At 49.7% G+C, this 144,179-nt stretch overlaps 3 protein-coding genes across 7 annotated transcripts in view; 2 read left to right on the top strand and 1 right to left on the bottom strand.

The window, feature by feature from the left end:
* TSC1 (TSC complex subunit 1) overlaps positions 1–937 on the top strand; it is a 23,808-nt gene extending 22,871 nt beyond the window's left edge. For all 3 annotated transcript variants that reach the window (XM_072125524.1, XM_072125523.1, XM_072125525.1), the window contains one exon: positions 1–937. This exon is cut by the window's left edge and continues 2,330 nt beyond it. The gene's annotated coding sequence lies outside the window, so the exon portion shown is untranslated.
* A 2,219-nt stretch (positions 938–3,156) lies between these two features.
* On the bottom strand, positions 3,157–9,797 carry SPACA9 (sperm acrosome associated 9). 2 transcript variants are annotated; one of them, XM_072125528.1, is made up of 4 exons: positions 9,656–9,797; positions 8,240–8,405; positions 7,873–8,075; positions 3,157–4,298 (listed from the first exon to the last, which is right to left on the bottom strand). In XM_072125528.1, exons 2-4 carry the CDS (start codon positions 8,393–8,395, stop codon positions 3,962–3,964), a joined length of 696 nt encoding a protein of 231 aa, XP_071981629.1. In that variant the 5' UTR covers positions 8,396–8,405; positions 9,656–9,797; the 3' UTR covers positions 3,157–3,961. The 2 variants fall into 2 exon arrangements, with proteins under 2 accessions (XP_071981629.1, XP_071981628.1); XM_072125527.1 differs by having other exon boundaries at positions 9,629–9,782.
* An 11,600-nt stretch (positions 9,798–21,397) lies between these two features.
* AK8 (adenylate kinase 8) lies at positions 21,398–107,602 on the top strand. 2 transcript variants are annotated; one of them, XM_072125530.1, is made up of 13 exons: positions 21,400–21,570; positions 22,715–22,799; positions 28,062–28,111; positions 29,589–29,702; positions 34,637–34,705; positions 50,891–50,972; positions 51,509–51,580; positions 56,197–56,397; positions 60,513–60,644; positions 60,764–60,853; positions 70,407–70,548; positions 106,892–106,972; positions 107,239–107,602. In XM_072125530.1, exons 1-13 carry the CDS (start codon positions 21,487–21,489, stop codon positions 107,492–107,494), a joined length of 1,458 nt encoding a protein of 485 aa, XP_071981631.1. In that variant the 5' UTR covers positions 21,400–21,486; the 3' UTR covers positions 107,495–107,602. The 2 variants fall into 2 exon arrangements, with proteins under 2 accessions (XP_071981632.1, XP_071981631.1); XM_072125531.1 differs by lacking the exon at positions 29,589–29,702 and having other exon boundaries at positions 21,398–21,570.
* Positions 107,603–144,179: the final 36,577 nt, after the last annotated feature.

The raw sequence follows: 144,179 nt of genomic DNA on the forward strand, positions 1-144,179 counted from the left end.
TCACACTGCTGTGCTCTGTGCAGCCAGTGTTATGTACCATCCCTGGAGAGATGTGTAATCATACCTCACACTGCTGTGCTCTGTGCTCTCTGCAGCCCGTGTTATGTATTGTCCCTGGAGAGATGTGTAATCAGACCTCACACTGCTGTGCTCTGTGCTCTCTGCAGCCAGTGCTATGTACTTTCCGTGGAGAGATGTGTGATCATTCCTTACACTGCTGTGCCCTGTGCTCTCTGCAGCCAGTGCTATGTATTGTCCCTAGAGAGATGTGTAATTAGACCTATGTGCATGTTCGTAGCAACAGAACTGTAATGTATGAATCTATTTTCCCTGACTCTCTGGACACTACAAACACCGGCTGCAGAGAGCCCAGAGCACAGCAGTGTGAGGTCTGATTACACATCTCAACAGGGACAATACATAACACTGGCTGCACAGAGCACAGCAGTGTGAGGTCTGATTACACATCTCTCCAGGGACAATACATAACACTGGCTGCAGAGAGCACAGAGCACAGCAGTGTGAGGTCTGATTACACATCTCAACAGGGACAATACATAACACTGGCTGCACAGAGCACAGAGCACAGCAGTGTCAGGTCTGATTACACATCTCTCCAGCGACGATACAAAACATTGGCTTGAAGTCTGTATGGTCACACCTGCTGATGGTTTCCCTTTTAAGCCATAACGTCCTTTGTGGTCCTTGGCCGCAGCCCCCAGACGGTGATTATTTTCTGCTTGGTTTCCTCCCTGCTATGTCAGGTTCTTGCCATTCTCTGTGTTTCCCATTGACCAGCAGACTACGGTTCCCACCTTTCATCCTGCGAGCAGGTGGACGGGCGCAGAGTATTACACCCCAGGACGTCCAGAACTGTCTAAGACTATTTGCTTGTGTTTAACTGTGAACAAATAAAACAGAATATTGTTTTGCACTATTTTCTTGTGCTTTGATGATTTTTAATCCAGATTATTCTCTCTCTCGTGTAGTTCATCCAAGGACGAAGCTCACAAGTCGTCATTAGTTGTAGGAGTAGTAGATCCTCTAGTCGACAGGTAAATCTCTGTATTCATTAGTTTATATTAGAGTACAGCTCTCTGACCTGAACTACTACTCCCAGCAGGTCCTGACTGCACACGATGGTCATTCATCTAAACTTCATGCCGATGTAAGACATAGGAGAAGCTTTAAAGGGAACCTGCCACCAGAGACCTCGGTTTAACTAAAGACAGGTTACAGAAGCCCATTACACCTGCAGTGCACATCGGCCTTTCTGCCTTTTCTAAGCATTTGCATTACAATATAATTATGTGTTATAACTTACCTTGCACCCTGACAAAATCCTGGGGTAGTCACAGGGGCTGGACATTGTTTGGATGCATTTTAAAAAACAATGTGTGGCTTGTCTGTGTTACCCACTCCTCAGAGCTTGGCCCCCACCTTTGTGCTCCTGTCTAGCTCCACCTCCTGCTTCTTCTCAGAGGTCACAGCCTGGTCAGCCTGACATCAGTGGGGGAGGGACAAGCTGTACAGGAGCACAAAGATGGAGGAAGCCTGCAGCTCAGGCAAGTCACATGTTGTTTTTTGAAATGCATCCAAACCAAAGCCCAGCCCCTGTGACTACCCCAGGATTTTGTTAGGATGCAAGAGTAAGTTATAACACATTATATTGTAAAGCAAATGCTTAGAAAAGGCAGAAAGGCCGATGTGCACTGCAGGTGTAATGGGCTCCTGCAACCTGTCTTTAGTGACAATGAGGTCCCTGGTGGCAGGTTCCCTTTAATGTGTCCCTAATTCTATAGATAACCCGACTGGGTTCCAGTTAAACCCCCTCCCCTCCCCAGACCTGCAAACCTGAGACCTTTTACACTGCCAGAACCACAACTCCCAGCATGCTCACTGCCCCTAGGCTAGCAGTGGCCACCCCTGGCCTTCACATACCTGTTCCAGAGCAGTCACTTTTACTGATGAGGTCTCTCCCAGGTCTTCTGCCCTCTATATTATCACTAGGGCATAGATAATACTGCCCCCTTATGGTAGGAATATTAATTGCAGCATAGCTTTCACTCACTTTATTCTGACTGCTAGGCTAAGAGAGAATCCAGGGTGAACTACAAGTGCCAGGGATGCAGGAGTTTATTACTGGAGAGCGGCTGAAGATCAGAGGAGACGTCTCTTAATCTAAAGGAGAAAAGATGGCAGCAGGTAGTCAGCGGTAGGTGGAGGGGGAGCTATGTAGTCATCAGTTATATGAACAGAGGAGACTAGGTAATGCACGTTCATTTAATCCGGTGTCGGCTACCTAGTTAAGGGGTTTACCAATTTTTTTTTTTTTTTTTTGTTCCCTGTCCAAAGGATTACAAACAGATTAGGTTGGAGGGTCTCACCAGATGAGACCCCTGTACTTGAGGCCTCTCCAATCAAATGGTTAGCTCTTATCCTGTGGATCGGGGGGAAAACAATAAAAGTTTGGTACAAACCCATCATTATACATGGTGCAGAAGCCAAACAATAATGCAGATGGGTCCATAGCTCAGCGCTGGTACACGGACCGGACCAGGAAACAGTGCAGTTCTCTGTGTAGTGGTGAAACTGGGTCATTGCAACTTAACAGAAACATCAGCTGCAGTAACCAGGTCTGACCACTATACTGAGAGAGGCAGTGTTTCCTCATCCCTCCATGCAGAGAACAGCTGATCTTTTGGGGTGCTGCATGTAAGAACCCCGCTAAACTGGTAGAGAGCATCGACTCTTAGGATGGATCCTCTTTATTGGTACAGATGATCCCTTTAAAGTACCAAAGCATCATGGGGGTTGACAAAAACTGGAAAAAACTTTTAAATGGGATGTACCACAGTATAGGGGATAACAAGCTGTGTTGTACTGGGACCCAATCAATCTAGAGAACGGAGGCCCCAATGTAATGGCTATAGCCTCAGGATGATAATGTGTCCTGCAGCTCCATTTGGGAGGCATACGCCTGCTCGACTTGCCGTTCTCACCCTCAGCCTGTGCATAGGTGGGGGTCCCAGCAGTCACCAATCTGGTGAATTTTGAGGATTGCTTGAAAACTTCATCATTCATTTCCCAGGTAAACTTATTTATTTTTTTTTAATAGAAAATTTTAGCACCAAAATTTTTGAGTACAAAAATACAATTTTAAGTAAATATCTGTCAATGATTAGAAAAGTGCAAGAGCGATAATGGGACAGATGGTTTTGGCAAACGTGGGCATGGGTACGTCCGATATAATTGGCAATATCTGTTATGGGGAAGCTATGTGACAACGTGCACAGTGCCACAACTCTCCGCAGGTAGTTCCTGGCATTGCAGCTCGGCCTCATTGAAGTTTTGCAGAACCAAACGTTAACCTCAGTACAGATGTGGTGCAGTTATGAATATAATCAGCCATGCTTAATCAATCCAGGATAATCCCCTTTAACTTGTACTTGTGGGCACAGTCTCCCTTTTAAAGGGGTTGTCCAGGATTAGAATAACATGGCTCATTTATTTCAAGAACAGCGCCTCCCCTGTCCATGGGTTGCATCTGGTATTGCAGATTGTACCGCTCCATTGACCTGCTAATGCAAATGGCAGAGCTGCCGTGGTTATGGCACAGTTTAGCATGGCACAGACACCCCCTATAAGGATTGCCACCCAGCTCTTCCAAATACAGATATATAAACGGTTAAAAATTAATCAATCGTGTGCACAGAATCAACATCCGCTACATCGTGACAGTAAATCATCTCAACACTCGCTATAAATCAGTGTTGCAATTTCGGCAAAAGTCATGTGCAACTCTGCCCCCTATAGGAGACAATGGCATCTGCATCACATTTCGCGTCATAATCATTGTGTCTGGCCAGAGTATATAATATAATACATCGATATATAAACCACATATACTGTATACTGGTAATATATAGCAGAGATTGCGGAGCAGGACTAGTTACGGTACTTAGGTGGTGTAGAGGCGTCCTGCCGGCCTCCAGGCTGGTTTTAAGGTCTCACCATTGTATTTCTTTTTGTAAGATGAATCTGCCTGACTGACGTTAGTCTGAGCCCCAGTGTTGTGTGTGAGGCTACCGCCACCTGCCTTATCCTCGCTATACTGCCTGCTCCCCTGACCGGCGCCTCGTCTGTCGCTGATTTCAAGCTGTTGTGGCTGCACTTTCTCCAGCCTGGCCACCGCTTCTCTGACATTATCCAGAACAATGGGGATGAGGCTCACAATACCACCATAAAAGTTCCTGGCTTCATCACAGCTCAGGTGATTAACTACATCATGAGGATATCTGGAGGGAAAAATAGGAGATCATCATATGTACAAGAATATAACTGCTATAATCCTGTCCCCTATGTACAAGAATATAACTACTATAATACTGCCCCCTATGTACAAGAATATAACTACTATAATACTGCCCCCTATGTACAAGAATATAACTACTATAATACTGCCCCCTATGTACAAGAATATAACTACTATAATACTGCCCCCTATGTACAGGAATATAACTACTATAATACTGCCCCCTATGTACAAGAATATAACTGCTATAATACTGTCCCCTATGTACAAGAATATAACTACTATAATACTGCTCCCTATGTACAGGAATATAACTACTATAATACTGCTCCCTATGTACAGGGATATAACTACTATAATACTGCTCCCTATGTACAAGAATATAACTACTATAATACTGCCCCCTATGTACATGAATATAACTACTATAATACTGCCCCCTATGTACAGGAATATAACTACTATAATACCGCCCCCTATGTACAAGAATATAACTACTATAATACTGCCCCCTATGTACAAGAATATAACTACTATAATACTGCCCCCTATGTACAAGAATATAACTACTATAATACCGCCCCCTATGTACAAGAATATAACTACTATAATACCGCCCCCTATGTACAAGAATATAACTACTATAATACCGCCCCCTATGTACAAGAATATAACTGCTATAATCCTGTCCCCTATGTACAAGAATATAACTACTATAATACTGCCCCCTATGTACAAGAATATAACTACTATAATACTGCCCCCTATGTACAAGAATATAACTACTATAATACTGCCCCTATGTACAGGAATATAACTACTATAATACTGCCCCCTATGTACAAGAATATAACTGCTATAATCCTGTCCCCTATGTACAAGAATATTACTATAATACTGCCCCCTATGTACAGGAATATAACTACTATAATACTGCTCCCTATGTACAAGAATATAACTACTATAATACTGCTCTCTATGTACAAGAATATAACTACTATAATACCGCCCCCTATGTACAAGAATATAACTACTATAATACTGCCCCTATGTACAAGAATATAACTACTATAATACCGCCCCCTATGTACAAGAATATAACTACTATAATACCGCCCCCTATGTACAAGAATATAACTACTATAATACCGCCCCCTATGTACAAGAATATAACTACTATAATACCGCCCCCTATGTACAAGAATATAACTACTATAATACCGCCCCCCTATGTACAAGAATATAACTACTATAATACCGCCCCCTATGTACAAGAATATAACTACTATAATACCGCCCCCTATGTACAAGAATATAACTACTATAATACCGCCCCCTATGTACAGGAATATAACTACTATAATACCGCCCCCTATGTACAAGAATATAACTACTATAATACCGCCCCCTATGTACAGGAATATAACTACTATAATACCGCCCCCTATGTACAGGAATATAACTACTATAATACCGCCCCCTATGTACAGGAATATAACTACTATAATACTGCCCCCTATGTACAGGGATATAACTACTATAATACTGCCCCCTATGTACAGGGATATAACTACTATAATACTGCCCCCTATGTACAAGAATATAACTACTATAATACCGCCCCCTATGTACAGGAATATAACTACTATAATACTGCCCCTATGTACAGGAATATAACTACTATAATACTGCCCCCTATGTACAGGGATATAACTACTATAATACTGCCCCCTATGTACAAGAATATAACTACTATAATACTGCCCCCTATGTACAGGAATATAACTACTATAATACTGCCCCCTATGTACAGGAATATAACTACTATAATACTGCCCCCTATGTACAAGAATATAACTACTATAATACTGCCCCCTATGTACAAGAATATAACTACTATAATACTGCCCCCTATGTACAAAAATATAACTACTATAATACTGCTCCCTATGTACAGGAATATAACTACTATAATACTGCCCCCTATGTACAGGAATATACCTACTATAATACTGCCCCCTATGTACAGGAATATAACTACTATAATACTGCCCCTATGTACAGGAATATAACTACTATAATACTGCCCCCTATGTACAGGAATATAACTACTATAATACTGCCCCCTATGTACAGGAATATAACTACTATAATACTGCCCCCTATGTACAGGGATATAACTACTATAATACTGCCCCCTATGTACAGGGATATAACTACTATAATACTGCCCCCTATGTACAAGAATATAACTACTATAATACTGCCCCCTATGTACAAAAATATAACTACTATAATACTGCCCCCTATGTACAAAAATATAACTACTATAATACTGCTCCCTATGTACAGGAATATAACTACTATAATACTGCCCCCTATGTACAGGAATATACCTACTATAATACTGCCCCCTATGTACAGGAATATAACTACTATAATACTGCCCCCTATGTACAGGAATATAACTACTATAATACTGCCCCCTATGTACAAGAATATAACTACTATAATACTGCTCCCTATGTACAAGAATATAACTACTATAATACTGCTCCCTATGTACAAGAATATAACTACTATAATACCGCCCCTATGTACAAGAATATAACTACTATAATACCGCCCCCTATGTACAGGAATATAACTACTATAATACCGCCCCCTATGTACAGGAATATAACTACTATAATACCGCCCCCTATGTACAGGAATATACCTACTATAATACCGCCCCCTATGTACAGGGATATAACTACTATAATACCGCCCCCTATGTACAAAAATATAACTACTATAATACTGCTCCCTATGTACAGGAATATAACTACTATAATACTGCCCCCTATGTACAGGAATATACCTACTATAATACTGCCCCCTATGTACAGGAATATAACTACTATAATACTGCCCCTATGTACAGGAATATAACTACTATAATACTGCCCCCTATGTACAAGAATATAACTACTATAATACTGCTCCCTATGTACAAGAATATAACTACTATAATACTGCTCCCTATGTACAAGAATATAACTACTATAATACTGCCCCCTGTGTACAGGAATATAACTACTATAATACTGCCCCCTGTGTACAAGAATATAACTACTATAATACTGCCCCCTGTGTACAAGAATATAACTACTATAATTCTGCCCCCTATGTACAAGAATATAACTACTATAATACTGCCCCCTATGTACAGGAATATAACCACTATAATACTGCCCCCTATGTACAGGAATATAACTACTATAATACTGCCCCCTATGTACAGGAATATAACTACTATAATACTGCCCCCTATGTACAAGAATATAACTACTATAATACTGCCCCCTATGTACAGGAATATAACTACTATAATACTGCCTCCTATGTACAGGAATATAACTACTATAATACTGCCCCCCTATGTACAGGAATATAACTACTATAATACTGCCCCCCTATGTACAGGAATATAACTACTATAATACTGCCCCCTATGTACAGGAATAATGGGGTTTATATTATGAGCAGTTTAATGCTCCTGCACATTTACTTACTTGGCTCTCAGACCAGACAGGTCATTGGTTGGACTAAGCAGAGTCATGGTTTGCTCCAGGATGCCCCCTGCTGACCGTGTCCCAGACTGCATAGCATCCAACTTCACACAAAAACCTGCCAGATTGTTGCAGACATCAAGGAACAGGGAAATGACTCTCTTGTCTGTGCTGTTGTTACAGCAGTTGTCTAAGTAGTTCTGCACCTGTAAAATGGTTTATAAAAGAAATGACTACAAAGCAGTAACTATTGCAGTACCATGCCACACCACATGGAGCGCTGTGTACACAGAAGACCGTGCAGGAGAGTGCCACCTGGTGGTATGAAGAAACTGAAAACCTAATATATGTTGATTTGCGATACTGTTACCTGCGCCAGCGTCCGCACTGGTTTGATCCTGTCGTGTGCGTTCTCGCGTGTGCGCTCCAGAGCCGTGATGAAGGTCACTTGTTGCTGTCTCAGCAGTCTACAGTTCTGCTCCAGGACCTTGAGAGTCTGCTTGGCTTCACTCATTGTGAACTCCATTCCCGGGACCCTGGAGATAAGAGTCATTACTTTGTAGCATTTTCTGCTACTTACATAGAAAGGGAAACCATCAGCAAGTGTGACCATGTAGACTGCATGTAGACTGCAGCCAATGTTATGTACTGTCCCTGGAGAGATGTGTAATCAGACCTCACACTGCTGTGCTCTGTGCTCTGTGCAGCCAGTGTTATGTATTGTCCCTGGAGAGATGTGTAATCAGACCTCACACTGCTGTGCTCTGTGCTCTGTGCAGCCAGTGTTATGTACTGTCCCTGGAGAGATGTGTAATCAGACCTCACACTGCTGTGCTCTGTGCAGCCAGTGTTATGTATTGTCCCTGGAGAGATGTGTAATCAGACCTCACATTGCTGTGCTCTGTGCTCTGTGCAGCCAGTGTTATGTATTGTCCCTGGAGAGATGTGTAATCAGACCTCACACTGCTGTGCTCTGTGCTCTCTGCAGCCAGTGTTATGTACTGTCCCTGGAGAGATGTGTAATCATACCTCACACTGCTGTGCCCTGTGCTCTCTGCAGCCAGTGTTATGTACTGTCCCTGGAGAGATGTGTAATCATACCTCACACTGCTGTGCTCTGTGCTCTCTGCAGCCAGTGTTATGTATTGTCCCCGGAGAGATGTGTAATCATACCTCACACTGCTGTGCCCTGTGCTCACTGCAGGCTGTGTTATGTATTGTCCCTGGAGAGATGTGTAATCATACCTCACACTGCTGTGCTCTGTGCAGCAGTGTTATGTATTGTCCCTGGAGAGATGTGTAATCATACCTCACACTGCTGTGCTCTGTGCTCTCTGCAGCCAGTGTTATGTATTGTGCCTGGAGTATCCTGGAATATAACTCAATATATCACAGTCCTGCTGCTACTGACAACATACACACAGGTATAACTACACTTCTCACCAGGGACAATGCCTAACACTGGCTGCACAGAGCACAGCAGTGTGAGATAGGATTACACATTTCTCCAGGGACAATACATATCCCACCGTGCTGTGCTCTGTGCAGCCAGTGTTAGGCATTGTCCCTGGTGAGAAGTGTAGTTATACCTGTGTGTATGTTGTTAGTAGCAGCAGGACTGTGATCTATTGAGTTATATTCCAGGATACACGGTCTGTACGGTCACACCTGTGGGATCTTTGCCTTCATTTACAATGTATCCAGTCTAGATCTGTACAGAGGAGTGTTCCCTTCCACTGACAGCCAGCAGAGATCTTACCCAGACGTGTATAGTGGTTCCCCTGACCTGCTGTGATGGCTGTGGCTCTCGGTGGTGTCTCGCCCCGGGGCCCCTGCTCGCTGTGCTGATCCCGTGCTGGGGGTGTGTGGAGTCCTGCCTGATTGTTTGCCCGGTTGCTAGGAGATGATTGTGACATCACTGCTTCCTGTGTAAACAGCCTGAGTGGGGTTAAAGGGACGGATCTGTAGGAGGGAAACGAGAGTTGTTGTCCATAACAACCAATCAAATTCCAGTGCTCATTTTTTTTTTATTAGTTATGAACTTTTACTTTGTACCAGTTTTGATACCTCTTCCCCCTGTCACGTCATGTGACCAATGAGGAGGAGAACATTAGGGGGGAACCCCCCCCCCCTCTCCTATAAGATATATACATACAAGATAGGGTCCGGAGGTTTGTTCTTAAGTTGAATTTGTATGTAAGTCGAAACTGTATATTTTATAATGGAAGTTCTTGACAATTTTTTTTTTTTTTTTTTTGCCCCAGTGACAATTGGAGTTTCAAAATTTTTGCTGTAATTGGACCAAGGATTATCAAAAAAGCTTCATTACAGACACCTTACAGCTGATCATTGCAGCCTGGGACTATAGTAACATCCAGAGAGGTCACCAGAGGTCACAGTGGGCAGAGGAGTCTGTCTATAACTATGGGTTGTCTGTAAGTCGGGTGTCCTTAAGTAGGGGACCGCCTGTATAACCATGCGTCCATATCTCTCATAGGAAGACGGGGAAAGGAAAGTGACCAGTGTTATACTATTTCTACACTGGTGCCATGACTGGCATTACACTGGTATGATGGGTATTATATGGTCACAATACTGGCAGCATGACTGGCATTACACTGGTATGATGGGTATTATATGGGCACAATACTGGCAGCATGACTGGCATTACACTGGTATGATGGGGGTATTATATGGGCACAATACTGGCAGCATGACTGGCATTACACTGGTATGATGGGGGTATTATATGGGCACAATACTGGCAGCATGACTGGCATTACACTGGTATGATGGGTATTATATGGGCACAATACTGGCAGCATGAACGGCATTACACTGGTATGATGGGTATTATATGGGCACAATACTGGCAGCATGACTGGCATTACACTGGTATGATGGGGGTATTATATGGGCACAATACTGGCAGCATGACTGGCATTACACTGGTATGATGGGGGTATTATATGGGCACAATACTGGCAGCATGAATGGCATTACACTGGTATGATGGGGGTATTATATGGGCACAATACTGGCAGCATGACTGGCATTACACTGGTATGATGGGGGTATTATATGGGCACAATACTGGCAGCATGACTGGCATTACACTGGTATGATGGGGGTATTATATGGGCACAATACTGGCACCATGACTGGCATTACACTGGTATGATGGGTATTATATGGTCACAATACTGGCAGCATGACTGGCATTACACTGGTATGATGGGTATTATATGGGCACAATACTGGCAGCATGACTGGCATTACACTGGTATGATGGGGGTATTATATGGGCACAATACTGGCAGCATGACTGGCATTACACTGGTATGATGGGGGTATTATATGGGCACAATACTGGCAGCATGACTGGCATTACACTGGTATGATGGGGGTATTATATGGGCACAATACTGGCAGCATGAACGGCATTACACTGGTATGATGGGTATTATATGGGCACAATACTGGCAGCATGAACGGCATTACACTGGTATGATGGGGGTATTATATGGGCACAATACTGGCAGCATGACTGGCATTACACTGGTATGATGGGGGTATTATATGGGCACAATACTGGCAGCATGACTGGCATTACACTGGTATGATGGGGGTATTATATGGGCACAATACTGGCAGCATGACTGGCATTACACTGGTATGATGGGGGTATTATATGGGCACAATACTGGCAGCATGACTGGCATTACACTGGTATGATGGGTATTATATGGTCACAATACTGGCAGCATGACTGGCATTACACTAGTATGATGGGGGTATTATATGGGCACAATACTGGCAGCATGACTGGCATTACACTGGTATGATGGGGGTATTATATGGGCACAATACTGGCAGTATGACTTGTATTACACTATTACTATGATGGGTATTATATGGGCACAATGCTGGCAGTATGACTTGTATTACACTATTACTCCATGCGGACAGTCATTAGCTGGTCGTTGCTGGCACACGTGGCGGGTTACCTCCGGGTATGGCTCTTCTTCCTGGCAGTGAGTCAGACTCCAGCAGGTTGGCAGCGCCAGTCAGTGGCACTATTAGCGCCGGGCGGACTAAGCGCATTGTACTAATGACCGTCTATCGGCTCCTGCAGACGCTGAGATGTTTGGAGATATAAAAGTTTAATGCGGAGCTCTCCCCGTACGCCTCACGTCTTGTTATTAGCCGGGTAATGATGTGATGCCGGGGCCCTCTCCCTGCCGGGGCCCCACCGCTCCTCGCCTGCAAGATTATAGATAATGAAGGCTACAAACACCACATGAGACAAGACTATCCTCCCATCATCCTCAGCTCTGATGAGGCTCCATGAGACGACACATATAGACCTATATAGACCATATTACTAATATGTCACATGTTATACTCCAGTCACATCCAAAGCTGCAAATCTCATAATAATTCACAGGACATTCACAATCCTCCTGGTATTACTAATAGGTCACATATTATACTCCAGTCACATCCAAAGCTGAGTCACAGTCTTGTTGTAGTGATGACTAGGAGGACATCATACTGTAGGGTAGAGTCATATGGATGCATTCACTACCTGCTGGTGTTACAAAGTCTCAGCTCATACAGGTCCAGATCTATTGTTGTGGCTGCTCCCGTTTTTAAAGGGATTGTGTAGAGTAGACACTACATTGTGATCTGGGCAGGTCTGATACATTGTACAAAAGAGAAACTGGAGCTGATGGGATCAACACCATTGTAACAGCCAATCAGCTGTGAGAAGTATAAACACCACCAGGTGCACATTGTAACAAACTAACAAGAAATGAAAGCTATTTGTGCTGAGGAGAACAAACAAGTTGATATTATACCAAAACCTCAGTCACCAGCACTGATACATTGTAACAAACTAGCAGGAAAGGAGATTTGATCAGGTCTATGCAGGTTTTCAGCCTCTTTATACACTGATACACTGTCACAGATTGGGGAGAAAATCTGCTTGTTCTGTTACTAAACTGTCAGGGGATTGTTGAGAATATATTCCATTGTAGCAAACCTTCAGCTCTGAGATGCGTACAAGGTTTGGCCTTTTGCCATAAACTACACCAGACTTATCCATGTTAATGTCACTGATACATTGTAACAATCTGACAGAATGTGCTCCCAGAGGACTTCTAGACAACTGCCATTGCAGCAAACCCTCAGCTGTGATAAGGTTTAAGCTTCTAAATTTAAAGGGCATCTACCACCAGGATGAAGGACGAAATGCAAGTGAGTCTGAGGGGCTCCATAGGTGAGCCCCTCAGGCTCATTTGCATACATTCTTCCATGCTGGTGGTAGATGCTCGGGCTGATATATTCTAACAAACGATCCAGACAAGAGAGAAGTCATTGGCAGTGGATTGGGAGTAGTATCAGGGCTTCAGTGTCTGGATGTTGACCAGAATGATCGCATTCAATGACAGCAAGCAGAAATTTAGAAAACTGACACACTCAATTCTATAGAAAATTTCAGAATTGTATAATATATATTATACGAGAGCTGAGAATGCAGCTTTGGCTGTGAGTGGAGTATAAGACATGATGTAACTGCAGTTAAGTACAGTAAGTTTCGTTCTCTTAGAGACGGCGTCCTGCGGCCTCGGAGAACACATCTGAGCCTCAGCTTTGGCGTCTTGATGGCGATACAATGGCTTTCTTCTCGCAGCTTCTGCTTCCCGGTGGCGTGTTCGGATGTGGCAGGTGCCGGCGTGCGGCTTTGATGGAGGAACACACACAATTGTTTTTGAACTGACTCAAAGTGCGGGGGGAAAAAAAAATCAAAGAAGCCGAATACAGAGACTCTCACAAGAGCAGGAGAGGGGCGTCTCGTCCCCCGTGTTATCTCAATCTATAGACAGATAAAAGGGGGCAAACGCAACGCGCCGCAAGCCGGACGCAGATACTTCACAATACACTATTTCAATGGTTTTCCAAACTACAGAAGGAAAGATTGTGCTATAAAGATATAATGCCTGTGCATTATTGAGGTTCTGCAGCAGCTGAGGTGCATATTTTGATGTAATGCAGCAACTGAAGTGTGTATTAGGAGGTTCTACAACAGCTGATTTGTGCATTTTGATGTTCTGCAGTAGCAGCAAAGGTGTGTTAGGAAGTTCTGCAGCAGCTGAGGTGTGTACTAGGAAGTTCTGCGGCAGCTGAGGTGTGTACTAGGAAGTTCTGCGGCAGCTGAGGTGTGTACTAGGAGGTTCTGCGGCGGCTGAGGTGTGTATTAGGAGGTCCTGCGGCGGCTGAAGTGTGTATCAGGAGGTCCTGCGGCGGCTGAAGTGTGTATCAGGAGGTCCTGCGGCGGCTGAAGTGTGTATCAGGAGGTCCTGCGGCGGCTGAAGTGTGTATCAGGAGGTCCTGCGGCGGCTGAAGTGTGTATCAGGAGGTCCTGCGGCGGCTGAAGTGTGTATCAGGAGGTCCTGCGGCGGCTAAAGTGTGTATCAGGAGGTCCTGCGGCGGCTAAAGTGTGTATCAGGAGGTCCTGCGGCGGCTAAAGTGTGTATCAGGAGGTCCTGCGGCGGCTAAAGTGTGTATCAGGAGGTCCTGCGGCGGCTAAAGTGTGTATCAGGAGGTCCTGCGGCGGCTAAAGTGTGTATCAGGAGGTCCTGCGGCGGCTAAAGTGTGTATCAGGAGGTCCTGCGGCGGCTAAAGTGTGTATTAGGAGGTCCTGCGGCAGCTGAGGTTTGTGTTAAGGGTAAGGTCACACGTGCCGCTAGTGCTGTGCAGAGAGGCCTTGGCCCAATCGAATATGCGCTTCTATGGAAATCCCGGTTTCTTGTGGTCACATGGTGCATTCTTGTATCGTTCCTGGTACGGCCAGCGGTGCGGGGCGCAGAGTCCGGTACGGCCAGCGGTGCGGGGCGCAGAGTCCGGTACGGCCAGCGGTGCGGGGCGCAGAGTCCGGTACGGCCAGCGGTGCGGGGCGCAGAGTCCGGTACGGCCAGCGGTGCGCAGAGTCCGGTACGGCCAGCGGTGCGCAGAGTCCGGTACGGCCAGCGGTGCGGGGCGCAGAGTCCGGTACGGCCAGCGGTGCGGGGCGCAGAGTCCGGTACGGCCAGCGGTGCGGGGCGCAGAGTCCGGTACGGCCAGCGGTGCGGGGCGCAGAGTCCGGTACGGCCAGCGGTGCGGGGCGCAGAGTCCGGTACGGCCAGCGGTGCGGGGCGCAGAGTCCGGTACGGCCAGCGGTGCGGGGCGCAGAGTCCGGTACGGCCAGCGGTGCGGGGCGCAGAGTCCGGTACGGCCAGCGGTGCGGGGCGCAGAGTCCGGTACGGCCAGCGGTGCGGGGCGCAGAGTCCGGTACGGCCAGCGGGGCGCAGAGTCCGGTACGGCCAGCGGGGCGCAGAGTCCGGTACGGCCAGCGGTGCCGAGCAGAGTCTTCCTGACTACCACACATGACGCTGAGTTACTATTTGCTGTAACCTCAGACGCTGCTCATGATCCTACACAAACACACACCCCAGGGTCCTGCCAAACCACACAACACAGGATTATCCTCTGCCCACACACAATCCTGACATCTACACCGTGCACTATCCAGGAAGGGGAACTCCGAAATATCCCTACAAAATCAGCTCATCTGCCACAATCACCCCAATAGAAATAGCAAGTGTAGGGGGAAGAATTGTGATTTTATATACAGCTTTCTGATGGTTATTGTATATACAGCCCCTCATGGTTATATTATATACAGCCCCCCCCCCTCATGGTGATTTTATATACACCCCACCCCCCCCTCATGGTGATTTTATATACAGCGCCCTCATGGTTATATTATATACAGCCCCCCCCCTCGTGGTTATATTATATACAGCCCCCCCCACTCATGGTGATTTTATATACAGCCCCCCCCCCTCATGGTGATTTTATATACAGCCCTCCCCTCATGGTGATTTTATATACAGCCCTCCCTCATGGTGATATTATATACAGCCCCCCCTCATGGTGATATTATATACGGCCCCCCCTCATGGTGATTTTATATACAGCCCTCCCCTCATGGTGATTTTATATACAGCCCTCCCTCATGGTGATATTATATACAGCCCTCCCTCATGGTGATATTATATACAGCCCCCTCATGGTTATATTATATACAGCCCCCCCCCATGGTGATATTATATACAGCCCCCGCAGGGTGATTTTGTATACAATCCCCCCCCCCACGGGTATTTTATATACAGCCCCCCCTCATGGTGATATTATATACAGCCCCCCCTCATGGTGATATTATATACAGCCCCCCCCCATGGTGATATATACAGCCCCCCCCCATGGTGATATTATATACAGCCCCCCCTCATGGTGATATTATATACAGCCCCCCCCACTCATGGTGATTTTATATACAGCCCCCCCCCCCTCATGGTGATTTTATATACAGCCCTCCCCTCATGGTGATTTTATATACAGCCCTCCCTCATGGTGATTTTATATACAGCCCTCCCTCATGGTGATATTATATACAGCCCCCCCTCATGGTGATATTATATACGGCCCCCCCTCATGGTGATTTTATATACAGCCCTCCCCTCATGGTGATTTTATATACAGCCCTCCCTCATGGTGATATTATATACAGCCCTCCCTCATGGTGATATTATATACAGCCCCCTCATGGTTATATTATATACAGCCCCCCCCCATGGTGATATTATATACAGCCCCCGCAGGGTGATTTTGTATACAATCCCCCCCCCCACGGGTATTTTATATACAGCCCCCCCTCATGGTGATATTATATACAGCCCCCCCTCATGGTGATATTATATACAGCCCCCCCCATGGTGATATATACAGCCCCCCCCCCATGGTGATATTATATACAGCCCCCCCTCATGGTGATATTATATACAGCCCCCCCCACTCATGGTGATTTTATATACAGCCCCCCCCCCCTCATGGTGATTTTATATACAGCCCTCCCCTCATGGTGATTTTATATACAGCCCTCCCTCATGGTGATATTATATACAGCCCCCCCTCATGGTGATATTATATACGGCCCCCCCTCATGGTGATTTTATATACAGCCCTCCCCTCATGGTGATTTTATATACAGCCCTCCCTCATGGTGATATTATATACAGCCCCCTCATGGTTATATTATATACAGCCCCCCCCCCCCATGGTGATATTATATACAGCCCCCGCAGGGTGATTTTGTATACAATCCCCCCCCCCCCCACGGGTATTTTATATACAGCCCCCCCTCATGGTGATATTATATACAGCCCCCCCTCATGGTGATATTATATACAGCCCCCCCCCCCCCATGGTGATATATACAGCCCCCCCCCCCATGGTGATATTATATACAGCCCCCCCTCATGGTTATATTATATACAGCCCCCCCTCATGGTTATATTATATACAGCCCCCCCTCATGGTGATATTATATACAGCCCCCCCTCATGGTGATATTATATACAGCCCCCCTCATGGTGATATTATATACAGCCCCCCCTCATGGTGATATTATATACAGCCCCCCCCTCATGGTGATATTATATACAGCCCTCTCATGGTGATTTTATATACAGCCCCCCCCCCCATGGTGATATATACAGCCCCCCCCATGGTGATATTATATACAGCCCCCCCTCATGGTTATATTATATACAGCCCCCCTCATGGTGATATTATATACAGCCCCCCCTCATGGTGATATTATATACAGCCCCCCCTCATGGTGATATTATATACAGCCCCCCCTCATGGTGATATTATATACAGCCCCCCCTCATGGTGATATTATATACAGCCCCCTCATGGAGATTATATATACGGCACCCTCATGGTTATATTACATACAGCCCTCTCATGGTGATTTTATATACAGCCCCCCCCCCCCTCATGGTGATTTTATATACAGCACCCTCATGGTTATATTATATACAGCCCCCCCCCCCCTCATGGTTATATTATATACAGCCCCCCCCCCCCCCCATGGTGATTTTATATACAGCGCCCTCATGGTTATATTATATACAGCCCCCCCCCCCTCATGGTGATATTATATACAGCCCCCCCCCATGGTGATATATACAGCCCCCCCCCATGGTGATATTATATACAGCCCCCCCTCATGGTGATATTATATACAGCCCCCCCCACTCATGGTGATTTTATATACAGCCCCCCCCCCCTCATGGTGATTTTATATACAGCCCTCCCCTCATGGTGATTTTATATACAGCCCTCCCTCATGGTGATATTATATACAGCCCCCCCTCATGGTGATATTATATACGGCCCCCCTCATGGTGATTTTATATACAGCCCTCCCCTCATGGTGATTTTATATACAGCCCTCCCTCATGGTGATATTATATACAGCCCCCTCATGGTTATATTATATACAGCCCCCCCCCCCCATGGTGATATTATATACAGCCCCCGCAGGGTGATTTTGTATACAATCCCCCCCCCCCCCACCGGTATTTTATATACAGCCCCCCCTCATGGTGATATTATATACAGCCCCCCCTCATGGTGATATTATATACAGCCCCCCCCCCCCCCATGGTGATATATACAGCCCCCCCCCCCATGGTGATATTATATACAGCCCCCCCTCATGGTTATATTATATACAGCCCCCCCTCATGGTTATATTATATACAGCCCCCCCTCATGGTGATATTATATACAGCCCCCCCTCATGGTGATATTATATACAGCCCCCCTCATGGTGATATTATATACAGCCCCCCCTCATGGTGATATTATATACAGCCCCCCCCTCATGGTGATATTATATACAGCCCTCTCATGGTGATTTTATATACAGCCCCCCCCCCCCATGGTGATATATACAGCCCCCCCCATGGTGATATTATATACAGCCCCCCCTCATGGTTATATTATATACAGCCCCCCTCATGGTGATATTATATACAGCCCCCCCTCATGGTGATATTATATACAGCCCCCCCTCATGGTGATATTATATACAGCCCCCCCTCATGGTGATATTATATACAGCCCCCTCATGGAGATTATATATACGGCACCCTCATGGTTATATTACATACAGCCCTCTCATGTTGATTATATATTCAGCCCCCCCCCCCCTCATGGTGATTTTATATACAGCACCCTCATGGTTATATTATATACAGCCCCCCCCCCTCATGGTTATATTATATACAGCCCCCCCCCCCCCCATGGTGATTTTATATACAGCGCCCTCATGGTTATATTATATACAGCCCCCCCCCCCCTCATGGTTATATTATATACAGCCCCCCCCCCCCCTCATGGTGATTTTATATACAGCCCCCCCCCTCATGGTGATTTTATATACAGCCCTCCCTCATGGTTATATTATATACAGCCCCCCCCCCCATGGTGATATTATATACAGCCCCCGCATGGTGATTTTGTATACAATTCCCCCCCCCCCACGGGTATTTTATATACAGCCCCCCCCCCCTCATGGTGATATTATATACAGCCCCCCCATGGTGATATTATATACAGCCCCCCCCCCCCCCATGGTGATTTTGTATACAATCCCTCCCCCCCCCCCCACGGGTATTTTATATACAGCCCCCCCTCATGGTGATATTATATACAGCCCCCCCCCTCATGGTGATATTATATACAGTCCCCCCCCCTCATGGTGATATTATATACAGCCCCCCCTCATGGTGATATTATATACAGCCCCCCCCCCCTCATGGTGATATTATATACAGCCCCCCCTCATGGTGATATTATATACAGCCCCCCCCCCTCATGGTTATATTATATACAGCTCCCCCCTCATGGTGATATTATATACAGCTCCCCCCTCATGGTGATATTATATACGGCCCCCCCCCTCATGGTTATTTTATATACAGCCCCCCCTCATGGTGATATTATATACGGCCCCCCCTCATGGTGATATTATATACGGCCCCCCCCTCATGGTTATTTTATATACAGCCCCCTCATGGTTATTTTATATCCAGCTCCCTCATGGTTACCTGATATATAGCCCTGGCAGGGTTAGCCTCAATACAGCCCCGCAGGGTTATTTTATATACAGCAACCGCATTGATTTTATATAAGGCCTCCCGCCCCCTATGTATTGTTTAGATACAAACTCCCTCATCCTTATGGATTCCTTATGTACCGCCCTTATGTGGGTCCCGGCCCTTGCCCGGATATTCCCAGTGCTGACGCCGGCCCTGACGTAATGGCTTATGTAATGGCTGTGGGTATATACACGTGAGTATAGATATGTATCCATACCAAATCCTCACTTACATATAAACACATACATACATGATATATGTGCACATGTATAGACCCATGAAATTAGAGTCATAATTATTGCAGTATATTTTAGTAACGATCAGACCCCCTTGGGTTAAAGCTCCCTAAGGGGCCTGCAAATACAGTAAAAAAAAATTATAAAATTCCAAAAAATGTTAATTTCTATATAATTATAAAAGCGGTAATTTCCTGCGGTAAACCTCGTAACGGAAAATGGTGGCCAAATGTCACCATTTTGCAACAAATATTTATCCTGACCGTTATACCTAACAGGCCCACGTCCATCTGAGGGGGGCCAACCGGTTTCCATGACAGCCTACAGTCCCATAGCGGTATATCAGTAATACTGATCTCTACGGTCCGTTATGCGTTTTCAGTTCACATGCGCTTTTGTCATTTTTTCCCAATATTCTTAATAGATAAACAGATTGTAAGCAGCCAAGCGCATGGTAAACGGTCAAAAATTGTCAATAATCTGTGTACATGATGGGCACCCAGCACGGACGCAGCACATTACCTAATATCACACATTGTTCTATTGAGACGTGGCTTCAGCAGTGACCACAGCAGTGGGGGGGACCCTGGGCAGACACATGCTGGAGGATACTCCTCCTTGGCCTGTGATGGACCCTGGGATGGAACAAACACAACATAACATGGTGCGTTGGTGGCGTCCTGTGCACATGATTCATCAGCTGCTCCTGGAAATTACAATAAATATTTATATGACTAGAAATGAGAGGATGGAGGGAAGGAAAGACGAGAAACAGAGGGAAGGGACAGAAGAGGCCACATCAGGAACAATGCCCCCATTATATACCATTATTGGATTGAGTTTAAGGGGTTTTTCAAGACATAAAACCTTGTCAATGACCCCACAGGCTACTGTGATGACTGTCAGACTAAGAATTATACATCCATTGTCAAGCTCTCTGCACTGAGATTTATGATACTCTGGCTCCAGACTTGTCCCTGTTGCTAGCACGGATCACGTGGGGTGACCTGTATAAATCCTGTCTCCCTCTTCCATCTCCACAACCCTTGGGAGGTGTCTCTGGTATATGATGCGGCAGTGACTGGTGGAGTTCACTTCTTTCTGAGAATCAAGGACCCCGGATAGCCATGATGAGGGTCAGTGCAGCCCCGACTCGTCTACACCTCTCCTGCCATGCTGTCTGCGCATGCCCAACGTGGAACGCACGGCACTTCCGGGCGCAGAGTGATGACGCGCGATTGTTTTAGTAGACGTCGGTTACTAGGATACCACGGCGCCCGCTCTGCTGCCACCTGCCCGGGGATCGTGAGAGAAGAGAGATGGACGGAACCGCCAGAGCCCGGAGCATCCCCCCGCACATGGCCGTGTACGCCGAGCAGCACCAAGTATTCCACATACTGCAGGCACGTCACAGCATAGCCCCCCAAGTGTCAGCATAGCCCCCCGTCCCCTAAGTGTCACCCCCCCAAGTGTAACCCCCCGCCCAAGTGTTTAACCCCTCGCCCCCCCAAGTGTCAGCCCCCGCCCCCCAAGTGTCAGTCCCCCGCATCCCCAAGTGTCAGTCCCCCGCATCCCCAAGTGTCAGCCCCCCACCCCCCAAGTGTCAGCATGCCCCCCTCGCCCCCCAAGTGTCACCCCCCACCCCTGAAGTGTCACCCCCCACCCCTGAAGTGTCAACCCCCCTGCCCCCCAAGTGTCAACCCCCTGCCCCCCAAGTGTCAGCCCCCCCACCCCCCAAGTATCAGCCCCCCAAGTGTCAGCCCCCCCGCCCCCCAAGTGTCAGCCCCCCCCGCCCCCCAAGTGTCAGCCCCCCCGCCCCCCAAGTGTCAGCCCCCCCGCCCCCAAGTGTCACCCCCCACGCCCCCAAGTGTCACCCCCCACCCCTGAAATGTCACCCCCCACCCCTGAAGTGTCAACCCCCGCCCCCCAAGTATCAGCCCCCTAAGTGTCAGCCCCCCCCCCCAAGTATCAGCCCCCCAAGTGTCAGCCCCCCCTCCCCCCAAGTGTCAGCCCCCCCTCCCCCCAAGTGTCAGCCCCCCTCCCCCCAAGTGTCAGCCCCCCCCCCGCCCCCCAAGTGTCAGCCCCCCCCCGCCCCCCAAGTGTCAGCCCCCCCCCCGCCCCCCAAGTGTCAGCCCCCCCCGCCCCCCAAGTGTCAGCCCCCCCCGCCCCCCAAGTGTCAGCCCCCCCCGCCCCCCAAGTGTCAGCCCCCCCGCCCCCCAAGTGTCAGCCCCTCCCCCGCCCCCCAAGTGTCACCCCCCCAGCCCCCAAGTGTCACCCCCCCCACCCCTGAAGTGTCACCCCCCCCACCCCTGAAGTGTCACCCCCGCCCCCCAAGTGTCAACCCCGCCCCCCAAGTGTCAGCCCCCCCGCCCCCCAAGTGTCAGCCCCCCCCCGCCCCCCAAGTGTCAGCCCCCCCCCGCCCCCCAAGTGTCAGCCCCCCCGCCCCCCAAGTGTCAGCATGCCCCCCCCCACCCCCCTTTACAAGTTTTAGCCCTGCTCTTGTAGTTCCCACCTCTCAGGCCTCCTATAATTTGATTTGGTTTTTAGAAAATGGTGGAGAATCTGCTCATCGACCGCCCAGAAGATCCCATCCAGTACCTGATCGACCACCTGAAGAAGGACAATGATGACGGTGAGGCCTGAGGAGGGCGCTGTGACCCTGCTCTATCCGTGCACCACACAGAGGTCATCACCCCTGACTCCAGGTGCACGTGAGGGTCAATGATGATGGTGAGGCCTGAGGAGGGCGCTGTGACCCTGCTCTATCCGTGCACCACACAGAGGTCATCACCCCTGACCCTGACACCAGGTGAGGCCTGAGGAGGGGGCTGTGACCCTGCTCTATCTGTGCACCACACAGAGCTCATCACCCCTGACCCTGACACCAGGTGAGGCCTGAGGAGGGAGCTGTGACTCTGCTCTATCTATACACCACACAGAGGGGTCACGGCACAGAGGGGTCATCACCCCTGACCCTGACACCTGGTGCAGGTGAGGGTCAGTGATGACGGTGAGGCCTGAGGAGGGCGCTGTGATGCTGGTGTTTATAGAGGGTTCTGTATCTATACATTTCACCCTGGGGTCACACAGCTCACACACTGGGGCACATCTACTTACCCGGTCCTGTCGCGATCCCCGATCCGATCCGGCTCAATTCACTAAGATCGTGCACCCGATATCCTGCATGTGTCTCTTCCCCACTCAGGTCCCCGGAGTTCACCTTCTTCTTCCCGGTGCATGTGAGTGCATTGTCTTGCGACACAACTTGAAATGTTAAATCCCGCGCATTGTCCGAATTAGTCGGGTTGTCCGACGGCCATGCCCCCGATTTGTGTCGCATGAAAGTCGACGCCAAAAATCCCTGTTAAATGTGGCCCAAATCGGAAATATTCGGGAAACCTGACAAAAATGCGTTCCACGGACCCAATCTCCACAAAGGTAGGTACCGAAGCAATCTTTACTGAGAAGAGGTTCCTGTTATTAGACATATTAGTATCGCTCCCCCTTGTCTGGACACGGGTGGGTTTGCTAGATACTTATTAATATTGTAATGTAGTTTTGTTTACGTTATACAGAGAACACTTTGATTCCTTTGTAAGTTGAAGCTCTGTCACCAAATTATCTATCCAATGCATGAAATTATAATTTATATATATATATGAAATATAATTCCATATCTTACTAAAATTATAACTATAGGATAGGGCATCCCTATCACTCAGATCCACTCATTTTATTATTGAACTGCAAAGTATTTATCTAACACTATTGTGACACAAAGGTGATAACAGTAGAAAGAAGATAGAGGGGGGCGGACAGGAATGGAAAAACCGGGAAAGACCAGAGAAGGTGGAAGAGCACAGGAAAGACGATGGGAAGAAGAGGGGCAGAGGAAATATGAATAGGAAGTAGGAAAGGAAGAGGCACGGATACAAAGTGGAAGATGGACAGGAAGCAGGACGGATACAAAGTGGAAAATGGACAGGAAGCAGGACGGATACAAAGTGGAAGTAGGAAGATGGATGAGAAGCAGGAGGGATGTCTCTGGATACTGGCTATTTTGAGGCTTCTGGTAAAGTGTTGCTGATGTCGGTAAACAATCCCGGCTGTGATGTGGAGCCGCACTCACTGCCGAGTGGATGAAGTCATAAGACTGAATAACATCCGTGGTTCTGCCCGTCTATTGGGTCCTGCAGCCGCTGAGCGGGAGCAGATGTTTGGAAATATCAATGTTTAATGTGGAGCGCTCCCCGTACTCTTCTGCGTCTTGTTATAAGCCGGGTAATGATGGCTTTTTGTCAGAAGTTATGCCGGGGCCCTCTCCCTGCCGGGCCCCAGCGCTCCTCGGCTGCAGGATTATAGATAATGAAGTGTAGACTCTGCAGCGGCTCGGATGAAGACTTAGGAAATGTGAGGACATTATATTCTGCTACAGCACAGGAGTCTATAGGACTACACCCGCACAGTCTATAGGACTACACCCGCACAGTCTATAGGACTACACCCGCACAGTCTATAGGGCTGCACCCGCACAGTCTATAGGGCTGCACCCGCACGGTCTATAGGGCTGCACCCGCACGGTCTATAGGGCTGCACCCGCACGGTCTATAGGGCTGCACCCGCACGGTCTATCGGGCTGCACCCGCACGGTCTATCGGGCTGCACCCGCACGGTCTATAGGGCTGCACCCGCACGGTCTATAGGGCTGCACCCGCACGGTCTATAGGGCTGCACCCGCACGGTCTATCGGGCTGCACCCGCACGGTCTATCGGGCTGCACCCGCACGGTCTATCGGGCTGCACCCGCACGGTCTATCGGGCTGCACCCGCACGGTCTATCGGGCTGCACCCGCACGGTCTATCGGGCTGCACCCGCACGGTCTATCGGGCTGCACCCGCACGGTCTATCGGGCTGCATCGGCACTGTCCTTTTTTTTTTTTTTTTTTTTTTTTTTAACACATTTTTTTATGTTTTGAAAACATACAGAAAAATACAACCAATAGTTGATTGTGGGATATGACTCCCATCATTAACTGGACCATTACAAACCAGGGATTTAAAAGTTTGGGTCATCACTGGAATCTGCAGTCAGGACATGCTGGGAGTTGTAGTTGCTTGTTCTCCATTGATAAGTCCTTGTATATGGAGAGTACTTCTCATACCCGGGCAGCAGAATTCCCGGAGCGCAGCGTCCAGAGCCCCCGATCTCCGCGCTGCGGCCGTCCCCAGCGATCACATGCAAATTAATAAATAAATAAAACAGAAGATGCAAGAAATATTAGGTCTAATTAGCTCCAAACAATGTGCCGGCGCTCGGGCTGCATCTGCATATGTATTACCAGGGATCCCTCGGGAAGCAGCCGCAGGAATTTTCTGAAAAATGAGGACAAAAAGATTAAAAAGTGAAAAGAGAGAAATTAAGTGCAATGTAAATAATAGAGAAGATCCAAATATACACAGAACATCAATTATTTACCTCCAGGCGCCAAACCGGAGCACAGGAGTCATATCCTGAGAAGATGGGGGTTGTAGTGTGAGGGACCCGGGTTTCTTCTCACATGACTTAGTAAATGACCCCCATTTGCTGATATTATTGCTGACCTGTGTATCTAAGGGCCCGATTCGCGTTTTCCCGAATATTTCGATTTGTGTCGATTTCCCCTGTATTGCCTCGGGATTTTGGCGCACGCGATTGGATTGTGGCGCATCGGTGCCTGCATGCACGTGACGGAAATCGAGGGCGTGGCCGTAAAAAAACCCCAACGGATTCGGAAAAACCGCCCCATTTAAAAAAAAAAAAAAGTGTCGCTCGACATGCGCTTACCTTCACCCACGATACGACGGTGAACTTCAGTGCATTCCGATGGTCTTCAGCGCAGCAGCTCCACCTGGTGGACGGCGGAGGAACTGCCTCAGTGAATCCCAGCCGGACCCGAATCCACCGCAGAGAACGCGCCGCTGGATCGCGAATGGACCGGGTAAGTAAATCTGCCCCTGTGCCTTTAAAGGTTTAGATGCAGCCATTATAGCTCAGATACATACAGAGCTCAACAGACGGCATGATGTAAGAGAGGCTAAGATACAGCAGGCAGTATCTCACTTGAAGGCTTAGATACCATAGATGAGCAGACATTATAGTTTATACACACAGAGTGCACAAACTTTTTTTGCTGCACCTTTAACATGGGGCTCTGCGTGTTAAACGTGGTGCACGGCCCCTTCAGTGCAGAAATGTGTGTCCCCCTAGGAATAGTGCAGCCGGATTAGATACACAGCTCAGCAGACAGTATCACACAGGATAGGATTAGATACACAGCTCAGCAGTCAGTATCACACAGGATATGATTAGATACGCAGCTCAGCAGGCAGTATCACACAGGATGGGATTAGATACACAGCTCAGCAGGCAGTATCACACAGGATAGGATTAGATACACAGCTCAGCAGGCAGTATTACACAGGATAGGATTAGATACACAGCTCAGCAGGCAGTATCACACAGGATAGGATTAGATACACATTGTTAGGTAAGTGAAGGGGTTGTATCATTGATACATCCATCCCAATGACAGGGTATAACTGTATAATCAGCTGATCTGTACAACAAGGGACCCCAAGTCGTCTGGACCTGCTCCTTACCATTAGAACTTACTGGTTGTTTGGTCCAGAAATTCTATACAAGTCAATGTAGTTCTGGACATATTCTATGGGACCCATAAACCTGGAACCTCTAGTGGTACTGAGCAGATCGGGGGCCTTGGCTATAGGACCCCTGTGATCACATTTATCCCCTTATAAATGGACCTTTGATGGCAACCATAAGGCATGTGACAACCTGGGCCCTGGGCCCTGGCCCAGAATCCATCATGGCCGCCCCCTGCAGAGTGACATGAGGACATGAATCATCTATGTGATGGGGAATCCGTGTCCAACTTCATCCAATAAGAAAAGCTAAAAAAAAAAAAAAAAAAACTCCTTATATCGCAGGTTTAGTACAAACCGAACATTTACCGCAGCCCGGGGCAATATTACCGCAGATTCCCGGCAGATAATGGAGCCTCCGTTTTTTTTTTTTTATCAAACGTTTGTCCAAAATCGCTGCGCATAAAAGATCCAATACCGGGAGGATTTTCTTGTGAATTTTAAATCACTTTCCTCGTTAAAAACCTCAAAAGGAAGGGTGGATGGAAAGGTTTGGCGGCGGCTTTGATGTGCGCTGCACAAGTTGATTAATCTTGGCAGCGCCGCACTCTTTCATGGCTAACGCTAATGAATTATTCCGCCGCGTGCACAGTCGGAAATTTTCAAGGTGCGCCAAGTCGGGGGGGGGTTAAGAAAAGCGGGCGAGAAGACGGCGTCTAAGAAAAAAAACAAATAAAAAATGGCCGCCCAATAAAGCGTAAGCGACGCGATCAAGATTTTGGGAGAAGGGAGCGCGCAGCCGGAGAAACTTTTATTTTCCTCTAGGATATTCCGCGTTTCATGTTGTCAAGGGATCAGGTTTGTACGTTTTTGAGGGAAACGGAGAGGAGTTTGTAGATAAAGACGCAAAAAACGGCTGAAAGTGCGAAGAAACGTGGAGCAAAAACAAGCAGAAAGAATAAATTGATGGTTTGGTTTATTGATAGAATATTGTTACTACATTGTAGCGACTGGTAACTGTTATCTCCATGACAACGCTTCTTCTTAAAGGGCAATTCCAGGACCTGAATATTGATGACTTGTTCATATGATTGGGGGTCCAGCACCATCACTCCCAACATTTAGATGTTAGGAGTCCGCAGATTGAGGTTTCCAGGATATAGATGGATAAAAAGGAATAATAGAGGGAGGGGACTGATATTGTCCCTGTGTGGATAGTGACATGACAGCCGCTTGTTTTCTCACCCACAGTGCCAAGGATTGTTGTTTTGGGCCCCCCTGCCTCAGGAAAGCACACAATGGTATGTATACAACCAACATCTACTCATATATATACATCCATGTCCGGTATACAATGCAGGGAGCGCTCTGGTGACCGGTATACAATGCAGGGAGCGCTCTGGTGACCGGTATACAATGCAGGGAGCGCTCTGGTGACCGGTATACAATGCAGGGAGCACTCTGGTGACCGGTATACAATGCAGGGAGCGCTCTGGTGACTGGTATACAATGCAGGGAGCACTCTGGTGACTGGTATACAATGCAGGGAGCGCTCTGGTGACCGGTATACAATGCAGGGAGCGCTCTGGTGACTGGTATACAATGCAGGGAGCACTCTGGTGACTGGTATACAATGCAGGGAGCACTCTGGTGACTGGTATACAATGCAGGGAGCACTCTGGTGACCGGTATACAATGCAGGGAGCACTCTGGTGACCGGTATACAATGCAGGGAGCACTCTGGTGACTGGTATACAATGCAGGGAGCACTCTGGTGACTGGTATACAATGCAGGGAGCACTCTGGTGACTGGTATACAATGCAGGGAGCACTCTGGTGACCGGTATACAATGCAGGGAGCACTCTGGTGACCGGTATACAATGCAGGGAGCACTCTGGTGACTGGTATACAATGCAGGGAGCGCTCTGGTGACTGGTATACAATGCAGGGAGCGCTCTGGTGACTGGTATACAATGCAGGGAGCGCTCTGGTGACTGGTATACAATGCAGGGAGCGCTCTGGTGACCGGTATACAATGCAGGGAGCGCTCTGGTGACCGGTATACAATGCAGGGAGCGCTCTGGTGACTGGTATACAATGCAGGGAGCGCTCTGGTGACTGGTATACAATGCAGGGAGCACTCTGGTGACTAGTATACAATGCAGGGAGCACTCTGGTGACTGGTATACACTGCAGTGAGCACTCTGGTGACCGGTATACAATGCAGGGAGCGCTCTGCTGACCGGTATACAATGCAGGGAGCGCTCTGCTGACCGGTATACAATGCAGGGAGCACTCTGGTGACTGGTATACAATGCAGGGAGCACTCTGGTGACTGGTATACAATGCAGGGAGCGCTCTGGTGACTGGTATACAATGCAGGGAGCACTCTGGTGACCGGTATACAATGCACATAGTACTTTATAACCCACATACAGTATAATAGACGTCTGTGCAGGGATATACTCGGAGCTGATGTTGGTGCACGAGGTTCCCTGCGGCAGCTGATGAAGCCGCTCTATAGGTGACTTATACATTAGGAATGACCTGTGTCTTGTACATCTTCTGCCTCCCGGGGTTGTGAGCGGTGGCGCCCCCTGTGGCCCCCTCCTGCTCCGCCAGCCCTGTGTTTAAACATACATTTGTCCATAGATGATTTATTTAGTGGCGCTGGCGGGCGGGGGTGGAGGTTTCGCTTGGCATGAAGAAACCTCCCGCCTTTGAAACGTGTTTTCTTTTGCCAAAGTTGGACGTTTCTCCTGGTCTTCTCCCCGCAGGCGCAGCTCCTGTACCGACGTCTGAACGCAACGCGTCTCACTCCTGAGGATTTGTTGTCAAGTGATGTCTCTGCGCTGGTGGAGGAGGCGCTCGCCTACAAAGGGAAGGAGCAGGTAGAGCCCCCCCGAGAGCCACACGTTATACCCCGGGACGACCCTGGGATGTGCCCAAGGCTTGTGTGTCAGTCTACACTGGAGAGGTAGCATGTTATTCACAAAAAATCAGCATGAACGGACCTAAATGTGAAGCGCTGCGATAGGGGATCACATTACTGGGGGGTCCTACAGCATTTGGGAGAAGAGGTGGTGGAGCACATTGTAAAGCTTCCTGTATCTATCACTGGGGGTCCAAAAGGTCCGGTGCATATCCACTGATGGCACAACCCCTTTAAGCGACAGGTCTGGACATTAAAGTGGGGGGTCTGACACCTAAACATATTTTAGTATAGTGGCTGTCCTGGGGTACTGCAGCTCCGCTCCCATGGTTCTGGTACTGATATGTTGGGTTTCAAGGTGTCGGGGCCCCCCCTTATTCTGATTTCAGGATCAGGTCATTGATATCAAACCCCTTTAAGAGGTTAACGCTGAGAGAGCTCTTCTCCCCCCCAGTAACAGTTGAGAGCACCTCCTCCGCTTGCTGTCAGCTCCTCTCTCCCATCACTGCATCAGTAGGTACATCTAGGAGAGACGGGGAAGGAAGGGGGGCGCGCGGTAATTAGCAGAAATCATTGAAAGCCTCTTTGTTAAGCTGCGGGGGTTGCCGAGATCTTCAGAACGGATTAGCGGCGGTGATTTGTATAGACGCGGAGGCCGCTAATCCTCCGATGATCAGCCGCTCGCTTCTCAATTGCGCTTAATGAGAGAACATTTTGTCGGGAGCCGTCGGTAATGATGGCAGAGCCGGCGCAGGTTCCGTATCTCCAGTATTAGGAGGAAATTACATGCACTTATACAGAGGCAGACGCTTTATCTACTGTATAAAGGTATTAGCCGGGGATCGGCTGTCACCTCATCAGCCCCCAAATCATGTGCCGTATCTAATGACTCACACTACAGGTAGGTACCTCGCTACATACCTGTCCTGCACAGTCAGGGTAATAGGGAAAAGCTAGGAAAGGCCTGACAGGACCTTCCCTCACAGCGGACATAGCGCTACCAATGTATGTGCACCCCAAGATGAACTGCAGGTCCCTGGAGAGATATGTAATCATACCTCACACTGCTGTGCTCTGTGCTCTCTGCAGCCAGTGTTATGTATTGTCCCTGGAGAGATGTGTAATCAGACCTCACACTGCTGTGCTCTCTGCAGCCAGTGTTATGTACTGTCCCTGGAGAGATGTGTAATCACACCTCACACTGCTGTGCTCTGTGCTCTCTGCAGCCAGTGTTATGTATTGTCCCTGGAGAGATGTGTAATCATACCTCACACTGCTGTGCTCTGTGCTCTCTGCAGCCAGTGTTATCTATTGTCCCTGGAGAGATGTGTAATCAGACCTCACACTGCTGTGCTCTGTGCTCTCTGCAGCCAGTGTTATGTATTATCCCTGGAGAGATGTGTAATCAGACCTCACACTGCTGTGCTCTGTGCTCTCTGCAGCCAGTGTTATGTATTGTCCCTGGAGAGATGTGTAATCAGACCTTACACTGCTGTGCTCTGTGCTCTCTGCAGCCAGTGTTATGTATTGTCCCTGGAGAGATGTGTAATCAGACCTCACACTGCTGTGCTCTGTGCTCTCTGCAGCCAGTGTTATGCATTGTCCCTGGAGAGATGTGTAATCATAGCTTTGTGTGTGTTGTTAGTAGCAGCAGGACTGTAATATATGGATTTATATTCCAGGATTGTAGCTTCTCTATGTGTCCTGGGAACATGTCCTCACACTGCTGTGCTCTGTATGTTAACTTTCTCAGTTTTTCCTCAGAGGATAAGGACTGTAGAACAGCTCACTGTGTGAATAACCAGTGCATTGAGAAGCTCCAATCCTAAAATATTTATCACAGTCCTGCTGCTACTAAGAACATACACAAAATATTATTACATATCTCTCCAGGGACAATATCCAACACTAGCTGCATAGAGCACAGAGCACAACAGTGTGAGGTCTGATTACACATCTCTCCAGGGACAGTACATAACACTGGCTGCAGAGAGCACAGAGCACAGCAGTGTGAGGTATGATTACACATCTCTCCAGGGACACTACATAACACTGGCTGCAGAGAGCACAGAGCACAACAGTGTGAGGTCTGATTACACATCTCTCCAGGGACAATACATAACACTGGCTGCAGAGAGCACAGAGCACAGCAGTGTGAGGTATGATTACACATCTCTCCAGGGACAGTACATAACACTGGCTGCACAGAGCACAGCAGTGTGAGGTCTGATTACACATCTCTCCAGGTACAATACATAACACTGGCTGCAGAGAGCACAGAGCACAGCAGTGTGAGGTCTGATTACACATCTCTCCAGGGACAATACATAACACTGGCTGCAGAGAGCACAGAGCACAACAGTGTGAGGTCTGATTACACATCTCTCCAGGGACACTACATAACACTGGCTGCAGAGAGCACAGAGCACAACAGTGTGAGGTCTGATTACACATCTCTCCAGGGACAGTACATAATACTGGCTGCAGAGAGCACAGAGCACAGCAGTGTGAGGTATAATAACACATCTCTCCAGGGACAATACATAACACTGGCTGCAGAGAGCAGAGAGCACAGCAGTGTGAGGTATGATTACACATCTCTCCAGGGACAGTACATAACACTGGCTGCACAGAGCACAGCAGTGTGAGGTCTGATTACACATCTCTCCAGGTACAATACATAACACTGGCTGCAGAGAGCACAGAGCACAGCAGTGTGAGGTCTGATTACACATCTCTCTAGGGACAATACATAACACTGGCTGCAGAGAGCACAGAGCACAGCAGTGTGAGGTCTGATTACACATCTCTCCAGGGACAATACATAACACTGGCTGCAGAGAGCACAGAGCACAGCAGTGTGAGGTCTGATTACACATCTCTCCAGGGACAATACATAACACTGGCTGCAGAGAGCACAGAGCACAGCAGTGTGAGGTATAATTACACATCTCTCCAGGGACAATACATAACATTGGCTGCAGAGAGCACAGCAGTGTGAGGGATGATTACACATCTCTCCAGGGACAATACATAACACTGGCTGCAGAGAGCACAGAGCACAGCAGTGTGAGGTCTGATTACACATCTCTCCAGGGACAATACATAACACTGGCTGCAGAGAGCACAGAGCACAGCAGTGTGAGGTCTGATTACACATCTCTCCAGGGACAATACATAACACTGGCTGCAGAGAGCACAGAGCACAGCAGTGTGAGGGATGATTACACATCTCTCCAGGGACAATACATAACATTGGCTGCAGAGAGCACAGCAGTGTGAGGGATGATTACACATCTCTCCAGGGACAATACATAACACTGGCTGCAGAGAGCACAGAGCACAGCAGTGTGAGGTATAATTACACATCTCTCCAGGGACAATACATAACATTGGCTGCAGAGAGCACAGCAGTGTGAGGGATGATTACACATCTCTCCAGGGACAATACATAACACTGGCTGCAGAGAGCACAGAGCACAGCAGTGTGAGGTCTGATTACACATCTCTCCAGGGACAATACATAACACTGGCTGCAGAGAGCACAGAGCACAGCAGTGTGAGGTCTGATTACACATCTCTCCAGGGACAATACATAACACTGGCTGCAGAGAGCACAGAGCACAGCAGTGTGAGGGATGATTACACATCTCTCCAGGGACAATACATAACATTGGCTGCAGAGAGCACAGCAGTGTGAGGGATGATTACACATCTCTCCAGGGACAATACATAACACTGGCTGCAGAGAGCACAGAGCACAGCAGTGTGAGGTCTGATTACACATCTCTCCAGGGACAATACATAACACTGGCTGCAGAGAGCAGAGAGCACAGCAGTGTGAGGTATGATTACACATCTCTCCAGGGACAGTGCATAATACTGGCTGCAGAGAGCACAGAGCACAGCAGTGTGAGGTGTGATTACACATCTCTCCAGGGACAGTACATAATACTGGCCGCAGAGAGCACAGAGCACAGCAGTGTGAGGTCTGATTACACATCCCTCTGGGGACGTTACATAACACTGGCTGCAGAGAGCACAGAGCACAGCAGTGTGGGGTATGATTACACATCTCTCCAGGGACAATACATCACACTGGCTGCAGAGAGCACAGAGCACAGCAGTGTGAGGTCTGATTACACATCCCTCTGGGGACATTACATAACACTGGCTGCAGAGAGCACAGAGCACAGCAGTGTGAGGTCTGATTACACATCCCTCTGGGGACATTACATAACACTAGCTGCAGAGAGCACAGAGCACTGCAGTGTGAGGTCTGATTACACATCCCTCTGGGGACATTACATAACACTGGCTGCAGTCTGTGGGGTCACACCTATATTCATATGTCTTATTGTTACACTAGTTGTGTAGCTTTTTATTCCTGGAATCCCCCTTTAATGAGACAGTAGGGGCGGGTGGCAGACTATATCAGACAGAAGACAGCACAGAAAATAACCGAGGGGCTTTTGACTATGGGTCTATATCAGCGCTTACTAAGATGAAACATTGTAGCAAACCCTCAGCTGTGTGAATGGCGGTGGTCCGGCCGGGCTTCCACGTGACATCGCTGCAGATAAACATGGCGGAAGGCCTTGATGTGACACGTGCAGGTGACATGTGGCGCTGTGTAGTGCGGACCCCCTGGTAGACGCTCGTCTGGTTTGACATGACACATCAAAGGGGCGCGATAGACACCGAGCCGACCCGCGAGCGGCAGGAGACACCGCTGCACGAAGACGCCTCAAACACACAGATCTGCTCTCCAGCAGCGAGAGGTTCTGACACATCCCACCCACCGGGCCGAGTGACGGGACCCCCAGCCCCGCAGCCCCCGCAGCAGATGCTCCGGCCTGGTGATACCTTACTCATATGTTTCTCTTCTCCTAGGAAATCCCTGACGCTCTGTGGGCCCGGATCATCCAAGAACGGCTGTCACAGGTGGACTGCACCAAGCGGGTGAGTGGTCCGAGACCCCCGCACAGGAAGAGACACTGTCTAATGATACAAGCTATTACTCTCTGTTATCAGCCATTACATCCTGGGGAGAGGAGACTGTACATGGGGATACAATCTATTACTCTCTGTTATCAGCCATTACATCCCGGGGAGAGGAGACTGTACAGGGGGGATACAATCTATTACTCTCTGTTATCAGCCATTACATCCCGGGGAGAGGAGACTGTACAGGGGGGGATACAATCTATTACTCTCTGTTATCAGCCATTACATCCTGGGGAGAGGAGACTGTACAGGGGGGATACAATCTATTACTCTCTGTTATCAGCCTTTTCATCCTGGGGAGAGGAGACTGTACAGGGGGATACAATCTATTACTCTCTGTTATCAGCCATTACACCCTGGGGAGAGGAGACTGTACAGGGGGGATACAATCTATTACTCTCTGTTATCAGCCTTTACACCCCGGGGAGAGGAGACTGTACAGGGGGGGATACAATCTATTACTCTCTGTTATCAGCCATTACACCCCGGGGAGAGGAGACTGTACAGGGGGATACCATCTATTGCTCTCTGTTATCAGCCATTACATCTGTACAGGGGAGGGGTATTCTCTACATGCCAGCAGCAGTTGTGCCCCGGGACGTGTGTGAGAAGCGGCTGTGTCGGCAGGCATACGTTGTATCACCGGGATGGAAGATGATGGTGAAGGTTCTCGTATGCTAATTGCAGAGAACAGGCGAGATCAAAGCCAGAACAAGGAAAGCTTTGCTGATTGCCTGGGGCAGGTGGCACAGACGAAAACTAGAGAGATGCCAACATCCACATATCAGCTGCGGCCTTCAGCGCATGCACCAGCTTTGTGCGCTGCTATCATCTCATCTGAGACTTTCTAGTACAATATTCCACATTAAAGGGAGACGGGCAGCAGGTGTGACCCCACAGACAGCAGCTAGTGCGAATGTAGTACGTAATCACACCTCACACTGCTGTGCTCTGTGCTCTCTGCAGCCAGTGTTATGTATTGTCCCTGGAGAGATGTGTAATCAGACCTCACACTGCTGTGCTCTGTGCTCTCTGCAGCCAGTGTTATGTATTGTCCCTGGAGAGATGTGTAATCAGACCTCACACTGCTGTGCTCTGTGCTCTCTGCAGCCAGTGTTATGTATTGTCCCTGGAGAGATGTGTAATCAGACCTCACACTGCTGTGCTCTGTGCTCTCTGCAGCCAGTGTTATGTAGTATCCCTGGAGAGACGTGTAATCATACCTCCCACTGCTGTGCTCTATGCTCTGTGCAGCCAGTGTTATGTACTGTCCCTGGAGAGATGTGTAATCAGACCTCACATTGCTGTGCTCTGTGCTCTCTGCAGCCAGTGTTATGTATTGTCCCTGGAGAGATGTGTAATCATACCTCACACTGCTGTGCTCTGTGCTCTCTGCAGCCAGTGTTATGTATTGTCCCTGGAGAGATGTGTAATCAGACCTAACACTGCTGTGCTCTGTGCTCTCTGCAGCCAGTGTCATGTACTGTCCCTGGAGAGATGCGTAATCACACCTCACACTGCTGTGCTCTGTGCTCTCTGCAGCCAGTGTTATGTATTGTCCCTGGAGAGATGTGTAATCAGACCTCACACTGCTGTGCTCTGTGCTCTCTGCAGCCAGTGTTATGTATTGTCCCTGGAGAGGGGAGAGGTAATCATACCTCACACTGCTGTGCTCTGTGCTCTCTGCAGCCAGTGTTATGTATTGTCCCTGGAGAGATGTGTAATCAGACCTAACACTGCTGTGCTCTGTGCTCTCTGCAGCCAGTGTTATGTAGTATCCCTGGAGAGACGTGTAATCATACCTCCCACTGCTGTGCTCTGTGCAGCCAGTGTTATGTACTGTCCCTGGAGAGATGTTTAATCAGACCTCACACTGCTGTGCTCTGTGCTCTCTGCAGCCAGTGTTATGTACTGTCCCTGGAGAGATGTGTAATCATACCTCACACTGCTGTGCTCTGTGCTCTTTGCAGCCAGTGTTATGTACTGTCCCTGGAGAGATGTGTAATCATACCTCACACTGCTGTGCTCTGTGCTCTCTGCAGCCAGTGTTATGTATTGTCCCTGGAGAGATGTGTAATCCTACCTCACACTGCTGTGCTCTGTGCTCTCTGCAGCCAGTGTTATGTATTATCCCTGGAGAGATATGTAATCAGACCTCACACTGCTGTGCTCTGTTCTCTCTGCAGCCAGTGTTATGTATTGTCCCTGGAGAGATGTGTAATCAGACCTCACACTGCTGTGCCCTGTACTCTCTGCAGCCAGTGTTATGTATTGTCCCTGGAGAGATGTGTAATCATTCCTCCCACTGCTGTGCTCTGTTCTCTCTGCAGCCAGTGTTATGTATTGTCCCTGGAGAGATGTGTAATCAGACCTCACACTGCTGTGCTCTGTGCTCTCTGCAGCCAGTGTTATGTATTGTCCCTGGAGAGATGTGTAATCAGACCTCACACTGCTGTGCTCTGTGCCAGTGTTATGTATTGTCCCTGGAGAGATGTGTAATTAGACCTCACACTGCTGTGCTCTGTGCTCTCTGCAGCCAGTGTTGTGTACTGTACCTGGAGAGATGTGTAATCAGACCTCACACTGCTGTGCTCTGTGCTCTCTGCAGCCAGTGTTATGTATTGTCCCTGGAGAGATGTGTAATCAGACCTCACACTGCTGTGCTCTGTTCTCTCTGCAGCCAGTGTTATGTACTGTCCCTGGAGAGATGTGTAATCAGACCTCACACTGCTGTGCTCTGTGCCAGTGTTATGTATTGTCCCTGGAGAGATGTGTAATTAGACCTCACACTGCTGTGCTCTGTGCTCTCTGCAGCCAGTGTTGTGTACTGTAGCTGGAGAGATGTGTAATCAGACCTCACACTGCTGTGCTCTGTGCAGCCAGTGTTGTAGTAGCAGCAGGATACAGATGCTGATGTATGTGGCTACATGTTTAGTGAGTTTTGACATTCATCCCTTGTTAAAGCTGGATAGCGGCAGCTACATTGGTGAGTACCCAGCTTTCCCGTAGTTTCTCCAGCATGGAAAGTTGTGTGCCATGACCTCTCTTTTGCGTCCCTTCCAGCGCAGACAGAGTTAACCCCGGTTCTTCGTCTGGAGCGGTAATCTCCTGTAATCAGCGCCTCGCGGTGCAGAACTAAAGCGCGGACAGGAAGAATAAATGAGGGAAGGGATTAGTCACGCTCCGGAGCCGAAACTCTGCGCCGTAATCAATAATGCAGCTCCGCCCTGTGATCCTGCGCCGCCGAAATAATGCAACACCCCCCCCATACCCCCCCCCCCCTGCATCCGAAACACTTAGATCATAACTAATACTTATACAGGGGGCTATGGGGTCTACCGCAGGGGGGCAACGCTCTGCAGCATCTCCTGGTGGAGGGGTCTGGCAGGGGCAGCTCCCATTATTATGGGGCTGTGGGAGGTTTCTGGGTGCAGCACCCCCTTTATATCAATGTCCGCAGTCACCACTAGAGGGAGCTCCGGGTCTGGCTGCATACTAGATGTACATTACAATTACATTGGCAATGATTGATGGCTGGGACCTCAACAATTAGGAGCACAGCGGTATATGAGGGGCGGGGGTGATGGGCACAGCGGTATATGAGGGGCGGGGGTGATGGGCACAGCGGTATATGAGGGGCAGTGGTGATGGGCACAGCGGTATATGAGGGGCGGGGGTGATGGGCACAGCGGTATATGAGGGGCAGTGGTGATGGGCACAGCGGTATATGAGGGGCAGTGGCGATGGGCACAGCGGTATATGAGGGGCGGGGGTGATGGGCACAGCGGTATATGAGGGGCGGGGGTGATGGGCACAGCGGTATATGAGGGTCGGGGGTGATGGGCACAGCGGTATATGAGGGGCGGGGGTGATGGGCACAGCGGTATATGAGGGTCGGGGGTGATGGGCACAGCGGTATATGAGGGGCGGGGGTGATGGGCACAGCGGTATATGAGGGGCGGGGGTGATGGGCACAGCGGTATATGAGGGGCGGGGGTGATGGGCACAGCGGTATATGAGGGTCGGGAGTGATGGGCACAGCGGTATATGAGGGTCGGGGGTGATGGGCACAGCGGTATATGAGGGGCAGGGGTGATGGGCACAGCGGTATATGAGGGGCAGGGGTGATGGGCACAGCGGTATATGAGGGGCAGTGGTGATGGGCACAGCGGTATATGAGGGGCGGGGGTGATGGGCACAGCGGTATATGAGGGGCGGGGGTGATGGGCACAGCGGTATATGAGGGGCAGTGGTGATGGGCACAGCGGTATATGAGGGGCAGTGGTGATGGGCACAGCGGTATATGAGGGGCAGTGGCGATGGGCACAGCGGTATATGAGGGGCGGGGGCGATGGGCACAGCGGTATATGAGGGGCGGGGGTGATGGGCACAGCGGTATATGAGGGTCGGGGGTGATGGGCACAGCGGTATATGAGGGTCGGGGGTGATGGGCACAGCGGTATATGAGGGGCGGGGGTGATGGGCACAGCGGTATATGAGGGGCGGGGGTGATGGGCACAGCGGTATATGAGGGGCGGGGGTGATGGGCACAGCGGTAAATGAGGGGCGGGGGTGATGGGCACAGCGGTATATGAGGGGCGGGGGTGATGGGCACAGCGGTATATGAGGGGCAGTGGTGATGGGCACAGCGGTATATGAGGGGCAGTGGTGATGGGCACAGCGGAATATGAGGGGCAGGGGGGATGGGCACAGCATTATGTGGGCAGCAGGGGTAATGGGCACAGTGGTATGTGGGGGTAATGGGCACAGCTGTATATGGGCAGCAGGGTTAATGGGCACAGCTGTATGTGGGCAGTGGGGGTTATGGGCACAGTGGTATATGGGCAGTGGGGGTTATAGGCACAGTGGTATATGGGCAGTGGGGGTTATGGGCAGTGGGGGTTATGGGCACAGTGGTATGTGGGCAGCAGGTGTAATGGGCACAGCTGTATGTGGGCAGCACGGGTAATGGGCACAGCTGTATATGGGCAGTGGGGGTAATGGGCACAGTGGTATGTGGGCAGCAGGTGTAATGGGCACAGCTGTATGTGGGCAGTGGGGGTTATGGGCACAGCTGTATGTGGGCAGTGAGGGTTATGGGCACAGCTGTATATGGGCAGTGGGGGTAATGGGCACAGCTGTATATGGGCAGTGGGGGTTATGGGCACAGCTGTATGTGGGCAGTGAGGGTTATGGGCACAGCTGTATATGGGCAGTGGGGGTTATGGGCACAGCTGTATGTGGGCAGTGAGGGTTATGGGCACAGCTGTATATGGGCAGTGGGGGTAATGGGCACAGCTGTATATGGGCAGTGGGGGTAATGGGCACAGCTGTATGTGGGCAGTGAGGGTTATGGGCACAGCTGTATATGGGCAGTGGGGGTAATGGGCACAGCTGTATATGGGCAGTGGGGGTAATGGGCACAGCTGTATATGGGCAGTGGGGGTAATGGGCACAGTGGTATGTGGGCAGCAGGTGTAATGGGCACAGCTGTATGTGGGCAGCACGGGTAATGGGCACAGCTGTATATGGGCAGTGGGGGTTATGGGCACAGTGGTATATGGGCAGCAGGGGGTGTTACAGCCTTGGCATGACAGTCAGAGGGCAGCATTACTTCTGCCACAGCCTCGGAGACTCTTGTATTGATAGAATCCTGTGGAGTCGCTGCTGAGCCTTAAATCTGGGTGAGATGTGCCGCACACAGCGCCCACCGCCAGGTATTATGGCACCGCGCCAGGAAATAACAACTTATTGCAGCCATTGTTCTCCAAGCACAGGGAAGCGGGCAGATCCGATGACTTGTCTGTCTACAGGGGCTCGTACTGAGCGGGGAAATGTCCCATCAAATCCTGCAGCCCCCCGGCCCCCCACACACGGGGGGGGATGCGCCTCCGCTGCCTTGTCACCACTTGATGGATCTCGCTTGTTGCACAATGTGACTTATGGGAAGTGTTAACCATTGAGCGACCCCTGGCGAGTTCTCATCAAGTTCAAAAGTTTGTGAGAAGTCTCTTAAATGGCAACTCCACCTCCGATATGTATCCAGTGCAGGCAGAGGCTCTGTACTTCTAGGAGCCCCACTATGCATCTCACATCTCTCCAGGGACAGTACATAACACTGGCTGCAGAGAGCACAGAGCACAGCAGTGTGAGGTCTGATTACACATCTCTCCAGGGACAGTACATAACACTGGCTGCAGAGAGCACAGAGCACAGCAGTGTGAGGTATGATTACACATCTCTCCAGGGACAATACATAACACTGGCTGCAGAGAACACAGAGCACAGCAGTGTGAGGTCTGATTACACATCTCTCCAGGGACAATACATAACACAGGCTGCACAGAGCACAGCAGTGTAAGGTATAATTACACATCTCTCCAGGGACAATACATAACACTGGCTGCAGAGAGCACAGAGCACAGCAGTGTGAGGTCCGATTACACATCTCTCCAGGGACAGTACATAACACTGGCTGCAGAGAGCACAGAGCACAGCAGTGTGAGGTCTGATTACACATCTCTCCAGGGACAATACATAACACTGGCTGCAGAGAGCACAGAGCACAGCAGTGTGAGGTCTGATTACACATCTCTCCAGGGACAATACATAACACTGGCTGCAGAGAGCACAGAGCACAGCAGTGTGAGGTCTGATTACACATCTCTCCAGGGACAATACATAACACTGGCTGTAGAGAGCACAGAGCACAGCAGTGTGAGGTCTGATTACACATCTCTCCAGGGACAATACATAACACTGGCTGCAGAGAGCACAGAGCACAGCAGTGTGAGGTCTGATTACACATCTCTCCAGGGACAATACATAACACTGGCTGCAGAGAGCACAGCAGTGTAAGGTATAATTACACATCTCTCCAGGGACAATACATAACACTGGCTGCAGAGAGCACAGAGCACAGCAGTGTGAGGTATGATTACACATCTCTCCAGGGACAATACATAACACTGGCTGCAGAGAGCACAGAGCACAGCAGTGTGAGGTATGATTATACATCTCTCCAGGGACAATACATAACACTGGCTGCAGAGAGCACAGAGCACAGCAGTGTGAGGTCTGATTACACATCTCTCCAGGGACAATACATAACACTGGCTGCAGAGAGCACAGAGCACAGCAGTGTGAGGATAGGTCCCAATGTACGGTTCAGAAATATGAAGGATCACAGTCCTGCTGCTACCAACAATATAAAGGTCTGATTACACATCTCTCCAGAGACAATCACATAACACTGGCTGCAGAGAGCACAGGACACAGCAGTGTGAGGTATGATTACACATCTCTCCAGGGACAATACATAACATTGGCTGCATAGAGCACAGAGCACAGCAGTGTGAGGTCTGATTACACATCTCTCCAGGGACAATACATAACACTGGCTGCAGGGAGCACAGAGCACAGCAGTGTGAGGTGTGATTACACATCTCTCCAGGGATAATACATAACACTGGCTGCAGAGAGCACAGAGCACAGCAGTGCGAGGTCTGATTACACATCTCTCCAGGGACAATACATAACACTGGCTGCACAGAGCACAGCAGTGTGAGGTATGATTACACATCTCTCCAGGGACAGTACATAACACTGGCTGCAGAGAGCACAGAGCACAGCAGTGTGAGGTCTGATTACACATCTCTCCAGGGACAATACATAACACTGACTGCACAGAGCACAGCAGTGTGAGGTCTGATTACACATCTCTCCATGGGCAGTACATAATACTGGCTGTAGAGAGCACAGAGCACAGCAGTGTGAGGTCTGATTACACATCTCTCCAGGGACAGTACATAACACTGGCTGCAGAGAGCACAGAGCACAGCAGTGTGAGGTCTGATTACACATCTCTCCATGGGCAGTACATAATACTGGCTGCAGAGAGCACAGAGCACAGCAGTGTGAGGTATGATTACATATCTCTCCAGGGATAATACATAACACTGGCTGCAGAGAGCACAGAGCACAGCAGTGTGAGGTATGATTACACATCTCTCCAGGGACAATACATAACACTGGCTGCAGAGAGCACAGACCACAGCAGTGTGAGGTATGATTACACATCTCTCCAGGGACAATACATAACACTGGCTGCAGAGAGCACAGACCACAGCAGTGTGAGGTATGATTACACATCTCTCCAGGGACAATACATAACACTGGCTGGAGAGAGCACAGACCACAGCAGTGTGAGGTCTGATTACACATCTCTCCAGGGACAATACATAACACTGGTTGCAGAGAGCACAGAGCACAGCAGTGTGAGGTCTGATTACACATCTCTCCAGGGACAATACATAACACTGGTTGCAGAGAGCACAGAGCACAGCAGTGTGAGGTCTGATTACACATCTCTCCAGGGACAATACATAACACTGGCTGCAGAGAGCACAGCAGTGTGAGGTATGATTGCACATCTCTCCAGGTACAATACATAACACTGACTGCAGAGAGCACAGAGCACAGCAGTGTGAGGTCTGATTACACATCTCTCCAGGGACAATACATAACACTGGCTGCAGAGAGCACAGAGCACAGCAGTGTGAGGTCTGATTACACATCTCTCCAGGGACAATACATAACACTGGCTGCAGAGAGCACAGAGCACAGCAGTGTGAGGTCTGATTACACATCTGTCCAGGGACAATACATAACACTGGCTGCAGAGAACACAGCAGTGTGAGGTTTGATTAAACATCTCACCAGGGACAATACATAACACTGGCTGCAGAGAGCACAGAGCACAGCAGTGTGAGGTCTGATTACACATCTCTCCAGGGACAATACATAACACTGGTTACAGAGAGCACAGAGCACAGCAGTGTGAGGTCTGATTACACATCTCTCCAGGGACAATACATAACACTGGCTGCAGAGAGCACAGCAGTGTGAGGTATGATTACACATCTCTCCAGGTACAATACATAACACTGACTGCAGAGAGCACAGAGCACAGCAGTGTGAGGTATGATTACACATCACTCCAGGGACAATACATAACACTGGCTGCAGAGAGCACAGAGCACAGCAGTGTGAGGTCTGATTACACATCTCTTCAGGGACAATACATAACACTGGCTGCAGAGAGCACAGCAGTGTGAGGTATGATTACACATCTCTCCAGGGACAGTACATAACACTGGCTGCAGAGGGCACAGAGCACAGCAGTGTGAGGTGTGATTACACATCTCTCCAGGGACAGTACATAACACTGGCTGCAGAGAGCACAGAGCACAGCAGTGTGAGGTCTGATTACACATCTCTTCAGGGACAATACATAACACTGGCTGCAGAGAGCACAGCGCTCAGCAGTGTGAGGTCTGATTACACATCTCTCCAGGGACAATACATAACACTGGCTGCAGAGAGCACAGAGCACAGCAGTGTGAGGTATGATTACACATCTCTCCAGGTACAATACATAACACTGACTGCAGAGAGCACAGAGCACAGCAGTGTGAGGTATGATTACACATCACTCCAGGTACAATACATAACACTGGCTGCAGAGAGCACAGAGCACAGCAGTGTGAGGTATGATTACACATCTCTCCAGGGACAATACATAAGACTGGCTGCAGAGAGCACAGGGCACAGCAGTGTGAGGTCTGATTACACATCTCTCCAGGGGCAGTACATAATACTGGCTGCAGAGGGCACAGAGCACAGCAGTGTGAGGTCTGATTACACATCTCTCCAGGGACAGTACATAACACTGGCTGCAGAGAGCACAGAGCACAGCAGTGTGAGGTATGATTACACATCTCTCCAGGGACAATACATAACACTGGCTGCAGATAGCACAGAGCACAGCAGTGTGAGGTGTGATTACACATCTCTCCAGGGACAGTACATAACACTGGCTGCAGAGAGCACAGAGCACAGCAGTGTGAGGTCTGATTACACATCTCTTCAGGGACAATACATAACACTGGCTGCAGAGAGCACAGCGCTCAGCAGTGTGAGGTCTGATTACACATCTCTCCAGGGACAATACATAACACTGGCTGCAGAGAGCACAGAGCACAGCAGTGTGAGGTATGATTACACATCTCTCCAGGTACAATACATAACACTGACTGCAGAGAGCACAGAGCACAGCAGTGTGAGGTATGATTACACATCACTCCAGGTACAATACATAACACTGGCTGCAGAGAGCACAGAGCACAGCAGTGTGAGGTATGATTACACATCTCTCCAGGGACAATACATAAGACTGGCTGCAGAGAGCACAGGGCACAGCAGTGTGAGGTCTGATTACACATCTCTCCAGGGGCAGTACATAATACTGGCTGCAGAGGGCACAGAGCACAGCAGTGTGAGGTCTGATTACACATCTCTCCAGGGACAGTACATAACACTGGCTGCAGAGAGCACAGAGCACAGCAGTGTGAGGTCTGATTACACATCTCTCCAGGGACAATACATAACACTGGCTGCAGAGAGCACAGAGCACAGCAGTGTGAGGTATGATTACACATCTCTCCAGGTACAATACATAACACTGACTGCAGAGAGCACAGAGCACAGCAGTGTGAGGTATGATTACACATCACTCCAGGTACAATACATAACACTGGCTGCAGAGAGCACAGAGCACAGCAGTGTGAGGTATGATTACACATCTCTCCAGGGACAATACATAAGACTGGCTGCAGAGAGCACAGGGCACAGCAGTGTGAGGTCTGATTACACATCTCTCCAGGGGCAGTACATAATACTGGCTGCAGAGGGCACAGAGCACAGCAGTGTGAGGTCTGATTACACATCTCTCCAGGGACAGTACATAACACTGGCTGCAGAGAGCACAGAGCACAGCAGTGTGAGGTATGATTACACATCTCTCCAGGGACAATACATAACACTGGCTGCAGATAGCACAGAGCACAGCAGTGTGAGGTGTGATTACACATCTCTCCAGGGACAGTACATAACACTGGCTGCAGAGAGCACAGAGCACAGCAGTGTGAGGTCTGATTACACATCTCTTCAGGGACAATACATAACACTGGCTGCAGAGAGCACAGCGCTCAGCAGTGTGAGGTCTGATTACACATCTCTCCAGGGACAATACATAACACTGGCTGCAGAGAGCACAGAGCACAGCAGTGTGAGGTATGATTACACATCTCTCCAGGTACAATACATAACACTGACTGCAGAGAGCACAGAGCACAGCAGTGTGAGGTATGATTACACATCACTCCAGGTACAATACATAACACTGGCTGCAGAGAGCACAGAGCACAGCAGTGTGAGGTATGATTACACATCTCTCCAGGGACAATACATAAGACTGGCTGCAGAGAGCACAGGGCACAGCAGTGTGAGGTCTGATTACACATCTCTCCAGGGGCAGTACATAATACTGGCTGCAGAGGGCACAGAGCACAGCAGTGTGAGGTCTGATTACACATCTCTCCAGGGACAGTACATAACACTGGCTGCAGAGAGCACAGAGCACAGCAGTGTGAGGTATGATTACACATCTCTCCAGGGACAATACATAACACTGGCTGCAGATAGCACAGAGCACAGCAGTGTGAGGTGTGATTACACATCTCTCCAGGGACAGTACATAACACTGGCTGCAGTCATAGGCGTCACACCTGCTGATACATTCCCTTTAAATAACCCCCTTCCCCTTGTAACTTGTCGCGTCCATGTCCGACACTGATCTTGGTGGCAGCCATAACACTGCTGTACTCCTCATTACCGGCGCTGCGAGCACATAAGGCAGTCTGTTTGTGAGTCAGGCCTTGCGTTTCGTGTTCCTGCGCGGTTCCCTCGCCGCCTCTAACCCTACGACTGTCCACATATATATTTATAAGTCTGGATCTCGTCTTATGTGTGACATCTGCTGGCGGCGCGTCCTCCTGTGATCGCCGGCTCGCTGCAGCTGGTGAGACCTCCAGCTCGGAGCGGTGCTCAGGGTGCCCCCAGCATACGCTTTTTTGATGTGGGATGAAACGGAAGCAAACCACTGGGGGTATGGAGGCAGCGCCAGCCAGAGGAGCGCAGCGCATCAGAATATCAATTAACCTGTTCTGAACAAAGCGCCGGCTCGGCGGTGGAGCCGGCACCGCGCTACCATGTGTCAAGACGCCACATAATATATTCTAATTAAAGGATTGATTGATTTTTTTTTTCTCTCTTTATTTGGGAGCGGAGTTCCTCCAGACCCCGGGAAATATCTGAAAAATACACAAAATAATCACCGGCAGCCGCCGCAGCGCCGTTTAATATGCATGAAGCCTCGAGTTGTGTTTCCTTAAAGCAAATTGCAGAGAGGTTTCTCCATAATTGTTGTAGAGCAAACACCTCGTGGCTCAGTTTATCCTCCAAACGGGAGGATTTTTTATTTAGATTTTAGCTCTTGTGTTTTTTTTCAACTGGAAAAGTTTAACTCCAACTTCCTGCACGAAGTCTCTGCCTCCAGGTCCATTCATCACATGTTAGGGCTCATTCACACGGCCGTAATGGGGCATGGTCTTATACTATGGGAGATATATGAAGAGCACTCACCCCTCCCACCTCTTTCTCCCGGCACCGGGATCCGGTCTGGGTGAGCCACGGAAATGAGGAATGAGGCCTTAACCTGTGACTCTCCAGGTGTTGCCAAGCTACTACTCCCAGCATGCCCACAGTGACTACCTCAGCAGCAGAATAGTGAGTGCAGCTCTGGGGTATAATACAGGATGTAACTCAGGATCAGTACAGGATAAGTAATGTCATGTATGTACACAGTGACTGCACCAGCTGCAGAATAGTGAGTGCAGCTCTGGGGTATAATACAGGATGTAACTCAGGATCAGTACAGGATAAGTAATGTCATGTATGTACACAGTGACTGCACCAGCAGCAGAATAGTGAGTGCAGCTCTGGGGTATAATACAGGATGTAACTCAGGGTCAGTACAGGATAAGTAATGTCATGTATGTACACAGTGACTGCTCCAGCAGAATAGTGAGTGCAGCTCTGCAGTACAATACAGGATGTAACTCAGGATCAGTACAGGCTAAGTAATGTCATGTATGTACACAGTGACTGCACCAGCAGCAGAATAGTGAGTGCAGCTCTGGGGTATAATACAGGATGTAACTCAGGATCAGTACAGGATAAGTAATGTCATGTATGTACACAGTGACTGCACCAGCAGCAGAATAGTGAGTGCAGCTCTGGGGTATAATACAGGATGTAACTCAGGATCAGTACAGGATAAGTAATGTCATGTATGTACAGTGACTGCACCAGCAGCAGAATAGTGAGTGCAGCTCTGGGGTATAATACAGGATGTAACTCAGGATCAGTACAGGATAAGTAATGTCATGTATGTACACAGTGACTGCACCAGCAGCAGAATAGTGAGTGCAGCTCTGGAGTATAATGCAGGATGTAACTCAGGATCAGTACAGGATAAGTAATGTCATGTATGTACACAGTGACTGCACCAGCAGCAGAATAGTGACTGCAGCTCTGGGGTATAATACAGGATGTAACTCAGGATCAGTACAGGATAAGTAATGTCATGTATGTACACAGTGACTGCTCCAGCAGAATAGTGAGTGCAGCTCTGCAGTACAATACAGGATGTAACTCAGGATCAGTACAGGATAAGTAATGTCATGTATGTACACAGTGACTGCACCAGCAGCAGAATAGTGAGTGCAGCTCTGGGGTATAATACAGGATGTAACTCAGGATCAGTACAGGATAAGTAATGTCATGTATGTACACAGTGACTGCACCAGCAGCAGAATAGTGAGTGCAGCTCTGGGGTATAATACAGGATGTAACTCAGGATCAGTACAGGATAAGTAATGTCATGTATGTACACAGTGACTGCACCAGCAGCAGAATAGTGAGTGCAGCTCTGGGGTATAATACAGGATGTAACTCAGGATCAGTACAGGATAAGTAATGTCATGGATGTACACAGTGACTGCACCAGCAGCAGAATAGTGAGTGCAGCTCTGGGGTATAATACAGGATGTAACTCAGGATCAGTACAGGATAAGTAATGTCATGGATGTACACAGTGACTGCACCAGCAGCAGAATAGTGAGTGCAGCTCTGGAGTATAATACAGGATGTAACTCAGGATCAGTACAGGATAAGTAATGTCATGTATGTACACAGTGACTGCACCAGCAGCAGAATAGTGAGTGCAGCTCTGGGGTATAATACAGGATGTAACTCAGGATCAGTACAGGATAAGTAATGTCATGTATGTACAGTGACTGCACCAGCAGCAGAATAGTGAGTGCAGCTCTGGGGTATAATACAGGATGTAACTCAGGATCAGTACAGGATAAGTAATGTCATGGATGTACACAGTGACTGCACCAGCAGCAGAATAGTGAGTGCAGCTCTGGAGTATAATACAGGATGTAACTCAGGATCAGTACAGGATAAGTAATGTCATGTATGTATACAGTGACTGCACCAGCAGCAGAATAGTGAGTGCAGCTCTGGGGTATAATACAGGATGTAACTCAGGATCAGTACAGGATAAGTAATGTCATGTATGTACACAGCGACTGCACCAGCAGCAGAATAGTGAGTGCAGCTCTGGAGTATAATACAGGATGTAACTCACGATCAGTACAGGATAAGTAATGTCATGTATGTACACAGTGACTGCACCAGCAGCAGAATAGTGAGTGCAGCTCTGGTGTATAATACAGGATGTAACTCAGGATCAGTACAGGATAAGTAATGTCATGTATGTACACAGCGACTGCACCAGCAGCAGAATAGTGAGTGCAGCTCTGGAGTATAATACAGGATGTAACTCAGGATCAGTACAGGATAAGTAATGTCATGTATGTACACAGTGACTGCACCAGCAGCAGTATAGTGAGTGCAGCTCTGGGGTATAATACAGGATGTAACTCAGGATCAGTACAGGATAAGTAATGTCATGTATGTACACAGTGACTGCACCAGCAGCAGAATAGTGAGTGCAGCTCTGGAGTATAATACAGGATGTAACTCAGGATCAGTACAGGATAAGTAATGTCATGTATGTACACAGCGACTGCACCAGCAGCAGAATAGTGAGTGCAGCTCTGGAGTATAATACAGGATGTAACTCAGGATCAGTACAGGATAAGTAATGTCATGTATGTACACAGTGACTGCACCAGCAGCAGAATAGTGAGTGCAGCTCTGGGGTATAATACAGGATGTAACTCAGGATCAGTACAGGATAAGTAATGTCATGTATGTACACAGTGACTGCACCAGCAGCAGAATAGTGAGTGCAGCTCTGGTGTATAATACAGGATGTAACTCAGGATCAGTACAGGATAAGTAATGTCATGTATGTACACAGCGACTGCACCAGCAGCAGAATAGTGAGTGCAGCTCTGGAGTATAATACAGGATGTAACTCAGGATCAGTACAGGATAAGTAATGTCATGTATGTACACAGTGACTGCACCAGCAGCAGAATAGTGAGTGCAGCTCTGGGGTATAATACAGGATGTAACTCAGGATCAGTACAGGATAAGTAATGTCATGTATGTACACAGTGACTGCACCAGCAGCAGAATAGTGAGTGCAGCTCTGGTGTATAATACAGGATGTAACTCAGGATCAGTACAGGATAAGTAATGTCATGTATGTACACAGCGACTGCACCAGCAGCAGAATAGTGAGTGCAGCTCTGGAGTATAATACAGGATGTAACTCAGGATCAGTACAGGATAAGTAATGTCATGTATGTACACAGTGACTGCACCAGCAGCAGAATAGTGAGTGCAGCTCTGGGGTATAATACAGGATGCAACTCAGGATCAGTACAGGATAAGTAATGTCATGTATGTACACAGTGACTGCACCAGCAGCAGAATAGTGAGTGCAGCTCTGGTGTATAATACAGGATGTAACTCAGGATCAGTACAGGATAAGTAATGTCATGTATGTACACAGCGACTGCACCAGCAGCAGAATAGTGAGTGCAGCTCTGGAGTATAATACAGGATGTAACTCAGGATCAGTACAGGATAAGTAATGTCATGTATGTACACAGTGACTGCACCAGCAGCAGAATAGTGAGTGCAGCTCTGGAGTATAATATTCCAAGCTCTTCTTCTGATGTGTGTCATTCCTTCCAGGGTTGGGTACTTGAAGGATTCCCCCGCACCAGGGAACAAGCATTACTCCTACAGATACAAGGGATTTCTCCGGATCATGTTGGTGAGTCTTAATAAGCATCCGTTTTTGCCGTTTACCATGCGTTTGGCTGCTTAGAACCTGTTTATCTATTAAGGTGATTGGGGAGAACCATTAAAACGGATGGCGTTCTCAAATGGACTGAAACCGCCCGGATGAGAGTTGCCGCTCCTCTGTGATCCAGGTTCCGCACTCATCGTTGTCATTGTTTGTTTTTCTTGACAATTGATCAGAGCTGCAGTACCGCATGCAATCTGTGGTCAGGAGTGGCGCTATTGATACAGGATAGAATCTCCTTACATCTCAGAACTGTCATTACAATTAGTACATCCCACCCCGGGGCTGGTCCGGCGCTGGTTCTGGAGTCCAGCAGCTTCTTCTCATTGTATGGTCAGGCTGCTGGTTCAGATGGGATCTCACCTGTGGGGGGCGCTCACCAGGTTCTGCCTGAGATTATCATTTATTGAGGGGTTGTACAAAGCGCACCCCAGGCCCGATCACTTACCTGCAGGATTATAGGTCCGCGCCCGTCTCATCTTCTGCTCCGTCCTCTTTCACAGTCGTCCTGGATGCTCCGGATATTGTTCTGATTGAGAGGAATATCGGGAAGAGGATCGACCCCACAACTGGAGGTAGGACACACACTCCAACTACAACTCCCATGATGCCCTCTGAGCTATCATGCCAAAGCCACTGAGCTAAGGCCCTTAAAGGGGTTGTCCCAACTTTCATTGTCATCCCTCATGCACCAACCTCTGGGACCCTCAGTGATCACAAGAAAAGGGTCCCATTCCCCCTGATGAATAGCGGAGTCAGGTCAAGCAAACTACTGCTCCATTCACTGTCTGTGCAGCGCTCCCATAGAGGAGTAGTGAGCATGCTCCACATGGCACCCCATATAACCTGTGATAGCTGTCAGTGAATGAACCTACTGCTCCATTCACTGTCTGTGCAGCGCTCCCATAGAGGAGTAGTGAGCATGCTCCATATAGCACCCCATATAACATGTGATAGCTGTCAGTGAATGAACCTACTGCTCCATTCACGGTCTATGCAGCACTCCCATAGAGGAGTAGTGAGCATGCTCCACATGGCACCCCCATATAACCTGTGATAGCTGTCAGTGAATGAACCTACTGCTCCATTCACGGTCTATGCAGCACTCCCATAGAGGAGTAGTGAGCATGCTCCATATAGCACCCATATAACCTGTGATAGCTGTCAGTGAATGAACCTACTGCTCCATTCACTGTCTGTGCAGCGCTCCCATAGAGGAGTAGTGAGCATGCTCCATATAGCACCCATATAACCTGTGATAGCTGTCAGTGAATGAACCTACTGCTCCATTCACTGTCTATGCAGCGCTCCCATAGAGGAGTAGTGAGCATGCTCCATATAGCACCCATATAACCTGTGATAGCTGTCAGTGAATGAACCTACTGCTCCATTCACTGTCTGTGCAGCGCTCCCATAGAGGAGTAGTGAGCATGCTCCATATGACACCCCATATAACATGTGATAGCTGTCAGTGAATGAACCTACTGCTCCATTCACTGTCTATGCAGCGCTCCCATAGAGGAGTAGTGAGCATGCTCCATATAGCACCCCATATAACCTGTGATAGCTGTCAGTGAATGAACCTACTACTCCATTCACTGTCTGTGCAGCACTCCCATAGAGGAGTAGTGAGCATGCTCCATATAGCACCCCATATAACCTGTGATAGCTGTCAGTGAATGAACCTACTACTCCATTCACTGTCTGTGCAGCACTCCCATAGAGGAGTAGTGAGCATGCTCCACATGGCACCCCCATATAACATGTGATAGCTGTCAGTGAATGAACCTACTGCTCCATTCACTGTCTATGCAGCGCTCCCATAGAGCAGTAGTGAGCATGCTCCACATGGCACCCCCATATAACCTGTGATAGCTGTCAGTGAATGAACCTACTGCTCCATTCACTGTCTATACAGCGCTCCCATAGAGGAGTAGTGAGCATGCTCCATATAGCACCCCATATAACATGTGATAGCTGTCAGTGAATGAACCTACTGCTCCATTCACTGTCTATGCAGCGCTCCCATAGAGGAGTAGTGAGCATGCTCCATATAGCACCCCATATAACATGTGATAGCTGTCAGTGAATGAACCTACTGCTCCATTCACTGTCTATGCAGCGCTCCCATAGAGGAGTAGTGAGCATGCTCCACATGGCACCCCCATATAACCTGGGATAGCTGTCAGTGAATGAACCTACTGCTCCATTCACTGTCTGTGCAGCGCTCCCATAGAGGAGTAGTGAGCATGCTCCACATGGCACCCCATATAACCTGTGATAGCTGTCAGTGAATGAACCTACTGCTCCATTCACTGTCTATGCAGCGCTCCCATAGAGGAGTAGTGAGCATGCTCCACATGGCACCCCCATATAACCTGTGATAGCTGTCAGTGAATGAACCTACTGCTCCATTCACGGTCTATGCAGCACTCCCATAGAGGAGTAGTGAGCATGCTCCATATAGCACCTATATAACCTGTGATAGCTGTCAGTGAATGAACCTACTGCTCCATTCACTGTCTGTGCAGCGCTCCCATAGAGGAGTAGTGAGCATGCTCCATATAGCACCCATATAACCTGTGATAGCTGTCAGTGAATGAACCTACTGCTCCATTCACTGTCTATGCAGCGCTCCCATAGAGGAGTAGTGAGCATGCTCCATATAGCACCCATATAACCTGTGATAGCTGTCAGTGAATGAACCTACTACTCCATTCACTGTCTGTGCAGCACTCCCATAGAGGAGTAGTGAGCATGCTCCACATGGCACCCCCATATAACATGTGATAGCTGTCAGTGAATGAACCTACTGCTCCATTCACTGTCTATGCAGCGCTCCCATAGAGCAGTAGTGAGCATGCTCCACATGGCACCCCCATATAACCTGTGATAGCTGTCAGTGAATGAACCTACTGCTCCATTCACTGTCTATACAGCGCTCCCATAGAGGAGTAGTGAGCATGCTCCACATGGCACCCCATATAACCTGTGATAGCTGTCAGTGAATGAACCTACTGCTCCATTCACTGTCTATGCAGCGCTCCCATAGAGGAGTAGTGAGCATGCTCCACATGGCACCCCATATAACATGTGATAGCTGTCAGTGAATGAACCTACTGCTCCATTCACTGTCTATACAGCGCTCCCATAGAGCAGTAGTGAGCATGCTCCACATGGCACCCCCATATAACCTGTGATAGCTGTCAGTGAATGAACCTACTGCTCCATTCACTGTCTATACAGCGCTCCCATAGAGGAGTAGTGAGCATGCTCCATATAGCACCCCATATAACCTGTGATAGCTGTCAGTGAATGAACCTACTGCTCCATTCACTGTCTGTGCAGCGCTCCCATAGAGGAGTAGTGAGCATGCTCCACATGGCACCCCCATATAACATGTGATAGCTGTCAGTGAATGAACCTACTGCTCCATTCACTGTCTGTGCAGCGCTCCCATAGAGGAGTAGTGAGCATGCTCCACATGGCACCCCAATATAACCTGTGGTAGCTGTCAGTGAATGAACCTACTGCTCCATTCACTGTCTGTGCAGCACTCCCATAGAGGAGTAGTGAGCATGCTCCACATGGCACCCCATATAACATGTGATAGCTGTCAGTGAATGAACCTACTGCTCCATTCACTGTCTGTGCAGCACTCCCATAGAGGAGTAGTGAGCATGCTCCACATGGCACCCCCATATAACCTGTGATAGCTGTCAGTGAATGAACCTACTGCTCCATTCACTGTCTATGCAGCGCTCCTATAGAGGAGTAGTGAGCATGCTCCACATGGCACCCCCATATAACCTGTGATAGCTGTCAGTGAATGAACCTACTGCTCCATTCACTGTCTATGCAGCGCTCCTATAGAGGAGTAGTGAGCATGCTCCACATGGCACCCCATATAACATGTGATAGCTGTCAGTGAATGAACCTACTGCTCCATTGACTGTCTATGCAGCGCTCCCATAGAGGAGTAGTGAGCATGCTCCACATGGCACCCCATATAACATGTGATAGCTGTCAGTGAATGAACCTACTGCTCCATTGACTGTCTATGCAGCGCTCCCATAGAGGAGTAGTGAGCATGCTCCACATGGCACCCCATATAACATGTGATAGCTGTCAGTGAATGAACCTACTGCTCCATTCACTGTCTATGCAGCGCTCCCATAGAGGAGCAGTGAGCATGCTCCACATGGCACCCCCATATAACCTATGATAGCTGTCAGTGAATGAACCTACTGCTCCATTCACTGTCTGTGCAGCGCTCCCATAGAGGAGTAGTGAGCATGCTCCATATAGCACCCCATATAACATGTGATAGCTGTCAGTGAATGAACCTACTGCTCCATTCACTGTCTGTGCAGCACTCCCATAGAGTAGTGAGCATGCTCCACATGGCACCCCCATATAACCTGTGATAGCTGTCAGTGAATGAACCTACTGCTCCATTCACTGTCTGTGCAGCGCTCCCATAGAGGAGTAGTGAGCATGCTCCACATGGCACCCCATATAACCTGTGATAGCTGTCAGTGAATGAACCTACTGCTCCATTCACTGTCTATGCAGCGCTCCCATAGAGGAGTAGTGAGCATGCTCCACATGGCACCCCATATAACCTGTGATAGCTGTCAGTGAATGAACCTACTGCTCCATTCACTGTCTATGCAGCGCTCCCATAGAGGAGTAGTGAGCATGCTCCACATGGCACCCCATATAACATGTGATAGCTGTCAGTGAATGAACCTACTGCTCCATTCACTGTCTATGCAGCGCTCCCATAGAGGAGTAGTGAGCATGCTCCACATGGCACCCCCATATAACCTGTGATAGCTGTCAGTGAATGAACCTACTGCTCCATTCACTGTCTATGCAGCGCTCCCATAGAGGAGTAGTGAGCATGCTCCACATGGCACCCCCATATAACCTGTGATAGCTGTCAGTGAATGAACCTACTGCTCCATTCACTGTCTATGCAGCGCTCCCATAGAGGAGTAGTGAGCATGCTCCACATGGCACCCCCATATAACCTGTGATAGCTGTCAGTGAATGAACCTACTGCTCCATTCACTGTCTGTGCAGCGCTCCCATAGAGGAGTAGTGAGCATGCTCCACATGGCACCCCATATAACATGTGATAGCTGTCAGTGAATGAAGCTGCACTGTCCCTGCCTGTGTCTTGCAGAGGTCTATCACGTTACGTTTGATTGGCCTGAAGACCCCGAGTTGCAAAGGAAATTAGTGGAGCCAGCGGGAATCACAGAGGATGAGACTGGGAAGAGACTGCTGGAATATCACAGGAACATCCCCGGAATTCTGCGAGCCTTTCCCAAGAAATACAAGAAGATCAACGCAGACCAGCCGTGCATGGACGTCTTCTCCCAGGGTATATAGCTACACGTCCTATACTGCCCACCCACCCACCCGCTATATAGCTTTATATACTATACTGCTCACCTGCTATATAGCTGCACATCCTATACTGCCCACCCGCTATATAGCTGCACGTCCTATACTGCCCACCCACCCACTATATAGCTGCACGTCCTATACTGCCCACCCACCCGCTATATAGCTGCACGTCCTATACTGCCCACCCACCCGCTATAAAGCTGCACGTCCTATACTGCCCACCCGCTATATAGCTGCACGTCCTATACTGCCCACCCACCCGCTATATAGCTGCACGTCCTATACTGCCCACCCACCCACTATATAGCTGCACGTCCTATACTGCCCACCCACCCGCTATATAGCTACAAAATCCTATACTGCCCACCCACCCGCTATATAGCTGCACATCCTATACTGCCCACCCACCCGCTATATAGCTGCACGTCCTATACTGCCCACCCACCCGCTATATAGCTGCACGTCCTATACTGCCCACCCACCCGCTATATAGCTGCACGTCCTATACTGCCCACCCACCCGCTATATAGCTGCACGTCCTATACTGCCCACCCACCCGCTATATAGCTACACGTCCTATACTGCCCACCCACCCGCTATATAGCTGCACGTCCTATACTGCCCACCCACCCGCTATATAGCTGCATGTCCTATAGTGCCCACTCACCTGCTATAAAGCTGCACGTCCTATACTGCCCACCCACCCGCTATATAGCTACACATCCTATACTGCCCACCCACCCGCTATATAGCTGCATGTCCTATAGTGCCCACTCACCTGCTATAAAGCTGCACGTCCTATACTGCCCACCCACCCGCTATATAGCTGCACGTCCTATACTGCCCACCCACCCGCTATATAGCTGCACGTCCTATACTGCCCACCCACCCGCTATATAGCTGCACGTCCTATACTGCCCACCCACCCGCTATATAGCTACACATCCTATACTGCCCACCCACCCGCTATATAGCTGCACGTCCTATACTGCCCACCCACCCGCTATATAGCTGCACGTCCTATACTGCCCACCCACCCGCTATATAGCTGCATGTCCTATAGTGCCCACTCACCTGCTATAAAGCTGCACGTCCTATACTGCCCACCCACCCGCTATATAGCTACACATCCTATACTGCCCACCCACCCGCTATATAGCTGCACGTCCTATACTGCCCACTCACCTGCTATATAGCTGCACGTCCTATACTGCCCACTCACCCGCTATATAGCTGCACGTCCTATACTGCCCACTCACCCGCTATATAGCTGCACGTCCTATACTGCCCACCCACCTGCTATATAGCTGCAAAATCCTATACTGCCCACCCGCTATATAGCTGCATGTCCTATACTGCCCACCCACCTGCTATATAGCTGTATATACTATACTGCCCACCCAACCGCTATATAGCTGCATGTCCTATACTGCCCACCCAACCGCTATATAGCTGCACAATCCTATACTGCCCACCCACCCGCTATATAGCTACAAAATCCTATACTGCCCACCCACCCGCTATATAGCTGCACATCCTATACTGCCCACTCACCCGCTATATAGCTGCACGTCCTATACTGCCCATTCACCCGATATATAGCTGCACAATCCTATACTGCCCACCCACCCGCTATATAGCTGCACAATCCTATACTGCCCACCCACCCGCTATATAGCTACAAAATCCTATACTGCCCACTCACCCGCTATATAGCTGCATGTCCTATACTGCCCATTCACCCGCTATATAGCTGCACAATCCTATACTGCCCACCCACCCGCTATATAGCTACAAAATCCTATACTGCCCACTCACCCGCTATATAGCTGCATGTCCTATACTGCCCACCCACCCGCTATATAGCTACAAAATCCTATACTGCCCACCCACCCGCTATATAGCTGCACAATCCTATACTGCCCACCCACCCGCTATATAGCTACAAAATCCTATACTGCCCACCCACCCACTATATAGCTACAAAATCCTATACTGCCCACTCACCCGCTATATAGCTGCACATCCGAATACACTATCCTATTCCTGGGTGCAGGTAAGCGCGTGTCAAGCGACACCATTTTTTTTTTCTAAATTCCGCGTCTTTTCCGAATCCGTCGGGTTTTCCGACGGCCACACGCCCCGAATTCCATTTCCATGCATGCCGGTGCCGATGAGCCACAATCCGATTGCGTGCACCAAAAACCCCGGGGCGATTCAGGGAAAGACGGCGCAAATCGGTAATATTCGGGACAGCCGACGAAAAATAGCGATTCGGGCTCTTAGTAAATGACCCCCAGTGTCTTATATGGGGTCTTATTTTCAGGGGATGTCTTGTATTTCCATGAAAAATAATTCACATTTATAAGGATGTCAGAGAAGACAATAACTCTCCAAACTTATTTCATGTAGAATTTCTTGTGACTCCATTTCTAATGGAATCATTGTCCCCAATCTCTCATGTTTAGCAATAGCAGTTTCCTTAAATGACCCCCTTCTTGTCCGGGTAGCTGCTGGGAGCACATTTACAGCGCAACAGTCAGATTTTATCCCATGATTTCTTCCTGCAGGTCACAACCTCTTGTGGTATCTAAATGATCTACTAATACTAATGTACGACACGGGGGGAGCTGCTGCAATGGCTGCCACTAGCTCTTATTTTCAGGGGAGGCCTTATTTTAGGGTAGTAGTATAGACCTGTACAGTCATGTGCCCTAGGGTAGTCCATCTGCAGCGTGGATGAGCGCCCCCTGCTGTCAGCAGCCACTCACAGGAAAGATTTTCAGTAAATAATTACTGTCCCCATAGACGATGGAGCAGAGGACCCTGTAAGAACACATGTGAGGTCCTGGCCCCCTACTACACCCCTCACTTGCCCTATTAATTACACACTTGCTTCCGTCTTGACCCCTTGCCATAAAGTTGCGTCAAACACATGACTGCGCCCCCCCTCCCAGCCCCGTGACGGCGCCCCAGCCCCATGACGGCGCCCCCCTCCCAGCCCCGTGACGGAGCCCCAGCCCCATGACGGTGCCCCCCAGCCCCAGGAATGAATATGGATGCAGGTCTCTTTTTCACCAGGAAAATTAATTAGTTTTCAAATTGCTTAATTACATCTAAAAGTTGAAATCATCTTTCATAAAGAATTCATGGAGAAATCAGTAAATAAAGACGCAGGCGATTGAATATTAATTACTATTAATTAATAATGGAGGCAAATAAATTAGGGATGGGGAAGCGCAAAACAAGCGAGTGCTTCTTCTAGGAAAATCCTCAGAAGTTCCTTCCCGGGGCATCTGAGGCTTCCGAGTTCCTTCTTCCTTCTAGTTCATTAGTCAAGCGGCTCATCTGGGGGATTATTACTCCTAATTAACTTACAGTTATTTACCGAAAATTAGCCCCATTTGTAAGCGGCGCGTTCTGTCTGTATCCGATCGCAGAATATTAGGATAAACCAGGAGGCAGGATGCGATGGGTGGGTTCGCTTCAAGTTAGCAGAGTCCTTTGGGTGCGAGATGATGGGGCGCCCTCTGTGCAGGGCCATTGGTGTCACATCCAATATGGCTGCTGGAGTGCAACTGTGCCCCCTGCTGGCAGGTCAGGGGATAGTTCTGTCATATATTATATATATGGGTCCATTTTTTAATAATAATAATAATTAATTTATTTATATAGCGCACACAGATTACGCAGCACTGCACAAGCATGTCAAATTGGTCCCTGTCCCCATGGGGCTCACAATCTAAACAACCTAACAATATGTTTTTGAAGTGTGGGAGGAAACCGGAGGACCCTGAGGAAACCCACACAAACACGGAGAGAACATACAAACTCTTTGCAGATGTTGACCTGGGTGGGATTCGAACCCAGGACCCCAGTGCTGCAAGGCAGATGTGCTACTCACTCAGCCACCGTGCCGCCCTATTTTTTACACGGATATCACACGGTATCACCACGTGGCCTCATTGCCTCGCAGACACGCAAACACTGACCCCTGTACCCCAGCTCAGACCACCCTATTACCCTCTTTAATTATTATATGACTTTTAAGATTTGCCTTCATTAAACACTTTGTGTTTCCCTCCTTAGTTCTAACATTTGTATTAAGCAAACCGCGGTCTCTAGCGCCTTTCACGCCCCGCATACTCCTGTACGGACCACCCGGCAGTGGAAGGAGCCTCCAAGCCATGCTGCTGGCACAGAAATACGACATTGTCAATGGTAAGTCCATATACATTATTATGGGTCTGATATTCCACATAGTAACTAATATCGGTGACTACTGACCCTTTATAGGGATGAGCATTATTCACATTGTAATTATTTCTCTTAATGGACAGTGTCCTGCGGCCAGGTCCTTAAAGAAGCCGTGGCTGACCAGACGAAGAGAGGACTACTGATCGAGCCTTACATCGAGAAGCAACAGCAAGGTTTGTATCACGTGATAAAGACACTGAGCTCAGGATAATATCCAAAAGATGATGAAATCCAGCATGTGTTATCCTTCCTTCCCCGGTCAGAGGAGGGTCAGGAGGCTTCCATCCAAATCTTCTTATTTAGCCAAATTACATGACATTGCTTTCGTCCAGAAACGGCGCCTCTCCTGCCCATGGGTTGTGTGTGGTATTACAATTAAGCTCAGTTCATTTCTCTACAGCTGAGCTGCAATACCTGCACTAACCATGGTCAAGGGTGGCGCCGTCGGTGGAAGAAAACAGCCATGCATTACAACCCTTTTCCAGTCCACGCGTATTATGGGGCGCATTTACTTACCCGTTCCTGTTGCGATCCCGTGGTGCGTTGTCTGACGATCATGCCCTGTGCCGCGATTCACAAAGATCGTGCGCCCGATATCCTGCATGTGTCGCTTCCCTGATCAGGTCCACCGGAGTTCACCTTCTTCCTGCGGTTTGTCTGGATCCGTCGGATCGTCCGACGGCCACGCCCCCCAATTCCTGTTGCATGAAAGTCGACACAATTGCACCAAAATCTCAGTGCGTGCAACACAATCCCCTTCTAAATGCCTGTCCCAGCAGTGCAAATCCCAAAAATTTCAAAAAGCCCATGAAAGTGTGATCCGCGGGACCCTTAGTAAATAAGCCCCAATGGGGCAGATTTACTTACCCGGCCCATTCGCGATCCAGCGGCGCATTCTCTTCGGTGAATTCGGGTCTTCCGGCGATTCACTAAGGCAGTTCCTCCGCCGTCCACCAGGTGTCGCTGCTGCGCTGAAGTCCGCCGAGGCCCGCCGGAATGCACTGAAGTTCACCGCCCTATTCCCGGTGAAGGTAAGCGCGTGCCGAGCGACACTTTTTTTTTTTTTTTTTTTTTAAATGCGGCGGTTTTTCCGAATCCGTGGGGATTTCGTTCGGCCATGCCCCCCCATTTCCGTTGTGTGCATGCCGGCGCCAAAGCGCCACAATCCGATCGCGTGCGCCAAAATCCCAGGGCAATACAGGGAAAATCGGCGCAAATCGGAAATATTCGGGTAACACTTCAGGAAAACGCAAATCGGGCCCTTAGTAAATGACCCCCAATGTGTCTGTACCTTTTATAGGTTTCTGTGCTGTTTACTACATCAGAAGAACACATGAAAAAGGCCACTTGAAACTCACTTTTTGATGCATTTGACATATTTAACCAAAATTCGATCTAAACGTTTCAAAAATGTTGTTTTTATCCAAGTCCCGTCCTGTGTGGGGTAGTTCATTGCGCTATCTGAATGCACCCCCACAGACCTCTGTGATACTTGTGGATTTGCTTACACAATGTTAGATGCAGGAGGTTTTGTATGACACATCAGACGTCCACCTCTATAGAGTGCAAGCTCCTGTCACCAGGACACATTAGGTCTTGTACAGATCACGGGGGTCCCCTGTTCTCCTTCCTAACATGCTAAGTGCCCTGTCCGGGGTCCTGAGCCCGCAGCAGGCTCTCCTCCAGCATTTCGCCAGCCCTTTTGACCTTGCAGGTCTGTACTGAGAAGTTCCCCCCCCCCCCCTGGAAGCGTTTGATAGTTGTTATTGTTGGGGGGGGGGGAGCAGGAGGATGAGAAAGAAGAAAGCTTCAGGAGTCAAGGCTGGGGGGTGGGGGGCGCTCAGTGGGGACCTGCTACCCCGTACAGGAGCTGCAAACACTTGGCTGTGTAAATAATTTACCAGTTGATTAATAGACTCACATGGGTATAATTAGTAGAAGGAGAGACAGCAGCTACAGGAACGGGTACAGCGCTTGGGGGAACAAGAGACTTTACACAAAAAAAAAATCTTATTTTCCTCTATTTTTTTTTTTCCTTCATATTTTTTTTTTTTAATTTGGAAACTTTCTAGGGCGCCGGGCGTTTGAAGATGAGTTGGGAAGAGCTCGGTTGCTTCGCAGCTTTTGATGTGGAAATAGGACAGTTTGAATCTGTTGAGTTTAATTTTTCAGAAGCTTTCAGAGCCCCGCGGTGCAACTCCCTTCATATAGATCTATGTATAGATATTACCGGGAGAGGAAGAGAGTGCACAAAAACATCCCCCCACCTTCACATAACCCCGCTGCAGGGCCAACCTGTCATGTCTGGAAAGGGTTAACGCCGCAGGGGCAGTGACCTTAGTGCTGCAAAATGTGGCCCTTGGGGATCCCCTCAGACACCCGCTATAGCTAACTCCTGCCTTAGAGCCATATTACTGCTGTTATGTAATATAGTATAGATGTCATTACTGCTGGTCTCTAAAATAGTATAGACGCCATTACTGCTGTTATCTAATATAGTATAAATGCAATTACCGCTGTTATCTAACATAGTATAGATGCTATATTACTGCTGTTATCTAATCTAGTATACTAATGTTATCTAATATAGTATAGAAGCAGTTACTGCCGTTATGAAATACAGTATAGATGCCGTTATGTAATACAGTATAGATGCCGTAACTGCCGTTATGTAATACAGTATAGATGCCGTTACTGCTGTTATCTAATATATTATAGATGACATTACTGCTGTTATCTAATATAGTATAGACACCATTACTGCTATCTAATATAGTATAGCTGCCTTTACCGCTTTTATCTAATATAGTATAGATGCAGTTACTGCGGTTATCTAATATAGTATAGATGCCGTTACTGCTGTTATCTAATATAGTATAGATGCCATTATTGCTGTTATCTAATATAGTATAGATGCAGTTACTGCTGTTATCTAATATAGTATAGATGCAGTTACTGCTGTTATCTAATATAGTATAGATGCAGTTACTGCTGTTATCTAATATAGTATAGATGTCATTACTGCTGTTATGTTATATAGTATAGATGCAGTTACTGCTGTTATCTAATATAGTATAGATGTCATTACTGCTGTTATGTTATATAGTATAGATGCAGTTACTGCTGTTATCTAATATAGTATAGATGCCATTACTGCTGTTATGTTATATAGTACAGGTGCAATTACTTCTGTTATCTAATATAGTATAGATGCAGTTACTGCTGTTATCTAATATAGTATAGCTGCGGTTACTCCTGTTATCTAATATAGTATACATGCAGTTACTGCTGTTATCTAATCTAGTATGGCTGCCTTTACCGCTGTTATTTAATGCAGTATAGAAGCGTTACTGATGTTATCTAATATAGTATAGAAGCAGTTACTGCCGTTATGTAATACAGTATAGATGCCGTTACTGCCGCTATGTAATACAGTATAGATGCCGTAACTGCCGTTATATAATACAGTATAGATGCCGTTACTGCTGTTATCTAATATATTATAGATGACATTACTGCTGTTATCTAATATAGTATAGATGCAGTTACTGCTGTTATCTAATATAGTATAGATGCACTTACTGCTGTTATCTAATATAGTATAGATGCTATTACTGCTGTTATGTTATACAGTATAGATGCAGTTACTGCTGTTATCTAATATAGTATAGATGCAGTTACTGCTGTTATCTAATATAGTATAGATGCCATTACTGTTGTTATCTAATATAGTATAGATGCAGTTACTGCTGTTATCTAATATAGTATTGATGCACTTACTGCTGTTATCTAATATAGTATAGATGCAGTTACTGCTGTTATCTAATATAGTATAGATGCAGTTACTGCTGTTATCTAATATAGTATAGATGCCGTTATTGCTGTTATCTAATATAGTAAAGATGCAGTTACTGCTGTTATCTAATATAGTATAGATGCCATTACTGCTGTTATCTAATATAGTATAGATGCAGTTACTGCTGTTATCTAATATAGTATAGCTGCGGTTACTCCTGTTATCTAATATAGTATAGATGCAGTTACTGCTGTTATCTAATATAGTATAGATGCCGTTACTGCTGTTATCTAATATAGTATAGATGCCAGTACTGCTGTTATCTAATATAGTATAGATGCAGTTACTGCTGTTATCTAATATAGTATAGATGCAGTTACTGCTGTTATCTAATATAGTATAGATGCCGTTACTGCTGTTATGTTATATAGTATAGATGCAGTTACTGCTGTTATCTAATATAGTATAGATGCAGTTACTGCTGTTATCTAATATAGTATAGATGCCATTACTGTTGTTATCTAATATAGTATAGATGCAGTTACTGCTGTTATGTAATATAGTATAGATGCCATTACTGCTGTTATCTAATATAGTATAGATGCCATTACTGCTGTTATCTAATATAGTATAGATGCCATTACTGCTGTTATCTAATATAGTATAGATGCAGTTACTGCTGTTATCTAATATAGTATAGATGCAGTTACTGCTGTTTTCTAATATAGTATAGATGCCATTACTGCTGTTATGTTATATAGTATAGATGCAGTTACTGCTGTTATCTAATATAGTACAGGTGCAATTACTGCTGTTATCTAATATAGTATAGATGCAGTTACTGCTGTTATCTAATATAGTATAGCTGTGGTTACTCCTGTTATCTAATGTAGTATAGATGCAGTTACTGCTGTTATCTAATATAGTATAGATGCAGTTACTGCTGTTATCTAATATAGTATAGATGCAGTTACTGCTGTTATCTAATATAGTATAGGTGCTGTTACTGCTGTTATCTAATATAGTATAGGTGCAGTTACTGCTGTTATCTAATATAGTATAGATGTCGTTACTTCTGTTATGTTATACAGTATAGATGCAGTTACTGCTGTTATCTAATATAGTATAGGTGCAGTTACTGCTGTTATCTAATATAGTATAGGTGCAGTTACTGCTGTTATCTAATATAGTACAGGTGCAATTACTGCTGTTATCTAATATAGTATAGATGCAGTTACTGCTGTTATCTAATATAGTATAGGTGCAGTTACTGCTGTTATCTAATATAGTATAGGTGCAGTTACTGCTGTTATCTAATATAGTATAGATGCCGTTACTGCTGTTATGTTATATAATATAGATTGCCTTGCATAGGAGCACTTGAGGCCCTTAAAGCACTAGGTCGTTCTAGGGTGAAATACTGTCCTCTAGTAGAAACCTTTGGGGCCCCTCGGGCACCGGGGGCAGTCTAGGATAAAATCACCACCTCCACACAGCCCATATAGTTATACTGGGAAGCTTCCCCCATTACATGATGGCAGAGCTGTCCCAATCTGTGGGATTGGGGCTCCTATCATCAGGGGGGTACACTTCCAATCTCTTCACATCTGATAGCGTTATTATCCAGCCACAGAGCCTCTATCTGCCCCCATAGCATTTTCAGATGTAGCCGAGGGGCCCCAGGTTGGAGCGCAGCTACTCTGCATATACAACTATATATAAAGTCAGTACATACGGTAACTTATTATCACCCTCACTCCTTCTCCTGCAGATGCTGCTCCTATAAAATCCTGTAGGTTTGTACATGAATAGAGGAGCGGATGCACCTGAATATAAATTGGAGCTTAATCTCAGGCATTACAGTAATTTTCCCGCCATCTGTTTCTCTCTCCGCGCTAACAATCGCTCCTTCAATAGTCTTGTGCATTGTTGACCTTCCAGATGCCAGCCTAGCCATTCATGTGGGCGCAATGCACAAGACTGAGCAGCAGGTGGCAGTAAACAATAAACAAACACTGCCAGCCAAATACTGCACATACACAGGGGAGGGGGCATCTATACTGCACAGGGGGCATCTATACTGCACATACACAGGGGAGGGGGCATCTATACTGCACATACACAGGGGAGGGGGCATCTATACTGCACATACACTGGGGAGGGGGCATCTATACTGCACAGGGGGCATCTATACTGCACATACACAGGGGAGGGGGCTTCTATACTGCACAGGGGGCATCTATACTGCACATACACAGGGGAGGGGGCATCTATACTGCACATACACAGGGGAGGGGGCATCTATACTGCACAGGGGGCATCTATACTGCACATACACTGGGGAGGGGGCATCTATACTGCACAGGGGGCATCTATACTGCACATACACAGGGGAGGGGGCTTCTATACTGCACAGGGGACATGTATACTGCACATACACAGGGGAGGGGGCATCTATACTGCACAGGGGGCATCTATACTGCACATACACAGGGGAGGGGGCATCTATACTGCACATACACTGGGGAGGGGCATCTATACTGCACAGGGGGCATCTATACTGCACATACACAGGGGAGGGGGCATCTATACTGCACAGGGGGCATCTATACTGCACATACACAGGGGAGGGGGCATCTATACTGCACAGGGGGCATCTATACTGCACATACACAGGGGAGGGGGCATCTATACTGCACATACACTGGGGAGGGGCATCTATACTGCACAGGGGGCATCTATACTGCACATACACAGGGGAGGGGGCATCTATACTGCACAGGGGGCATCTATACTGCACATACACAGGGGAGGGGGCATCTATACTGCACAGGGGGCATCTATACTGCACATACACAGGGGAGGGGGCATCTATACTGCACATACACAGGGGAGGGGGCATCTATACTGCACATACACTGGGGAGGGGCATCTATACTGCACAGGGGGCATCTATACTGCACATACACAGGGGAGGGGGCATCTATACTGCACATACACAGGGGAGGGGGCATCTATACTGCACATACACTGGGGAGGGGCATCTATACTGCACAGGGGGCATCTATACTGCACAGGGGGCATCTATACTGCACATACACAGGGGAGGGGGCATCTATGCTGCACAGGGGGCATCTATACTGCACATACACAGGGGAGGGGGCATCTATACTGCACATACACAGGGGAGGGGGCATCTATACTGCACAGGGGGCATCTATACTGCACATACACAGGGGAGGGGGCATCTATACTGCACAGGGGGCATCTATACTGCACATACACAGGGGAGGGGGCATCTATACTGCACAGGGGGCATCTATACTGCACATACACTGGGGAGGGGCATCTATACTGCACAGGGGGCATCTATACTGCACATACACAGGGGAGGGGGCATCTATACTGCACAGGGGGCATCTATACTGCACATACACTGGGGAGGGGGCATCTATACTGCACAGGGGGCATCTATACTGCACATACACTGGGGAGGGGCATCTATACTGCACAGGGGGCATCTATACTGCACATACACTGGGGAGGGGGCATCTATACTGCACAGGGGGCATCTATACACAGCGCAGCAGACTGTATCACACAGGATAGGATCAGATACACAGCTCAGCAGTCAGTATCACACAGGATAGGATTAGATACACAGCTCAGCAGTCAGTATCACACAGGATAGGATCAGATACACAGCTCAGCAGTCAGTATCACACAGGATAGGATCAGATACACAGCTCAGCAGTCAGTATCACACAGGATAGGATTAGATACATAGCTCAGCAGACAGTATCACAGAGGATAGGATTAGATACAGAGCTCAGCAGACAGTATCACACAGGATAGGATTAGATACAGAGCTCAGCAGACAGTATCACACAGGATAGAATTAGATACACAGCTCAGCAGACAGTATCACACAGGATAGGATTAGATACAGAGCTCAGCAGACAGAATCACACAGGATAGGATTAGATGCACAGCTCAGCAGTCAGTATCACACAGGATAGGATTACATACACAGCTCAGCAGACAGTATCACACAGGATAGGATTAGATACACAGCTCAGCAGTCAGTATCACACAGGATGGGATTAGATACACAGCTCAGCAGACAGTATCACACAGGATAGGATTAGATACACAGCTCAGCAGACAGTATCACACAGGATAGGATTAGATACACAGCTCAGCAGTCAGTATCACACAGGATGGGATTAGATACACAGCTCAGCAGTCAGTATCACACAGGATAGGATTAGATACACAGCTCAGCAGACAGTATCACACATGATAGGATTAGATACACAGCTCAGCAGACAGTATCACACATGATAGGATTAGATACACAGCTCAGCAGACAGTATCACACATGATAGGATTAGATACACAGCTCAGCAGGCTGTATCACACAGGATAGGATTAGATACACAGCTCAGCAGGCTGTATCACACATGATAGGATTAGATACACAGCTCAGCAGGCTGTATCACACAGGATAGGATTAGATACACAGCTCAGCGGTCAGTATCACACAGGATGGGATTAGATACACAGCTCAGCGGTCAGTATCACACAGGATGGGATTAGATACACAGCTCAGCGGTCAGTATCACACATGATGGGATTAGATACACAGCTCAGCAGACAGTATCACACATGATGGGATTAGATACACAGCTCAGCAGACAGTATCACACATGATGGGATTAGATACACAGCTCAGCAGTCAGTATCACACAGGATAGGATTAGATACACGGCTCAGCAGACAGTATCACACATGATAGGATTAGATACACGGCTCAGCAGGCTGTATCACACAGGATAGGATTAGATACACAGCTCAGCAGTCAATATCACACAGGATGGGATTAGATACACAGCTCAGCGGTCAGTATCACACATGATGGGATTAGATACACAGCTCAGCGGACAGTATCACACATGATGGGATTAGATACACAGCTCAGCAGACAGTATCACACATGATGGGATTAGATACACAGCTCAGCAGACAGTATCACACATGATGGGATTAGATACACAGCTCAGCAGACAGTATCACACATGATGGGATTAGATACACAGCTCAGCAGACAGTATCACACATGATGGGATTAGATACACAGCTCAGCAGACAGTATCACACATGATGGGATTAGATACACAGCTTAGCAGACAGTATCACACATGATGGGATTAGATACACAGCTCAGCAGACAGTATCACACATGATAGGATTAGATACACAGCTCAGCAGACAGTATCACACAGGATAGGATTAGATACACAGCTCAGCAGACAGTATCACACAGGATAGGATTAGATACACAGCTCAGCAGACTATCACACAGGATAGGATTAGATACACAGCTCAGTAGACAGTATCACACAGGATAGGATTAGATACACAGCTCAGCAGTCAGTATCACACAGGATAGGATTAGATACACAGCTCAGCAGACAGTATCACACATGATAGGATGAGATACACAGCTCAGCAGACAGTATCACACAGGATAGGATTAGATACACAGCTCAGCAGACAGCATCACACAGGATAGGATTAGATACACAGCTCAGCAGACAGTATCACACATGATGGGATTAGATACACAGCTTAGCAGACAGTATCACACATGATGGGATTAGATACACAGCTCAGCAGACAGTATCACACAGGATAGGATTAGATACACAGCTCAGCAGACAGTATCACACAGGATAGGATTAGATACACAGCTCAGCAGACAGTATCACACATGATGGGATTAGATACACAGCTTAGCAGACAGTATCACACATGATGGGATTAGATACACAGCTCAGCAGACAGTATCACACATGATGGGATTAGATACACACGTCGGCAGATGTTATATTGGATGTGAAGCTGATGTTGTTGTTCTCTGGTTTCAGTTCCTGATAACCTGGTCCTGAGGCTCCTGGGTGAGCGCCTCAGCAGACTGGACTGTGCCACCCAGGGGTGGGTGCTGCATGGATTCCCGAGAGACGTAGAGCAGGCTGCGCTGCTGCAGGACGCCGGACATATCCCTAACAGGTAATGCCCCTCACCCCGGGGGCATCAGTGCTTTGGAGGGGAAGGGGCACTGATCATAACCCTGGAATCTGTGACATCACTGTTGGGGTTGGCTGCTACACATTATGGACCCTCTGTGCTTGCTGTCAATGAATGGAAACACTCATTCCCTACTTGCTACTGCTGAGGGTTGTTACAGCACATCCCCGGGGGATCCCGGCATCTCCCTGGCCGCTGTCCTGCCGTGTCATCCCTGTCGCTTCCAGTCTTGTAAAGCATCAGTCTCTCTCCTCCGCCGGAGCGCCGCCGCACATCTCATCCACGTGTCGCTTCACAAACAATCTCCTGCGCTGTTTCAACTCAATTTTCGGTGCGCTCAGATGTTTTATGGATATATTCCCTCTCCTGGCTGTAAATATTCACATTATCCTGTCCAGAGAGGAGAGGCTGATGAAGAGATCAGCGGCAGCGCGTCTCCTAATCACCGCCCTGGATCCAGGAATTCCCAAAATATGGAATATCCTCTCCTGCTCATTTACATTTCCTATAATACATGCAATATGTTCCTCCTTATTAAAGGGGCGTCCAGGGATTATGTTATGGACCACCACATCTGTGTGTCTGGTATGAAATCCAATTAAGACAATACAGCTGCAATACCGTACACAACCCACAGACAGGGGTGGCGCTGTTATGTTATGTGACTATAGTATGTTATGTGACTATAGTATGTTATGTGACTATAGTATGGTATGTTATGTGACTATAGTATGTTATGTGACTATAGTATGTTATGTGACTATAGTATGGTATGTTATGTGACTATAGTATGTTATGTGACTATAGTATGGTATGTGACTATAGTATGTTATGTGACTATAGTATGGTATGTGACTATAGTATGTTATGTGACTATAGTATGTTATGTGACTATAGTATGGTATGTGACTATAGTATGTTATGTGACTATAGTATGGTATGTGACTATAGTATGGTATGTTATGTGACTATAGTATGTTATGTTATGTGACTATAGTATGGTATGTTATGTGACTATAGTATGGTATGTGACTATAGTATGGTATGTGACTATAGTATGTTATGTGACTATAGTATGTTATGTGACTATAGTATGGTATGTGACTATAGTATGGTATGTGACTATAGTATGTTATGTGACTATAGTATGTTATGTGACTATAGTATGGTATGTGACTATAGTATGGTATGTGACTATAGTATGGTATGTGACTATAGTATGTTATGTGACTATAGTATGGTATGTGACTATAGTATGTTATGTGACTATAGTATGGTATGTGACTATAGTATGTTATGTGACTATAGTATGTTATGTGACTATAGTATGGTATGTGACTATAGTATGTTATGTGACTATAGTATGGTATGTGACTATAGTATGGTATGTTATGTGACTATAGTATGTTATGTGACTATAGTATGTTATGTGACTATAGTATGTTATGTGACTATAGTATGTTATGTGACTATAGTATGGTATGTAATGCGACTATAGTATGTTATGTGACTATAGTATGTTATGTGACTATAGTATGTTATGTGACTATAGTATGTTATGTGACTATAGTATGTTATGTGACTATAGTATGGTATGTTATGTGACTATAGTATGGTATGTTATGTGACTATAGTATGGTATGTTATGTGACTATAGTATGGTATGTGACTATAGTATGGTATGTTATGTGACTATAGTATGGTATGTTATGTGACTATAGTATGTTATGTGACTATAGTATGTTATGTGACTATAGTATGTTATGTGACTATAGTATGTTATGTGACTATAGTATGTTATGTGACTATAGTATGGTATGTGACTATAGTATGTTATGTGACTATAGTATGGTATGTGACTATAGTATGTTATGTGACTATAGTATGTTATGTGACTATAGTATGGTATGTGACTATAGTATGTTATGTGACTATAGTATGGTATGTGACTATAGTATGGTATGTTATGTGACTATAGTATGGTATGTTATGTGACTATAGTATGGTATGTTATGTGACTATAGTATGTTATGTGACTATAGTATGGTATGTTATGTGACTATAGTATGTTATGTGACTATAGTATGGTATGTTATGTGACTATAGTATGTTATGTGACTATAGTATGTTATGTGACTATAGTATGTTATGTGACTATAGTATGTTATGTGACTATAGTATGGTATGTGACTATAGTATGGTATGTGACTATAGTATGTTATGTGACTATAGTATGTTATGTGACTATAGTATGTTATGTGACTATAGTATGTTATGTGACTATAGTATGTTATGTGACTATAGTATGTTATGTGACTATAGTATGTTATGTGACTATAGTATGTTATGTGACTATAGTATGTTATGTGACTATAGTATGGTATGTGACTATAGTATGGTATGTGACTATAGTATAGTATGGTATGTGACTATAGTATGGTATGTGACTATAGTATGGTATGTGACTATAGTATGGTATGTGACTATAGTATGTTATGTGACTATAGTATGTTATGTGACTATAGTATGTTATGTGACTATAGTATGGTATGTGACTATAGTATGGTATGTGACTATAGTATGTTATGTGACTATAGTATGTTATGTGACTATAGTATGTTATGTGACTATAGTATGTTATGTGACTATAGTATGGTATGTGACTATAGTATGTTATGTGACTATAGTATGTGATGTGACTATAGTATGTGATGTGACTATAGTATGTGATGTGACTATAGTATGGTATGTGACTATAGTATGGTATGTGACTATAGTATGGTATGTGACTATAGTATGGTATGTGACTATAGTATGGTATGTGACTATAGTATGGTATGTGACTATAGTATGGTATGTGACTATAGTATGGTATGTGACTATAGTATGGTATGTGACTATAGTATGGTATGTGACTATGGTATGTGACTATAGTATGTTATGTGACTATAGTATGTTATGTGACTATAGTATGGTATGTGACTATAGTATGTTATGTGACTATAGTATGGTATGTGACTATAGTATGGTATGTGACTATAGTATGTTATGTGACTATAGTATGTTATGTGACTATAGTATGTTATGTGACTATAGTATGGTATGTGACTATAGTATGGTATGTGACTATAGTATGGTATGTGACTATAGTATGTTATGTGACTATAGTATGTTATGTGACTATAGTATGGTATGTGACTATAGTATGTTATGTGACTATAGTATGGTATGTGACTATAGTATGGTATGTGACTATAGTATGGTATGTGACTATAGTATGGTATGTGACTATAGTATGTTATGTGACTATAGTATGGTATGTGACTATAGTATGTTATGTGACTATAGTATGGTATGTGACTATAGTATGGTATGTGACTATAGTATGTTATGTGACTATAGTATGGTATGTGACTATAGTATGTTATGTGACTATAGTATGGTATGTGACTATAGTATGTTATGTGACTATAGTATGGTATGTGACTATAGTATGGTATGTGACTATAGTATGGTATGTGACTATAGTATGTTATGTGACTATAGTATGTTATGTGACTATAGTATGGTATGTGACTATAGTATGGTATGTGACTATAGTATGTTATGTGACTATAGTATGTTATGTGACTATAGTATGTTATGTGACTATAGTATGGTATGTGACTATAGTATGGTATGTGACTATAGTATGTTATGTGACTATAGTATGTTATGTGACTATAGTATGTTATGTGACTATAGTATGGTATGTGACTATAGTATGGTATGTGACTATAGTATGTTATGTGACTATAGTATGTTATGTGACTATAGTATGGTATGTGACTATAGTATGTTGTATACTCTGTTGCAATGTATCAGTCTGGATTCCAGAGACACATTGTAACAAACCCCCAGCCCAGCCCTGTTTCCATTTACTGACAGCAAGCAGGAATCTTTGTAATGATAAAGGATAACGATGAAGTTGTTTGCGGTTGCTGCCGCCATGTCAGTCCCTGATTGACGCGGCGGCTGGCGGTCAAATGACTGACCCCATTTCATGGGGATTACGCGGGCGATGAGTTTGGGGGTGCAGGGGGGATGTGAGCAGATGTGTGGGGGGGCTGCAGCATCTGCTCACAGCGCGGTGTTGACTCTACAAGAGGCAGGATTGTTCCCCGGGCGGATTAAGCACAATAAACAGCTTATTAATAAAGACTTGAACCGCAGAATGGAGCCGAAATCTGCCGCCAAATCCTGCGCCTGCGAGAGGTTAATAACACCATTACTAGCGGCTCAATCCCGCCAGCGCGCCGGGAGCGCCGCTAAGCCTTCTCTTACTCCCCGTTAATTGAGCTAATAAAACCTCGCTGACCCGTCCGTGCCGCCATTATCTGCCAGTTTACCGAGACTGGACTGGAATATTTATCTTCCGATATGGATTCCACCCGCGCGCCCCGGATCTCCCGATCTGCGCTCAATCTCCCACCATCACCAGCGCCGCTAATAATGGACCTTAATTGGATTCACAGACGGCAGATAATTACAGATCCTGATGGAGAGTTTTAGAGAGGGATTTGAAATTAAGTGAACCCCCCCCCCCCTCCCCCCTAGTATGGTATTTACACCCATTGACAGTCTGCAGCAATGAAGGGGTTAATAGGAGACTAAATCCATTGTAAACCTTCCCTGTTCAGTGAAAAATTGAATGTGAGTGATTACTCCTGGATTTATCTGATTCTAAAGGCTCAGCTTGTGCTTCTGCCTGCAGAAAATCAGAGCTGCAGTGTAAAGCAAGGAGGAGACAAAGCAGGAGCCTATGACAATTCAGTCTGAGGAAGCAGAGCTGCAGTATAAAGCATGGAGGAGAGAAAGCAGGAGCCTATGGCAATTCAGCCTGAGGAAGCAGAGCTGCAATATAAAGCATGGAGGAGAGAAAGCAGGAGCCTATGGCAATTCAGCCTGAGGAAGCAGAGCTGCAATATAAAGCATGGAGGAGAGAAAGCAGGAGCCTTTGGCAATTCAGCCTGAGGAAGGGGAGCTGCAATATAAAGCATGGAGGAGACAAAGCAGGAGCCTATGACAATTCAGCCTGAGGAAGCAGAGCTGCAATATAAAGCATGGAGGAGAAAAAGAAGGAGCCTATGGCAATTCAGACTGAGGAAGCAGAGCTGCAGTATAAAGCATGGAGGAGACAAAGCAGGAGCCTATGACAATTCAGCCTGACGAAGGGGAGCTGCAGTATAATGCATGGAGGAGAGAAAGCAGGAGCCTATGGCAATTCAGCCTGAGGAAGCAGAGCTGCAATATAAAGCATGGAGGAGAGAAAGAAGGAGCCTATGGCAATTCAGCCTGAGGAAGGGGAGCTGCAATATAAAGCATGGAGGAGACAAAGCAGGAGCCTATGACAATTCAGCCTGACGAAGCAGAGCTGCAATATAAAGCATGGAGGAGAGAAAGAAGGAGCCTATGACAATTCAGCCTGAGGAAGCAGAGCTGCAATATAAAGCATGGAGGAGAGAAAGCAGGAGCCTATGACAATTCAGCCTGAGGAAGCAGAGCTGCAATATAAAGCATGGAGGAGAGAAAGAAGGAGCCTATGGCAATTCAGCCTGAGGAAGCAGAGCTGCAATATAAAGCATGGAGGAGAGAAAGAAGGAGCCTATGGCAATTCAGACTGAGGAAGCAGAGCTGCAGTATAAAGCATGGAGGAGACAAAGCAGGAGCCTATGACAATTCAGCCTGACGAAGGGGAGCTGCAGTATAATGCATGGAGGAGAGAAAGCAGGAGCCTATGGCAATTCAGCCTGAGGAAGCAGAGCTGCAATATAAAGCATGGAGGAGACAAAGCAGGAGCCTATGACAATTCAGCCTGAGGAAGGGGAGCTGCAATATAAAGCATGGAGGAGAAAAAGAAGGAGCCTATGGCAATTCAGCCTGAGGAAGGGGAGCTGCAATATAAAGCATGGAGGAGACAAAGCAGGAGCCTATGACAATTCAGCCTGACGAAGGGGAGCTGCAGTATAAAGCATGGAGGAGACAAAGCAGGAGCCTATGACAATTCAGCCTGACGAAGGGGAGCTGCAGTATAAAGCATGGAGGAGACAAAGCAGGAGCCTATGACAATTCAGCCTGAGGAAGCAGGAGGTGGGGATGGTGTTGTAGAGGATTCGCCCCAAATTCAGTTCTGAACAGGAGCCACATTCCTATGGGTACATTCAGTGTCTACAGGGATCTTTTCTTCCATAAACAGCACCACTCTCATCCACAGGTTGTGTCTAGTATTGCACCCCAGATCTCACTGAGCTGCAATACTACACATGACCCATAGACGGGTGTGGCGCTGTTTATGTTATGGAAAGGCTGGCCTTAGGCCATTCTGGGGTCTTATAGGAACAATTTTATTATAAAAAGTGTCAGGGCAGGAGTGTTGGTGAGTGTCAGTATTTGTGCTGCAGTCTTTGGTTTACTCCTCATTGTTTACTGGAGTCATTTGGCCACATGTATCAGAACTTGAGTGGGGTCCCTGGACTCGCCGGTGGGCCCTCTGTAGGACCCAGAGTATTTTTGGGGGTCTACCTGTCACCTGGGTCTCACCCCGATCTTATGTGATGTCCCCGGATCACCTGCGCTCAGTGATATTTCCTGACTTTCCACAGGAACAGACGCAGACGTGATTGGCGCACGCTCTCCATAAAGGTCAGGCCATTAAACCGCGCTGATGGGGAAAGTGCCGGGCGCGGCGTCGCCGTTCCTCCAAATCTTTGAGAACCGAGGAGCTAAAACTTGGCAGAGCTGTTGTACGGGAGACGCGCGCTCTCCTCTGACCCCGTAGCATTTCCATCAGCGCCAAGACGCTGCCTGCGCTTTGAAGCCCTCGCGCCTGAGAGGGTCCGCGAATTACATCTGCAGGAGACAAGAGCGGGTCAGCGCCGCCTCCGCCAGGGTTAAAACTTAGTTTATGAGAGTCTGTTACTCAGTTTGCAGAAGCAATTACTCTGCAATGTGCACTGTACCCAGCACAGGTGCCCCCGCACAGGGGGGAGACCGTAAACTATTGCAGGGAAGGGGTTAATACAGAAAATCGATATCACATTAAAGGAGGCTGAAAGCTTTGAGGAGGCCACGAGGCGCAAAATGCCTCATCCTCGAGACCAATAGAAGGTGCTGAGGTGTGAGATATAGGGGGTGTGGGCCCAGGGTCAGGGGCGTAACTTTAGGGGGGTGCAGAGGTTGCGATTGCACTAGGGCCCAAGAGGTTTAGGGGGCCCTTATGGTGTCACTTTTCTATATGGGAAGACTATTACTATAGTCCAAACATTATAGTCGGGGGCCTGGCACAGACTTTGCACTGGGGCCCATCAGCTTCTAGTTACGCCCCTGCCCAGGGTGGTCTAGTCCCCTACCTGGTCTGTGTCAGGGATGAGCAACCTACTGGTCTCCAGTGACCCATCCAGGGGCGGGCATCACCTGGAATACAGTGCTATGACTAGGGGTCGTCCAATGTACATGGGCACTAGATGGTGCATTGGAGTGATTAGCACAGCGCCGTGTTCTTACATCTGTCATAGTGATGCTAATATTCAGAAGGACCCTCCAGCATTGTGCCCAGGGGTCCCCTAATCGAACCCTGTCATAAACCCAGCCATACATCATACTATAGCTTAGAGACATGGCCATGGTGCACTACAAGTCCCAGCACCGCTACACTATAGCTTATGCCTGCAGCTAGTAGGAGAGACGTCACAGATTACAATGATAACTGGTACAATCCCAGGATAAAGGGGGGTCCCCCTGGCACCCATCCCTCAGTATCTGCAATATTAGGCTCTTGCCGGACCCCTCCTCCCCATCTCTCGGCTCAGGCAGCGATCAGACGTATTTACCCTGGAAATTGCTATTGACAAAGTTGAATAAATGTTTTCCATGCGACGAGTGTGAGGGCCCCTAGAGGCCGCCCGGGGAGCTGGAGCGGAGAGATGGAGACGAGACCATCCCACTGGGGTCATGTCAACACGGGCACGGGTCGAAATCCCATCATTGCTTCATACATAATGTCAAACATTGCTGCACTGCAAGTCCCAGCATGCCCTGCAACCCCCTGCCTGTCCTGCTGGGACTTGTGGTTCCTTCACTGCCTCATACATAATGTAATCCCTAAATACAGCAGAAGATAAATGCACCACAAGTCCCAGCATGGACTGCTACCCCTTGCCTATCCTGCCGGGACTTGTGGTTCTGATCCAGCATGACCCACCTAGTTCTAGTGCATTGGGTTAGGGTAAAGCTGCCTTTCAGCAATAATAACCTCCTGTTTTTATGCAAATTATCCAATAAACGTGATAAATACGGAGAACTAGAACTAGTCTTGCACTTGCTGCTTTAACCCCGCCCCTTGTGCACTTACAGGCTCAGCCGCACTGAATCTTCATGAATATATGAGGAATAGCTGATGGATATTACACCCCCGGTCATGAATAGTCATGTTCTTCCCTCTAGGTTGTGAGACTGGGAAGTGTCAATCAATGGAGATGGATAAGGGCCAAATTATTGGGACCCAAAATCCATCACTGTCCCCCTCAACACCTGCAGCACAAGATGGACGCCATCCCCATTGTATGTAGAGCTGTGGTCGCCCAGCGCTGCCGAGGTCTCCGCATTCATCTCCCTCTCAAATCTGGGACACCAAACTTTATTTGCCCCAAGTCAAAAAAAAAAATTGTGTTATTAAAGATAAAGCTCCATATTCTGTGCCCCAGGACACGTCCCCCCTGACCGCTCCTTCATGTGATTATATAGTCATATATTATATAGCAGCATGGCGAATATCCGCAGAGCCGCTCTCCAGAGATCTGATGCCCAGAGGCGGCGGGATGTTTATAGAGACGTCCTGCATCATATTACTCTGAAGTCTGATTCATGGAGAGCCATCAGAAAAGATGGAGAGTCTGTATCACCGACAACACAGGTAGAGACCCAACAGAGCACCCATGCTGACCCCTGACCACTGCTGGCTATGATAGAAAGGTGTCAGGACACACAGGACATGGCAGCTCGATGTGTATGGGGGGTGTAGTCACAGAGGGGTCAGAGCACCCATGCTGACCCCTGACCACTGCTGGCTATGATAGAGAGGTGTCAGGACACACAAGACATGGCAGCTCGCTGTGTATGGGGGGTGTAGTCACAGAGGGGTCAGAGCGCCCATGCTTACCCCTGACCACTACTGGCTATGATAGAAAGGTATCAGGACACACAGGACATGGCAGCTTGCTGTGTATGGGGGGTGTAGTCACAGAGAGGTCAGAGCGCCCATGCAGACCCCTGACCACTGCTGGCTATGATAGAAAGGTGTAAGGACACACAGGATATGGCAGCTCGCTGTGTATGGTAGGTGTAGTCACAGAGGGGTCAGAGCACCCATGCTGACCCCTGACCACTGCTGGCTATGATAGAAAGGTGTCAGGACACAGGACGTGGCAGCTCGTTGTGTATGGGGGGGTGTAGTCACAGAGGGGTCGGAGCGCCCATGCTGACCCCTGACCACTGCTGGCTATGATAGAATGGTGTCAGGACACACAGGATATGGCAGCTCGCTGTGTATGGGGGGTGTAGTCACAGAGGGGTCAGAGCACCCATGCTGACCCCTGACCACTGCTGGCTATGATAGAGATGTGTCAGGACACAGGACACGGCAGCACCCTGTGTATGGGGATGTAGTCACAGAGGGGTCAGAGCGCCCATCTGACTCCTGACCACTGCTGGCTATGATAGAAAGGTGTCAGGACACACAGGACATGGCAGCTCGCTGTGTATGGGGGGTGTAGTCACAGAGAGGTCAGAGCGCCCATGCCGACCCCTGACCACTGCTGGCTATGATAGAAAGGTGTCAGGACACACAAGACATGGCAGCTCGCTGTGTATGGGGGGTGTAGTCACAGAGGGGTCAGAGCACCCATGCTGACCCCTGTCCACTGCTGGCTATGATAGAAAGGTGTCAGGACACACAGGACATGGCAGCTCGCTGTGTATGGGGGTGTAGTCACAGAGGGGTCAGAGCACCCATGCTGACCCCTGACCACTGCTGGCTATGATAGAAAGGTGTCAGGACACACAGGACATGGCAGCTTGCTGTGTATGGGGGGTGTAGTCACAGAGAGGTCAGAGCGCCCATGCTGACCCCTGACCACTGCTGGCTATGATAGAAAGGTGTCAGGACACACAGGATATGGCAGCTCGCTGTGTATGGGGGGTGTAGTCACAGAGGGGTCAGAGCACCCATGCTGAACCCTGACCACTGCTGGCTATGATAGAGAGGTGTCAGGACACAGGACACGGCAGCACCCTGTGTATGGGGATGTAGTCACAGAGGGGTCAGAGCGCCCATGCTGACTCCTGACCACTGCTGGCTATGATAGAAAGGTGTCAGGACACACAGGACATGGCAGCTCGCTGTGTATGGGGGTGTAGTCACAGAGGGGTCAGAGCACCCATGCTGACCCCTGACCACTGCTGGCTATGATAGAAAGGTGTCAGGACACACAGGACATGGCAGCTTGCTGTGTATGTGGGTGTAGTCACAGAGGGGTCAGAGCACCCATGCTGACCCCTGACCACTGCTGGCTATGATAGAAAGGTGTCAGGACACACAGGACATGGCAGCTTGCTGTGTATGGGGGGTGTAGTCACAGAGAGGTCAGAGCGCCCATGCTGACCCCTGACCACTGCTGGCTATGATAGAAAGGTGTCAGGACACACAGGACATGGCAGCTCGCTGTGTATGGGGGTGTAGTCACAGAGGGGTCAGAGCACCCATGCTGAACCCTGACCACTGCTGGCTATGATAGAAAGGTGTCAGGACACACAGGATATGGCAGCTCGCTGTGTATGGGGGGTGTAGTCACAGAGGGGTCAGAGCACCCATGCTGAACCCTGACCACTGCTGGCTATGATAGAGAGGTGTCAGGACACAGGACACGGCAGCACCCTGTGTATGGGGGGTGTAGTCACAGAGGGTTCAGAGCTCCCATGCTGACCCCTGCTGGCTATGATAGAAAGGTGTCAGGACACACAGGACATGGCAGCTCGTTGTGTATGGGGGATGTAGTCACAGAGGGGTCAGAGCGCCCATGCTGACTCCTGACCACTGCTGGCTATGATAGAAAGGTGTCAGGACACACAGGACATGGCAGCTCGCTGTGTATGGGGGGTGTAGTCACAGAGAGGTCAGAGCGGCCATGCTGAACACTGCTTGCTATGATAGAAAGGTGTCAGGACACACAGGACATGGCAGCTCGCTGTGTATGGGGGATGTAGTCACAGAGGGGTCAGAGCGGCCATGCTGACCCCTGACCACTGCTGGCTATGATAGAAAGGTGTCAGGACACACAGGACATGGCAGCTCGCTGTGTATGGGGGGTGTAGTCACAGAGGGGTCAGAGCGCCCATGCTGACCCCTGACCACTGCTGGCTATGATAGAAAGGTGTCAGGACACACAGGACATGGCAGCTCGCTGTGTATGGGGGTGTAGTCACAGAGGGGTCAAAGCGCCCATGCTGACCCCTGACCACTGCTGGCTATGATAGAAAGGTGTCAGGACACACAGGACATGGCAGCTCGCTGTGTATGGGGGTGTAGTCACAGAGGGGTCAGAGCGCCTACGCTGACCCCTGACCAATACTGGCTATGATAGAAAGATGTCAGGACACACAGGACATGGCAGCTCGCTGTGTATGGGGGTGTAGTCACAGAGGGGTCAAAGCGCCCATGCTGACCCCTGACCACTGCTGGCTATGATAGAAAGGTGTCAGGACACACAGGACATGGCAGCTCGCTGTGTATGGGGGGTGTAGTCACAGAGGGGTCAGAGCGCCCATGCTGACCCCTGACCACTGCTGGCTATGATAGAAAGGTGTCCGGACACACAGGACATGGCAGCTCGCTGTGTATGGGGGTTTAGTCACAGAGGGGTCAGAGCACCCATGCTGACCCCTCACCCCTGCTGGCTATGATAGAAAGGTGTCAGGACACACAGGACATGGCAGCTCGCTGTGTATGGGGGGTGTAGTCACAGAGGGGTCAGAGCGCCCATGCTGACCCCTGACCACTGCTGGCTATGATAGAAAGGTCTCAGGACACACAGGACATGGCAGCTCGCTGTGTATGGGGGTAGTCACAGAGAGGTCAGAGCGCCCATGCTGACCCCTGACCACTGCTGGCTATGATAGAAAGGTGTCAGGACACACAGGACATGGCAGCTCGCTGTGTATGGGGGGTGTAGTCACAGAGGGGTCAGAGCACCCATGCTGACCCCTGACCACTGCTGGCTATGATAGAAAGGTGTCAGGACACACAGGACATGGCAGCTCGCTGTGTATGGGGGGTGTAGTCACAGAGGAGTCAGAGCGCCCATGCTGACCCCTGACCACTGCTGGCTATGATAGAAAGGTGTCAGGATACACAGGACATGGCAGCTCGCTGTGTATGGGGGGGTGTAGTCACAGAGGGGTCGGAGCTCCCATGCTGACCCCTGACCACTGCTGGCTATGATAGAAAGGTGTCCGGACACACAGGACATGGCAACTCGCTGTGTATGGGGGGTGTAGTCACAGAGGGGTCAGAGCGCCCATGCTGACCCCTGACCACTGCTGGCTATGATAGAGGGGTGTCAGGACACACAGGACATGGCAGCCCGCTGTGTATGGGGGGTGTAGTCACAGAGGGGTCAGAGCGTCCATGCTGACCACTGCTGGCTATGATAGAGGGGTGTCAGGACACACAGGACATGGCAGCTCGCTGTGTATGGGGGTGTAGTCACAGAGGGGTCAGAGCGCCCATGCTGACCCCTGACCACTGCTGGCTATGATAGAAAGGTGTCAGGACACACAGGACATGGCAGCTCGCTGTGTATGGGGGTGTAGTCACAGAGAGGTCAGAGCGCCCATGCTGACCCCTGACCACTGCTGGCTATGATAGAAAGGTGTCAGGACACACAGGACATGGCAGATCGCTGTGTATGGGGGGTGTAGTCACAGAGGGGTCAGAGTGCCCATGCTGACCCCTGACCACTGCTGGCTATGATAGAAAGGTGTCAGGACACACAGGACATGGCAGCCCGCTGTGTATAGCGGTGTAGTCACAGAGGCGTCAGAGCCCCCATGCTGACCCCTGACAACTGCTGGCTATGATAGAAAGGTGTCAGGACACACAGGACATGGCAGCTCGCTGTGTATGGGGGGTGTAGTCACAGAGGGGTCAGAGCACCCATGCTGACCCCTGACCACTGCTGGCTATAATAGAAAGGTGTCAGGATACACAGGACATGGCAGCTCGCTGTGTATGGGGGGGTGTAGTCACAGAGGGGTCAGAGCGCCCATGCTGACCCCTGACCACTGCTGGCTATAATAGAAAGGTGTCAGGACACACAGGACATGGCAGCTCGCTGTGTATGGGGGGTGTAGTCACAGAGGGGTCAGAGCGCCCATGCTGACCCCTGACCCCTGCTGGCTATGATAGAAAGGTGTCAGGACACACAGGACATGGCAGCTCGCTGTGTATGGGGGGTGTAGTCACAGAGGAGTCAGAGCGCCCATGCTGACCCCTGACCACTGCTGGCTATGATAGAAGGGTGTCAGGACACACAGGACATGGCAGCCCGCTGTGTATGGGGGGTGTAGTCACAGAGGGGTCAGAGCGTCCATGCTGACCACTGCTGGCTATGATAGAAAGGTGTCAGGACACACAGGACATGGCAGCTCGCTGTGTATGGGGGGTGTAGTCACAGAGAGGTCAGAGTGCCCATGCTGACCCCTGACCACTGCTGGCTATGATAGAAAGGTGTCAGGACACACAGGACATGGCAGCCCGCTGTGTATAGCGGTGTAGTCACAGAGGCGTCAGAGCCCCCATGCTGACCCCTGACAACTGCTGGCTATGATAGAAAGGTGTCAGGACACACAGGACATGGCAGCTCGCTGTGTATGGGGGGTGTAGTCACAGAGAGGTCAGAGCGCCCATGCTGACCCCTGACCACTGCTGGCTCTGATAGAAAGGTGTCAGGACACACAGGACATGGCAGCCCGCTGTGTATGGGGGGTGTAGTTACAGAGGCGTCAGAGCCCCCATGCTGACCCCTGACCACTGCTGGCTATGATAGATAGGTGTCAGGACACACAGGACATGGCAGCTCGCTGTGTATGGGGGGTGTAGTCACAGAGGGGTCAGAGCACCCATGCTGACCCCTGACCACTGCTGGCTATGATAGAAAGGTGTCAGGACACACAGGACATGGCAGCTCGCTGTGTATGGGGGGTGTAGTCACAGAGAGGTCAGAGCACCCATGCTGACCCCTGACCACTGCTGGCTATGATAGAAAGGTGTCAGGACACACAGGACATGGCAGCCCGCTGTGTATGGGGGGTGTAGTCACAGAGGGGTCAGAGCGTCCATGCTGACCACTGCTGGCTATGATAGAAAGGTGTCAGGACACACAGGACATGGCAGCTCGCTGTGTATGGGGGGTGTAGTCACAGAGAGGTCAGAGTGCCCATGCTGACCCCTGACCACTGCTGGCTATGATAGAAAGGTGTCAGGACACACAGGACATGGCAGCCCGCTGTGTATAGCGGTGTAGTCACAGAGGCGTCAGAGCCCCCATGCTGACCCCTGACAACTGCTGGCTATGATAGAAAGGTGTCAGGACACACAGGACATGGCAGCTCGCTGTGTATGGGGGGTGTAGTCACAGAGGGGTCAGAGCGCCCATGCTGACCCCTGACCACTGCTGGCTATGATAGAAAGGTGTCAGGACACACAGGACATGGCAGCTCACTGTGTATGGAGGGTGTAGTCACAGAGGGGTCAGAGCACCCATGCTGACCCCTGACCACTGCTGGCTATGATAGAAAGGTGTCAGGACACACAGGACATGGCAGCTCACTGTGTATGGAGGGTGTAGTCACAGAGGGGTCAGAGCACCCATGCTGACCCCTGACCACTGCTGGCTATGATAGAAAGATGTCAGGACACACAGGACATGGCAGCTCGCTGTGTATGGGGGGTGTAGTCACAGAGGGGTCAGAGCACCCATGCTGACCCCTGACCACTGCTGGCTATGATAGAAAGGTGACAGGACACACAGGACATGGCAGCTCGCTGTGTATGGGGGGTGTAGTTACAGAGGCGTCAGAGCCCCCATGCTGACCCCTGCTGGCTATGATAGAAAGGTGTCAGGACACACAGGACATGGCAGCTCGCTGTGTATGGGGGGTGTAGTCACAGAGGGGTCAGAGCACCCATGCTGACCCCTGACCACTGCTGGCTATGATAGATAGGTGTCAGGACACACAGGACATGGCAGCTCGCTGTGTATGGGGGGTGTAGTCACAGAGGGGTCAGAGCACCCATGCTGACCCCTGACCACTGCTGGCTATGATAGATAGGTGTCAGGACACACAGGACATGGCAGCTCGCTGTGTATGGGGGGTGTAGTCACAGAGGGGTCAGAGCACCCATGCTGACCCCTGACCACTGCTGGCTATGATAGAAAGGTGTCAGGACACACAGGACATGGCAGCTCGCTGTGTATGGGGGGTGTAGTCACAGAGAGGTCAGAGCACCCATGCTGACCCCTGACCACTGCTGGCTATGATAGAAAGGTGTCAGGACACACAGGACATGGCAGCTCGCTGTGTATGGGGGTGTAGTCACAGAGGGGTCAGAGCACCCATGCTGACCCCTGACCACTGCTGGCTATGATAGAAAGGTGTCAGGACACACAGGACATGGCAGCTCGCTGTGTATGGGGAGGTGTAGTCACAGAGGGGTCAGAGCGCCCATGCTGACCCCTGACCACTGCTGGCTATGATAGAAAGGTGTCAGGACACACGTTACCATAAAAACAATTCGTAGACTCCTCCTGAAATCCTCTGTGCTGCGGTTCCAGCCGCCACGTGTAGTGGAGTCCCCGGCGCCCTCTGATTCCCGCCATCACGTGGCCTCTTCCTTGTGTCTATATTTTCGGATGCCCGCTGCCCCCTCCAGCACCAGGAGACCTCCCCTCGCTACCATCAACAATAATTAGGCTTGTAAGTCTAATGGAAAAAGTCATGTCTAATTACCCGGCTGAAGCGCCAATTATACCATTAACCGTCGCCGCTCGGCGCTAATAACGAGGGGACAGCGCTCATTTGCATAGCATTAAGCTAATTGACTTAGTAGCTGCAGGGCGGACGGCGCTCGAGATGGCGAGATTTCATTACGGAAAGGATAGCGATGACTGCAGACGAGAGCGTTCACCTGACAGTTCTTATTAATTAACGGCTATCTCGTTACCCGCCGTGTCAGACCCCTTTATACCGCACTCACCCCGCCCCCCCCTTATCTGCCCCTAATGAAAGCTGAGATAACTGCGCTAATTGTAGCCGGTAATTAATTATAAAGGGACGGAGGCAGCGCCACGGATCTGGTCTCACCGCAGCGAGGGGCCAGCAGCTGCTTGTGAATAGGCCAAAGGACGGACGCAGCTTCTTGTCAATCTCATGCAAATGTGAACAGCTCTCTATTACCACCATTTGAGTATTTATAGAGGGATCAGATCCCACCTGCAACGTACAAGAAAGATCCGTCCTGCCAGGGGATCGGGTTATGGAAAACTGGGAGGAGAAGTTTTATAAGAGGTATATCCCTGTACATAGGGGGCAGTATTATAGTAGTTATATTCCTGTACATAGGGGGCAGTATTATAGTAGTTATATCCCTGTACATAGGGGGCAGTATTATAGTAGTTATATTCCTGTACATAGGGGGCAGTATTATAGCAGTTATATTCCTGTACATAGGGGGCAGTATTATAGTAGTTATATTCCTGTACATAGGGGGCAGTATTATAGCAGTTATATTCTTGTACATAGGGGGCAGTATTATAGTAGTTATATTCCTGTATATAGGGGGCAGTATTATAGTAGTTATATTCCTGTACATAGGGGGCAGTATTATAGTAGTTATATATTCCTGTACATAGGGGCAGTATTATAGTAGTTATATTCCTGTACATAGGGGGCAGTATTATAGTAGTTATATTCCTGTACATAGGGGGCAGTATTATAGTAGTTATATTCTTGTACATAGGGGGCAGTATTATAGTAGTTATATTCCTGTACATAGGGGGCAGTATTATAGTAGTTATATCCCTGTACACAGGGGGCAGTATTATAGTAGTTATATTCCTGTACATAGGGGGCAGTATTATAGCAGTTATATTCTTGTACATAGGGGGCAGTATTATAGTAGTTATATTCTTGTACATAGGGGGCAGTATTATAGTAGTTATATTCCTGTACATAGGGGGCAGTATTATAGTAGTTATATTCTTGTATATATGGGGCAGTGTTATAGTAGTTATATTCCTGTACATAGGGGGCAGTATTATAGTAGTTATATTCTTGTACATAGGGGGCAGTATTATAGTAGTTATATTCCTGTACATAGGGGGCAGTATTATAGTAGTTATATCCCTGTACATAGGGGGCAGTATTATAGTAGTTATATCCCTGTACATAGGGGCAGTATTATAGTAGTTATATTCCTGTACATAGGGGGCAGTATTATAGTAGTTATATCCCTGTACACAGGGGGCAGTATTATAGTAGTTATATCCCTGTACATAGGGGCAGTATTATAGTAGTTATATTCTTGTACATAGGGGGCAGTATTATAGTAGTTATATTCCTGTACATAGGGGGCAGTATTATAGTAGTTATATTCCTGTACATAGGGGGCAGTATTATAGTAGTTATATTCTTGTACATAGGGGGCAGTATTATAGCAGTTATATTCCTGTACATAGGGGGCAGTATTATAGTAGTTATATTCCTGTACATAGGGGGCAGTATTATAGTAGTTATATTCTTGTACATAGGGGGCAGTATTATAGTAGTTATATTCCTGTACATAGGGGGCAGTATTATAGTAGTTATATTCCTGTACATAGGGGGCCGTATTATAGTAGTTATATTCTTGTACATAGGGGGCCGTATTATAGTAGTTATATTCCTGTACATAGGGGACAGTATTATAGTAGTTATATTCCTGTACATAGGGGGCAGTATTATAGTATTTATATTCTTCTACATAGGGGGCAGTATTATAGTAGTTATATTCTTGTACATAGGGGGCAGTATTATAGTAGTTATATTCCTGTACATAGGGGGCAGTATTATAGTAGTTATATTCCTGTACATAGGGGGCAGTATTATAGTAGTTATATTCCTGTACATAGGGAGCAGTATTATAGTAGTTATATTCCTGTACATAGGGGGCAGTATTATAGTAGTTATATTCCTGTACATAGGGGGCAGTATTATAGTAGTTATATTCTTGTACATAGGGGGCAGTATTATAGTATTATAGTAGTTATATTCCTGTACATAGGGGGCAGTATTATAGTAGTTATATTCCTGTACATAGGGAGCAGTATTATAGTAGTTATATTCTTGTACATAGGGGTCAGTATTATAGTAGTTATATTCCTGTACATATGGGGCAGTATTATAGTAGTTATATTCCTGTACATAGGGAGCAGTATTATAGTAGTTATATTCCTGTACATAGGGGGCAGTATTATAGTAGTTATATTCCTGTACATAGGGGGCAGTATTATAGTAGTTATATTCTTGTACATAGGGGGCAGTATTATAGTAGTTATATTCCTGTACATAGGGGGCAGTATTATAGTAGTTATATTCCTGTACATAGGGAGCAGTATTATAGTAGTTATATTCTTGTACATAGGGGGCAGTATTATAGTAGTTATATTCCTGTACATAGGGGGCAGTATTATAGTAGTTATATTCCTGTACATATGGGGCAGTATTATAGTAGTTATATTCCTGTACATAGGGGGCAGTATTATAGTAGTTATATTCCTGTACATAGGAGGCAGTATTATAGTAGTTATATTCTTGTACATAGGGGGCAGTATTATAGTAGTTATATCTCTGTACATAGGGGGCAGTATTATAGTAGTTATATTCCTGTACATAGGGAGCAGTGTTATAGTAGTTATATTCTTGTACATAGGGGGCAGTATTATAGTAGTTATATTCCTGTACATAGGGGGCAGTATTATAGTAGTTATATTTCTGTACATAGGAGGCAGTATTATAGTAGTTATATTCTTGTGCATAGGGGGCAGTATTATAGTAGTTATATTCCTGTACATAGGGGGCAGTATTATAGTAGTTATATTCCTGTACATAGGAAGCAGTATTATAATAGTTATATTCTTGTACATAGGGGGCAGTATTATAGTAGTTATATTCCTGTACATAGGGGGCAGTATTATAGTAGTTATATTCCTGTACATAGGGAGCAGTATTATAGTAGTTATATTCTTGTACATAGGGGGCAGTATTATAGTAGTTATATTCCTGTACATAGGGGGCAGTATTATAGTAGTTATATTCCTGTACATATGGGGCAGTATTATAGTAGTTATATTCCTGTACATAGGGGGCAGTATTATAGTAGTTATATTCCTGTACATAGGAGGCAGTATTATAGTAGTTATATTCTTGTACATAGGGGGCAGTATTATAGTAGTTATATTCTTGTACATAGGGGGCAGTATTATAGTAGTTATATTCTTGTACATAGGGGGCAGTATTATAGTAGTTATATTCCTGTACATAGGGGCAGTATTATAGTAGTTATATTCTTGTACATAGGGGGCAGTATTATAGTAGTTATATTCCTGTACATAGGGGGCAGTATTATAGTAGTTATATTCTTGTACATAGGAGGCAGTATTATAGTAGTTATATTCTTGTACATAGGGGCAGTATTATAGTAGTTATATTCTTGTACATAGGGGGCAGTATTATAGTAGTTATATTCCTGTACATAGGGGGCAGTATTATAGTAGTTATATTCTTGTACATTGGAGGCAGTATTATAGTAGTTATATTCTTGTACATAGGGGGCAGTATTATAGTAGTTATATCTCTGTACATAGGGGGCAGTATTATAGTAGTTATATTCCTGTACATAGGGGGCAGTATTATAGTAGTTATATTCCTGTACATAGGGAGCAGTATTATAGTAGTTATATTCTTGTACATAGGGGGCAGTATTATAGTAGTTATATTCCTGTACATAGGGGGCAGTATTATAGTAGTTATATTCTTGTACATAGGGGGCAGTATTATAGTAGTTATATTCCTGTACATAGGGGGCAGTATTATAGTAGTTATATTCCTGTACATAGGGGGCAGTATTATAGTAGTTATATTCTTGTACATAGGGGGCAGTATTATAGTAGTTATATTCCTGTACATAGGGGGCAGTATTATAGTAGTTATATTCCTGTACATAGGGGGCAGTATTATAGTAGTTATATTCTTGTACATAGGGGGCAGTATTATAGTAGTTATATTCTTGTACATAGGGGGCAGTATTATAGTAGTTATATTCCTGTACATAGGGGGCAGTATTATAGTAGTTATATTCCTGTACATATGGGGCAATTTTTATTAGTATAAAACAAACATAAATACAGAAATACTTTTTCCATCAAAATAAATCATAGATCATTCAGTATAAATCATACATGTTCATAAAAATTAAAATTTATATTAAATGTAACTTAAGAGTCCATTTTGGCTGAAAGGGAAAAAAAGAAAAACGTAAGAAAACAAATGCATCCACATTATATAATCGGACATATTTCATTCTAGATGGATGTTCCTCCAGAGTCTTATATTCTGCCCCTTCTTCCTGACCTCTAATGACCGGATCCACCTGAGCTCGGACATGATGAGGCTTATGGCCTTATTATGGTGGAAGTCCTCGCTATGTATGGACACTCTGGTTCTCATGTGCCAGTGATAGTACTTGATGACCTGTATAACTATGTACATGGTCTCCTGGTTGAAGTTATGTACAGTAGGTGTCACACCATACAGCATCTCGGGGTACCTGAGGGACTGCAGTGATGGGATTCTTAGCTTGGTGGATATGTCACGCCAGATGTTCCGTCCACCCCAGCACTCTGATATAAAGTGGACCATTGTCTCCTCTGTCTGACACCCGAGGGGACACATACGATCTGCCACACTGAGGAACTTAAGATTCCCCCTGACAAACAGTTTCCCCTGTAATGAGAGCCAGGCGATGTCACAAAACTTATGGGGCAGCCTCCGACCATTCAGAAACCTCAGACTGTCCTTTAGTGTGGTGGTTGGACAGTCTGGAAGTGCCAGCTGCAGAGAATAGAAGGTCCTACAGACTCTGGAGTACAGATCTCTCCTGGTATTACTTTCAATAAAAGACTTGTCTATCCCCCATTTCCTTAAACACCTGAGACCATACTCCAGATACTGGGGGAGGAAGCCAGGAGTCCATCGGCCCCTCTTGAGACTGCCGCCTCGCATCCAGGATTCTGCAAAAGGCAATATCCAGTCCCTGACACTACTTACCCACAGGAGACCATTATTTGAGTCCAAGCTTCCAAAATTAACTTTCAGAAACACGGAGTCAAAGAAAACCCTTGGATTTAACATATCCAGCCCACCCTCTCTCCTCTGCAGGTAGGTGATCCCTCTTTTTACTGGGTTCAACCTGTTCCCCCATAAAAGCTGGAAGAACAGGCTAAAGAGCCTAGCGGAGAAAGATTCTGGCAATGGAAATACGACAGAGACGTAGAGGAAGACAGGGACCAGGTAAGTCTTCATCAGAGTAACCCTTTCTCTATAGGTCAGCCTCCAGTTCTTCCATCGCTGAACCTTTACATTTCCGGCTTCCAACTTCTCCTCCCAGTTTAGTGCAGAATTATCTTCCCTCCCGAATTTAACCCCAAGGATTTTAATATGGGTGGAGGCCTTTACAAACTGTGGCAGATCAAAGCCAGGAGCAGTATCCAATGTCCAGAAAGCTTGACTCTTCTCAAGGTTGACCAGAGACCCGGAGGCCTCTGAGTAACTTCTGATGGCTGCAGATAACATCTCCACCTCACGAGGTTCAGATATCACCACAGTCACATCATCCGCGTAGGCGACTACCTTCAAAGGCAAGCAATGGGGGACCGGCACCCCCTGAAAATCACACCGCTGCAGTGATCTCAGGAACGGATCGATGGCAAACACATACAGCAGTGGACTCAGAGGACAACCTTGTCGCACCCCGGCCTCTACCCTGAAAGTGTCACCCTGCCAACCATTGATCAGAGGAAAGCTCTTCGCCTCACTGTACAAAGTTCTCAGCCAATCTATAAATTGTCCCGGAATACCGTACTTTGATAAAGTGGCCCATAGATAATCATGATCAACCCTGTCAAAGGCTTTAGCCTGGTCCAGACCTACAACATATCTCCCACACCTCAGAGCTTTACATCTCTCAAACATCTCTCTTATAGAGATGACTGCTCCAGAGATGTTCCACCCTTTTACCGTGCCGTACTGAGAGCCTGCCAACAGTGCCGGGGACAAACAGACTAATCTACAGAATAGAATTTTTGCCAGAATTTTCCTATCAACATTCAAGAGGGCGATCGGCCTCCAGTTCTTGATGTCACTAGGCTCCTTACCTTTAGACAGCAGGATTAGCGATGAGACCCTCATGGATGGAGGCATCAGGTGATTTTCTAGACAATTGGTAAACACATCCACAAGGATCGGAGCTAAGAGGTCTCTGAACTTCTTATAAAATTCTGCTGTAATACCGTCAAGACCTGGTGCCTTCTTCAGATGTAACTTATCAATGGCCTCTTTAACCTCCTCCTCTGTTATTCCTGCTGTCAAAGGAGAAAAACCCAATTCCCTAGTATCAGGGCCTGGAGTTGCCTCCAAGAATTGGGTCACTTTTTCATTATCCAAAGCCTTCTTCTGAAACAAGTCAGTATAGTAAGATCTCACCACTCCCAGGATTCCCTCCCGAGACTCTTGTAAAACGCCCTGGGAGTCAGTGAGACCTATGATCAGTTTCTTCTCTACACGCTCCCGGCAATTGTCAAATGGATCCGGTGCCCCTCGGGTGCCATAGTCACGTTCGACTACCAGGGAGGTGTACCTACTGTACTGATACTGCCTTATCTCAGATTTCAGCCGGTCAATCCTTTGTTGGTCATCCCCACCCGCCGAATAGAGTGACTCCAATTCTTTACGCAGTCTCAGATACTGGCTGTACTTACTTCTCCCCTTCTTAATTGACAGTCTCTGCAAGAGGGATCGGATCTCCTCCTTGACGTCCTCCCACCAGTCGGCCATGTTGTCATAAAAATCCACTCTTTCCAGTTGATGCAGCAAAAAAGATGAAATGTATTCCTGGACAGAAATATCATCTAACAGACTAGAATTTAGTCTCCATAGTCCTCTTCCAACATCAGGATACTTAGAGGAACCCAAACAAAAATATAAGGCAAAGTGATCCGAATATGGGACAGTTCTTTCCATTCTCTCACTGATGGCTTCAGTAGGACTCACCAGAGCTAGATCTATCCTGCTGCTGCGTCCTGCACAGGTGTAGGTGAACTTTGGACTCCTACCACCCTGTACAAAAACATCAGACAGGCCAGCCTGCTGAATAATACTGTTTAGGACCTTACAGTCCCTGGTAAGGGGCCTACCGTTCCTGTCCCTGGTGGTAGTGGTGGCATTAAAGTCCCCAGCCATGATGACTGGAATAGACGTGAATAGATAAGGCTTCACATCATTAAAAAGCTGAGTCCTTTTGGTCACTGTCTGTGGGCCATAGATGTTAATGAGCCGGAGTCTTCTGCCTCTGATGGTGACCTCTAGCAGCAGGCACCGTCCCATCGATACCTCGGTGAGTCTGTGGACGGTGACATTGTGGGTGTTAAACAAGATGGAGACTCCGGCATAAGGCTCCACAGCCAGCGACCAAAAGGAAGGACCAGACTGCCAATCTCTCTCCGCCTCTCGTATGAGACCCAAGGTGTTTAATCGGGTCTCCTGTAAGAAAAACACATCGGCATTGAGATATCTTAGATGATCATACACAACATGTCTGGTCCTTCTAGCCCTAATACTATTCACATTGCTGGTGACCACAGAAAGATGGAAGTCTGCCATTAGAAAAAGAAGAAGAAAGATCATCCCCATCATCATAAATCAGAGTCAGAGTTGTCTTCCTGACTACCGGTTTCCATATCCCATACTGACTGAGACTCGGCATGAAGCGGTTTCCTTTTTGTGGGAGGATCTCCCCCTGGGTCATCATCATACTCGTCCATCATGCGCTTCAGTTCTCTCTCAATCTCCTCCTCCCCATCTGACTCGGACAGTACGCTGTACCTATTACTGGTTACAGTAACATCAACCTGACTCTGCATTTTCATTTTAGAGGGTTTTTGGACAGTGGTCCACGCACTCTCGGGTTTTCTGGTGCTCTTATCCTTCTTCCTCTTTTTAACACTATTATTTTCCCTAGTGGTCGGTGTCAGTTCGGGGGAAGGGACAGGCACTGGTTGCTCTATAGGCTGCTCCACTACCTCCATGTCTCCATCTGTGTTACCGGTCCCCGGATGGTCCGGGGCAGCACCACTAATATCCGGGGTCTCTGGCACAGTACACACTGACCCTGACAATATGGCTTCCTCCTCCTGCTCCTCATCTGGCACATCTGCCCCTTCCATCAGGTCTTCATCGGGGAGGTCCCTACAGATGTTGTGCCAGGCTTCAGGACAGTCCCTATGGGGATGACCGATTTGACCACATAGCCTGGGCTGACCGACATAAAAGCACACACCCTTCTCTCTGCCGATAAAGAAGGAGTTAGGGAGGTGATGGGTGATGTTCTGGTTCTGATGTAATTTAACCAGGACCCTCCACCCCCCGGTCCAGATTCCATCCTCATCCCCGGTCTTGGTCATGTCTGACATGAGGGTGCAATGTCTCTTGAGCCATATGATGATGTCCTGAGGGGGGACAGACTCGTTCCAGAACATTATGGTGACAATCGCTGTATCTAGTTTGGAGATGGGAATGAAACTAAACTTGTTCCACCCCTCAGTATGTCTGTAGCGGGGTTGTTGAGCCCAGAACCGGTCCAGATTAGACATCAGCTTGAAGCTGATATCATACCCCTGTCTGTCAGGCAGATTTATTACTGCCAGGATGTCGGCTGGCTGGAAACCCATCTGGGTGCATAACATATCCCTCACCACGTGCCTCCTGTCAGGCAGATCCTCCTTAGCCCCTCTATGCCTAAACCTGACAACGTTCCTCCTTTTGAAAGCCTGGCCAGTGTAATGGGTGCTGGAGGAGAAAAATGGGGAACCCCGACTCCATGCATTACCTGATGACTGACCCCTGTCCTGCTGTGGGGGATGTGTGGGCCGGGGACCATCAGTAGTAGGGGGCTGCTGACCACCCGGACCATGGGGCTCTGCTGTCTGTGGTGTAACTAAGGGGGGGAACTCCTCAGCCGTAGATTGACCCGCTCCCTCCACAACAACATCAGTGCCCTCTGTGTCTCCAGTTTCCATAGACTGCACCTGAGATGCCTGCTCAGCTAGGACATTATCCACAGAGACATTAGCAATTTCAGACACTTCAGTAACAGAAATATCAGCAATTTCAGACACTTCAGTAACAGAAATATCAGCAATTCCAGACATATCAGCAACACTATTACGAGCATTAAGCTCCTGCAGATCACAGTCCTGAATGTCCTGCTCAGATACACCCCTCACCACACAGTTCTGTGTAGATACACCCTGAGGTGCTACAGAGTTACCTTCTGGCGGGAGTCCAGAGTGCTCCTGAAGTGCACTGCCACCTGGGACTTGTGGTGTCTCCTCCACTTCACTGCTGTTATCAGGTAATAGTCCACGGACAGCTGGAACTTGCAGTGCCTCTCCAGAGGTTGCTGGGACTTGTGGTACCTCACCAGTGGTTGCTGGGACTTGTGGTCCCTCACCAGCGGTTGCTGGGACTTGTGGTGCCTCACCAGCGGTTGCTGGGACATGTGGTGCCTCACCAGCGGTTGCTGGGACATGTGGTGCCTCACCAGCGGTTGCTGGGACATGTGGTGCCTCACCAGCGGTTGCTGGGATGTGTGGTGCCTCACCAGCGGTTGCTGGGACATGTGGTGCCTCACCAGCGGTTGCTGGGATGTGTGGTCCATCACCAGCGGTTGCTGGGACGTGTGGTGCATCACCAGCGGTTGCTGGGACGTGTGGTGCATCACCAGCGGTTGCTGGGACCTGTGGTGCATCACCAGTAGTTGCTGGGACTTGTGGTGCATCACCATGGGTTGCTGGGACGTGTGGTGCATCACTGGGAGCTGCTGCAGGACTTGGCTGTTGCTGTCTTTTCTTATACACGACTCCCTCCTCAAAAGGCAGAGTAGCTGGTTGCAGTATGGGTCTCACATGGGGCTGTGGGGTCTCACACCTGGATGTTGAGGCCTGGTCTCTCTCAAACCTTTGTTGGTTCCTGTATGTCTCTCCCACTGGTCCCATCTGCTCAATAGTGGCCTCCATCTCCTGCACAATGTCAGCCAGTTGTTTGGCCAGTGAGTCCAGCTTCTTGTCTAGCAGGACCTGCTTCCCGGGGTTTGCTGCCCTCAGTTTGTAAGTGCAGTCTATCTGTTTCTGCAGGTGAAGTTTCTGGATTTTGAGCGTCTCCATTTTCCTCACCAGTGCTGGGATCTGAGCGGCCAGCTGGAGCTCCGGTGATGGGGGCTGGAGCTCAGGTGATGGGGGCTGGAGCTCAGGTGATGGGGGCTGGAGCTCAGGTGATGGGGGCTGGAGCTCAGGTGATGGGGGCTGGAGCTCTGGTGATGGGGGCTGGAGCTCTGGTGATGGGGGCTGGAGCTCCGGTGATGGGGGCTGCAGTTTGCTGCTGAGATGTTTGCTTGCAGGCCTGGATCCTGTAGCCGCACTACCACCGCTCTTTCCTGGCCCCTGAGATTTTGGCACAGAGTCCTGGGACTTCTGGTGTTTTGCGGTCGCTGTAACTGCACTGGGGTCACAAACTGCTGATGGGCGATTGAGCCCCGGATGTTTTGCAGACACAACATTGGTGGTACCTCTAGATGTTCCTTCCTGGCCGCCTTTGGTCTCCTTCCCAGCCTGCATTCCCCCAGACCTTGTGCGCTCCACTGGTAACATAACTCGCTGCTGCAGGTTCTCCTGGATGGTCTGCCTCTCCAGTGATGTCCTCCTCTGCCTGCCCGGGGTGGAGGTGGATGGTCTGCCTCTCCAGTGATGTCCTCCTCTGCCTGCCCGGGGTGGAGGTGGATGGTCTGCCTCTCCAGTGATGTCCTCCTCTGCCTGCCCGGGGTGGAGGTGGATGGTCCCCCTGAGGCCTGGGATGGAGGCTGCTGCACACTCTGCATGTTTCTTACTCTTGGACTTTCCAACAGCTTACTTTTACTTTCAGTCATACCTGGCTTCACCAGGTTCTTACATGTTCCTACTTCCACACTGACTGTCCTTCCATTACTGGAACTTGCACTGCTGCCACTGCTGCTTCCTTCCATGAAGACTTTTGGATTTACATCCCTTTCTTGAGCTGGCTGGTTGCTGTTTGCCAGATTAGGCCTTGGAGCCTGGGCCTTGCTTGGGGAGCTTCCCCACCCAGGGTGGCCCCGCCCTGGGCTGTCTCCAGACATGCAGAGGTCTCAGGAGCTCAAATCACTCACAACCTCACCTCTAGGAGGCAGTATTATAGTAGTTATATTCCTGTACATAGGGGGCAGTATTATAGTAGTTATATTCTTGTACATAGGGGGCAGTATTATAGTAGTTATATTCTTGTACATAGGGGGCAGTATTATAGTAGTTATATTCCTGTACATAGGGGGCGGTATTATAGTAGTTATATTCTTGTACATAGGGGGCAGTATTATAGTAGTTATATTCATGTACATAGGGGGCAGTATTATAGTAGTTATATTCCTGTACATAGGGGGCAGTATTATAGTAGTTATATTCCTGTACATAGGGGCAGTATTATAGTAGTTATATTCCTGTACATAGGGAGCAGTATTATAGTAGTTATATCCCTGTACATAGGGGGCAGTATTATAGTAGTTATATTCTTGTACATAGGGAGCAGTATTATAGTAGTTATATTCCTGTACATAGGGAGCAGTATTATAGTAGTTATATTCCTGTACATAGGGGGCAGTATTATAGTAGTTATATTCCTGTACATAGGGAGCAGTATTATAGTAGTTATATTCTTGTACATAGGGGGCAGTATTATAGTAGTTATATTCCTGTACATAGGGGGCAGTATTATAGTAGTTATATTCCTGTACATATGGGGCAGTATTATAGTAGTTATATTCCTGTACATAGGGGGCAGTATTATAGTAGTTATATCTCTGTACATAGGAGGCAGTATTATAGTAGTTATATTCTTGTACATAGGGGGCAGTATTATAGTAGTTATATTCCAGTACATAGGGGGCAGTATTATAGTAGTTATATTCCTGTACATAGGAGGCAGTATTATAGTAGTTATATTCTTGTGCATAGGGGGCAGTATTATAGTAGTTATATTCCTGTACATAGGGGGCAGTATTATAGTAGTTATATTCTTGTACATAGGGGGCAGTATTATAGTAGTTATAGTCTTGTACATAGGGGGCAGTATTATAGTAGTTATATTCCTGTACATAGGGGGCAGTATTATAGTAGTTATATTCCTGTACATAGGGGCAGTATTATAGTAGTTATATTCCTGTACATAGGGGGCAGTATTATAGTAGTTATATTCCTGTACATAGGGGGCGGTATTATAGTAGTTATATTCTTGTACATAGGGGGCAGTATTATAGTAGTTATATTCATGTACATAGGGGGCAGTATTATAGTAGTTATATTCCTGTACATAGGGGGCAGTATTATAGTAGTTATATTCCTGTACATAGGGGCAGTATTATAGTAGTTATATTCCTGTACATAGGGAGCAGTATTATAGTAGTTATATCCCTGTACATAGGGGGCAGTATTATAGTAGTTATATTCTTGTACATAGGGAGCAGTATTATAGTAGTTATATTCCTGTACATAGGGAGCAGTATTATAGTAGTTATATTCCTGTACATAGGGGGCAGTATTATAGTAGTTATATTCCTGTACATAGGGAGCAGTATTATAGTAGTTATATTCTTGTACATAGGGGGCAGTATTATAGTAGTTATATTCCTGTACATAGGGGGCAGTATTATAGTAGTTATATTCCTGTACATATGGGGCAGTATTATAGTAGTTATATTCCTGTACATAGGGGGCAGTATTATAGTAGTTATATCTCTGTACATAGGAGGCAGTATTATAGTAGTTATATTCCTGTACATAGGGAGCAGTATTATAGTAGTTATATTCTTGTACATAGGGGGCAGTATTATAGTAGTTATATTCCAGTACATAGGGGGCAGTATTATAGTAGTTATATTCCTGTACATAGGAGGCAGTATTATAGTAGTTATATTCTTGTGCATAGGGGGCAGTATTATAGTAGTTATATTCCTGTACATAGGGGGCAGTATTATAGTAGTTATATTCTTGTACATAGGGGGCAGTATTATAGTAGTTATAGTCTTGTACATAGGGGGCAGTATTATAGTAGTTATATTCCTGTACATAGGGGGCAGTATTATAGTAGTTATATTCCTGTACATAGGGAGCAGTATTATAGTAGTTATATTCTTGTACATAGGGGGCAGTATTATAGTAGTTATATTCCTGTACATAGGGGGCAGTATTATAGTAGTTATATTCCTGTACATAGGGAGCAGTATTATAGTAGTTATATTCTTGTACATAGGGGGCAGTATTATAGTAGTTATATTCCTGTACATAGGGGGCAGTATTATAGTAGTTATATTCCTGTACATATGGGGCAGTATTATAGTAGTTATATTCCTGTACATAGGGGGCAGTATTATAGTAGTTATATTCCTGTACATAGGAGGCAGTATTATAGTAGTTATATTCTTGTACATAGGGGGCAGTATTATAGTAGTTATATTCTTGTACATAGGGGGCAGTATTATAGTAGTTATATTCTTGTACATAGGGGGCAGTATTATAGTAGTTATATTCCTGTACATAGGGGCAGTATTATAGTAGTTATATTCTTGTACATAGGGGGCAGTATTATAGTAGTTATATTCCTGTACATAGGGGGCAGTATTATAGTAGTTATATTCTTGTACATAGGAGGCAGTATTATAGTAGTTATATTCTTGTACATAGGGGGCAGTATTATAGTAGTTATATCTCTGTACATAGGGGGCAGTATTATAGTAGTTATATTCCTGTACATATGGGGCAGTATTATAGTAGTTATATTCCTGTACATAGGGGGCAGTATTATAGTAGTTATATTCCTGTACATAGGAGGCAGTATTATAGCAGTTATATTCTTGTACATAGGGGGCAGTATTATAGTAGTTATATTCTTGTACATAGGGGGCAGTATTATAGTAGTTATATTCTTGTACATAGGGGGCAGTATTATAGTAGTTATATTCCTGTACATAGGGGCAGTATTATAGTAGTTATATTCTTGTACATAGGGGGCAGTATTATAGTAGTTATATTCCTGTACATAGGGGGCAGTATTATAGTAGTTATATTCTTGTACATAGGGGGCAGTATTATAGTAGTTATATTCCTGTACATAGGGGGCAGTATTATTGTAGTTATATTCCTGTACATAGAGGGCAGTATTATAGTAGTTATATTCCTGTATATTGGGGGCAGTATTATAGTAATTATATTCCTGTACATAGGGGCAGTATTATAGTAGTTATATTCTTGTACATAGGGGGCAGTATTATAGTAGTTATATTCCTGTACATAGGGAGCAGTATTATAGTAGTTATATTCTTGTACATAGGGGGCAGTATTATAGTAGTTATATCTCTGTACATAGGGGGCAGTATTATAGTAGTTATATTCTTGTACATAGGGGGCAGTATTATAGTAGTTATATTCCTGTACATAGGGGACAGTATTATAGTAGTTATATTCTTGTACATAGGGGGCAGTATTATAGTAGTTATATTCTTGTACATAGGGGGCAGTATTATAGTAGTTATATCTCTGTACATAGGGGGCAGTATTATAGTAGTTATATTCTTGTACATAGGGGGCAGTATTATAGTAGTTATATTCTTGTACATAGGGGGCAGTATTATACTAGTTATATTCTTGTACATAGGGGGCAGTATTATAGTAGTTATATTCCTGTACATAGGGGACAGTATTACAGTAGTTATATTCCTGTACATAGGGGACAGTATTATAGTAGTTATATTCTTGTACATAGGGGGCAGTATTATAGTAGTTATATCTCTGTACATAGGGGGCAGTATTATAGTAGTTATATCTATGTACATAGGGGGCAGTATTATAGTAGTTATATTCTTGTACATAGGGGGCAGTATTATAGTAGTTATATTCTTGTACATAGGGGGCAGTATTATAGTAGTTATATCTCTGTACATAGGGGGCAGTATTATAGTAGTTATATTCTTGTACATAGGGGGCAGTATTATAGTAGTTATATTCTTGTACATAGGGGGCAGTATTATACTAGTTATATTCTTGTACATAGAGGGCAGTATTATAGTAGTTATATTCTTGTACATAGGGGGCAGTATTATAGTAGTTATATTCCTGTACATAGGAGGCAGTATTATAGTAGTTATATTCTTGTACATAGGGGGCAGTATTATAGTAGTTATATTCCTGTACATAGGGGGCAGTATTGTAGTAGTTATATTCTTGTACATAGGGTGCAGTATTATAGTAGTTATATTCCTGTACATAGGGGGCAGTATTGTAGTAGTTATATTCTTGTACATAGGGGGCAGTATTATAGTAGTTATATTCCTGTACATAGGGGGCAGTATTATAGTAGTTATATTCCTGTACATAGGGGGCAGTATTATAGTAGTTATATTCCTGTACATAGGGGGCAGTATTATAGTAGTTATATTCTTGTACATAGGGGGCAGTATTATAGTAGTTATATTCTTGTACATAGGGGGCAGTATTATAGTAGTTATATTCTTGTACATAGGGGGCAGTATTATAGTAGTTATATCTCTGTACATAGGGGGCAGTATTATAGTAGTTATATTCTTGTACATAGGGGGCAGTATTATAGTAGTTATATTCCTGTACATAGGGGGCAGTATTGTAGTAGTTATATTCTTGTACATAGGGGGCAGTATTATAGTAGTTATATTCCTGTACATAGGGGGCAGTATTATAGTAGTTATATTCCTGTACATAGGGGGCAGTATTATAGTAGTTATATTCCTGTACATAGGGGGCAGTATTATAGTAGTTATATTCTTGTACATAGGGGGCAGTATTATAGTAGTTATATTCTTGTACATAGGGGGCAGTATTATAGTAGTTATATTCTTGTACATAGGGGGCAGTATTATAGTAGTTATATCTCTGTACATAGGGGGCAGTATTATAGTAGTTATATTCTTGTACATAGGGTGCAGTATTATAGTAGTTATATTCCTGTACATAGGGGGCAGTATTGTAGTAGTTATATTCTTGTACATAGGGGGCAGTATTATAGTAGTTATATTCCTGTACATAGGGGGCAGTATTATAGTAGTTATATTCCTGTACATAGGGGGCAGTATTATAGTAGTTATATTCTTGTACATAGGGGGCAGTATTATAGTAGTTATATTCTTGTACATAGGGGGCAGTATTATAGTAGTTATATCTCTGTACATAGGGGGCAGTATTATAGTAGTTATATTCTTGTACATAGGGGGCAGTATTATAGTAGTTATATTCCTGTACATAGGGGGCAGTATTGTAGTAGTTATATTCTTGTACATAGGGTGCAGTATTATAGTAGTTATATTCCTGTACATAGGGGGCAGTATTGTAGTAGTTATATACTTGTACATAGGGGGCAGTATTATAGTAGTTATATTCCTGTACATAGGGGGCAGTATTATAGTAGTTATATTCCTGTACATAGGGGGCAGTATTATAGTAGTTATATTCCTGTACATAGGGGGCAGTATTATAGTAGTTATATTCCTGTACATAGGGGGCAGTATTATAGTAGTTATATTCTTGTACATAGGGGGCAGTATTATAGTAGTTATATTCTTGTACATAGGGGGCAGTATTATAGTAGTTATATTCTTGTACATAGGGGGCAGTATTATAGTAGTTATATTCTTGTACATAGGGGGCAGTATTATAGTAGTTATATCTCTGTACATAGGGGGCAGTATTATAGTAGTTATATTCTTGTACATAGGGGGCAGTATTATAGTAGTTATATTCTTGTACATAGGGGGCAGTATTATACTAGTTATATTCTTGTACATAGGGGGCAGTATTATAGTAGTTATATTCTTGTACATAGGGGGCAGTATTATACTAGTTATATTCTTGTACATAGAGGGCAGTATTATAGTAGTTATATTCTTGTACATAGGGGGCAGTATTATAGTAGTTATATTCTTGTACATAGAGGGCAGTATTATAGTAGTTATATTCTTGTACATAGGGGGCAGTATTATAGTAGTTATATTCCTGTACATAGGAGGCAGTATTATAGTAGTTATATTCTTGTACATAGGGTGCAGTATTATAGTAGTTATATTCCTGTACATAGGGGGCAGTATTGTAGTAGTTATATTCTTGTACATAGGGGGCAGTATTATAGTAGTTATATTCCTGTACATAGGGGGCAGTATTATAGTAGTTATATTCCTGTACATAGGGGGCAGTATTATAGTAGTTATATTCCTGTACATAGGGGGCAGTATTATAGTAGTTATACTCTGGTACAGTGGCGGTGAACCTATGGCACTGGTGCCAGAGGTAGCACTCCAAGCTCTTTTTGTGGCTACCAGGGCCATCACCCCAGCATACCAGACAGGACTCAAAGAATTTTCCTGCATTTCAAGCAACTTAAAAGATGCTGTAGAATGTGTAGAATTATCTTTTGAGGACCTCCCGCTGGCCCCATGATTCTCTTTGTACAGAGGGACACTGGAAAGAAGCTACAATGATGCAAATTTTAGATATATAAACTACTTTACTTATTAATAATATTTTGTAACTAATTTGCTGTAATAATCACTTATGCGTCTGAAATCCTCCCACGGGGTTAATAATTAATTTTCTCTAAACCCCCCCCCCCCCTCTCTGTGAAGGCATCTGGCTCTGCGAGTGTCAGTGAGATGTAAGACAAAAGACTGTGTTCTGCTGGTGGCTTTTAATCATGTAATTGCCTGGTGACATTTAACACGGTGGCTTAGTGTTACCCCCGCGGTATAATGAGGGTAGGAGGATCCGGCGCGTCCTGCGCCCCCCCCTGCCCCGCAGCAGACGGCCTTCTGCGGGGAGAGCACTTTAACTACAGCGAAGTTTGGCCGAGCTTCTACATATTACAGCGGCGACACGCACACACACAATTGAAGTATTTGAAGGCGATGAAATATGCATGGCTATCGGTGACAGCGCCATAAAGTCAGGCAATTAGGCGCGTAATCCGAGCCGCGCGCAGCCCATGGCAAGGAAGCCGCACTTCTCTATTAGTTAAATGCATTTTGTAGGGTCCTCATTCCATCAAATCAACTAACACTTCCTTTAATTGGCTGATAAATTATACAGCGGGGCCCATTACCATTTAATAACGGGTAAACATTCCTGGGGCCCCGCGCTGTAAAGTCGGGAGCCCGCTCATTAATTCCTTAATTTCAGCTGATGGAAGGAGCCGCTCGCACTGTCAGCCTCCGGCGATGAAATGAGGGATAAGGAAAATTTAGAAGAAGGAGAAGATGAGATGGGGGGGGCGCTAAGGAACGGAGATAAAAAAAACTTTATTTTCTAACATCTGTGTGGGGAAGTGGATGTGCGCGGCGCTGTCAGCCCCCCGGATGAGTGACAGCGGTGGCGGAGGCAGTAAACAGCCCATCTTGTTCTATTACCCCCCGCCCCACTCTGTCCCCATGAATATTTCATTACAGGACGCATAAATATTCATCCTAATCGCTCACTACAGTCGTTATTATTTCTGTTTTCTGACAAACTCCCATAAAATATTCAGCAAGGTTTTTTTTTTTAGTTTTGGTTTTAAATGACATTTACACACATGATTGTCGCCGCTGACGGGGAAGGGGTTTTTTCTTAGTTTCTAGGGGAGGGAAATCCTAATTCCGCTCTTAACGACAGGAAATGGGACGTCAGATTTGATGAGATTATTAGATTATTGGATTATGAAATTAAACACTCTGTGCCCCCCCCCCCCATATTTGTAGTATCCGAGATGATCAATGGGTTAATGCATGTGATGTGGGGTTTGCGTCTTGTACTACTACTACTACTCCTATTCTCCAGATCCTGGACCATGCAGGATCTCACCCACCCAGTCACTTATCAGTCACTTTCTTAGGCTTCTGCACTGCTCACCAGGTCAGGCGCCGTGCACTGTATAGTGGCTGTGCTTGGTATTGCATCTCAGCTCCTTTCACTGCAATGAGACTGTGACTGGTGGAGGTGACATCACAGACCATGTGACCGGACGTCTGCTCCCCGGGTGCTGCCATTGATCTGATCTGATTGGTGATCAATTTGAAAAAATAACTAAATACAAAAATAATTTTATATGTTAAATCAAAAATGTTCTGTGACTTTTCAAGATCTCTGCAAAATCAGCAAAAATGAGGATTCAGTGTGGACATCCAACAGCTGAGAATTCATTCTGAACAGGGTTTGCTACAATGTATCAGTGCAGGAAATTGTTTGTGAGTTAAAAACCCAACTAGATGCTTTGTCCTGGACTGACTGATACATTGTAACAAAGCCATGAGGAGCGGAATAGGACAGTCAGTAATGTGATTACTATCAGTTATATTGAGCTGCCCCGGCCTATGGAGGGTCTGTACATGACCCCGACATCAGATCGTGACTGAGGGTCCAATGCCTTCATCAGATGGGATAGTACTACAAGTGCCAGCAGTCACTGGCCCAACTTTATCAAAACCAGTGCAGTGTCCTGTGTAGTCCTGCGGCTCCTGCACTGCCCCGGCAGAGTGCACCCACTTTTTTGGTGCACCTTTACCATGGGGCGTGCGACACAATTCTGTCAGACTTTGCATGATAAATGTGGCGCAGAGTCTGACTGAGCACCGGACAATGCGTCGTGTATAGCGCAGCACGGACGCTTTATAAATACATGTGCAGCATTTCCTGCTGAAAATAACGCGCAAAGTCCGACAGAAACCGGTGCAGGGGCTGTAACAAATGTGGGGCACAGCCGGGATGATGAGAGTAGTAGGTGTCATGTCTCTCTCTTCTCCCTGCAGGGTCTTCTTCCTGGACATCCCGGATGACGTGGCCATAGAGCGGCTGTCCCTGCGGATGACGGATCCCGTCTCCGGGGAGAGGTGAGTTTCCAGCGATGAAAGGGGCAGATCTTAAAGGGGTTGTCCAGAGATAAAATGTATATGCATAGGATATCAGCCCTGTTAATCAGCGAGGTCCCGATTCCATAGAAACCACAAGAATGGGGGTCAAGTATGGGTACAGCCGCTCCATTCTCTGCCAGAGCGCTCCACCGGGACCCCTGGGAAAGCCCCTTTAGGGCATCAGGATTGGGCAGGGGTTACTGATTTGGGGGACTCTGAGTCTTTGTGTATCCGATCTTTGGCAGGTATCACAGCCTGTACAGACCGGCCCCCCGGGTGGAGGTGCACGAGCGGCTGCAGCAGAACCCGGCGGACGCGGAGCAGAAGGTCCAGGCGAGACTAGACATGTATCACGCTGGTGCCGAGGAGCTGGAGGAGTTTTATCAAGATGTCGTCCACGTGAACGCCGATCAGGACCCCTACACCGTCCATGAGTTCATCGAAAGCTGCGTAATAAGACCCCTTCCTAAGCGTGACCCCAGGGGGCCACCGTCCACCTGATCAGATCAGCTGGTGGAGGGTCACAGCACATGACATAAAGGAGACCCCCAACCACATCCCCTCCTGGTGGTGACCTACAGCTTTACCTAATAAAGGTATACGACAAGATCAGTGCAAGCAAATATATGGGAGTATTCCAGAAGGCTGAAGTATGGGGGTCCTCCGGGGATATTTGGGGGTCCCCTGGCAGGCTGACGTATGGGGGTCCTCCGGGGATATTTGGGGGTCCCCTGGCAGGCTGACGTATGGGGGTCCTCCGGGGATATTTGGGGGTCCCCTGGCAGGCTGACGTATGGGGGTCCTCCGGGAATATTTGGGGGTCCCCTGGCAGGCTGACGTATGGGGGTCCTCTGGGGATATTTGGGGGTCCCCTGGCAGGCTGACATATGGGGGTCCTCCGGTGATATTTGGGGGTCCCCTGGCAGGCTGACGTATGGGGGTCCTCCGGGGGTATTTGGGATCCCCTGGCAGGCTGACGTATGTGGGTCCTCCGGGGATATTTGGGGGTCCCCTGGCAGGCTGACGTATGGGGGTCCTCTGGGGATATTTGGGGGTCCCCTGGCAGGCTGACGTATGGGGGTCCTCCGGGGGTATTTGGGATCCCCTGGCAAGCTGACGTATGGGGGTCCTCCGGAGGTATTTGGGGATCCCCCGGTGATATTTGGGGGTCCCCTGGCAGGCTGACATTTGGGGGTCCTCCAGCAGTGGCTCCGGTAGCTGTCAGCAGCGTTTGCTCTCCTGATTAATATTCTGGTCTCGGCCGCTCCTCTCCGCCATGATATTAGTTCCTCCTGAGTGGATGGAGGGGGAGGGGCTGATCTCATTCTCATGCATAGGGAAGTGCTCTGCTCCTAGTCTGGGGTCACAGGTCGCCTCCCTCAGGCTTTGTCGCAGGCCAGGTCTAAGCATACAGAGCGATACCAGAACATGCGGATACACTTGTTCTACGCTCCCTCTGCTGCGCAGCGATCAATTGCAATTCATTTAATTATCACACACAAAGCCGCCGGCCGCACCGCCCTGAGGCCGCCTTAGAGGGGCGCCACATACTGACCAGCAGCAGCGCTGCACGGGGGTAGAGTTATGGTTCATAGCACATGGGGCAGTATACAGTGTGGTCTACATGAGGTGATGGCGGTATATAGCATATGGGGCAGTATACAGTGTGGTCTACATGAGGTGATGACGGTATATAGCACATGGGGCAGTATACAGTGTGGTCTACATGAGGTGATGGCGGTATATAGCACACGGGGCAGTATACAGTATGGTCTACATGAGGTGATGGCGGTATATAGCATATGGGGCAGCATACAGTGCGGTCTACATGAGGTGATGGTGGTATATAGCACACGGGGCAGTATATAGTATGGTCTACATGAGATGATGGTGGTATAGAGCACATGGGGCAGTATATAGTATGGTCTACATGAGATGATGGTGGTATAGAGCACATGGGGCAGTATGCAGTATGGTCTACATGAGATGATGATGGTATATAGCACATGGGTCAGTATACAGTATGGTCTACATGAGATGATGGTGGTATAGAGCACATGGGGCAGTATATAGTATGGTCTACATGAGATGATGGTGGTATAGAGCACATGGGGCAGTATGCAGTATGGTCTACATGAGATGATGATGGTATATAGCACATGGGTCAGTATACAGTATGGTCTACATGAGATGATGGTGGTATAGAGCACATGGGGCAGTATATAGTATGGTCTACATGAGATGATGGTGGTATAGAGCACATGGGGCAGCATATAGTATGGTCTACATGAGATGATGGTGGTATAGAGCACACGGGGCAGTATACAGTAAATGGTGTGGAGCCGCAGTGTACAGGGGGGAGGCAGCTGTCTGTAAATGGTGCGGAGCCGCAGTGTACAGGGGGGAGGCAGCTGTGTGTAAATGGTGCGGAGCCGCAGTGTACAGGGGGGAGGCAGCTGTGTGTAAATGGTGCGGAGCCGCAGTGTACAGGGGGGAGGCAGCTGTGTGTAAATGGTGCGGAGCCGCAGTGTACAGGGGGGAGGCAGCTGTGTGTAAATGGTGCGGAGCCGCAGTGTACAGGGGGGAGGCAGCTGTGTGTAAATGGTGCGGAGCCGCAGAGTACAGGGGGGAGGCAGCTGTGTGTAAATGGTGCGGAGCCGCAGTGTACACGGGGGAGGCAGCTGTGTGTAAATGGTGCGGAGCCGCAGTGTAAAGCAGAGAACATTGCAGTCCTATAATCCAGAATACTTGATAATCTGGGTAAGAGACCTCCTGCCTCGTGTATGTGATAGCGGGGAGCAGCTCTCGGATTGGAGAATTATGGAAGCGTTAAAGTTGCAGGAGGGTGCAGCGATGAGCGTGTGAGATCTGAGGGCGATGTACGGCGCGGGGAGGGACGGATGTAAGCTGCGAGCCTTTGTCTGCAGGCGACATGAAAGGAAGATGCGAGTCTCCGCTGCCGCCTGCTACACGGAGGAGCCGCTGATCTTCTGTCACACATCCGCGCCCGACGCCTTTAATGTGGAAATGTCGGCTTGAAGTTGCGCTGTAGAAGTTGATTCAGTTCTGGAAAGAATGGATTCCTTTTTATGTGGGAACTTCAAAGCGTCTTTCTTCTGGCGGATGTGACGGCGCGTACATGCATACATCTGAGGGTGGCGCCGCTTATCATCTCCTTACACAAGGATATATACACTCAGCATCACTGCCAGGCAAGAGGAGCTACAGGGGTGGTCCAAGAACAGCGCCACACCTGGTCACAGGCTGTGTGTGGTACTGCAGGCCAGTCTAGTGTACACAATGGCCGCTCAGAAACTGCTGTACAAGAAAACAGATCTCCAGATCCTGGACCACATCATCTCCTGGGATCTCCTCATCACCCCCGGCCCCCCCGACGTACAGCTCCCCCAGGATCTCCTCATCACCCCCGACCCCCCGACGTACAGCTCCCCCAGGATCTCCTCATCACCCCCGGCCGCCCCGACGTACAGCTCCCCCAGGATCTCCTCATCACCCCCAGCACAAACCCCCCCCCCCCCACGTACAGCTCCCCCGTATCTCATCAGCCCCCCCCCCCCCGATGTACAGCCCCCCGCATCTCATCACCCCCGATCCTCTCCGTACAGCCCCCCGCACCTCTTCACCCCCGCTCCTCTCCGTACAGCTCCCCCGTATCTCATCACCCCCGATCCTCTCCGTACACCTCCCCCGTATCTCATCACCCCCGATCCTCTCCGTATTTCATCACCCCCGTATCTCATCATCCCCGATCCTCTCCGTATTTCATCACCCCCGTATCTCATCACCCCCGATCCTCTCCGTACAGCCCGCTGTATCTCATCATCCCCGATCCTCTCCGTACAGCCCCCTGTATCTCATCATCCCCGATCCTCTCCGTACAGCTCTCCCGTATCTCATCATCCCCGATCCTCTCCGTACAGCCCCCCGTATCTCATCATCCCCGATCCTCTCCGTACAGCCCCCTGTATCTCATCATCCCCGATCCTCTCCGTACAGCTCCCTCGTATCTCATCATCCCCGATCCTCTCCGTACAGCCCGCTGTATCTCATCATCCCCGATCCTCTCCGTACAGCCCCCTGTATCTCATCATCCCCGATCCTCTCCGTACAGCTCTCCCGTATCTCATCATCCCCGATCCTCTCCGTACAGCCCCCCGTATCTCATCATCCCCGATCCTCTCCGTACAGCCCCCCGTATCTCATCACCCCCGATCCTCTCCGTACAGCTCCCCCGTATCTCATCACCCCCGATCCTCTCCGTACAGCTCCCCCGTATCTCATCACCCCCGATCCTCTCCGTACAGCTCCCCGTATCTCATCACCCCCGATCCTCTCCGTACAGCTCCCCCATATCTCATCACCCCCGATCCTCTCCGTACAGCTCCCCCGTATCTCATCACCACCCCCGATCCTCTCCGTACAGCTCCCCGTATCTCATCACCCCCGATCCTCTCCGTACAGCTCCCCCATATCTCATCATAACCCCCGATCCTCTCCGTACAGCTCCCCCGTATCTCATCACCCCCGATCCTCTCCGTACAGCTCCCCCGTATCTCATCACCCCCGATCCTCTCCGTACAGCTCCCCCGTATCTCCTCATCACCCCCGATCCTCTCTGTACAGCTCCCCCCGTATCTCATTACCCCCGATCCTCTCCGTACAGCTCCCCCGTATCTCATCACCCCCCGATCCTCTCCGTACAGCTCCCCCGTATCTCATCACCCCCGATCCTCTCCGTACAGCTCCCCCCGTATCTCATTACCCCCGATCCTCTCCGTACAGCTCCCCCGTATCTCATCACCCCCGATCCTCTCCGTACAGCTCCCCCGTATCTCATCGCCCCCGATCCTCTCCGTACAGCCCCCCGTATCTCATCACCCCCGATCCTCTCCGTACAGCTCCCCCGTATCTCATCACCCCCGATCCTCTCCGTACAGCTCCCCCGTATCTCATCACCCCCGATCCTCTCCGTACAGCTCCCCCGTATCTCATCACCCCCGATCCTCTCCGTACAGCTCCCCCGTATCTCATCACCCCCGATCCTCTCCGTATTTCATCACCCCCGTATCTCATCATCCCCGATCCTCTCCGTACAGCTCCCCCGTATCTCATCGCCCCCGATCCTCTCCGTACAGCTCCCCCGTATCTCATCCCCCCTGATCCTCTCCGTACAGCTCCCCCGTATCTCATCGCCCCCGATCCTCTCCGTATTTCATCACCCCCGTATCTCATCACCCCCGATCCTCTCCGTACAGCTCCCCCGTATCTCATCACCCTCGATCCTCTCCGTACAGCTCCCCCGTATCTCATCGCCCCCGATCCTCTCCGTACAGCTCCCCCGTATCTCATCACCCTCGATCCTCTCCGTACAGCTCCCCCGTATCTCATCACCCCCGATCCTCTCCGTATTTCATCACCCCCGTATCTCATCACCCCCGATCCTCTCCGTACAGCTCCCCCGTATCTCATCACCCCCGATCCTCTCCGTATTTCATCACCCCCGTATCTCATCACCCCCGATCCTCTCCGTACAGCTCCCCCGTATCTCATCACCCTCGATCCTCTCCGTACAGCTCCCCCGTATCTCATCGCCCCCGATCCTCTCCGTACAGCTCCCCCGCATCTCATCACCCTCGATCCTCTCCGTACAGCTCCCCCGTATCTCATCACCCCCGATCCTCTCCGTACAGCTCCCCCGTATCTCCTCACCCCCGATCCTCTCCGTACAGCTCCCCCGTATCTCCTCACCCCCGATCCTCTCCGTACAGCTCCCCCGTATCTCATCACCCCCAATCCTCTCCGTACAGCCCCCCTGTATCTCATCACCCCCGATCCTCTCCGTATTTCATCACCCCCGATCCTCTCCGTACAGCCCCCGTATCTCATCACCCCCGATCCTCTCCGTACAGCTCCCCGTATCTCATCACCCCCGATCCTCTCCGTACAGCTCCCCGTATCTCATCACCCCCGATCCTCTCCGTACAGCTCCCCCGTATCTCATCACCACCCCCGCTCCTCTCCGTACAGCTCCCCCGTATCTCCTCATCACCTCCGATCCTCTCCGTACAGCTCCCCCCGTATCTCATCACCCCCGCTCCTCTCCGTACAGCTCTCCCCGTATCTCATCACCCCCGATCCTCTCCGTACAGCCCCCCGTATCTCCTCATCACCCCCGATCCTCTCCGTACAGCTCCCCCGGGATCTCCTCATCACCCCCGATCCTTTCCGTACAGCTCCCCCGTATCTCATCACCCCCGATCCTCTCCGTACAGCTCCCCCCGTATCTCATCACCCCCGATCCTCTCCGTACAGCTCCCCCGTAACTCATCACCCTCGATCCTCTCCGTACAGCTCCCCCCGTATCTCATCACCCCCGATCCTCTCCGTACAGCTCCCCCGTATCTCATCACCCCCCAATCCTCTCCGTACAGCTCCCCCGTATCTCATCACCCCCGATCCTCTCCGTACAGCTCCCCCGTATCTCATCACCCCCAATCCTCTCCGTACAGCTCCCCCGTATCTCATCACCCCCCGATCCTCTCCGTACAGCTCCCCCGTATCTCATCACCCCCGATCCTCTCTGTACAGCTCCCCCCGTATCTCATCACCCCCGATCCTCTCCGTACAGCTCCCCCGTATCTCATCACCCCCGATCCTCTCCGTACAGCTCCCCCCGTATCTCATCACCCCCGATCCTCTCCGTACAGCTCCCCCGTATCTCATCACCCCCGATCCTCATCGTACAGCTCCCCCGTATCTCATCACCCCCGATCCTCTCCGTACAGCTCCCCCCGTATCTCATCACCCCCGATCCTCTCCGTACAGCTCCCCCGTATCTCATCACCCCCGATCCTCTCCGTACAGCTCCCCCCGTATCTCATCACCCCCGATCCTCTCCGTACAGCTCCCCCGTATCTCATCACCCCCGATCCTCATCGTACAGCCCCCTGTCTCTCATCACCCCCGATCCTCTCCGTACAGCTCCCCCGTATCTCATCGCCCCCCGATCCTCTCCGTACAGCTCCCCCGTATCTCATCGCCCCCCGATCCTCTCCGTACAGCTCCCCCGTATCTCATCGCCCCCGATCCTCTCCGTACAGCCCCCTGTATCTCCTCACCCCCGATCCTCCCCGTACAGCTCCCCATATCTCATCGCCCCCGATCCTCTCCGTACAGCTCCCCCTTATCTCATCGCCCCCGATCCTCTCCGTACAGCTCCCCCGTATCTCATCGCCCCCGATCCTTTCCGTACAGCCCCCCGTATCTCCTCATCACCCCCGATCTTCTCCGTACAGCTCCCCCGTATCTCATCACCCACCCCCCGATCCTCTCCGTACAGCTCCCCCGTATCTCATCGCCCCCCGATCCTCTCCGTACAGCTCCCCCGTATCTCATCACCCCCGATCCTCTCCGTACAGCCCCCCGTATCTCCTCATCGCCCCCGATCCTCTCTGTACAGCTCCCCCGTATCTCCTCACCCCCGATCCTCATCGTACAGCCCCCTGTCTCTCATCACCCCCGATCCTCTCCGTACATCTCCCCCGTATCTCATCACCCCCTAATCCTCTCCGTACAGCTCCCCCGTATCTCATCGCCCCCGATCCTCTCCGTACAGCTCCCCCGTATCTCCTCATCACCCCCGATCTTCTCCGTACAGCTCCCCGTATCTCATCGCCCCCGATCCTCTCTGTACAGCTCCCCCGTATCTCCTCACCCCCGATCCTCATCGTACAGCCCCCTGTCTCTCATCACCCCCGATCCTCTCCGTACAGCTCCCCCGTATCTCATCACCCCCGATCCTCTCCGTACAGCCCCCCGTATCTCCTCATCACCCCCGATCTTCTCCGTACAGCTCCCCGTATCTCATCGCCCCCGATCCTCTCTGTACAGCTCCCCCGTATCTCCTCACCCCCGATCCTCTCCGTACAGCCCCCCGTATCTCATCACCCCCGATCCTCTCCGTACAGCCCCCCGTATCTCCTCACCCCCCGATCCTCTCCGTACAGCTCCCCCGGGATCTCCTCATCGCCCCCGATCCTCTCTGTACAGCTCCCCCGTATCTCATCACCCCCGGTCCTCTCCGTACAGCCCCCCCGTATCTCATCACCCCCGACCCTCTCCGTACAGCTCCCCCGGGATCTCCTCATCACCCCGATCCTCTCCGTACAGCTCCCCTGTATCTCATCACCACCCCCGATCCTCTCCGTACAGCTCCCCCGTATCTCATCACCCCGATCCTCTCCGTACAGCTCCCCCGTATCTCATCACCCCCGATCCTCTCCGTACAGCTCCCCCGTATCTCATCACCCCCGATCCTCTCCATACAGCTCCCCCGTATCTCCTCACCCCCCCCCCCCCGATCCTCTCCGTACAGCTCCCCCGTATCTCATCACCCCCGATCCTCTCCGTACAGCCCCCCGTCTCTCATCACCCCCGATCCTCTCCGTACAGCCCCCCCGTATCTCATCACCCCCGATCCTCTCCGTACAGCTCCCCCGGGATCTCCTCATCACCCCCGATCCTCTCCGTACAGCCCCCCGTATCTCATCACCCCCGATCCTCTCCGTACAGCTCCCCCGTATCTCATCACCCCCCGATCCTCTCCGTACAGCTCCCCCGTATCTCATCACCCCCGATCCTCTCCGTACAGCTCCCTCGTATCTCATCGCCCCCGATCCTCTCCGTACAGCCCCCCGTATCTCCTCATCACCCCCGATCCTCTCCGTACAGCTCCCCCGTATCTCCTCACCCCCGATCCTCTCCGTACAGCTCCCCGTATCTCATCACCCCCGATCCTCTCCGTACAGCTCCCCCGTATCTCCTCATCACACCCGATCCTTTCCGTACAGCTCCCCCGTATCTCATCACCCCCGATCTTCTTCGTACAGCTCCCCCGTATCTCATCACCCCCGATCCTCTCCGTACAGCCCCCCGTATCTCATCACCCCCGATCCTCTCCGTACAGCTCCCCCGTATCTCATCACCCCCGATCCTCTCCGTACAGCTCCCCCGTATCTCATCACCCCGATCCTCTCCGTATTTCATCACCCCCGTATCTCATCGCCCCCGATCCTCTCCGTACAGCTCCCCCGTATCTCATCACCCCCGATCCTCTCCGTACAGCCCCCCGTATCTCCTCATCACACCCGATCCTCTCCGTACAGCTCCCTCGTATCTCATCATCACCCCCGATCCTCTCCGTACAGCCCCCCGTCTCTCATCACCCCCGATCCTCTCCGTACAGCCCCCCGTATCTCCTCATCACACCCGATCCTCTCCGTACAGCTCCCTCGTATCTCATCATCACCCCCGCTCCTCTCCGTACAGCTCCCCCGTATGTCCTCACCCCCGATCCTCTCCGTACAGCTCCCCCGTATCTCATCACCCCCGATCCTCTCCGTACAGCTCCCCCGTATCTCCTCACCCCCGATCCTCTCCGTACAGCTCCCCCGTATCTCATCACCCCCGATCCTCTCCGTACAGCTCCCCCGTATCTCCTCACCCCCGATCCTCTCCGTACAGCCCCCCGTCTCTCATCACCCCCGATCCTCTCCGTACAGCTCCCCCGTATCTCATCACCCCCCGATCCTCTCCGTATAGCCCCCCGTATCTCCTCATCACCCCCGATCCTCTCCGTACAGCTCCCCGTATCTCATCACCCCCGATCCTATCCGTACAGCTCCCCCGTATCTCATCACCCCCGATCCTCTCCGTACAGCCCCCCGTATCTCATCACCCCCCGATCCTCTCCGTACAGCCCCCCCCCGTATCTCATCACCCCCCGATCCTCTCTGTACAGCTCCCCCGTATCTCATCATCCCCGATCCTCTTCGTACAGCTCCCCGTATCTCATCACCCCCGCTCCTCTCCGTACAGCTCCCCCGTATCTCATCACCCCCGTGTCTCATCACCCCCGATCCTCTCCGTACAGCCCCCCGTATCTCATCACCACCCCCGATCCTCTCCGTACAGCCCCCCGTATCTCATCGCCCCCGATCCTCTCCGTACAGCTCCCCCGTATCTCATCACCACCCCCGATCCTCTCCGTACAGCCCCCCGTATCTCATCGCCCCTGATCCTCTCCGTACAGCTCCCCCGTATCTCATCACCCCCGATCCTCTCCGTATTTCTTCACCCCCGTATCTCATCACCCCCGATCCTCTCCGTACAGCTCCCCCGTATCTCATCACCCCCGATCCTCTCCGTACAGCTCCACCGTATCTCATCACCCCCGATCCTCTCCGTACAGCTCCCCGTATCTCATCACCCCCCGATCCTCTCCGTACAGCTCCCCGTATCTCATCGCCCCCCTATCCTCTCCGTAGAGCTCCACCGTATCTCATCATCCCCGATCCTCTTCGTACAGCTCCCCGTATCTCATCACCCCCGCTCCTCTCCGTACAGCTCCCCCGTATCTCATCACCCCCGATCCTCTCCGTACAGCTCCCCCGTATCTCATCACCCCCGATCCTCTCCGTACAGCCCCCCGTATCTCATCACCACCCCCGATCCTCTCCGTACAGCCCCCCGTATCTCATCGCCCCCGATCCTCTCCGTACAGCTCCCCCGTATCTCATCACCACCCCCGATCCTCTCCGTACAGCTCCCCCTTATCTCATCGCCCCCGATCCTCTCCGTACAGCTCCCCCGTATCTCATCACCCCCGATCCTCTCCGTATTTCATCACCCCCGTATCTCATCACCCCCGATCCTCTCCGTACAGCTCCCCCGTATCTCATCACCCCCGATCCTCTCCGTACAGCTCCCCCGTATCTCATCACCCCCGATCCTCTCCGTACAGCTCCCCCGTATGTCCTCACCCCCGATCCTCTCCGTACATCTCCCCCGTATCTCCTCACCCCCGATCCTCTCCGTACAGCTCCCTCGTATCTCATCGCCCCCGATCCTCTCCGTACAGCTCCCCCGTATCTCATCACCCCCGATCCTCTCCGTACAGCTCCCCCGTATCTCATCACCCCCGATCCTCTCCGTACAGCCCCCCTTATCTCATCACCCCCGATCCTCTCCGTACAGCTCCCCCCGTATCTCATCACCCCCGATCCTCTCCGTACATCTCCCCCGTATCTCCTCACCCCCGATCCTCTCCGTACAGCTCCCCCGTATCTCATCACCCCCGATCCTCTCCGTACAGCTCCCCCGTATCTCATCACCCCCGATCCTCTCCGTACAGCCCCCCTTATCTCATCACCCCCGATCCTCTCCGTACAGCTCCCCCCGTATCTCATCACCCCCGATCCTCTCCGTACATCTCCCCCGTATCTCCTCACCCCCGATCCTCTCTGTACATCTCCCCCGTATCTCATCATCCCCGATCCTCTCCGTACAGCTCCCCCGTATCTCCTCATCACCCCCGATCCTCTCCGTACAGCTCCCCCGTATCTCATCACCCCCGATCCTCTCCGTACAGCCCCCCCGTATCTCATCATCCCCCTATCCTCTTCGTACAGCCCCCCCCGTATCTCATCGCCCCCGATCCTCTCCGTACAGCTCCCCCGTATCTCATCTTCCCCGATCCTCTCCGTACAGCTCCCCCGTATCTCATCACCCCCGATCCTCTCCGTATAGCCCCCCGTATCTCCTCATCACACCCGATCCTCTCCGTACAGCTCCCTCGTATCTCATCATCACCCCCGCTCCTCTCCGTACAGCTCCCCCGTATGTCCTCACCCCCGATCCTCTCCGTACAGCTCCCCCGTATCTCATCACCCCCGATCCTCTCCGTACAGCTCCCCCGTATCTCCTCACCCCCGATCCTCTCCGTACAGCTCCCCCGTATCTCATCCCCCCCGATCCTCTCCGTACAGCTCCCCCGTATCTCCTCACCCCCGATCCTCTCCGTACAGCCCCCCGTCTCTCATCACCCCCGATCCTCTCCGTACAGCTCCCCCGTATCTCATCACCCCCCGATCCTTTCCGTATAGCCCCCCGTATCTCCTCATCACCCCCGATCCTCTCCGTACAGCTCCCCGTATCTCATCACCCCCGATCCTATCCGTACAGCTCCCCCGTATCTCATCACCCCCGATCCTCTCCGTACAGCTCCCCCGTATCTCATCACCCCCCGATCCTCTCCGTACAGCTCCCCCGTATCTCATCACCCCCGATCCTCTCCGTACAGCTCCCCCGTATCTCATCACCCCCCGATCCTCTCCGTACAGCTCCCCCGTATCTCATCACCCCCCGATCCTCTCTGTACAGCTCCCCCGTATCTCATCACCCCCGATCCTCTCCGTACAGCTCCCCCGTATCTCCTCATCACCGCCGATCCTCTCCATACAGCTCCCCCGTATCTCATCATCCCCGATCCTCTCCGTACAGCTCCCCGTATCTCATCACCCCCGATCCTCTCCGTACAGCTCCCCCGTATCTCATCACCCCCCGATCCTCTCCGTACAGCTCCCCCGTATCTCATCACCCCCGATCCTCTCCGTACAGCTCCCCCGTATCTCATCACCCCCCGATCCTCTCCGTACAGCTCCCCCGTATCTCATCACCCCCCGATCCTCTCTGTACAGCTCCCCCGTATCTCATCACCCCCGATCCTCTCCGTACAGCTCCCCCGTATCTCCTCATCACCGCCGATCCTCTCCATACAGCTCCCCCGTATCTCATCATCCCCGATCCTCTCCGTACAGCTCCCCGTATCTCATCACCCCCGCTCCTCTCCGTACAGCTCCCCCGTATCTCATCACCCCCGTGTCTCATCACCCCCGATCCTCTCCGTACAGCCCCCCGTATCTCATCACCACCCCCGATCCTCTCCGTACAGCCCCCCGTATCTCATCGCCCCCGATCCTCTCCGTACAGCTCCCCCGTATCTCATCACCACCCCCGATCCTCTCCGTACAGCTCCCCCGTATCTCATCACCCCGATCCTCTCCGTATTTCATCACCCCCGTATCTTATCGCCCCCGATCCTCTCCGTACAGCTCCCCCGTATCTCATCACCCCCGATCCTCTCCGTACAGCCCCCCGTATCTCCTCATCACACCCGATCCTCTCCGTACAGCTCCCTCGTATCTCATCATCACCCCCGATCCTCTCCGTACAGCCCCCCGTCTCTCATCACCCCCGATCCTCTCCGTATAGCCCCCCGTATCTCCTCATCACACCCGATCCTCTCCGTACAGCTCCCTCGTATCTCATCATCACCCCCGCTCCTCTCCGTACAGCTCCCCCGTATGTCCTCACCCCCGATCCTCTCCGTACAGCTCCCCCGTATCTCATCACCCCCGATCCTCTCCGTACAGCTCCCCCGTATCTCCTCACCCCCGATCCTCTCCGTACAGCTCCCCCGTATCTCATCCCCCCCGATCCTCTCCGTACAGCTCCCCCGTATCTCCTCACCCCCGATCCTCTCCGTACAGCCCCCCGTCTCTCATCACCCCCGATCCTCTCCGTACAGCTCCCCCGTATCTCATCACCCCCCGATCCTTTCCGTATAGCCCCCCGTATCTCCTCATCACCCCCGATCCTCTCCGTACAGCTCCCCGTATCTCATCACCCCCGATCCTATCCGTACAGCTCCCCCGTATCTCATCACCCCCGATCCTCTCCGTACAGCTCCCCCGTATCTCATCACCCCCCGATCCTCTCCGTACAGCTCCCCCGTATCTCATCACCCCCGATCCTCTCCGTACAGCTCCCCCGTATCTCATCACCCCCCGATCCTCTCCGTACAGCTCCCCCGTATCTCATCACCCCCCGATCCTCTCTGTACAGCTCCCCCGTATCTCATCACCCCCGATCCTCTCCGTACAGCTCCCCCGTATCTCCTCATCACCGCCGATCCTCTCCATACAGCTCCCCCGTATCTCATCATCCCCGATCCTCTCCGTACAGCTCCCCGTATCTCATCACCCCCGATCCTCTCCGTACAGCTCCCCCGTATCTCATCACCCCCCGATCCTCTCCGTACAGCTCCCCCGTATCTCATCACCCCCGATCCTCTCCGTACAGCTCCCCCGTATCTCATCACCCCCCGATCCTCTCCGTACAGCTCCCCCGTATCTCATCACCCCCCGATCCTCTCTGTACAGCTCCCCCGTATCTCATCACCCCCGATCCTCTCCGTACAGCTCCCCCGTATCTCCTCATCACCGCCGATCCTCTCCATACAGCTCCCCCGTATCTCATCATCCCCGATCCTCTCCGTACAGCTCCCCGTATCTCATCACCCCCGCTCCTCTCCGTACAGCTCCCCCGTATCTCATCACCCCCGTGTCTCATCACCCCCGATCCTCTCCGTACAGCCCCCCGTATCTCATCACCACCCCCGATCCTCTCCGTACAGCCCCCCGTATCTCATCGCCCCCGATCCTCTCCGTACAGCTCCCCCGTATCTCATCACCACCCCCGATCCTCTCCGTACAGCCCCCCGTATCTCATCGCCCCTGATCCTCTCCGTACAGCTCCCCCGTATCTCATCACCCCCGATCCTCTCCGTATTTCTTCACCCCCGTATCTCATCACCCCCGATCCTCTCCGTACAGCTCCCCCGTATCTCATCACCCCCGATCCTCTCCGTACAGCTCCCCCGTATCTCATCACCCCCGATCCTCTCCGTACAGCTCCCCCGGGATCTCCTCACCCCCGATCCTCTCCGTACAGCTCCCCCGTATCTCATCACCCCCGACCCTCTCCGTACAGCTTCCCCGTATCTCCTCACCCCCGATCCTCTCCGTACAGCTCCCCCGTATCTCCTCACCCACGATCCTCTCCGTACAGCTCCCCCGGGATCTCCTCATCACCCCCGATCCTCTCCGTACAGCCCCCTGTATCTCATCACCCCCGATCCTCTCCGTACAGCTCCCCCGTATCTCATCACCCCCCGATCCTCTCCGTACAGCTCCCCCGTATCTCATCACCCCCGATCCTCTCCGTACAGCTCCCTCGTATCTCATCGCCCCCGATCCTCTCCGTACAGCCCCCCGTATCTCCTCATCACCCCCGATCCTCTCCGTACAGCTCCCCCGTATCTCCTCACCCCCGATCCTCTCCGTACAGCACCCCGTATCTCATCACCCCCGATCCTCTCCGTACAGCTCCCCCGTATCTCCTCATCACACCCGATCCTTTCCGTACAGCTCCCCCGTATCTCATCACCCCCGATCTTCTTCGTACAGCTCCCCCGTATCTCATCACCCCCGATCCTCTCCGTATTTCTTCACCCCCGTATCTCATCACCCCCGATCCTCTCCGTACAGCTCCCCCGTATCTCATCACCCCCGATCCTCTCCGTACAGCTCCCCCGTATCTCATCACCCCCGATCCTCTCCGTACAGCTCCCCCGGGATCTCCTCACCCCCGATCCTCTCCGTACAGCTCCCCCGTATCTCATCACCCCCGACCCTCTCCGTACAGCTTCCCCGTATCTCCTCACCCCCGATCCTCTCCGTACAGCTCCCCCGTATCTCCTCACCCACGATCCTCTCCGTACAGCTCCCCCGGGATCTCGTCATCACCCCTGATCCTCTCCGTACAGCTCCCCCGTATCTCATCACCCCCAATCCTCTCCGTACAGCTCCCCCGGGATCTCCTCATCACCCCCGATCCTCTCCGTACAGCTCCCCCGTATCTCATCACCCCCCGATCCTCTCCGTACAGCTCCCCGTATCTCATCACCCCCGATCCTCTCCGTACAGCTCCCCCGTATCTCATCGCTTCCGATCCTCTCCGTACAGCTCCCCCGTATCTCATCACCCCCGTATCTCATCACCCCCGATCCTCTCCATACAGCTCCCCTGTATCTCATCGCCCCCGATCCTCTCCGTACAGCTCCCCCATATCTCAGCCATATCATCAGCCATCACTTATCGAAAATTTTCCTGAGGAAGACAGACAAACGTTTAAGGACCTTTTAGACCTACTACAGGAGAACGAACAGCAGGAATGTACAGGTAGGAAACTCTGTCCCCTCCGTGTACCCTCTCAAATTACCCCAAATCTGGGACTAGTCCCGGCGTTACAACTGTTTTACAACCAGGTTGTACGGGACATTGAGGCCCTACCACTAAATAAGAACACCCATGAGAACTTGACTTACAAGGAAAGGATGGCGATTAGATCTCTGAAAGAAAATCCGGACTTCCTGATTAAGGAGGCGGATAAGGGGGGGAATGTAGTATTGTGGCCAACAGAAATGTATATTGAGGAGGCTAGACGCCAGTTAAACAAGAACACATACTACACCCCCCTACCATCCGACCCTACTCAGGTCTTTCAGAAAAAGTTCGATCAACTGCTAGACGCAGCGTACAACTATGGTATAATAACTAAAAGTGAACATCGGTTTTTGAAGGTACACAACCCTGTGACACCCACTTTTTACATGCTCCCCAAGGTGCATAAATCCGTTACACGTCCCCCCGGAAGACCAATTGTATCTGGGATAGGAGGACTCTGCGAGCGAGCATGTATGTATATAGATTATTTTCTTCAACCATTGGTATTTCAACTTGATTCCTATATCAGGGACTCAGCTGACCTAATTGGGAAGATCGGGGATTTGACCATACCTGAAAACACCTGGATTGTAACACTTGATGTTGAAGCGCTTTATACTAACATAGCGCACCAGGATGGTATCAGAGCCGTAGCCTACTTTCTTGATAAATACTGCACAGGGGACCGTAGACACGATTCCTTTATTTTGGAGCTTCTGGAGTTTGTTCTAAGACAGAGCTACTTTATCTTTGATTCGAAATACTACAGACAGGCCTCTGGAACGGCAATGGGTGCACGTTGCGCGCCCTCCTACGCCAACCTATTTTTGGGCTGGTGGGAGGGCGCGCACGTGTACCCATTGGAGTCTTTTACCCAGCATGTGCTTGGGTGGTATAGATTTATTGATGATGTCTTTCTCCTATGGAATGGACCAATAGAAATGTGTAAAGAATTTATTAACCATCTTAACAATAATGAATTGAATATCTATCTCACTTCACATTTCTCACAGAACAGCATCGACTTTCTGGACCTGAGGATAAGAATACACGATCATCACTTACAGACAGATCTTTACCGAAAGGAAACTTCTACAAATGCACTCCTACATTATGAAAGCTTCCACCCTCGCCATCTGAAGGACAGCATACCAGTAGGACAGTTTACCCGTATTAAGAGGAATTGCACTACCGATGAGGATTTCCGCAGAAATGCGAGAGAATTGACGGAACGTTTCAGACATAGGGGGTACCCAAAGGGAGTTATCTCCAAGGCATATCTCAGAACTGCACGCAACAGTCGTGCTAACCTTCTGAAGCCACGTGAAAAATCTACAGAATTTAAGTTGGGTGTTATAACTACCTACAACAACCAATGGGGAGACATCAGGAAAGTTCTAGAGAACAACTGGAACATCCTGAGAGCTGAACAACGCCTAAACGCCTGGATCCCTGAAAGGCCGTCCCTAATTGCTAGGAAAGCAAAAAACCTGAAGGACAATTTAACCAGGAGTCATTTCCAACGGAATAAAAAGACTTTGGGTTGTGGTAAGGGAATCAGGGGCTCCTATGCATGCGGCGGATGCACGGTATGCCCCTTGATGTTATCGACCAAACAAGTGACAAATCCCACCAACCATCGATCATTTGACTTACATCACTATATCAACTGCAGGAGCAAAAATGTGGTATATGGTCTCATGTGCCCGTGTGAAAAATTCTATGTGGGTCAGACATCGCAAGAATTGAGGAAGAGGATACAGCAACACCTCTCTAGCATCCGGAACGCTACTAAATATTTCAATCAAGGTAAGATCCTCTCCACCGTTGCAACACACTTCAGACTTTACCATGGAGGTTCGATAAATGGCATCAGAGTGGTGGGTTTGGATCTAATACGTAGTAACATACGGGGTGGCGATGTGGTTCCGGAACTCTTGCGGAGGGAGGCGCGTTGGATTTTTAACCTTAATTGTATTGCACCTACAGGCATCAACGAAGATCTCCTTTTCTCAGGATTTTACAAACAAAGATAGGAGCTGCAGAATCCAATCTCTGGTGAGTACTACTCTTTCATTTTTACAACCTTTTTAATAATATTTATATATCTTTACTCTGGCACAATATGCACTTTTCTGGGGCTGAACCCCCTTATAGTTTTGGACCCTTAAGGTCCCTTACTGCACCACTTCAGGACACATTTAGCAACATGGAATCCTTCTGGTTCCCGGATACATAATTTGGCCACTACTTCACATCTTCACACTTATTAACGGGTACCCCCCTCTTCCCTACCCCTTCTTTTTTGTCCTTCCTGGTTTCCCTCTGTCCTTTCCCCCTCCCCCCCCTCCCCCCCCCCTTTTCTCCCCTCCTTCACCCTACTTCACTTCTGCTTTCTCTTCTTTTCACACCCCTTTTCTGTTCTGCTCACCACTTTATCTTCTCTTTATGCCATCTTCTTGTTCGCGCATTTCTTGTGTGTCATTATATCACATACTAATCTTTGATCATTTTCTTTATTACAAATCTATATAATTTTTTCACAAGAATCACCAGCACGGACACATGGAATTGATAGTTGTACGCATTATGACATCTTGAGTATACTCACCTTGGATTTGTAGACGATTGGAGCCCTCCATCACCTTCACTGGGATCTTCCCACATAAGAACCTCACTTCTTCAGGGATGCATCCGAACGATAAAAGTATACTACGGCCTACAGAAGGGAATACAGATGAGGAACTAACGACAGTTAATAAGAAAAATGGAGAATCAAGAAAGTACTTGAAAAGATATACTCCTTAACTATAATTGAATTATAGGATATGGACACTTAAGATTCTTTCAAATCATCTTTGGACATTGGTTATTGTTAAGAGCTCTCGAATGGACTTCTGGGTTTTCATGGTTTATTTGGATGGTACGATTATGTATTATTATTACTTGTCTTTTATATATATGATCTGTAAATGTTGACATTGTTGAACCTTTTTGACCCCAGGTAACAAACGTTTTTTATTTTTAACCTTCCTCCCCAGGGTGGTAACGTAAATGTATTATAGACCGCTTACAAATTGTAGTACTCTTGTTTTTTTCTTACAGAACTACGAACGCTAGCGCATAACTAAATAGGACCACAAGAACTGAGTTAGCAGAGATTTGCACGCAGGTGCTATTCGGCCGGCTTACAGGTCTCGCGCGACCTGTCATTTACTTACACTATCTCGCCGGCTTACAAGTCTCGCACGACTTGCCACTTACCTGTACCACCTCGCCGGCCCTCAAGTCTCGCGCGACTTGTAATTTACTTGTACCATCTCGACGGCCCTCAAGTCTCGCGCGACTTGATGTCGGTCGCGTGATTAATCACGTGACCGCTCACCACTCTCGCGAGAGGCGTGCTAGACACATGTCACTCATGATAATATGCGCTTCGCTACTAACACCACACAGGTGCGACATCCATCCAAGGTACGCTATTGGTCAGATATCCACCCTGGGGGGGATCACATATGTATATATGGCGGACGGAAGTCCGACACAACAATAGGGACCCCTGAGGAAGTCGCAGCTTGCGACGAAACGCGTGGGGTATTTTGCCCACATCACCCTCTACGCATACCCGGCTCATTTCCATCTTGCCTGTATGGGTAAATATGTACCTCTGATCAAATTATCCTTCACCGAGTGTGCCGATTGCTCCTTTAGCATCATATGCTTATTGTTTGGAAGGGAAACCATACATGCATTTTTCCAACCCCTTTGGGATGTATTGATTCTAACTCCCTTCTAATTATATATATATTTTTTCTGATAGGGACGTGTTTGGACAACATTTCTACTGTCCATTTTGGGTGATGTGTTGTGTATGGATCTATTGTGATCTTAATACATGGGTCTAAGATATATGTACGTATGTACGTTTTAGGTGTTTTTAAACTGTTTGTTATGTGAGGTGTTAAGAATTAATAAAGATTTGGAATATTGTTTGGCCTATACACACTTCTCTTGGCTTTTCTTGTATGTTCAGCTCCCCCGTATCTCATCACCACCCCCGATCCTCTCCGTACAGCCCCCCGTATCTCATCGCCCCTGATCCTCTCCGTACAGCTCCCCCGTATCTCATCACCCCCGATCCTCTCCGTATTTCTTCACCCCCGTATCTCATCACCCCCGATCCTCTCCGTACAGCTCCCCCGTATCTCATCACCCCCGATCCTCTCCGTACAGCTCCACCGTATCTCATCACCCCCGATCCTCTCCGTACAGCTCCCCGTATCTCATCACCCCCCGATCCTCTCCGTACAGCTCCCCGTATCTCATCGCCCCCCTATCCTCTCCGTAGAGCTCCACCGTATCTCATCATCCCCGATCCTCTTCGTACAGCTCCCCGTATCTCATCACCCCCGCTCCTCTCCGTACAGCTCCCCCGTATCTCATCACCCCCGATCCTCTCCGTACAGCTCCCCCGTATCTCATCACCCCCGATCCTCTCCGTACAGCCCCCCGTATCTCATCACCACCCCCGATCCTCTCCGTACAGCCCCCCGTATCTCATCGCTCCCGATCCTCTCCGTACAGCTCCCCCGTATCTCATCACCACCCCCGATCCTCTCCGTACAGCCCCCCGTATCTCATCGCCCCCGATCCTCTCCGTACAGCTCCCCCGTATCTCATCACCCCCGATCCTCTCCGTATTTCATCACCCCCGTATCTCATCACCCCCGATCCTCTCCGTACAGCTCCCCCGTATCTCATCACCCCCGATCCTCTCCGTACAGCTCCCCCGTATCTCATCACCCCCGATCCTCTCCGTACAGCTCCCCCGTATCTCATCGCCCCCGATCCTCTCCGTACAGCTCCCCCGTATCTCATCGCCCCCGATCCTCTCCGTACAGCTCCCCCGTATCTCATCGCCCCCGATCCTCTCCGTACAGCTCCCCCGTATCTCATCACCACCCCCGATCCTCTCCGTACAGCCCCCCCGTATCTCATCACCCCCGATCCTCTCCGTATTTCATCACCCCCGTATCTCATCACCCCCGATCCTCTCCGTATTTCATCACCCCCGTATCTCATCACCCCCGATCCTCTCCGTACAGCTCCCCCGTATCTCATCACCCCCGATCCTCTCCGTACAGCTCCCCCGTATCTCATCACCCCCGATCCTCTCCGTACAGCTCCCCCGTATCTCATCGCCCCCGATCCTCTCCGTACAGCTCCCCCGTATCTCATCGCCCCCGATCCTCTCCGTACAGCTCCCCCGTATCTCATCGCCCCCGATCCTCTCCGTACAGCTCCCCCGTATCTCATCGCCCCCGATCCTCTCCGTACAGCTCCCCTGTATCTCATCACCCCCGATCCTCTCCGTACAGCTCCCCCGTATCTCATCGCCCCCGATCCTCTCCGTACAGCTCCCCCGTATCTCATCGCCCCCGATCCTCTCCGTACAGCTCCCCCGTATCTCATCCCCCCTGATCCTCTCCGTACAGCTCCCCCGTATCTCATCACCCCCGATGCTCTCCGTACAGCCCCCCGTATCTCGTCATCACCCCCGATCCTCTCCGTACAGCTCCCCCGTATCTCATCACCCCCGATCCTCTCCGTACAGCTCCCCCGTATCTCATCACCCCCGATCCTCTCCGTACAGCTCCCCCGTATCTCCTCATCACCCCCGATCCTCTCCGTACAGCCCCCCGTATCTCATCACCCCCGATCCTCTCCGTACAGCCCCCCGTATCTCATCGCCCCCCTGATCCTCTCCGTACAGCTCCCCCGTATCTCCTCATCACCCCCGATCCTCTCCGTACAGCCCCCCCGTATCTCATCACCCCCGATCCTCTCCGTACAGCTACCCCGTATCTCATCACCCCCGATCCTCTCCGTACAGCTCCCCCGTATCTCATCACCCCCGATCCTCTCCGTACAGCTCCCCCGTACCTACTCATCACCCCCGATCCTCTCCGTACAGCCCCCCGTATCTCATCACCCCCGATCCTCTCCGTACAGCCCCCCGTATCTCATCGCCCCCCTGATCCTCTCCGTACAGCTCCCCCGTATCTCATCACCCCCGATCCTCACCGTATTTCATCACCCCCGTATCTCATCACCCCCGATCCTCTCCGTACAGCTCCCCCGTATCTCATCGCCCCCGATCCTCTCTGTACAGCCCCCCGTATCTCATTACCCCCGATCCTCTCCGTACAGCTCCCCATATCTCATCGCCCCCCGATCCTCTCCGTACAGCTCCCCCGTATCTCATCGCCCCCGATCCTCTCCGTATTTCATCACCCCCGTATCTCATCACCCCCGATCCTCTCCGTACAGCTCCCCCGTATCTCATTGCCCCCGATCCTCTCCGTACAGCTCCCCCGTATCTCATCGCCCCCGATCCTCTCCGTATTTCATCACCCCCGTATCTCATCGCCCCCGATCCTCTCCGTACAGCTCCCCCGTATCTCATCGCCCCCGATCCTCTCCGTATTTCATCACCCCCATATCTCATCGCCCCCGATCCTCTCCCTACAGCTCCCCCGTATCTCATCGCCCCCGATCCTCTCCGTACAGCTTCCCAGTATCTCATCGCCCCCGATCCTCTCCGTATTTCATCACCCCCGTATCTCATCACCCCCGATCCTCTCCGTACAGCTCCCCGTATCTCATCGCCCCCGATCCTCTCCGTATTTCATCACCCCCGTATCTCATCACCCCCGATCCTCTCCGTACAGCTCCCCCGTATCTCATCGCCCCCGATCCTCTCCGTACAGCTCCCCCGCATCTCATCACCCCCGATCCTCTCCGTACAGCTCCCCCATATCTCATCGCTTCCGATCCTCTCCGTATTTCATCACCCCCGTATCTCATCGCCCCCGATCCTCTCCGTACAGCTCCCCCGTATCTCATCGCCCCCGATCCTCTCCGTACAGCTTCCCCGTATCTCCTCACCCCCGATCCTCTCCGTACAGCTCCCCCGTATCTCATCGCCCCCCGATCCTCTCCGTACAGCTCCCCCGTATCTCATCACCCCCGATCCTCTTCGTACAGCTCCCCGTATCTCATCGCCCCCCGATCCTCTCCGTATTTCATCACCCCCGTATCTCATCACCCCCGATCCTCTCCGTACAGCTCCCCCGTATGTCCTCACCCCCGATCCTCTGCGTACATCTCCCCCGTATCTCCGCACCCCCGATCCTCTCCGTACAGCCCCCCGTATCTCCTCATCACCCCCGATCCTCTCCGTACAGCTCCCTCGTATCTCATCATCACCCCCGATCCTCTCCGTACAGCTCCCCCGTATCTCATCACCCCCGATCCTCTCCGTACAGCTCCCCGTCTCTCATCACCCCCGATCCTCTCCGTACAGCTCCCCCGTATCTCCTCACCCCCGATCCTCTCCGTACAGCCCCCCCGTATCTCATCACCACCCCCGATCCTCTCCGTACAGCTCCCCCGTATCTCATCACCCCCGCTCCTCTCCGTACAGCTCCCCCCGTATCTCATCACCCCCGCTCCTCTCCGTACAGCTCTCCCCGTATCTCATCACCCCCGATCCTCTCCGTACAGCCCCCCGTATCTCCTCATCACCCCCGATCCTCTCCGTACAGCTCCCCCGGGATCTCCTCATCACCCCCGATCCTCTCCGTACAGCTCCCCCGTATCTCATCACCCCCGATCCTCTCCGTACAGCTCCCCCCGTATCTCATCACCCCCGATCCTCTCCGTACAGCTCCCCCGTAACTCATCACCCTCGATCCTCTCCGTACAGCTCCCCCCGTATCTCATCACCCCCGATCCTCTCCGTACAGCTCCCCCGTATCTCATCACCCCCCGATCCTCTCCGTACAGCTCCCCCGTATCTGATCACCCCCGATCCTCTCCGTACAGCTCCCCCGTATCTCATCACCCCCAATCCTCTCCGTACAGCTCCCCCGTATCTCATCACCCCCCGATCCTCTCAGTACAGCTCCCCCGTATCTCATCACCCCGATCCTCTCTGTACAGCTCCCCCCGTATCTCATCACCCCCGATCCTCTCCGTACAGCTCCCCCGTATCTCATCACCCCGATCCTCTCCGTATTTCATCACCCCCGTATCTCATCGCCCCCGATCCTCTCCGTACAGCTCCCCCGTATCTCATCACCCCCGATCCTCTCCGTACAGCCCCCCGTATCTCCTCATCACACCCGATCCTCTCCGTACAGCTCCCTCGTATCTCATCATCACCCCCGATCCTCTCCGTACAGCCCCCCGTCTCTCATCACCCCCGATCCTCTCCGTACAGCCCCCCGTATCTCCTCATCACACCCGATCCTCTCCGTACAGCTCCCTCGTATCTCATCATCACCCCCGCTCCTCTCCGTACAGCTCCCCCGTATGTCCTCACCCCCGATCCTCTCCGTACAGCTCCCCCGTATCTCATCACCCCCGATCCTCTCCGTACAGCCCCCCCGTATCTCCTCCTCACCCCCGATCCTCTCCGTACAGCTCCCCCGTATCTCATCACCCCCCGATCCTCTCCGTACAGCTCCCCGTATCTCATCACCCCCGATCCTCTCCGTACAGCTCCCCCGTATCTCATCGCTTCCGATCCTCTCCGTACAGCTCCCCCGTATCTCATCACCCCCGTATCTCATCACCCCCGATCCTCTCCATACAGCTCCCCTGTATCTCATCGCCCCCGATCCTCTCCGTACAGCTCCCCCATATCTCAGCCATATCATCAGCCATCACTTATCGAAAATTTTCCTGAGGAAGACAGACAAACGTTTAAGGACCTTTTAGACCTACTACAGGAGAACGAACAGCAGGAATGTACAGGTAGGAAACTCTGTCCCCTCCGTGTACCCTCTCAAATTACCCCAAATCTGGGACTAGTCCCGGCGTTACAACTGTTTTACAACCAGGTTGTACGGGACATTGAGGCCCTACCACTAAATAAGAACACCCATGAGAACTTGACTTACAAGGAAAGGATGGCGATTAGATCTCTGAAAGAAAATCCGGACTTCCTGATTAAGGAGGCGGATAAGGGGGGGAATGTAGTATTGTGGCCAACAGAAATGTATATTGAGGAGGCTAGACGCCAGTTAAACAAGAACACATACTACACCCCCCTACCATCCGACCCTACTCAGGTCTTTCAGAAAAAGTTCGATCAACTGCTAGACGCAGCGTACAACTATGGTATAATAACTAAAAGTGAACATCGGTTTTTGAAGGTACACAACCCTGTGACACCCACTTTTTACATGCTCCCCAAGGTGCATAAATCCGTTACACGTCCCCCCGGAAGACCAATTGTATCTGGGATAGGAGGACTCTGCGAGCGAGCATGTATGTATATAGATTATTTTCTTCAACCATTGGTATTTCAACTTGATTCCTATATCAGGGACTCAGCTGACCTAATTGGGAAGATCGGGGATTTGACCATACCTGAAAACACCTGGATTGTAACACTTGATGTTGAAGCGCTTTATACTAACATAGCGCACCAGGATGGTATCAGAGCCGTAGCCTACTTTCTTGATAAATACTGCACAGGGGACCGTAGACACGATTCCTTTATTTTGGAGCTTCTGGAGTTTGTTCTAAGACAGAGCTACTTTATCTTTGATTCGAAATACTACAGACAGGCCTCTGGAACGGCAATGGGTGCACGTTGCGCGCCCTCCTACGCCAACCTATTTTTGGGCTGGTGGGAGGGCGCGCACGTGTACCCATTGGAGTCTTTTACCCAGCATGTGCTTGGGTGGTATAGATTTATTGATGATGTCTTTCTCCTATGGAATGGACCAATAGAAATGTGTAAAGAATTTATTAACCATCTTAACAATAATGAATTGAATATCTATCTCACTTCACATTTCTCACAGAACAGCATCGACTTTCTGGACCTGAGGATAAGAATACACGATCATCACTTACAGACAGATCTTTACCGAAAGGAAACTTCTACAAATGCACTCCTACATTATGAAAGCTTCCACCCTCGCCATCTGAAGGACAGCATACCAGTAGGACAGTTTACCCGTATTAAGAGGAATTGCACTACCGATGAGGATTTCCGCAGAAATGCGAGAGAATTGACGGAACGTTTCAGACATAGGGGGTACCCAAAGGGAGTTATCTCCAAGGCATATCTCAGAACTGCACGCAACAGTCGTGCTAACCTTCTGAAGCCACGTGAAAAATCTACAGAATTTAAGTTGGGTGTTATAACTACCTACAACAACCAATGGGGAGACATCAGGAAAGTTCTAGAGAACAACTGGAACATCCTGAGAGCTGAACAACGCCTAAACGCCTGGATCCCTGAAAGGCCGTCCCTAATTGCTAGGAAAGCAAAAAACCTGAAGGACAATTTAACCAGGAGTCATTTCCAACGGAATAAAAAGACTTTGGGTTGTGGTAAGGGAATCAGGGGCTCCTATGCATGCGGCGGATGCACGGTATGCCCCTTGATGTTATCGACCAAACAAGTGACAAATCCCACCAACCATCGATCATTTGACTTACATCACTATATCAACTGCAGGAGCAAAAATGTGGTATATGGTCTCATGTGCCCGTGTGAAAAATTCTATGTGGGTCAGACATCGCAAGAATTGAGGAAGAGGATACAGCAACACCTCTCTAGCATCCGGAACGCTACTAAATATTTCAATCAAGGTAAGATCCTCTCCACCGTTGCAACACACTTCAGACTTTACCATGGAGGTTCGATAAATGGCATCAGAGTGGTGGGTTTGGATCTAATACGTAGTAACATACGGGGTGGCGATGTGGTTCCGGAACTCTTGCGGAGGGAGGCGCGTTGGATTTTTAACCTTAATTGTATTGCACCTACAGGCATCAACGAAGATCTCCTTTTCTCAGGATTTTACAAACAAAGATAGGAGCTGCAGAATCCAATCTCTGGTGAGTACTACTCTTTCATTTTTACAACCTTTTTAATAATATTTATATATCTTTACTCTGGCACAATATGCACTTTTCTGGGGCTGAACCCCCTTATAGTTTTGGACCCTTAAGGTCCCTTACTGCACCACTTCAGGACACATTTAGCAACATGGAATCCTTCTGGTTCCCGGATACATAATTTGGCCACTACTTCACATCTTCACACTTATTAACGGGTACCCCCCTCTTCCCTACCCCTTCTTTTTTGTCCTTCCTGGTTTCCCTCTGTCCTTTCCCCCTCCCCCCCCTCCCCCCCCCCTTTTCTCCCCTCCTTCACCCTACTTCACTTCTGCTTTCTCTTCTTTTCACACCCCTTTTCTGTTCTGCTCACCACTTTATCTTCTCTTTATGCCATCTTCTTGTTCGCGCATTTCTTGTGTGTCATTATATCACATACTAATCTTTGATCATTTTCTTTATTACAAATCTATATAATTTTTTCACAAGAATCACCAGCACGGACACATGGAATTGATAGTTGTACGCATTATGACATCTTGAGTATACTCACCTTGGATTTGTAGACGATTGGAGCCCTCCATCACCTTCACTGGGATCTTCCCACATAAGAACCTCACTTCTTCAGGGATGCATCCGAACGATAAAAGTATACTACGGCCTACAGAAGGGAATACAGATGAGGAACTAACGACAGTTAATAAGAAAAATGGAGAATCAAGAAAGTACTTGAAAAGATATACTCCTTAACTATAATTGAATTATAGGATATGGACACTTAAGATTCTTTCAAATCATCTTTGGACATTGGTTATTGTTAAGAGCTCTCGAATGGACTTCTGGGTTTTCATGGTTTATTTGGATGGTACGATTATGTATTATTATTACTTGTCTTTTATATATATGATCTGTAAATGTTGACATTGTTGAACCTTTTTGACCCCAGGTAACAAACGTTTTTTATTTTTAACCTTCCTCCCCAGGGTGGTAACGTAAATGTATTATAGACCGCTTACAAATTGTAGTACTCTTGTTTTTTTCTTACAGAACTACGAACGCTAGCGCATAACTAAATAGGACCACAAGAACTGAGTTAGCAGAGATTTGCACGCATGTGCTATTCGGCCGGCTTACAGGTCTCGCGCGACCTGTCATTTACTTACACTATCTCGCCGGCTTACAAGTCTCGCACGACTTGCCACTTACCTGTACCACCTCGCCGGCCCTCAAGTCTCGCGCGACTTGTAATTTACTTGTACCATCTCGACGGCCCTCAAGTCTCGCGCGACTTGATGTCGGTCGCGTGATTAATCACGTGACCGCTCACCACTCTCGCGAGAGGCGTGCTAGACACATGTCACTCATGATAATATGCGCTTCGCTACTAACACCACACAGGTGCGACATCCATCCAAGGTACGCTATTGGTCAGATATCCACCCTGGGGGGGATCACATATGTATATATGGCGGACGGAAGTCCGACACAACAATAGGGACCCCTGAGGAAGTCGCAGCTTGCGACGAAACGCGTGGGGTATTTTGCCCACATCACCCTCTACGCATACCCGGCTCATTTCCATCTTGCCTGTATGGGTAAATATGTACCTCTGATCAAATTATCCTTCACCGAGTGTGCCGATTGCTCCTTTAGCATCATATGCTTATTGTTTGGAAGGGAAACCATACATGCATTTTTCCAACCCCTTTGGGATGTATTGATTCTAACTCCCTTCTAATTATATATATATTTTTTCTGATAGGGACGTGTTTGGACAACATTTCTACTGTCCATTTTGGGTGATGTGTTGTGTATGGATCTATTGTGATCTTAATACATGGGTCTAAGATATATGTACGTATGTACGTTTTAGGTGTTTTTAAACTGTTTGTTATGTGAGGTGTTAAGAATTAATAAAGATTTGGAATATTGTTTGGCCTATACACACTTCTCTTGGCTTTTCTTGTATGTTCAGCTCCCCCGTATCTCATCACCACCCCCGATCCTCTCCGTACAGCCCCCCGTATCTCATCGCCCCTGATCCTCTCCGTACAGCTCCCCCGTATCTCATCACCCCCGATCCTCTCCGTATTTCTTCACCCCCGTATCTCATCACCCCCGATCCTCTCCGTACAGCTCCCCCGTATCTCATCACCCCCGATCCTCTCCGTACAGCTCCACCGTATCTCATCACCCCCGATCCTCTCCGTACAGCTCCCCGTATCTCATCACCCCCCGATCCTCTCCGTACAGCTCCCCGTATCTCATCGCCCCCCTATCCTCTCCGTAGAGCTCCACCGTATCTCATCATCCCCGATCCTCTTCGTACAGCTCCCCGTATCTCATCACCCCCGCTCCTCTCCGTACAGCTCCCCCGTATCTCATCACCCCCGATCCTCTCCGTACAGCTCCCCCGTATCTCATCACCCCCGATCCTCTCCGTACAGCCCCCCGTATCTCATCACCACCCCCGATCCTCTCCGTACAGCCCCCCGTATCTCATCGCCCCCGATCCTCTCCGTACAGCTCCCCCGTATCTCATCACCACCCCCGATCCTCTCCGTACAGCCCCCCGTATCTCATCGCCCCCGATCCTCTCCGTACAGCTCCCCCGTATCTCATCACCCCCGATCCTCTCCGTATTTCATCACCCCCGTATCTCATCACCCCCGATCCTCTCCGTACAGCTCCCCCGTATCTCATCACCCCCGATCCTCTCCGTACAGCTCCCCCGTATCTCATCACCCCCGATCCTCTCCGTACAGCTCCCCCGTATCTCATCGCCCCCGATCCTCTCCGTACAGCTCCCCCGTATCTCATCGCCCCCGATCCTCTCCGTACAGCTCCCCCGTATCTCATCGCCCCCGATCCTCTCCGTACAGCTCCCCCGTATCTCATCACCACCCCCGATCCTCTCCGTACAGCCCCCCCGTATCTCATCACCCCCGATCCTCTCCGTATTTCATCACCCCCGTATCTCATCACCCCCGATCCTCTCCGTATTTCATCACCCCCGTATCTCATCACCCCCGATCCTCTCCGTACAGCTCCCCCGTATCTCATCACCCCCGATCCTCTCCGTACAGCTCCCCCGTATCTCATCACCCCCGATCCTCTCCGTACAGCTCCCCCGTATCTCATCGCCCCCGATCCTCTCCGTACAGCTCCCCCGTATCTCATCGCCCCCGATCCTCTCCGTACAGCTCCCCCGTATCTCATCGCCCCCGATCCTCTCCGTACAGCTCCCCCGTATCTCATCGCCCCCGATCCTCTCCGTACAGCTCCCCTGTATCTCATCACCCCCGATCCTCTCCGTACAGCTCCCCCGTATCTCATCGCCCCCGATCCTCTCCGTACAGCTCCCCCGTATCTCATCGCCCCCGATCCTCTCCGTACAGCTCCCCCGTATCTCATCCCCCCTGATCCTCTCCGTACAGCTCCCCCGTATCTCATCACCCCCGATGCTCTCCGTACAGCCCCCCGTATCTCGTCATCACCCCCGATCCTCTCCGTACAGCTCCCCCGTATCTCATCACCCCCGATCCTCTCCGTACAGCTCCCCCGTATCTCATCACCCCCGATCCTCTCCGTACAGCTCCCCCGTATCTCCTCATCACCCCCGATCCTCTCCGTACAGCCCCCCGTATCTCATCACCCCCGATCCTCTCCGTACAGCCCCCCGTATCTCATCGCCCCCCTGATCCTCTCCGTACAGCTCCCCCGTATCTCCTCATCACCCCCGATCCTCTCCGTACAGCCCCCCCGTATCTCATCACCCCCGATCCTCTCCGTACAGCTACCCCGTATCTCATCACCCCCGATCCTCTCCGTACAGCTCCCCCGTATCTCATCACCCCCGATCCTCTCCGTACAGCTCCCCCGTACCTACTCATCACCCCCGATCCTCTCCGTACAGCCCCCCGTATCTCATCACCCCCGATCCTCTCCGTACAGCCCCCCGTATCTCATCGCCCCCCTGATCCTCTCCGTACAGCTCCCCCGTATCTCATCACCCCCGATCCTCACCGTATTTCATCACCCCCGTATCTCATCACCCCCGATCCTCTCCGTACAGCTCCCCCGTATCTCATCGCCCCCGATCCTCTCTGTACAGCCCCCCGTATCTCATTACCCCCGATCCTCTCCGTACAGCTCCCCATATCTCATCGCCCCCCGATCCTCTCCGTACAGCTCCCCCGTATCTCATCGCCCCCGATCCTCTCCGTATTTCATCACCCCCGTATCTCATCACCCCCGATCCTCTCCGTACAGCTCCCCCGTATCTCATTGCCCCCGATCCTCTCCGTACAGCTCCCCCGTATCTCATCGCCCCCGATCCTCTCCGTATTTCATCACCCCCGTATCTCATCGCCCCCGATCCTCTCCGTACAGCTCCCCCGTATCTCATCGCCCCCGATCCTCTCCGTATTTCATCACCCCCATATCTCATCGCCCCCGATCCTCTCCCTACAGCTCCCCCGTATCTCATCGCCCCCGATCCTCTCCGTACAGCTTCCCAGTATCTCATCGCCCCCGATCCTCTCCGTATTTCATCACCCCCGTATCTCATCACCCCCGATCCTCTCCGTACAGCTCCCCGTATCTCATCGCCCCCGATCCTCTCCGTATTTCATCACCCCCGTATCTCATCACCCCCGATCCTCTCCGTACAGCTCCCCCGTATCTCATCGCCCCCGATCCTCTCCGTACAGCTCCCCCGCATCTCATCACCCCCGATCCTCTCCGTACAGCTCCCCCATATCTCATCGCTTCCGATCCTCTCCGTATTTCATCACCCCCGTATCTCATCGCCCCCGATCCTCTCCGTACAGCTCCCCCGTATCTCATCGCCCCCGATCCTCTCCGTACAGCTTCCCCGTATCTCCTCACCCCCGATCCTCTCCGTACAGCTCCCCCGTATCTCATCGCCCCCCGATCCTCTCCGTACAGCTCCCCCGTATCTCATCACCCCCGATCCTCTTCGTACAGCTCCCCGTATCTCATCGCCCCCCGATCCTCTCCGTATTTCATCACCCCCGTATCTCATCACCCCCGATCCTCTCCGTACAGCTCCCCCGTATGTCCTCACCCCCGATCCTCTGCGTACATCTCCCCCGTATCTCCGCACCCCCGATCCTCTCCGTACAGCCCCCCGTATCTCCTCATCACCCCCGATCCTCTCCGTACAGCTCCCTCGTATCTCATCATCACCCCCGATCCTCTCCGTACAGCTCCCCCGTATCTCATCACCCCCGATCCTCTCCGTACAGCTCCCCGTCTCTCATCACCCCCGATCCTCTCCGTACAGCTCCCCCGTATCTCCTCACCCCCGATCCTCTCCGTACAGCCCCCCCGTATCTCATCACCACCCCCGATCCTCTCCGTACAGCTCCCCCGTATCTCATCACCCCCGCTCCTCTCCGTACAGCTCCCCCCGTATCTCATCACCCCCGCTCCTCTCCGTACAGCTCTCCCCGTATCTCATCACCCCCGATCCTCTCCGTACAGCCCCCCGTATCTCCTCATCACCCCCGATCCTCTCCGTACAGCTCCCCCGGGATCTCCTCATCACCCCCGATCCTCTCCGTACAGCTCCCCCGTATCTCATCACCCCCGATCCTCTCCGTACAGCTCCCCCCGTATCTCATCACCCCCGATCCTCTCCGTACAGCTCCCCCGTAACTCATCACCCTCGATCCTCTCCGTACAGCTCCCCCCGTATCTCATCACCCCCGATCCTCTCCGTACAGCTCCCCCGTATCTCATCACCCCCCGATCCTCTCCGTACAGCTCCCCCGTATCTGATCACCCCCGATCCTCTCCGTACAGCTCCCCCGTATCTCATCACCCCCAATCCTCTCCGTACAGCTCCCCCGTATCTCATCACCCCCCGATCCTCTCAGTACAGCTCCCCCGTATCTCATCACCCCGATCCTCTCTGTACAGCTCCCCCCGTATCTCATCACCCCCGATCCTCTCCGTACAGCTCCCCCGTATCTCATCACCCCGATCCTCTCCGTATTTCATCACCCCCGTATCTCATCGCCCCCGATCCTCTCCGTACAGCTCCCCCGTATCTCATCACCCCCGATCCTCTCCGTACAGCCCCCCGTATCTCCTCATCACACCCGATCCTCTCCGTACAGCTCCCTCGTATCTCATCATCACCCCCGATCCTCTCCGTACAGCCCCCCGTCTCTCATCACCCCCGATCCTCTCCGTACAGCCCCCCGTATCTCCTCATCACACCCGATCCTCTCCGTACAGCTCCCTCGTATCTCATCATCACCCCCGCTCCTCTCCGTACAGCTCCCCCGTATGTCCTCACCCCCGATCCTCTCCGTACAGCTCCCCCGTATCTCATCACCCCCGATCCTCTCCGTACAGCCCCCCCGTATCTCCTCCTCACCCCCGATCCTCTCCGTACAGCTCCCCCGTATCTCATCACCCCCGATCCTCTCCATACAGCTCCCCCGTATCTCATCACCACCCCCGATCCTCTCCGTACAGCTCCCCCGTATGTCCTCACCCCCGATCCTCTCCGTACAGCTCCCCCGTATGTCCTCACCCCCGATCCTCTCCGTACAGCTCCGCCGTATGTCCTCACCCCCGATCCTCTCCGTACAGCTCCCCCGTATCTCATCACCCCCCGATCCTCTCCGTACAGCTCCCCGTTTCTCATCACCCCCGATCCTCTCCGTACAGCTCCCCCGTATCTCATCACCCCCGACCCTCTCCGTACAGCTTCCCCGTATCTCATCACCCCCGATCCTCTCCGTACAGCTCCCCCGTATCTCATCACCACCCCCGATCCTCTCCGTACAGCACCCCGTATCTCATCACCCCCGCTCCTCTCCGTACAGCTCCCCCGTATCTCATCACCCCCGTATCTCATCACCCCCGATCCTCTCCGTACAGCTCCCCCGTATCTCATCACCACCCCCGATCCTCTCCGTACAGCCCCCCGTATCTCATCACCCCCGATCCTCTCCGTACAGCTCCCCCGTATCTCATCACCCCCGATCCTCTCCGTACAGCTCCCCCGTATCTCATCGCCCCCGATCCTATCCGTATTTCATCACCCCCGTATCTCATTACCCCCGCTCCTCTCCGTACAGCTCCCCGTATCTCATCACCCCCGATCCTCTCCGTACAGCTCCCCCGTATCTCATCACCCCCGATCCTCTCCGTACAGCTCCCCCGTATCTCATCACCCCCGATCCTCTCCGTACAGCTCCCCCATATCTCATCACCCCCGCTCCTCTCCGTACAGCCCCCCCGTCTCTCATCACCCCCGATCCTCTCCGTACAGCTCCCCCGTATCTCATCACCCCCCGATCCTCTCCGTACAGCTCCCCCGTATCTCCTCCCCCCCCGATCCTCTCCGTACATCTCATCACCCCCGATCCTCTCCATAGAGCTCCCCGGTTTCTCATCACTCCCGATCCTCTCCGTACAGCTCCCCCGTATCTCCTCACCCCCGATCCTCTCCGTACAGCTCCCCCGTATCTCCTCCCCCCCGATCCTCTCCGTACAGCTCCCCCGTATCTCATCACCCCCGATCCTCTCTGTACAGCCCCCCGTCTCTCATCACCCCTGATCCTCTCCGTACAGCTCCCCCGTATCTCCTCACCCCCGATCCTCTCCGTACAGCCCCCCCGTATCTCCTCCTCACCCCCGATCCTCTCCGTACAGCTCCCCCGTATCTCATCACCCCCGATCCTCTCCATACAGCTCCCCCGTATCTCATCACCACCCCCGATCCTCTCCGTACAGCTCCCCCGTATGTCCTCACCCCCGATCCTCTCCGTACAGCTCCCCCGTATGTCCTCACCCCCGATCCTCTCCGTACAGCTCCGCCGTATGTCCTCACCGCCGATCCTCTCCGTACAGCTCCCCCGTATCTCATCACCCCCCGATCCTCTCCGTACAGCTCCCCGTTTCTCATCACCCCCGATCCTCTCCGTACAGCTCCCCCGTATCTCATCACCCCCGACCCTCTCCGTACAGCTTCCCCGTATCTCATCACCCCCGATCCTCTCCGTACAGCTCCCCCGTATCTCATCACCACCCCCGATCCTCTCCGTACAGCACCCCGTATCTCATCACCCCCGCTCCTCTCCGTACAGCTCCCCCGTATCTCATCACCCCCGTATCTCATCACCACCCCCGATCCTCTCCGTACAGCTCCCCCGTATCTCATCACCACCCCCGATCCTCTCCGTACAGCCCCCCGTATCTCATCACCCCCGATCCTCTCCGTACAGCTCCCCCGTATCTCATCATCCCCGATCCTCTCCGTACAGCTCCCCCGTATCTCATCGCCCCCGATCCTCTCCGTACAGCTCCCCCATATCTCATCACCCCCGCTCCTCTCCGTACAGCCCCCCCGTCTCTCATCACCCCCGATCCTCTCCGTACAGCTCCCCCGTATCTCATCACCCCCCGATCCTCTCCGTACAGCTCCCCCGTATCTCATCACCCCCCGATCCTCTCCGTACAGCTCCCCCGTATCTCATCACCCCCCGATCCTCTCCGTACAGCTCCCCCGTATCTCCTCACCCCCGATCCTCTCCGTACAGCCCCCCGTATCTCCTCATCACCCCCGATCCTCTCCGTACAGCTCCCCCGTATCTCATCACCCCCGATCCTCTCCGTACAGCTCCCCCGTATCTCATCACCACCCCCGATCCTCTCCCTACAGCTCCCCCGTATCTCATCACCCCCGATCCTCTCCGTATTTCATCACCCCCGATCCTCTCCGTACAGCTCCCCCGTATCTCATCACCACCCCCGATCCTCTCCGTACAGCCCCCCGTCTCTCATCGCCCCCGATCCTCTCCGTATTTCATCACCCCCGTATCTCATCACCCCCCGATCCTCTCCGTACATCTCCCCCGTATCTCATCACCCCCGATCCTCTCCGTACAGCCCCCCGTATCTCCTCATCACCCCCGATCCTCTCCGTACAGCTCCCCCGTATCTCATCACCCCCGATCCTCTCCGTACAGCGCCCCCGTCTCTCATCGCCCCCGATCCTCTCCGTACATCTCCCCCGTATCTCATCACCCCCGATCCCCTCCGTACAGCTCCCCCGTATCTCATCACCCCCGATCCTCTCCGTACATCTCCCCCGTATCTCATCATCACCCCCGATCCTCTCCGTACATCTCCCCCGTATCTCATCACCCCCGATCCTCTCCGTACATCTCCCCCGTCTCTCATCGCCCCCGATCCTCTCCGGACAACTCCCCCGTATCTCATCACCCCCGATCCTCTCCGTATTTCATCACCCCCGATCCTCTCCGTACAGCTCCCCCGTATCTCATCACCCCCGATCCTCTCCATACAGCTCCCCCGTATCTCATCACCCCCGATCCTCTCCGTACAGCTCCCCGTATCTCATCGCCCCCGATCCTCTCTGTACAGTTCCCCCCGTATCTCATCACCACCCCCGATCCTCTCCGTACAGCCCCCCCGTATCTCATCACCACCGATCCTCTCCGTACAGCTCCCCCGTATCTCATCACCCCCAATCCTCTCCGTACAGCCCCCCTGTATCTCATCACCCCCGATCCTCTCCAAATTTCATCACCCCCGTATCTCATCACCCCCGATCCTCTCCGTACAGCTCCCCCGTAACTCATCGCCCCCAATCCTCTCCGTACAGCTCCCCCGGGATCTCCTCATCACCCCCGATCCTCTCCGTACAGCTCCCCCGTATCTCATCACCCCCAATCCTCTCCGTACAGCTCCCCCGTATCTCATCCCCCCTGATCCTCTCCGTACAGCTCCCCCGTATCTCATCACCCCCAATCCTCTCCGTACAGCTCCCCCGGGATCTCCTCATCACCCCCGATCCTCTCCGTACAGCTCCCCCGTATCTCATCACCCCCAATCCTCTCCGTACAGCTCCCCCGTATCTCATCCCCCCTGATCCTCTCCGTACAGCTCCCCCGTATCTCATCACCCCCGATGCTCTCCGTACAGCCCCCCGTATCTCGTCATCACCCCCGATCCTCTCCGTACAGCTCCCCCGTATCTCATCACCCCCGATCCTCTCCGTACAGCTCCCCCGTATCTCATCACCACCCCCGATCCTCTCCGTACAGCCCCCCCGTATCTTATCACCACCGATCCTCTCCGTACAGCTCCCCCGTATCTCATCACCCCCAATCCTCTCCGTACAGCCCCCCTGTATCTCATCACCCCCGATCCTCTCCAAATTTCATCACCCCCGTATCTCATCACCCCCGATCCTCTCCGTACAGCTCCCC

The sequence above is a fragment of the Engystomops pustulosus genome, chromosome 9, assembly GCF_040894005.1.
Source record: "Engystomops pustulosus chromosome 9, aEngPut4.maternal, whole genome shotgun sequence".
In the NCBI taxonomy this organism is placed as follows: Eukaryota; Metazoa; Chordata; class Amphibia; order Anura; family Leptodactylidae; genus Engystomops; species Engystomops pustulosus.

What these genes read in the sequence shown, in the direction of transcription:
- SPACA9 (XM_072125528.1), bottom strand. Translation starts at nt 8,395, where the DNA reads ATGGAGTTCACAATGAGTGAAGCCAAGCAGACTCTCAAGGTCCTGGAG. An exon ending in CAGTGCGGACGCTGGCGCAG is followed by an intron (nt 8,076 to 8,239) that starts GTAACAGTATCG and finishes ACCATTTTACAG; the next exon opens with GTGCAGAACTACTTAGACAA. An exon ending in CTGTCTGGTCTGAGAGCCAA is followed by an intron (nt 4,299 to 7,872) that starts GTAAGTAAATGT and finishes TTTTCCCTCCAG; the next exon opens with ATATCCTCATGATGTAGTTA.
- AK8 (XM_072125530.1), top strand. Translation starts at nt 21,487, where the DNA reads ATGGACGGAACCGCCAGAGCCCGGAGCATCCCCCCGCACATGGCCGTG. An exon ending in AAGTATTCCACATACTGCAG is followed by an intron (nt 21,571 to 22,714) that starts GCACGTCACAGC and finishes TTTGGTTTTTAG; the next exon opens with AAAATGGTGGAGAATCTGCT. An exon ending in GATCCCGTCTCCGGGGAGAG is followed by an intron (nt 106,973 to 107,238) that starts GTGAGTTTCCAG and finishes GATCTTTGGCAG; the next exon opens with GTATCACAGCCTGTACAGAC.